The sequence below is a fragment of the Cajanus cajan genome, chromosome 7 (assembly GCF_000230855.2).
Source record: "Cajanus cajan strain Asha chromosome 7, NIPB_CcT2T_4, whole genome shotgun sequence".
Taxonomy (NCBI): domain Eukaryota; kingdom Viridiplantae; phylum Streptophyta; class Magnoliopsida; order Fabales; family Fabaceae; genus Cajanus; species Cajanus cajan.
Window position 1 is genome coordinate 13,743,124 of NC_138523.1, and position 142,015 is coordinate 13,885,138.

The 142,015-nt window shown below is 33.0% G+C and overlaps 6 protein-coding genes across 8 annotated transcripts; 3 read left to right on the top strand and 3 right to left on the bottom strand.

Moving 5' to 3' along the window:
- Positions 1–2,038: 2,038 nt before the first annotated feature.
- On the top strand, positions 2,039–7,936 carry LOC109793265 (cell division protein FtsZ homolog 2-1, chloroplastic). 3 transcript variants are annotated; one of them, XR_002239288.3, is made up of 9 exons: positions 2,039–2,198; positions 2,837–3,598; positions 4,314–4,613; positions 5,511–5,601; positions 6,322–6,446; positions 6,656–6,748; positions 7,235–7,300; positions 7,496–7,693; positions 7,780–7,936. XR_002239288.3 is itself a non-coding variant. In XM_020352724.3 (8 exons), the coding sequence occupies exons 2-8, from the start codon at positions 2,957–2,959 to the stop codon at positions 7,625–7,627; spliced, it is 1,449 nt and encodes a 482-aa protein (XP_020208313.1). In that variant the 5' UTR covers positions 2,039–2,198; positions 2,837–2,956; the 3' UTR covers positions 7,628–7,936. The 3 variants fall into 3 exon arrangements, 2 of the variants coding, with proteins under 2 accessions (XP_020208313.1, XP_029126154.1); XM_020352724.3 differs by having other exon boundaries at positions 7,496–7,936; XM_029270321.2 differs by having other exon boundaries at positions 2,044–2,198; positions 2,843–3,598; positions 7,496–7,936.
- Positions 7,937–12,965: 5,029 nt separating this feature from the next.
- Positions 12,966–14,697, bottom strand: LOC145949841 (serine/threonine-protein phosphatase 7 long form homolog). The gene is made up of 3 exons (XM_083060733.1): positions 13,870–14,697; positions 13,243–13,581; positions 12,966–13,088 (listed from the first exon to the last, which is right to left on the bottom strand). The coding sequence occupies exons 1-3, from the start codon at positions 14,695–14,697 to the stop codon at positions 12,966–12,968; spliced, it is 1,290 nt and encodes a 429-aa protein (XP_082916859.1).
- A 26,936-nt stretch (positions 14,698–41,633) lies between these two features.
- LOC109808842 (Iron-sulfur cluster biosynthesis family protein) lies at positions 41,634–44,960 on the bottom strand. The gene is made up of 4 exons (XM_020371994.2): positions 44,669–44,960; positions 43,219–43,349; positions 43,032–43,140; positions 41,634–41,954 (listed from the first exon to the last, which is right to left on the bottom strand). The coding sequence occupies exons 1-4, from the start codon at positions 44,840–44,842 to the stop codon at positions 41,889–41,891; spliced, it is 480 nt and encodes a 159-aa protein (XP_020227583.1). The 5' UTR covers positions 44,843–44,960; the 3' UTR covers positions 41,634–41,888.
- Positions 44,961–47,146: 2,186 nt separating this feature from the next.
- On the top strand, positions 47,147–53,384 carry APG10 (Aldolase-type TIM barrel family protein). The gene is made up of 8 exons (XM_020369841.3): positions 47,147–47,348; positions 47,430–47,491; positions 47,570–47,771; positions 49,264–49,349; positions 49,793–49,894; positions 50,194–50,327; positions 52,745–52,793; positions 53,057–53,384. Exons 1-8 carry the CDS (start codon positions 47,240–47,242, stop codon positions 53,231–53,233), a joined length of 921 nt encoding a protein of 306 aa, XP_020225430.2. The 5' UTR covers positions 47,147–47,239; the 3' UTR covers positions 53,234–53,384.
- A 120-nt stretch (positions 53,385–53,504) lies between these two features.
- LOC109809806 (putative terpene synthase 2) lies at positions 53,505–66,618 on the bottom strand. The gene is made up of 7 exons (XM_029273271.2): positions 66,305–66,618; positions 63,317–63,599; positions 56,930–57,305; positions 56,606–56,827; positions 56,371–56,509; positions 54,775–55,020; positions 53,505–54,000 (listed from the first exon to the last, which is right to left on the bottom strand). Exons 1-7 carry the CDS (start codon positions 66,437–66,439, stop codon positions 53,698–53,700), a joined length of 1,704 nt encoding a protein of 567 aa, XP_029129104.2. The 5' UTR covers positions 66,440–66,618; the 3' UTR covers positions 53,505–53,697.
- A 61,553-nt stretch (positions 66,619–128,171) lies between these two features.
- On the top strand, positions 128,172–131,165 carry LOC109816335 (uncharacterized). The gene is made up of 2 exons (XM_083060734.1): positions 128,172–129,585; positions 129,697–131,165. The coding sequence occupies exons 1-2, from the start codon at positions 128,172–128,174 to the stop codon at positions 131,163–131,165; spliced, it is 2,883 nt and encodes a 960-aa protein (XP_082916860.1).
- Positions 131,166–142,015: the final 10,850 nt, after the last annotated feature.

Below are 142,015 nucleotides of genomic sequence, written 5' to 3' on the forward strand. Positions count from 1 at the left end.
TAAGTTTTCACTTCATGCCTTATAAACAACATCTTCAATACATGTCTTCTAAGAAACTATGTTTTAATTGAACCCTTTTGATAGTCAACTCAAAGTATTACTTTTTTTAACCAAGTCTTCAACATTTCTCTTAAGAAGAAATTTTTAACTTGAATGTTTCTAATAAAAGACTTAGGATACTCATCTTCTTGCTTGAGAAAAACATATTTTCAATGCTAATAGGCAATCCACCAAAATTGAATCTTCTTTACAAGGATTTCTTGTGAATTTCTTTTACTATTCAAGGAATCATGGACTCATGTAGCCTTCTTATCAGATTTAAATATTGTTAAAACACTTGAACAAACTTATTAGTACACAAATGTGAACTTTTATATTCTAAATTTGAAACTAAAAATTTGTCATTATTAAAACTATAATTAGGCAAGATTCAACAATAAGTCACACTCCATGTTAATAACTTACAAATTGTCCTTAATTTGAAAATGTTAGCATTACGCCATGTACCTTGCCTTAAGAGTAATAAATAAATTCATATTGAGAGATTCAAGTTAACAAATTCATATTGAAAGTAACTGTTATACAAGTATTTAAAAGCAAATATGATTCATAAAACAAGTATATATATAACATTTGCTATTTCAAACTAACCTAACTCCAATACATGAATCCAACATTAATTAAGAGAGCATTTGGTAGGGGATAAGTTATTAGTTTCTTGTAAATCTTAGATCGAGAATATTTATTTCCTATGTTTGGGATCAAGTTTAAAAGAAAAAGATTTCTAGGAAATATTATTTCTTGAGAACCATTTTTATCCTTTCCTACAAAAACATTTTCATGAGGGAGATTGAAGCTTCAACTTTCCCAACTTAGAGGATTATATAAAAAGACCACAATATTTTCTTTTAAAATTGAAAAATTATAATTAAGTTTCATCTTTACAAAATATCTCTCTCCTTCTATTTTTTTTCTCTCTCTCACTTTCTCTCTCCCCCCCTTTCCCCCTCTCACTCTCTCACACCATCTCTGTCTCTCCTTCTCCCCATTTATCTTTCCTCACCCTCCCTCCCGTATCGCTATTTCTTTCTTTTAATGTATTTCATTATTTCTTGACCTTATTAATTTTAATAATAATATTAAAGTTTATTTTATTTTTATAGTTTAATAGTATTTGATAACATTTTTTTTAAATGAAATGAAATAATATAATTTTAACCTTCTTAATTATAAGATAGCATTTTACTTTGTTTATTTCTTTGTTGAATTTTGTATTTAAATAATTTTAACTATAAGTTATCAAGTTTTATAATAGTTTAAGTTTTATCAAATACAAATATTATTATATATAATTTTTTATAATATAATTATTTTTTTGTTATCTTAAAAAAGTAATTAGACTATAAAAAAGTTTAATTTCATATTTGTAATAAGATTTGAGTAAAAAAAAATTAATGATGTTATTTTAATAAAGGATATTTTTGAAAAAATATTTATATATCTAGAAATATACTATTGAAACCAAATGTAATAAAAAAAATTAACTATAGAAAAACTTGTATAAATATTTTTTAGAATCTTTATGAGTAATCAAACATATTTTAACTATTTTTAGGTATAAATTACAAGAAGAATTACTTATGACAAAATTAATAATAAAAAAGTGAAAATTCTAGACATAAAAGATAAATAGATTTTGGTTAGAAATGCCACCTTATTAAGTTTAATCACATCAAATATGTCACATTAACACTCTATTAATATTTTGATAGAGAAATGATCTTAGCATAATTCATGAGAAAAAAATTTAATAAAAAAATTTATAAAGAAGTGAAACTTTGAGATCACAAAGTCCACTTAGTCTTTTATATATTTATTTATTTAATCATATTATTAATTAAATTTATAATGATGAAAACAATAAACGATATTAATTATTACATAAGTAGTCGTACTTACTCTTTTTTAATTTTAATATTAATATTGATAAGGCAATTTTACATATACATTCTAAAAATATAATTTTCAAGTTAAAATGAATTATCAACATAAGGAAAAGGGACAACAGGGAAAGGGTGCTTCTGCTGCTTAGAGGTTACACTATAAACCCCTCTATTGATTCCACCATTTCCATTTGTATCCATCCACCACCCACATGCTTTGCACGGATTCCCTATTTCTCTCTTCAACCTTCTCAGGTCTCTCTCTCTCTCACATCATGTTTCTTCTATTCCCTATATCAATTATGTTTTCTTTTCTTCCTCGCTTTATCGTTTACCACTTTCTTCTTCATTAAAATTTTCTGCGTTTCAGTGAGCTTGCACATTGTTTGTCTTATGATTTCTACCAATTAGCTTGACTATGTGGTAATTCAATAATTCCCCATTTTGAGTATTCCCCCTTTGTTCATGTTGTTATGAATGATGTGTTAGTGTGAGGGTGCGTTTCATTTCTATCTTCAGAACTATTTTTTGTTTTTGAAATGCAATTAAGTGCCATTTTGTTTAGAAGTTAAAATAACGATTATAAAAAAGTAATTTTTTTTCAGAAGCAGTAAGAAAAATGCTTATTTTATTATAAAAAAAAATGTCCTTTTTTGAGACCCTAAATTAGGTTACCTTGATAGTTAGAGTGTGGAACTGAGGGAGAGTTTGAAAAAGATGGAAAAACGTCTCCTAGCTATTTCTGTTTTTTGTTTTTTTTATAACATTCTTTGGAAATAATTTTGTGGTAGATTTTGGATGAGAAATTTATTGCTGAATAGTGTAGAATTATTTTGGAAGGTAAGAGGGGAATCAAACAGGCCCTAACATTTCTGATTTTTTTTTTTTTTTAGGAACAGGTACTTGAAGAATTCTGGGTGAATTTAAAGTTTTAATCTTTTAAGCCTCTAAGTTTCCTCCATATATTTACCTACATATCCCAACTTTGAAGCTTGGATTCCATATAAACCAAAATGACCACTTGTGTGTCAACAATTTTCGCACCTTCTAATACTAGAAACTCAGCAAGGGTGTTGACTGTTGGAGGAAGAAATCTGACTGGGAATTACCCTGGGAGAGCTTGTTTCATGAAAATGTATGACCGCAGGAGTGGATTTTCCAGTGGCAACCGAATGTTGGGTTTACTTCAAATTAAATGTTCATCCCAGAGTGTCAATCCATTCCATAGTCAAGGCCCTTTTCTAGATTTACATCCTGAGGTGTCAATGCTTAGAGGAGAAGGGAGCAGTACAGTAAACAGCCCAAGAAAGGACAGCTTAGGTGGGGATTTATCTGAGAGCCTAGGAACTACATCTATTCAAAGTGATTACAATGAAGCAAAGATCAAAGTTATTGGTGTTGGAGGTGGTGGGTCAAATGCAGTCAATCGCATGATAGAGAGTTCGATGCATGGTGTGGAGTTTTGGATTGTTAATACTGATGTTCAAGCCATGAGAATGTCGCCTGTCTATCCTGAGAATCGTTTGCAAATTGGTCAGGAGCTTACACGAGGTCTTGGCGCTGGTGGTAACCCTGAAACTGGAATGAATGCTGCGAAAGAAAGCAAAGAATCGATAGAAGAGGCAGTCTATGGAGCTGATATGGTCTTTGTTACTGTAGGTTCAACTACTTTTATCCAATTATATCTTCTGCAAATTTAATTATAATTTTGCATTATGGATTGGTTTTAGTACTGGTCTAAATGTTACACCATTAGACATGATTTACGAGGTCCATTATTATATCAAAATATGTGTGTGGAAGTCCAACACTTCAAAATGCTTAACCTTTTATGTGAAGGCTTATGAGTGATTTTTAATTTTTATATCTATCAATTCCTCTCATGCCAGAGTTCTTTCTTCTTTGAGCTTGAAGCTGAGCAGCTAGGATTGAACTCCTAAAAACTTCATCTTTGAGGGACAGACTCTCTTAAAAGTTTAAGATGTTAAGGGAAGTCATAAATGATTGACTATAGGATCAAGATAGCTAAAGGCAGAGGGGCACTCTATAAAAAATTGTTATTATTATAATCTTGAAAGTTAATTTAGCTTGGTACACTATGATATCAAGTACAAATTTTGTTGTTTGTGATATTTCTTTTAGAAGGATGGGAGGGAAATTTTAAAAACTATAAAATTAAATTATTTACTATTCTAGTTTTTGATGATTAGTTCCCATTTGAGATAGATAAGGAATCAGCAGTTCTTGATATTTGAAACCTTCTAGTATGTAAATTTTTCAAAATCTGGAACAGACATGCTTGTAGTTTTTGTAAGTTGTTCTTTATTAGAATATTTTGCTAAACTTGGAAACTGAAATTAACTTTTGCAGGCCGGAATGGGTGGGGGTACTGGCACAGGTGGAGCTCCAATTATTGCTGGTGTAGCAAAGTCAATGGGTATACTGACGGTTGGTATTGTCACCACCCCTTTCTCATTTGAAGGAAGAAAGAGAGCTATTCAAGCCCAAGAAGGAATTACAGCCTTAAGAGATAATGTTGACACGCTTATAGTTATTCCAAATGACAAGCTACTAACAGCAGTTTCTCAATCTACCCCTGTAACTGAAGCATTCAATCTGGCTGATGATATCCTTCGACAGGGTGTGCGAGGCATATCTGATATTATTACGGTATGAAATATCATTAATTTTGATGAGTGTTATCAACACACTCTTCGAAACATACTCTCTTATTAGTTAATATATTTTTTTTTGAAAACTATAAAATCATGAGAGGTTCATTAAATAAGACAGTACCCATAGAATTGTGTGATTTCCAATAATTCCAACAAGGATCTGTTCAAAAGTGTGTGTCAGAGAGTCATGCATTCCTGATTTCCTTCTTTTTTTTTCTTGTCCCTAAGGTATGTTGAACTGACTTTATCTATTATGTAATCTCAGAGGCATGAATATAACATAGGACATGAATATGATACAACAAGGACATGAGAATATAATAAATTTTAAAATTCACAGTTTATGACATGACTATAAATAACATTTAAAATTAACATAAAATACTTGTTAAATCAATAATGTTTTAAAAATAAGCACGAGTCATTTTAGACATGATAAATTATACAATTTATCTAATTATTGTGATATTTTCATCTGTGTTGGTATAAAAGTAAAAGAACAAATTAAAATGCAGCTAGGAGTATATGAAGTATCTGATATGGATATTTGGCATGACATGACTAAAATTTGGAAGTATGTGTTTCCTTGTTTGAGATAGTCCGTAGTTCTTGCCCAATGCATAAGGCTATGGGGCACTAAGTTGTCTTAAAATTGATTTAAAATAGAGCCTAGATAATCTGATGCTACTGTTAGTGTTTTCTTTTGCACGAAATCATGTATTTTTTTTTTGTATCAATATCAATTTTTAATACATGTGGATAAAACATACACGGCTATCCCACTAGTAGGATATTCTGATTATATATTGTTGATTAATTGCCCATGGTTTAAAATTGATAATATCTCTCTGTAAAATCATTAACGCTAATTACTTTTACTAATTTATTGCAGATACCAGGGTTGGTGAATGTGGATTTTGCTGATGTTCGGGCTATAATGGCCAATGCAGGTTCTTCACTAATGGGGATAGGAACTGCAACTGGTAAGTATGAAAGGTGCAATGTAGTCTCCCAAGTTCATATCTTCTATTTGATTCATAATTATGCAATGATTGGAAGAAGCTCTTGATCCTCTGTTTCGCTTACAAAAAGATTGAGGGTAGTGTGAATTTGTGATACTCAAACTATATGTATGTAATATGGTTGTACATATTGGCATATCAGCATGCATGTCCAAAAGAAAAGGTTTATACAAATAAAGTGGTTCTTGAGGCATAGCTATCATTGCCTTATAACTATTATTTTATATATCTAACGATAATTTGAAGGGTATAAGCATATGATACAAAATACTAAGCCAGTGCTCCAATTTTTACTAAGGTCAAGTACTAGTGTTGTATTACAAGCCCAAGCTATCTGTAGTATTACTAACCCTAAATAAATAAGGAAATAAACCAGGAAACAGTTCCTAAGGTTGCTTTCTCATTGGGATGACTAATTGATTTCATGGTATTTTCTATGATATTTTAATGTACTCTGAAGATCTTTCTAACATTTATGCTGTGATGGTTAATAGAATACATTTTTCTTTACCCCTTCTACACCACTTTCTGTTTTTCTTTTTTCTAATATTAAATTGTAAATGCATTGTCTTTTGATAAAGACTCCTTTCTGTCATTTTTTTGGCCCAGAATTTTGAGTGCATTCTTAATTTTGAGCTTCATATATCATTGAAAATTATCATGTGGCTTCTTTTTGTCAAGGAAAATCAAGAGCAAGAGATGCTGCATTGAATGCCATCCAGTCACCTTTACTGGATATTGGTATAGAGAGGGCTACTGGAATTGTTTGGAACATAACTGGTGGGACTGACATGACATTGTTTGAGGTGGCTACCTATCCCTTTGGCTCTAAAATATTTGTTTCCGTTGTACCCATAATGTTTTTTCCCTTCTCTTTTTATTGTTGTTGTTATTGAATTTTTTGAGGAATACTTGACCTTCTTGATATGTTATCTATTGAATTCGTCATGCTCTTGCAGGCTGCTGTGTATGGTATCCATTTTGTATGCTTGTCTTTTAATATAATCATTTACAGGTAAATGCTGCAGCAGAGGTTATATATGACCTTGTGGACCCTACTGCTAATTTAATATTTGGAGCAGTAATAGATCCATCACTCAGTGGTCAAGTAAGTTAAACTATGTAAATCTGTGACATTAGTTATATGAAGTTGTAAATGATATGCTGTGATTCCCCCGGAAATGAATTGCACCATATACCCCGCTTCAGTGTTTAAGGAAATAAGAAAGTGTCCTACTTTCACGTTGTGAACCACAAAATCTCAGTACCATTTGGAGAAACGAACTAAATAATTTAAATCACCATACCTACCATGTTAAATGCATTAAATAAGACCAGTGCTTCCCTTTTTTCTGAAAGAGGTTAGAGAATAATGAAGTTCAAGATATGCTTTATTTTCTTAACGTAGTTATTAATATATTAGATGACAGTGGTAGAAAAGATTAACAATTTGGGTAGTTCTGGACACATTAATATTTATAATAGGCAAGAGAATGGACTTTTGCGCTAGATAACTATTTTCTCAAAGTTAGTTTAATTTGAACATATAATATAATCATTTTGGTGGTGAGCAATGAAATTTGGTTTCATACAGGTGAGCATAACATTGATTGCAACTGGATTCAAGCGTCAAGAGGAGAGTGAAGGGAGGCCCCTGCAGGTATGGATCAACTCTGCCCCCTAACCCCATTCCTGTATGCATACCCATAATTCCTTGTTTTGAGTACCACTAGGGTCAGCTTAGTAGTTGGAGGGTTGGAACAAAATATACAAGGTCCTATGTTCGAGTTTTATTGCTGTCATTATAATTCTTATGAATAAAAAGAATATAATTATTGTTTTGATCTGAGAACAGGCCAGTCAACTCACTCAAGCAGATACAACCTTTGGCGTCAATCGGCGACCTTCCTCTTTCACCGATGGTAGTTTGTTTGAGATACCTGAATTCCTGAGGAAGAAAGGAGGTTCTCGCTATCCAAGGACTTAATACTCTTCCTAATTTCTTCAACCCCTTGCATTTCTTCAGCCTTGGATATACATAACATTGGTCTAGGTACTTGGTCCCTTTCTTGCCTTGGATTTTAGACACAGCTGTGTATACAGTTTGTTCATTGAAGTTAATTACTTTCCACTTTCCAGACTTGTGCGCCTAACTGGAGGTATTGCAGCATGGATCCATTTCTTGGCATGTTTGAATAAGTTTGTTAGCTTGTACAGAGAATATTTCAGTAATGCTGAGAACTTGTTATAGTTCTTTGGCTTGTTATAGGAAATTCATTATTGTGCTTCAGAGTAATTATATTCTGTTATAATTTTTTTTCTAAATAATAATAACTAATGGTATCATTTTTATCATATAACACGGTTACATATATTTATAAATAGAGCAGAGAAATGTTTGCTTTTAGTCAGTAAAAAATCACTTGCTTTTAGTTCCTTAATTATGATAATAGGAGTCACACATGACACCTTTCTATAAATAAGGGAACAAAAAGAGACGATTCTTTTAGGGAATAAAAGGAAACATTGTCTTATATATAATACAGAAGCAAATGAAAGAACGTGTGATTTGAGTGAAAGAAGTTCAAATTATTCATGCATGTTGTGGCCTTGGTTTCAGTTTTGAATTTTATATCAGAAAAATAATATTATATTAGGAGTCTTTTCCCTGCACTCATTCCAGGATACATCTGGAAGCAATTCTATGTGGATTGAAGACTCATCGCATTTTTTTTTTTGGGAGAAATTATATTGTACTTGTTTGATGTTTAAATGGACACTCCTCTTAATTCAAATATTATACTTGGGGTTGGGGGCTGCTATTAGCAATCCTCTTTTTTCTCTTCGTACTGCCTTATTTATTTATTATTTTTTTGACAAAAGTGCTCTCGATATATACTAATTCCCGTTATTTATTTTGCACAGAAATTAATTTCTATATCATATCAGAAACTAGTTTTCATAGTGTAGATGTGTTTACTGATAAAAAAAATGGTGTAGATGTGTTTGAAATATATTTCGAAACTAGTTTACGACAACAAAGGAAAGTGTATCTTTACAAGATATTTAACACGACTGCCTGTTAAAAGTTTAAATTAAAATAACCTCGTACTAGTAATTTATAAAGTCGATAATATTATTATTGTAGATTAAATCAATGAATATAAGTGGGCCATCGATGGTAAAAATTTGTCGTGGCCATGAAGAGGATCCAGCAAATTTGCATTGGTTGATTTTATATTTTTAGCTTCTTTTAGGGGCGTTCATCAACTACTATTCAAAAGAAAACAAAAGAATCAAAGGTGAACAGTATGAATTTTCACAAAAAGAATACGGCTTTTTGGCCCAGTTAAATTTAAAAAAATAAAAATACATAAAATAAATTAAAAAATAACAAATTACCGGAATAGGTAGTTTTTGACATGTAGGATGCCACCTGGATGAGAAAACGCAGAGGGGCTGGGCATTTTTCAGAAGAAGCCTCCCCCCATGCGCCTTGTATGGGCCCACGTGGCACATATCTGACGTGGAAAAGAAAGAGTAGGGGAGAGGCGTTTTTCAGATGGAGCCTCCCCCCAGGCGCCATCTGTGCACGTTCTGACACGTGGCAATGTGCCTCCACCCTAGGCGCTATGTATGTATTGTACATAACGCCTCCCCCCCATGCGCCATCCTAATTTGTACACATGTGGCGCCCCAGCCCCAGGCGCTATCAAATTCACACACACCAATAATACTTAAAGTCTACAACGTGTTATTGGATTTTGCAAAAGTTTACTTCGTCCGGTGGACCAGGAATGCTATCATATTTTATTTGGTTGTCCAGGGTAGTGCAAGTGAGTAACATATTTAAATTGTAATTTTTAATTTTAATTTATATAATATATTATATGCTGATTCAAAGATAAAATAGGGTAGTGTAATAATTTTTTTTTAAATAGAAATGGTCAATACGTATGCTATATACGTGGAACGGGTTATTTTCGGAACGGGCCGTTCCGAATGCTAAAGTCATAAAGTTTAGGTACAATAAGAACGGGCCGCTCCGAAAGTAGAACGGCCCGTTCTTATTGTACTGATGATTTGTTATTTTTGGCTCAGGAACGGCCTGTTCTAAAAGGAGAACGCGCCATTCCGAAACTAAAATTAACAACTTATGAGCGCAATGAGAACGGACCGTTCTGAAATCAGAACGGCCCGTTCTATATCTTAAGATAGTGCATAATATAAAATTGATATTTTTATTGAAAAACTTATATAATTTGATTTTTATAATTAAATATATGTATTTATTGCCATGTTAAAAATTATGATATTATACTGAATATTATAAATTTTAGAATTTGAAACAATATTAATGGAATATTTATTTTGTTTTATATTTTATCAGAAATGTCTCGTAGAGGAGTAGATTATGTGCCTGATAGTGACGAAGAGGAAAACATTGTTCGATCGGAGGAAGAATTGGCAAATGAGCAATTGTTGTCAATAATGAGAAGTGCTATGACAGCTAAACAAGCTGAAGAAGCTAGAGAATAGGATCCATTGTCTCCGTTGTCACCCCCTACACCAAAACTTGGGGATGACAATGACGAGGAGACATCTAGTGCACGTGACATTGGTCGTCTTATTCCTGGACCAGCTGGTTTGGTCCAAGCTACCATGAGGAACAGGGAATCTGAAAATCCCTTACCAACACAACAGTTCTTGTCTGATCTTAACGGACCTGCGATGATGGTGTTCAACTCTAACCCATGGCGTTATGCAGTTCATTATGTGAAATCTAGAGGTTTGTTTAGCATATTAAGTTTCATGTGTGTAAAATTAATCATGCAAATAATGTTATTTTTTTGTTTGTTTTGTTAACAATAGAGCTACCAGAAGTGACAACATTGATTAATATCAACCACAATTTAGAAAGAGTTCCAATAGTTGTTGCTTTTGTGGAGTCTATGACCCCAACTGGAAGGGGGAATTATACTATTAATTTAAAGGTATGGTTAGTGAATTTTTTATACATTAAAAAAATTGTTTTGTAATTAATTATAAATATTTATTTCAGGACCCAACTGCAACGATTGGTGCAATAAGCTTACATTACAAAGTTAAGCAACACGAACAATATGGAAAAGACATTGTTGTGGGGTGTGTGTTAGTTCTGAAACAGGTAATATTTGTTGTATAATATTAAATTATATGTTATTTATGTGTTGAATTGAATTTTTTTTCTCTTCAGGTTGTCGTGTTTGCCCCCAACCGTTTTCGTGGTCCTTACTTCCTGAATATAACTAAAAGTAATGTACAACAGGTGAGTAGTGTTAGTCAAATATAATTTATCGTGTAACTAATATTGTTTAACAAATGTATGTTACATTTTTTGCAGGTTATTCCGAAGGATATTTGATTTAATGAGAAAAAAATATTTGTAATTTAGTTTTAGGTTTATTTCTAATTAGGATGGTTGTAATGTAATGTTTTATGTGGATTGTAAAATTAAAATTTGGAGAATATTATTATTAAATATTCATAAAATTATGCACTTTAGTTAATAATATGTATTTTTTGTTATTGTTTTGTAATTGTGTAATGAAAAAAAAAATGGTTAAATTATGCACTTCAATTTTTTTTTTATTATTTTAGTTAGGCTCCATCTGCCTATAAATATAAGTGTGTGTGTGTGTGTGTGTGTGTTTTATGTTCAGACAGTTGAGAAAGAATAGCCTTTGAAGTTTCTCTTCAACTTAAGATAGAAATATTGTAGTAGTGATTTCGAAGAATGGCTTCAGCAAGAGTGTTTGCTCTTGTGTTTCAAAATGTTCAGATATTTGAAACTCAGTACGGTCTTGATTATGCCATACAAATGCCATCTAGTGGAAGAGTTATCAAACTTAACGAAGACATGAGACTTGTTGATTTGTTGAATGAGGTACATAGGAGGTTGATCAAAGGGGATAGCAAACGCATAAGTCAACTTCATTATCGTTGTCCAGTTAAATACAAAGAAGGAGGAAAGCAATATACTCCATATCCTTTAACCTGTGATGAAGATGTGGCATTCATGTTTCACAGATTTGCAGAAGACCCGAATGAATTACTACTGAATTTGTTTGTTACTTTTGAAGATCTGGAGCCTCAACAATTGCAGATGTGGAACATGGTCAATTCATTTGAAAGACAACTAAACTTCATGTAGGCTATTGTATACTTTAACAGTCAATGTTTACTGTGTTAAGTTATAATGTTTAGTTTTGCAAAGGACTGTGTTGTTTGTATCGTTGTTTATTTTGTTAATAGTCAGTGTTTACTTAGTTAAGTTCATGTTGTTGTTGTCGTTGTTGTCGTTGTTGTTAAACAATATTTAAGTGTTTGTTAAAGTTTAAAAGTTTTTTTCTTAATTTGAATGTAGTACTAAAGTGTTGAAGTATGAATAATATTTATGTGTGTGATTAAGAAATGTGATAATATTTTCGTTACAATGAAAAATAACAATTGAAAATGTAAAGCATAAAGTAGGTTAAACTAACGGCTTAGATCGCATCGACAAAATGAATGGTGTGAAGAACGACCTTGATTACACCGACGAAATGAACGGTGTAGATCATCTTGATTTTGTAATGAACATTGTTCATGGGTCAGAGGTTTTGTGTCCTAGTAACAAGGGAAAAGAACGGCCCTGATCGCACCGACAAAATCAACGGTGTACATGATCTCGAATTTGCAACAAAGACTGTTCATGGGTCAGAAGTTTTGTCTACTAGTAACAGGGGAAAAGAACGGCCTTGATCACACCGACAAAATGAACGATTTAGATCATCTCGAATTTGCAACAAACACTGTTCATGGGTCAGAAGTTTTGTCTCCTAGTAATAGGGGAAACGAACGGCCCTGATCGCACCGACAGAATCAACGGTGTAGATCATCTCGAAATTGCAACAAACACTGTTCATGGGTAAGAAGTTTTGTCTTCTAGTAACAGGGGAAACGAACGGCCCTGATCGCACCGACAGAATCAACGGTGTAGATCATCTTGAATTTGCAACATACACTGTTTATGGGTCAGAAGTTTTGTCTCCTAGTAACAGGGGAAACAAACGACCCTGATCGCACCGACAGAATCAACGGTGTAGATCATCTCGAATTTGCAACAAACTATTCATGGGTCAGAAGTTTTGTCTCCTAGTAACAGGGGAAACGAACGACCCTGATCGCACCGACAGAATCAACGGTGTAGATCATCTTGAATTTGCAAAAAAAACTGTTCATGGGTCAGAAGTTTTGTCTCCTAGTAACAGGGGAAACGAACGGCCCTGATCGCACAGACAGAATCAACGGTGTAGATCATCTCGAATTTGTAAGCAGTGGCCGATCCTCTCATGCATCATGGTAAAATTGAAGGAATCCCTATGTTCTTCACTGGTGCCATGATACATGTGCTGCAAAACATCGGTCTACAAATAACATAACAAATATCATCAGAACACTAAATTTGTAAATATGTCACAAGTAATTATTTAAATACATCCCTAGATTTGTACTCACCACATATCCTTCCTTTACACTAGAAGGAGAAATTCATCGTCTTGTATGTTTCCTATACCACACCATGCATTCTGAGCTATTTCTCAAGTGTGGTGTATCACACGCAGCTTGTGTCCATACACGATGAAGTCGTGATTGCCACTCCTGCACAAATTGAACGTGCATGCATGACCAGTCTGTGTTATCCTTGCCTCTCAAGGGAAGATCATGCAATTTCTCTAGATGAATAGGAGGCGCAAGAATGTGTTGGACCATCCCAAATTCTCGCATGACACGATCAGCGTAATGATACTCGACGATGTGGAAATTAATCAATGGGACAGTTGACCTCCATACTTGTGAGTCCTCAAAACAGTAAGGAGGTAATGTAGGTAGTAACTCCAAGTATGATTGCCATAGAAACTGCAAAACAACATAACAAATAAGTAGTTAGCAATTATCATTTATAATTACAATTTTTTTTATATAAATCTTCAATAAAATATCATAAATTAAGACTTACATCCTCTTTTTTTTAACGGTAAAAATACTCTCTATACTTCATAATTTTATCTTTTGTTTCCTCTCTAGGTTTATGCAAGGCATAATTCCACCTGTTATAAAAATAAAAAAAAAAACCATTAATACTTCAATATACAAATTAATTCTAAATATATTTATTCTTAAATCAATCACATGTAATATAGTTACTAACATTGCCCCTAGAGGAACATGAAATGTAGATAAAGGTGGATGAGGTGGTGCAAGAAATGGAAACCGATACCATGCCCATAATTGCACTAGAATACCTGAACCACCAATTTCCTTGTGATCATAATTCGTGCACACGCACAACTCCCTGTACATATTCGCCAGCACGCATGACCCCCAACTCATTTGACCACAAGCATCCAGGTCTTTTAGGAAACTCAGATATCTGAGGGATACAAAGGACCTAGAGTGATCAGTTAATAGATATCCCCTGATTATGCGTAAAATGAACGCTTTAGTATAGCGTTCCAACTGTTCCTGGCTATGTATATGCTCAGAAACATTAGAAAAGTGTCGGTCAATCCAGCTCATCCTCAATTGACCGCCAACAAGCATTGACTCAGGGGGTGTCATGCCAAGAAGGCGCTCCACAAGAGCTCCCCAATCCATAGTTGCGTATCCAGTAATGGGTGCCCCGGAGATCTTCAACCCAAGTAACATTGCAACATCCTCCAACATGATAGTACACTCGTCGAAGGGCATGTGAAACGTGTGGGTCTCTGGTCTCCATCGCTCAACTAACGCAGAAATCAAATGATTGTCCACAGGAAAGTAACTGATCTGCACCACCCCCATAAACCCAACCCTCTGTAGAAGATCCTGAATAGCAACTGGAATCTCAACACCACGCAACTCTGATTGTGTTGCTCTTCTAACCTTCAAAACCCTATCTTCAGCTCCATTCCATATATGCTCAGATATATGGAATGGTTGAAGCCTTAATAAAGAATCGTCGATAGGTCCTGCATGAATCATCTGTGTAGACATCCTGATATAATTAAACAAACAAACAAACAAAATATTAAACTCAAACAACACATAACTTATCAATTTTCTAAATGCCTAAATGCCTAATTTAATCCCTCATAATTAAAAATTTTCAATTGGGATATGTCGCTGTCCTCGTCCTACTCATCTTCATGAGTACAATCAGAACGGCCCGTTCTGGTTTCAGAACGGGCCGTTCTCATTGCACAAAAGGTGTCTTAAATTGGGTTCTGGAACGGCCCGTTCCGAAAGCAAAACTTGCCGTTCCGATCCCTTTCATTTTTCAGTTACGCAAGCAACCAGAATGGCCCATTCTACTATCAGAACGGCCCGTTCCGGATCCAAAACAACGACCAATATGTTCAATCAGAACGGCCCGTTCTGATTGCAGAATGGGCCGTTCCAGACCTATAAACCATAAACGAATCAGCCCATTACATTTTAAAATTTAATATTTAATTCCAAATTTAAATAAATAAACTACAACTCATACCTAGATAAGAACGTGCAAGAAAATAATTTTGTGGTGTGAAAAAATTTCTCAGATGCGTTTTCTCAAAACGCAGGGAGTACAAGCGTTTTCTCAAAAACAAACTTTACCCTCTTAGCAGTTACCTTTTAACAAAAAATGGGGGGAAGGTGTTTAATATGGTGGCGCCTGGGGTGTAGGCGTAATATGTATAATATACATAGCGCCTATGGTGGAGGCGCCATGTGGCAGAACCTGCACGGATGGCGCCTGGGGGGAGGCTCCATCTGAAAAATGCCTTTCCCCTGCTCTTTCTTCTCCACGTCAGACAAGGGCCACGTGGGCCCATACAAGGCACATGGGAGTTAGGCTTCTTCTGAAAAACGCCCAGGCTCCCTGCGTTTTCTCATCCACGTGACGTCCTACGTGTCAAAAACTACCTATTCCGGTAATTTGTTATTTTTTTATTTATTTTGTGTATTTTTATTTTTTTTTAATTTAACTGGGCCAAAAAGCCAAAGAATACCGTGGTATCCATTGACGTTATCAAGATGCTAAACATTTTCACCCCTAAAGTTTGGTGTGACCCACCATAATGTGCATGAAATTTATATGGTATGTTTGATCTAGAAGAAAGAAAAATAGGAACAATAATACATTTTTTTGTAAAGTAATTTTTTTTCATCAAAATTTCCTTCATTTTATTTTTTATAATTTAAATTAATTTTTTTTCTTAATTTTCTTTTCCCCGTGGCAAATGGAGGTTATTGAGAAGTAGTCATATGTCATATATGGAGAAGCCATTTTTTGGTGTTTGGTGGACAACTCCCTTTAAAGAGATTTTATGGTGCCTAAAGATTAATTGAGTAGTTATAATTGGGTGAAGTTACTTGTATTTGAAATCTATGGTGTAATTTTTTAAGTGGGTTTATGTTAGGCAATATTGGAAGTGTGTTTCCATAGTATTAAATTTATTTATAAAAAAAGTAAAATTTAGAAGTAGTCATATGTGATTTAATTGACGTAGGTAGGGTCTTGGAGGGAACATCCCACGTGCAGTGTATGGTCACTAAACCTAGTGACAAAGGGGCTGCATCGCTTTGTTATTCTTGAATCTTCATAATGTGATTCAATTCAGTCATTTTTGATGTGACACGTTAATCTACCCTCTCTTTCTTGTTCAAAACAAGAGTAATGCAAACGAGTAACAAATTTCTTGTATTTTCAACCATTTATGAATATATTTTTTTCTTTTAAAGGATTTTTCTGTTAAGTTGTTGAAAAAATGTACTGATATGTTGCTTATACTGAAACTTGAAAGTATTTATTTAAGGAGTGGGCATATGTTAATAGTATTTTTAATGTAATTAGCATTTTTATATTCACAAATCGTTTTTCTTTTTTTTGAGGACACAAATCGATCTATTGCACTGCTATTTCTACAGATCAATCTAAAAATAAAAAAGACCCAAAATAAAATAATTGAGGACTCAAAATAAAATCATACTAGAGGCAAGATTTGGATAGATCAGTCAAGTAAACTTCATTAAACTTAAGTAGTGTTTATTTCCGGTAATGTAGTGTTTACGAGCAACGAAAGGTGAGTTCAGAAAAAGTTTGATGAAATTCTCAAACCTCACAAATGCCAAAACGAGAAATTATTAAGATAGTCTATTTTTTTATTCACGAAAATTCATTTTTTTATTCATGAAAATTCAACTTGATATGTTACGATATTTACTCACCCAACACAACTAGACCGATCGGTAAAGATAGTATGAGCTATCACATGTTTAGTTTATAGTCATGACTTTTTTTTTTTTTTTTTTTAAATCTTGATTAATTTTTATATATTTCTTCATTTTCTTATTATAAGATATAATTTAGAAAAAAATTATTAATCCTTTTTATATGATAGTTTATAGTTTCTAAAAAATATCGAATTATTTTTTCTTTATTTACTCCTATTAAAAATTATGAAAATGTTTTTTATTCTCTCACTTCTTAAACTCTCCCCAATTGCCATTTATTATTTTTTATTAATATTGGTACATAAATTTTGATATGAGATAATATTTTTACCTCTTATAAAAATTTATTAATAAATAAAAAGAGTAAAATTGATAAATTATAACTTTATTTTATAAATATAATAAAATTAACTTATATGAGTACTTATATCAGTTCATTTGATTTGGTTAAAAATGTTGTATAAAAGAATCCAATTGATAAAGTTAAGAGTTGCACTGTGTATAATATTGTTTTTGAAGAATCTATGATATTTATTGTACTAGCATATTCCTATATATTTTGTTTGGACCGATCTTGTAGATGTTATATATGAGATTTGACGTTCTAATTGTCTGTTATTCCCAATTTTATACAGAACCATGTATAACATTGTTTGTGCCCATGTTTGAATACCACCAATATTATTGTTGAATTTCATAAATATTCATTCTCGTACATCTGATTTTTTGAGTGTATCGATAAAAGGGAGAGAGGTAAAGAGAAAAAATTTAGAAAAAAAAAATATATTTGACAAATGATATGATAAAATAAAGGCCGAGATTAAAGAAAAATGTAATACAAATAAAAGAAAAGAAAGTCTGAACGTATTTAAACTATTTAATTATGATATTTTCCATATTTTTACGGGTAAACTAATTCTTGCATGCGTTTGACAATCTTATACCACACACGTGTATTTGAATTATATAGCATAGAAACTAATTCTATTCTTACGCCTACCCTTACGATGGATAAATGGTTAAATTAGTCCTTAAAATTATAAATTATTCTTAATTTAGTTGATTTTAATAAAAAATTTTAAAAAAAATTAAAAATGTAATTTTTTATTTATTTATCAAACATCATAAATTATATAAATTAAATGCATTGTCTTATTACAGATAAAGTGGTTTATCTAAGAAATTATACATTATCATAATTAAATGTTTATGTTTTGTCTTATAATATAAATTGAAAAACATTTCTCTAATAAAAACGTCTAAATTTTTTAGGATTAAAATCAATACCTTAAAGGATCTAAGATTATCTTTTGATCTAATAATTATGAACTGTTGAGTAACTTTGCTTTCATACCATTGTGATTTAAGGCTACTTGAGGATAGTCACACCACCATATATCCTACAAACAATCAAGGAAAATATGCAACCATCCTAGTGTAACACATTTAGTAAAAAAGACATGTACTTGGTAATGAAAAATGTAAGAATTTGACACCAATTCTTGTCCAAATAAGGAATGACCTATAATAGGGACCTTATTTTGAGTTGATGCTAATTCATAGCATCATGGTGGATAGATATAGAATGATATAGTAGCATAGTAAAATTCAAGTAGTGTGTATATAGCATGCAAATGGCATATCGAGAAGCCTTTGTGGTTTATTTTGGTGTGATATCCTTTATCTTGCATATTATAAAATATAATTAATATAAAATTGAATTATCTCATATGAAATAATAAACTCCAAATTCATACACATAGAGAAAATTACATTGTTAATGTAAACTAAACTCGATGGAATAACAAAATTACAAAGGAATTAAAATCAAAGTTCTCAAATTCAATAACAAGAAACAAATCATAACTAGTCTCAATTAAGTTATGATGTTACATGTCCTATTAGAACAAATCCAACACTAAAGTTTAAATCTCATCACCAACGTCACCAGTCTCATGTTAATGATTACCTATATAACAACCAAAGGAAAACAAGACAAAAGAAAAAGGAAGTGAGAAGTATCTCACTATGTTTCATAGTGTAGGAATGCAAATTGGATAGACAAAAACAAACAAGACATACAACAAGATATAACATACACATAAATATTATCATCATGATTGTTCAGTCATAATAAACAATAATAGATACATTATAATACATTATGCAATGGACACAAACTATATGTTAAAATCCATGTGATGCCAGTAAAAACATCACACTTGTGCATTATTGCTAGCAATATACATAGAGTAACCTAGGAGTACATGACATGTCACACCCTCTACTTACTCTCACTATAAAGACATATTACTAGGGTTTGGTAAGGATAACTAAGTTGTGCAAGATACATCCTATGTGATGGAGTAGGCAAGTGAAGTGAAAGATCTTTCTTCCTTTTCCTTCTCCAAGCTCACGAATCTTCTTCCTTGATGATGAACTCCGGATAGAACTCTTGAGTTGAAGACAAGAAGAGAAGGATTCATAGGCTAAGATGGAAGCATCCAAGCAAGGAAACCAAAAGAAAGCTTACGGCCAAGCTTAGAAGGAAGGAATTCCTAATGCTAAGGCTTAGAACTTTGCTGACTTTGGGAGGGAATGGCTGAAGAATATTCAGAAAATTCTCATATATGATCAAAGTTCCTACACAAGGAGGGAAAGAAGTATTTATAGGCCTTGGATCAAGAGAAAGTGGTGCCACCACCATGTGCTCAAAGTGGCGCCAATTTTGAATTCAAATTCAAATTTGGACGTCCCACTTGTCCAGCCATGTGCAGCCCCCCTTCTAGAACTCTTAATTACATTTGAGAGTAATTTAGGGTATATTTGATTAGTCACATGTGCAGCCACCCTTGGCACAAAAAATGCGACTCAAATGCAACTCTAATTACTCTTAAATGTAATTACAATTCTATGATTCATGCCTATTACTTATTCCCTTTAAATTCCTATTCTAATGGCCTAAATACAATGACCAATTAAATACAATGGAAAGGAAAAATTACAAGAATCAAAATGAGCCTAATATTGGGTACCAAAAGCTCAAAGGCCCATGAGGCCCAAAAATGCTACTTCATTTGGTCCAAAATACAGACCAAAATATATGAAACCTATACTAATATTATATATACAAAATAGAAGAAAATGGATATCTCAAGGTATGACCCATGTGAGGAGCAACTTGGGCCTTCCAAGCCCATCGGGCCATTGGGCTTTGACTGGCCCAAATCTTCATGTCTAGCCCATTCCTCTTAGATCCTTCAATGTGTCACTTCTTGCCCTCCTAGGCATGATTCCATCACTATGCACACGAAAGTAGGATTGAGACTTTCAAAAAAAAGTTATTCCTAATTATTGATCCCTAAGCTTTTACACAAGGGGGTTTTCCCTAGTAATGTATTCCATATCGTACCTTTAAGAAAACATTTTTATGCATATGATGCATGTCAAATAGGTTCTATGCATGACTTCACATGATCTCATAATTCACATATAACAAATCTCATCATATCATATTCTTCGTATACACACACGTATATAGGTTCATGTACGACTCAACTTCATAACAAGAAAAATATCATGCAATCTAGGGAACATCAAACAACATTTGCAGACAAAAGGGTGTTAGGCAGCATATGTCCTGTGCCTGGTGCAACACCTCTAAAGGACCATAGTGGTCTCTATTTGAATCATGCTCGATGTGTCCGAGCTCATGCCCAACAAAAGCACAACAGAGAGCCACTATAGCATTAACATCTGGTGAGGGTTAACTCACACCCAATGAAATCGTCACAGGGAATCCCATGGAGCTTCCTTGCCCGACATAAGAAACCCTGAAAGCAAAATTTGCTCTCGATCTCGACGACGTTCGGTGTGCCTTAAGTGGCACCCAACACCATATAAAAACAACACACATAACAAAAAAATGAAAAAATTATGTCACACACCAATTCACCAAAATACACAATTCAATTCGTAGAAGCATTCCAAACCATGTAATAAACATTCTAAACAACATAATTTATGCATATAATTACATACTCAAACAATCTCCTCATACAACCCCAATGTATTATTTTAGAGTTTCCACAAGAACTCATAAGAATATCAAAACATAAATTTACAATCCAATTTTGAAAATTTCTAACACATACATATAATTTACATCGATTATAACATACAAAGAGAAGCAAAGAAAATAAAGATACATTTGGGGAAAACCCTTCATACATGGACAAACAACAGAGACAGGATTAGAGGTCAATTCACTACCCATCGTACAATCTCACACTTAAAACGAGGTTTCTCACTCCTCCCTTATCTTATTGAGCAAAAAAAAGATGGATGATTGACTCCAAGGTACTATAGCACAAACAAGTACATCAAAATAAAATAAGCGTGAAAATTGATTAGGAAAAAACATTCTCTTTAAAATTTAACCCCGGCCCCTTTAACTCCATAGATAAAAATGTTTAACCAAATCACTAATTCCTTTCTCCTCAATTAATTAAATAAAATATTAAAATAAAACCTTAATTAAAACATCTTCTATTATAATGTAAAATATATCAAATAATTAAAATAAATATTAATTAGCTCTTATTAGTTAAAATAAAAATACTAATATGATTAACTAATTAATTATATATATATATATATATATATATATAATATTTTATCAAAAACGAGGTATTATATTTGGTGTGCTCTTAATTTAGGACTCATGCTAAATATAAGGTGCTAGTCGTGAGGTTATTGGTTGACAGAAGAAAATATAATGACTATGGTGCTTGGTTTGAGTGATGGTATAAAACTAATGTTGATGTTGGACTCCTATATATCAATTTAAGTGATCCCAATGATAGAATTTAATGAGACTTTGTTTATGATTTTTGGCTTCTACATTATTGAAGATGAGGTTTTATGATGTTGACTTTATGGTTTAAGTGTGATGATGAACTAAAGTTGAAGTCTCACATGTTTACAAAAGATCAATTTTTATATATTTTTTATTTTGATATTTTTAACATTTTTTTTTAAAAATAGACAAATTAAGTGTTCGATGTCACGACTTATGACTATGTTGCTTTGTCAAAGTTTTATTTTTTTCATTTCCATTTTCTTTTTTTTCTCTTCCTTTTTTTTTGCATTTTTATTATTTATTTATGTATATTATTTAAAATTTAAATTTTCCAATTAGATAGTTTTTTTAAAAATTAATAAAAATATACAAATAAAGAAGACAAAATTAAATTTACAATTTTGTTTCCTAATATATTATGATCAAACAATTTTTATACATAAAGTATCATAGTCATATAATTATCTGATTAGTAGGGTTAGTTTAGTGGTTGGATGGGGAGGGATTAGAATAGTTAGAAGCATGAGGACCTAGGTTCAATCCTCATTGCGACCATCTTTATAATATTTCCTATCTTTATAAAAATAAAAATAAAAAGTTGTACAATTATCATCTTTGATGTCTCGTTAACAAATTCGTGTTGCGTCAATATATATTTAGGATTTAGGACCAGTGTCACGGTAGCATATATGTTAGATTATTGTCATGTCAATATATTGGTGTCATGTCATCACTAACATGACATGTAAGTAATTTTTGTTAAAAAAAATAATCACACATATAAATGATGAACTAACATTACTCAATAAAAAATGTGAGAACCGAATGTGTAATAAAAAAATTTTGGAGACCAAAATTACACTATCACAAAACTACATGAACCAAAATTGATTTAAGTGTTTAGGATTTGTCCAATATATTATTACATTAGAATGGTTATTATCTATAAGCAAAATATTTTAATCATGAAAAAAATTATCATTTTTATTTTTTTAAAATTGAACTTAAATATTATTTTAAAAGAAATTATTAGTTTTAAATCTCTCTATATAAATTAAAATAATTATTTTGAGTGATAATATTTTTAGTTGTTTTTCTTTGATAGTATAAATTTTTTTATTAACTTATATCATTCTCATTTTTATTTCTAGACTAAATTTCAATATTTGTAAAATAAATGATCGATTGTTAAAATAATTTTATATTATAATATAAATAATTTATCATAAAATTAAATATAATTTATATGATATCAAAATATTTATTCTTTATAAATTTTAATTATAATATAGCTTTTATATGCAAAATTAAAAATAGTTGAGTAATTTATCCTACACTACCTTAAGTTTATTCATACGAAATTAAATTACAAACTTACTATAATATTATACCTTACTCCATTCGAAGTAGCTCATAAAAAACTTAAGGAAGTTTAATTAAACATTCACAACTTCTAAATTAAAGACCAATTTAATTCATGTAACTTTTATTTGTTGGTTATGCTTGCATATTTTGATTAGGAGTTTTTTTTTTAATCTCTTGCAACTTTTGTAATACCCAAGATGACACTACTTGTACCATTTATGGAGTCATTTAATAAAACTTTCTTTCTTTGACCTTTTAAAAGAAAAGGTTAAAATATGTCCTTCTAGATTATACCAGTATTATATATTTTCATAAATCATAATAAAATAGTATATTATCATAAATCATTATATATATTTTTTGACTTTTATTTATTCGATCTTTTTCATTAGTATTTAGACATTTTAATTTCTGGCCCTACTAAAGTAATTTACTTTGGTGGTTCATGTATGATATGGCATATGATACCTTAAAATCTAAATTAATTTGTCTGGGTGTGTTTGAATACTTATCCACACACATTCTCATACACTCAAACGAAAAATATGAATGTAAATGGATTGAGTTGAACCTACGTTTAACTTTTTTAAATGATAAAACAAACATGCACTCTATTCTCTAAAACATTCAATGATAAAAAATTCATTTCCAATGTTTCATCTTAATTAGGTGCCAAATTTCTATCATCCTCCTTTTGTTGTCATTCACTAACTATTGTGATTCATATTACGTGAAATAAAAAACTGTTTATTCTATTAGTATACTTTACATGAAAAAAGAATGGGTATCAAAATCCATAACGTGCTAATAGTACGAAAAAAAAATTCAACAACAGAAATGCTAAAAAATAGCATGCTACTGAGCTAATAAGTTTTAATTTGACTAGCTTACTAATAATACAAAAAAAAAACCCCAAAAGAAACCCACTTCATACGGTAAAAGAAGAGTAAATAAGGTGAAAGTAAAATATTTGATATTGTTAATGTTAATCTATTATCTTTGGTTAATTAAAATATTATGTTAGTATTTACTTAAAATTTTATAACTTAATTGATACAAATGAGATGGAATAATATATCAGAATAAATTTAAAGTCTAGTGTCATTTAAATGAATCTTAAAGTAGTGAAGTGTAATTTATTCAAAATATTATTTACGTATTATAATTTTGTTATATATACAAAAATTATCTTGTATATTACCGATATTCAAATACTAGTAAATTATATAGTTAGATATATATAAGGAGTCAAATCTAGGCTCTATTTATTCATAAAATAAATTTGAAAATTATTTTTGTTGTTATTTAATTAATTAGTTTTAGTCATTTTCTTAAACTTTATTTTTTTTAATTTTATTAATTATAAGTAAAATCAAGTAGATTCAGATTTTTTTTAATGTATGATCCGATCGAGTTTTTCGACCAAGCCAAGTTTATCCAATTATAAATCAAATTACATATATTAATTGTTAACTATATGGATTTAAGTAGAATATATTTACGGTATAAACTTTTTTATACTATAATTTAGTTATAAATTATATTGTATTTAAAAATATTAACTTTTATAATAATTATTTAAAATAATATAAAAAACTTTAGAATGAGAACATATCAAAATGAATCTCTAATAATATTGATCTCACATATTGTCCAAGCTATTAGCTAGGTAATTCATCAAGTGAAACTGACCCATCTTACTCGAATTTAACAACTACAACTAATACTGAGCAAAAATACTAACAAGGAAAAAAATCTAAAGAAAAAGTCTATTTTCCATATAATTAATACGTGATAATAAAGTATTTATTTACTTTTTTCAAACTTACCTTGAGCACATTAATAATATTGCCCTACCACAAATCAAATCCTGCGTCCTGGTTGATTGAATTGAAAACCAAGAATAGTGAATACTATTCTTTAGATCAACATCAACCTCACAATCCTTAAAAAAATCCATCCAAGGAATGCTGACCTCATCCCTTCCACTCTCTTCTATATCAATCTTTCATCATAAACTCTCTTTAATTTTTTTTTTCTCTCTCTCAATGTTACTATACCTTTTATTTTTATTTATTTTCATATACATATATAATACATTCAGTATTTCAAGAATTAATCTATGTTTGTGAGGTACATTTTTGTTAATCAAACATTATTTTAATATAAATAAAAAATTAAACTTTAAAATATTATGTAATCTCTTATATCTCAAAACAAATCTTATAACAGTTTCGAAGATTTCAAATTTGTTTTAGTTTTGTAAATGAAAAAATGTATATAATTAAGAAGTAAAATCTCACTAAAATACTTAAAAAAAATTTCCTAAAAATTACTCATTTACAAAACATAAAACATGTAAATATTTTACCCTAATAATATAGTGAAAAAGAAGTCCCCTTATATTATTTTTCTCCGTTGGTTAATTTGTGTACTTTGCAAGCAGAAACTCACTACACTAACTAAGCCACACATTATTAGAATCCGACCTCAAAGAAACAAGACACGTACCTTTGTCACTTACCATACAAATGAAGTCTCCAAGTGGGTGACGTGTGAACTAATTTCCCACCCATTGCTTTTCTTTCCACACAAAAAGATTGCAACACACAAGTAGCACTCAGAATCACCAAAGCAACACTCTCCTATATCCTATGCTAATTTTCAAAACCCCTTCCATGGCTCACCAATCTCACCATAACACCCAGATTATTTCTCCTCAACCTTCCAAACTCAACAAACCCCACCACCCCAAAGCCAACAAAATCATGGAGCAAGAACACAAAGACCATAGCATCAAAGATAGTAACACCAAGACCAAGACACTTGGACCAACCCCATCAAAAGTTGAAGCATTGGATGAGGATAGTGGACGTGAGAGGCTGAAGAGGCATAGAATCGAAGTTGCTGGAAGGGTTTGGATTCCTGAAATATGGGGGCAAGAGGAGCTCTTGAAGGATTGGATCGATTGCTCAGCATTCGATGCTCCTTTGGTTCCCAACAGAATCGTTATGGCACGTGCCGCCTTGGTTGAAGAAGGAAGAAGGGCCACATCGGGTGGGTTAAGAATCGAGAACAGGTGTTGAGCTTTATATATATATATATATATGTTGTTATTGGTTATGTATGAAACGTGTTTTTGTTAATCCTGATGATGCTATATTATCCCTTTTGTTTTGGATATTTATACATCTTTGGAAGCAGTTGATACATTACAGAAATAAAATATTAATGCGACTTCCCAAATCTGTTACTGTGTACAAAGCCACATTAATTGGTTCAATTCATCTATACTTGTCTTTGAATTTTTTTTTTTTTTTTTTTTTTTTCTGGAGTACAATCTATGCCCTCTCTTGATGTAAGTACAGCTTTATGTTTGACTATATTAAGGTATTTTTAGTTCGTGTTTAATTTATCATGTGTAAGATTTGCCAACTTTTCTTTCACAATGATTAGATCAAGCACAAAAAGCATAGAACTATGCTTATTATCTATGGATCTCTAATTCTGACAGGAGATAACACCCATAACATATGGCATTGTGTGAAAGATTTGATCTTAGATTATTAATTATTAAGTTTTTCATGTGACTTGCTAATTTTTTTTATCTGAAATTTCTAAATTAATATTATGGCTTCACATGAGATCGATGCTTATAATTAATCAGTTCAGCTTTTTCATTGATCCCTTGCCATGTTTGAACTCATTTTGATGAATTGAGAAAATCTTAAAGCATAAAGTAGAAAATAGCAATTAATTTAACCACAAATCAATTTGTTTAAAATTATAGATTAAAGAGATCTGGAATGCATGAAACTAGCAAGTTATCATTTAGCTAGTAAGTTTCAATGCATTGCACAATTCTCGATTTTATTAATCATAAGTTTAAACAAATTTCAAAATAAACTGTGTACATATATAAATTTTTTTTTAACAATCGTGAATATTTTATTTTATTGGGTGGGAGTTACAAAAAAAATCATGAAAATAAATTATTTGTTAAGATATATAATTTTATGTATATTAATTTGATTTAGTATGTGAGAATTAAATTGAAATTAGGGTTTACTAATATTCTAATCTTAAAGCTTTATTTATTATTTAAAATAGATATTTTTAATTTAATATACTATATGTCAAAAATAAAAATTTTAAATTTTAATTTAAATTTGAATTGAGATTAACCAAATTAAATTAAGTTATAGTATTTTACGGGATCAAATTATATAAGTAAAAAATCATGACACTTAATGTAAGATAAATCATGTGACCTGAAGAATAATAAAGCGAAAAATTACTATAACTTTTATTGATATTTGTCAAAATGACATCGACTTTTTTTTCTAGTTTTTTTTGTTGATACTTATTTCTTTTATTTTTTTAATTTAGCTTTCATATATCACCCTTTTTTATAATGTTAGTTCATTTAAATATTAAAATGCATTCTCTTTTATTATTTGAACTTTTTTTTACGGTTGAAAAAGTGCATGGGGTCATATAGGTGCGTATTTTTGCTCTTAATTTTATTATATTGTGATATAATACAAATATAAAAGAAATGTCATTTTGAACAAAGGAACAAATGTTTAATTATTCACATATAAAATCTTATCAATGATATATTAATTACTCACAGTTAAGTTTAAGTAACTTAAATAATTCTAAATCTATTAATTAAGGATAGAACTTTAAAAGTTTTAGTAGTATATTCCTTTGTCAAATATCAAAGTCACCAAATGAGTAATTATCCAATCTTTATGAAACTACATTTTTGTTTGTATAAATAAAAAAGATGACGACCTAAAAAGAATTGTTTAAATGTATGAAAAAAAAAGAAGATAGTAACGAAGATGCAATCTATTAATAAACATAGGATAAAAGTCATGCATATAAAAGATTTTTTTAATTTTTTACTTGGGTAATTTTTTAGTTTTATTTATAATTTAAGAACTTAAATAGAATTAACATTTGGGAGTTTCTTTTAAAAAGAACTATAGAGAGGTAATTTGTGTCATTTGGGCGAACTCTAAGGAAGGTTAATGCAATTTACCAAAATAGTCATTCTTAAAATACTCTATTTTTAAAAAAATCACCATGCTTAAAATACACTCCCTTAAAAATAAAAATTCAATTTTACAATATAAGAATAAATAATTTTCTATATATAAATGAGAATAATTATGTTGTATGGCTGTGCTTTTAAAAATTATTTCTTTAATGATGACAATTTTAAGAGTTTTTTCAATGAGGTTTTTAAGGATTACTTTTAATCATACAAGCAACAATGTTAATAGTTTCTATCAATGCCACATGAGTTACTATATCACTACCTAAGTATTACATCATCAGTTCATATTAACATTAAAAGTGCCATGTCGAGCTCAATATATCTAGTCAATGTTAACTAATAGTTAATTAATGGATGAACTAAAAGTGCGTATTTTTTTAAAAATTAGGATGATCAAAATTTCATAATTAAAAAAAAGTAATGATAGAAGTACAACAAAATTGTACATCAACTTATATGATAGAGAGATACAGATATAAAAAAAAGTGATATTATATAAGTTATCATACATGTATCACACACATACAATTAATGGATGAACTAAAATTGTGTATTTTTCTTAAAATGATTAAAATTTCATAATTAAAAAAAAAGTAATGATAGAAGTACAACAAAATTGTACATCAACTTATATGATAGAGAGAGACACAAAAAAATGATGTTATACAAGTTATACAGACATTTAAAATTAATTATATACATAAATTAAAATAATTATTTTTATTTAATTATAAATTTTAATATAAAAAAATTTATTTAAAAATTTGTTTTATATACATGCCATAGAATTACATTTATCAAATATAATCAATATAAAAATTAAACACTAGAAAAGAAAATATTAATTTAATTATTTAGATATTGATAAAAAAATATACTATATTAATAATAAAAATTAAATATTAACTACGTTAATACTCATATGTTATATTTAATAAATAAATATAATATTTAATATTATGTAAGAAAAATACTAGTCTTGTACTATCTGTACCGCTATGCCGAGCTCGAGCTCGGTATCATAGTGCAAGACGACCTCGGACATACGCTGGGAGATCTCGGTCTAGGCGAGATCCGTTATCTAATCAGATTATAACTGATCTCAGGCCCAAGGCCCAACGAAACTCTAATCCACACCAAGGTACGTGCATTACTTATACGAGACTCATACTCATACAAATCCTAACTTTAGCATCGGAGTCTCTTTTGCAAGTACCACCCCCATCTTGGAACACCAACGTACCAGCGAAGGAGGCTCACCGATCTTACTTGGCGGATCATCTCTATAGCAGATCTCCGGTAAGAACAAGTCTATTTAAATATTTATAAAAAAAAATATTGATAACATCTATTAAATACTACTTTAATACTTGTGTTTGATTTTATTTATCATATATATATATAATTTTTAATTTAATTATTTTAAAATAAGTTTTGTAAATATAATAATTAAAAAAAATATTTTTAAATTTAAAATAATAATTAAATATATACATTAAAAAATAAATTATTAAAGTGTAATACATTTATCTTTATTAAGAGAGCATAAATTTAACGGAGAGAAAAATGTAATACTTATATATTTGAGAAATGTTATCGTAAAGAATGTTTTAGTAATATTAGCAGAAAAATTTAAAAAAGAATAAAATGGCATCATATAATTGAATATGTTAACATGAGAGAAAAAGATAATTTAATACTTATATCTGTTGAATGATAAAAGTGTAATTTATTTTAATTTTTATTTAATTTTATGTACATGTTAGTAATAGTGTATATATAATATATTACTAACACTCTTTTTAATAGTAAATATTTTTTAAGAATATAATTCTTTTTAAAATCTTAAATTATTTAGGGCATAGGAGGACAACTGCCTCAATCACCTTGCAGTTACCAAGACCTTGTCTACGCTTTCATTATCAAAATATGAAAATTTCTAGATCTTCCGAATTGTATTCAGAAAATTCTTTCGAAATTTTAAAAAATTATTTTAAATTATAAAATATTAAATTAAATAATTATTTTATAATATATTTATTAAAAAGTATAAATATTTTAAGGTTTAAATATGTTTTTAGTCACTCAAATTTAAGATAAATTTATTTTTGATCAAATTTAAAATTGTTGATTTTAGTCCCTGTAATTTCAAAAAAAATTATTTTAGTCTCTATATTCAAATTTTCTTAAGAAATTTATCAAATATTATTGTATAAAATCTACCTATTAGTGTTCCTATTAGTAAAAATATCACATTAAATTCAGTTGATATTGCATAATTGTCTTAATTAGTCACTTTTAAATATGTTATTGGTGACCTAAAAGACTAAAACAAGATTTTTTAAAATTACAGGAATTAAAAATAATAATTTTAAATTTGAAAGATCATAAACAAAATTGTATTAAATTTGAGGGACTAAAAACATATTTAAGTCATATTTTAAACATTCTGAACGTGTTTCGAATTTTTGGGTTGGAGGATGTAGTAATCTTCATTATTTATTCCTTTAATCAACTTGAATCATGTTCCTCGTAATCATCAAATGTTGACTCTTCAACACCTCTACTAATATGCTAATACGCATCTTTGCTGGACATCTTTTATAGAGGCAAAGAAATGTGTGATACCTCTCACATAAATAAATATATAATTATAATATAATAATTTTATAAAACAAAGAAAATAATAAAAAAATTCTTCTCATTAACAATATTTTAATTATAACTTCATTAAATAAAGAAAACATATAAAATATTATTTGAATATATAAAAGCATACAAATACAAGAAGTGCTAATTTAATAATGACAAAAATATACTTTTCATTTCTTATATTATTTATTAGTGTCAATTTAGTCCTATTTTAATTAATTAAATCAATTTAGTCTCATATCTTTAAAATGTATCTCAATGTTTAACCTTCCGTTTCCTCTATTTAAATACTTAACGGATGTGACATGTGTCATGCCACGTGACATGACATCATGACACATGGCATGATAGCATGACACGTGGCATGATAGCATGACACGTGCCATGTCATCATGCCATGTATTATGACACGTGTCAAATCTATTAAATATTTAAACAAAAGAAACGAAAGGTCAAACATTGAAATACATTTTAAAAATATGAGACTAAATTGATTCAATTAATTAAAGTATGACTAAATTGACACTAAAAAATAATATAAGGGACAAAAAATGTATTTTTTCCTTTAATAAAATACCAACAAGGAATTATAATGTAACAGAAACTCAATAATAATTGTAATAATTACTAATAATAACGCTCTTCTTCAATGTCATTCTATCAAAGCAAAAATCTCCCTTTATGTTTCACCCTCATCAAACACATCCTCCCTATACCTGTTCTAATCTTGCAAATAGTATCCAACCCAAACAAAAAACATACAAATATAAGAAGTGAGAATACATTTCATCCACAAACAACATATATAAGTCATAAAGATAGACACACATACATCTATAACATCAATCACGTCTCACTCATATAAACATCATTCCTTACATCGACAATAACTATCTTCATACATTCATTCATCATTCATAACCAACAAGTCATACAACATATATCAATTACCAAAAAGACTCGTGTAATGAGTATTCCTAATTCTATATGCACGTGGTACCAATCTTCTCATCATTATCGAGAATACAAAATAGTCTATGAGTAATGAAACATGATCATCCCATCGAATAATGTAGGGACTACCCATCAATAATGATCCCCACAAACTAGCTTAACCAGGTGATGTCTATCAAGGTCCTGTCAAAATGTTATAGTTGATAATGATATTCTTTCATTCTTGTAAGAGGTTTCCCCACCATAACATTCATGGGCACAAAGTAGATGACCTATGTTATCCATCCACATAGACTCACACTATTCCACAAACAAAACATGTATGCATGGACTCAATACACACATCACAATAATACAATATGCATACTCAACTCCTCAAGTGTTAGTTCATAGCACTGGACTTATTCATTACATTTTATTATCAATATTTTCATAATATACATCATCAAAGAATTCATCATAGCATTCAATGGTATCTCAACAATCAATAGTACTCTTCATACATCATCATAAGTATTAGCATATTAAGTTTCATAATTTTACACACCATTACTCATTAATTCCTTTTCTTAGTATACAATATAAATTTCTCTTTATGGTTCCTAATTTATTAGTTTAATTCTTAAAATAAAGCATCTCGATAAGGAAAAAGGTGTGGAGCTTGGTGAGAATGGATTCACATTCGATGTGGAGAAGTCAGGAGTCTTTTTGCCAAACTCACATTCAGCATGGGATCACCTACACCTGGCATGACAAGGTTTGGGACTTGGCAACACTTCACACTCAACACCAAGAGGTTTAGGACCTCTCTGGTAGCCCCACGCTTAGCGTGACCATTCTCACACTCGACACAATTACAAAACTTGCACATCGCAAATTCACAATTTGTGACACACATACTTATCCATATCCATTATTCTCAATTATCATTCAATTGGTCAATTAATCTATCTTTACTCAATCCACATTACTATACCACTAGAACATGCATAACTCATCCAATCAATCAAGATTCTCGAATTTATACACATAATACCCTAGTCTACAAACTCATCAATCCTTCACAAACAATTCAATCTAACATGAAAGCAACATCTTAACTCATATAATATAAAGGAAATCAACAACTAATTCATAAACAATCACACATATTACATTCATCTACTTACGAGGCTTAGGAATCACCCCTCTACCCTTATCTCTTGTATATGCTCAAGGATTCAACATACTTAATCCTCTCCTACCAAGAATAATGATTCTTGTAGAACGATGCTCCTTTGGTAGCTCTTGCTACTAATTCATGCCTTCCTCAGTGATTTCCTCTAAGTCTCCTCTTCCAACCACTCTATGTTTCAAAAGATGTATAATGACCTAACTCCCTCTCTATTTTTCTCTTTTAAATTAGTCTTTGGATTGAGTTCAAAGCTAGCCCAAGATCTTCGGATTAATTTCCCCCATTTTATTTTTATTAATAAAATATTGCTCTAATATATTTTAATTATTCTCATTTATTTATTTTAAAAAAATAAAATGTTACATAATGGACTAACATGGTGTTAAGGGATGCATGGATGTAAGACTATGTAAATGAACCACCATCAACCACATAATCCCCCTGCCCATCCCCCTTAGACTTTGTCCTACTTATTATTGTTCTTTTCTAATTCTAGTTATAAGTTTATATATTTTGTTTCTGTTTATTTTTACTATCTACTTTTTATTTTTACTATCTTTTAATGTTAAATTTGTAAATTTATATAATTAATTTCTATATATAAAATTTATGTAGTTTTTATTTATCAATAAAAATTTAAGTTAATTTTACATTAAAATTATACTAAAAAAGTTCTTCATAGTATATTATTTTCCAGAGGTAATTACATTGACCTATTACAATATTAATGATAATTATATATAAGTTTTGTTTAATTTTAAAATTTTACCTATATTTATTTTTGCCTATGAACACCCTTTAATTTTGAAAACTTGTATACACCACTTTTTTCTGTTTTTTTTTTAATCTATAAACTATATATGCAGTACTCTTAAAAATAACACACCAAAGGACTTGCAAAGAAGATATGCATAATTTTTTTAAATAAGTGGAGTTTAAATCTAATCTATTCCTATATATTAAAGAGATTGTCTGTTTTTGTGTACATTTTATTTGAAATAATTTTAAATTTTTAAATAAAATTAAAAAACTATTAAATAGAAATTATGAAAAGTTATAAAAGTCTTTTAATGTATAATAACTACGTGAGTAGTTAAAAGGAATCATAGAGTAACTTTTCTATCACTAGTTATCCATAATATTTATTGCCCCCCTCCCTCCTCCAACATCCCACAAGACCACTCATTAAAATAGAAGATTGAAGTTCAAATCTTTTACTTCTGACAAAAAAAATAAAATGGAATAGAAAAGTGTTGCAGTTTTGTTGCAACTCCATTGTGATTGGTTCTAGTATTTCTTGTGATTAAACTTCACACCACAATTGCGAGCTGTAGACACCCAATTTCGTCCGGGGGCACACAAACAAGGACATGGTTCTCTGTTACGAAGGGAAGGAGCTCCCGAAGCATGCCAACGAGAAGACAGGACTTTAGAGAGCCCAAAAGCACAGATTAAATATTTTTATGGGCCCGGAACGGGCCGTTCCAAAATCGGAACGGGCCGTTCCAAGGTCCGGAACGGGCCGTACCGAGGCTCCCAAAAAGCCAAGAACCCTAATTTGGAACGGGTTGTTCCGAGATTGGAACGGGCCGTTCCAAGATTGGAACAGGCCGTTCCAAACTCCTCCAAAAAGGGGTAAAAACTTATTTGGAACGGGTCCGAAACGGGCCGTTCCTAAATCTGGAACGGGCCGTTCTAAGGCCGTTCCAGACCAATCATGTGTGCTGAATTTGGACCCCAGAACGGGCTGTTCTGAAATCAGAACGGGCCGTTCTGGTTCCCCGGAACGGGCCGTTCCGGTTTCAGAACGGGCCGTTCCAAGGTCTAAATTAAGGCACAACGGCCATATCCAGAACGGCCGTTCCAATTTTGGAACGGGCCGTTCTGGACCCCCCTTCTGAAGTCTATAAATAAACAGCTGGGGCTCATTTCTCCGGACCCCAAAAATTTCGTCCAGCACTCTCTAGAGCTCGAAATTTCTCTCTTTTTCTCTCTCTCTCTCCTATTGTATTTCTTGAGTATTGTGAGGCATTTGTGTAGTGTGAAAGGTTGCCATAAAGCACCTACAATTTTCATATTGGAAGATCTAACAAAGCTTGCTACGAGGTATTTTGATCAATTTTCTTCTCTCTCTTTTATTTCTTATATTTGATAAATATTGTTTATATTAAGAGCAATCATGTAGATATTTTAGAGTCAATTGTTTAATTTAAATTTTAAATCATGTAAATAATCATCAATAAAAGGGGATATAATATTTAATTTATTATTTCTTATCGCATTAACTTCCTCATAGGGTACCGATTTAGGGCGTTGTAAGGGTGCTTAATACCTTCCTTACACGTAACCGATCCCCGAACCCAATTCTGGTTATCAAGGCCATTATTGGATCTTTTAAAAATCTTTTCTTTTTCCAATGTTTTGAGTAAAACATTGGTGGCGACTCCATAGAACCTATTTTCAAAACCATTGATTAAGGATTAGTCTGGTGTCCGGGCATTCCTTAATTGATGAGATCTTTAAAAGGATGTTTAAACCATAGGTTGCAAGATCGGAAATTTTCGGGTTGCGACAGATGGCGACTCCACTGGGGACGTTTAAAGAGGGTCAGGCCCATTTAATTAATGAAGTTAATAAAATAAAAATATAAATATAAATATTTTTCCCCTTTACTTTATTTGTTTTATTTGTTTGGCTTTAATATTTGTTTGTTTGTTTATTTAAATTTTGCACCTGTTTGAATAAAACTGTACACAAACCTTTGCACACAACAGTTCCCCCTACACCCGGGGGCATGAGGGTAATAAACATAGGGAGTGGTTGACATACGACCGGCCCAAGTTTGGCCTTGGAGCCTGCGAGCCTTGTCGGAAATCACACTCAAGGTGATAACCGGTTACTCTAGCCCGAAATACTGCGACAAACCTTAGAGTTTGCCAGGTGACGGCGACAGAGATACTGGGTCCCTATAATGGGGGCACCTTGGGGGCCTTAAGACCAGTGAGATTAGAACTGTCCTATACAATGCACTTTTCTTGCAGGGACCACAGACCAAGGATTTAAACGTGACTGTTCGCGGGTGTACATTTGTTTGAGCATATGTGTGTTGCATTTGTTTGTGTTTATTTATTTCAAATAGATAAGAATTACAAACAAGTAGATATTAATGAAAAAAATATGATAAAAATTTTAATTCCCTTCTGTATACCCTAACTCTAAAGCATCATATAGGGTAGTTTATTTCAAAATATATATATATATATATATATATATATATATATATATATATATAGCAAAAAAAATCATGCATCATAACTCTTAGTTAAAAACATGATAAAATTTAGGCAAAAAATAAATATCATGCATCTCCTAAGATAGTACATTAGCATACATTCATTAGAAATGGAAGACTCATGTAATAGTATGCAAAGAATGTTCCCTAAACAAAAATCAATGAGAATGATATCCGTTGAATTTCTCATATGTCTTTGCATCCTATTTTACGTTTCATGTAGATAACACGTCTTCCTTGTAAATAATAAATACGAATAAAAAGGGAAATCTAATTTGTGCGTGTTAGCCGGATAATGGAAATTACTGTAATCAAATGCGAACCTGATACATCAAATCAGGAAACACTTATCAATAATTAGGGGCATCACACGCCCAAATCGACGATTCAAACAGCGAGACTTTCCCATGACGAAATGACAATTGTCGGGATAGGAGGAATGCTCAAGAATGGACGAATCCTTGCTTCTAGGGAATTACAACAAAACCCAATTAAAGAATAAAGGCATTGCATGACAAAAACTCGCTAGGACGAAAACTCGTAAAAGGCGTCCTAGGCAAAAATTAGGGTAAAGGAAAAAGAATCAAAATCCCGATAGGATACATCCTATGCAAAAGTTAGGGATACATAAAAAAAAGCAATGTCTGCTTGAGTTGGAAATTGAAAGGCGATTTTTGGATATTCCCTTCAAAAAGCAAGAATTCACAGAGGTTTCACTCCAAATGAAAACACCGACGTTCAAGCAAGTGGAAAGGTTTTCTATTGAAATCATCAAATCATTCATGACTCTCTAGGGGGCAACCTCTGTCTATCTCTCTGTGTATGAATCACGAACTCGGGGCATGCCCGGGCCTTCGAGCTTTGTTAAAGGGGCACGTGTAAATTGAAAGTATTGTTTTAAATGCCATAACACTCTTTTGCTTCTCTTCTCCCTCTAAATATCCACTCTAGGCCTCATCCATCAACCCTTAACAAAAAAAATGTATTTGCAACAAAGATGTTACTCAATAATAACATGGAAAGGATAACAAAGGAACAACCAGAAATTCAAACATGACTAGGGTTTGATAAAATAAAGACATCCCATACCTCATGAATGCTGCAAAAATGAAGGCCCGGCAGGAAACCCACTAAGGGGGCTGCGCAAAAGTTAGGGTAAGATCTGCTAGGCAACCCACAAGTAAAAATGGGTAACCTAGGCAAAATAAAAGATCAAAAGAAAATGTCCGCTAGGGAAAACATCTCAAGTAACCTAGGCAAAAGTTAGGACGTCAAAGCAGCGACCTGAGTTGAAAACTGAAAGGCAGATCAGGGGATCATCTAAACAAAGCACAACCCTAAGTCATCACTCCACTTTCCAAAAAGGCTAAAAAACAATGATAGCTTCCTTGTAGCAAATACATTTTGTTTGATAACCCTAAACACCAAAGCCTACCTTGGCTAGCCATTCTTCTAAAAAACCCCTTTTGAGAAAACCCTTTCTAACAACCCTTTTGAAAAAATAAATACAAACATCCCTTCTTTCTTTTCTCTCAACCCTTATGGCATTAAAATGGTACAGAAAGGATACACGGAAAATGCACAGTGAATACTCATAGAGGGAAGGTCGAGATGTCCTCAAATAGAGGTTAGAGACGCTTGACCACACGTCGACTAGATAGTCAAGGATCCACTGAAGCTTGGACTCAGAAGAACATATCCCGATAGTAATCAAGATTGACATGGATAGAAAGAAATCGTCAACATTAACCTTAATGCGTATAGGTTAATTTCCCGATATAAAAAAAATAAAAAAAATGAATTGCATCTTTAGGAATAAACACATGAGCATGAACTCCATCGCATGCATATGAGTTAGGAGCATATGGAAGGGCGTTACACAAAAATATAAATAAAAGAATCATTCTTGTCTTGCATTTTCATTGCATCCATGCATCCATGCATTCCACTTGTGATGGGTCAGAAGGAGCCATCAGGACAAAACACTCGTCAAAGTAAAATAGCCGAGCATGAGCCAAGCAGTGGCAAACGACAACATGAAGTGATTCTATGTGCCCACTAAGCAAAGACATATCAATAGTGGAATAGAATCAACCAAATAAGCAGACTCATAAGCATGAAGAGGCCATCGCGTCCTACTCCTCAACTGAATGAAGGATGATCTAAGAGAATGCCAAGACTAGAAATGGTTCCCTAACCAAAGCCAGGAGTGGCTTCCAAAATAATACTCATCAATAAAGATTCAGCCAATAACATCATCATGGGATGGTATCCCTGCACCAATGATGACAACAAAAAATAAAACAGAAAAAAGGCAAGCTTCACACGTGTTGAAAAAGCCGAAGCATTTAGAAAAATAGTAGAAAAAGGCAAGCTTCAAACATGAAAAAGCCGAAGCTAAACAAATATAAAATTCAGAAAAAAAAACTTATCAAGCAGATGCCTGGAGAGGCATTACAATACTCACATTGACAAAAACAATACCAAACTCTTACCAACCTACCACAAAAAGATGCCTGGAGAGCCATCATAATACTCACATGGCAGGGGCAACACTAGAATCTCTGTCATCCAACATCTCCTGCCCATTCATTTAGGGGCAATCTTTCATCCCACAACACCAACAAGAAGACATCAAGTACAAGATCAGTAAGGGTTGCTAGATCCCTAAAACTAGTACAAGATCAGTAAGGGTTGCTAGATCCCCAAAACTAGTACAAGATCAGTAAGGGTTGCTAGATCCCTAAAACTAGTACAAGATCAGTAAGGGTTGCTAGATCCCTAAAACTAGTACAAGATCAGTAAAGGTTGCTAGATCCTCAAAACTAGTACAAGATCAGTAAGGGTTGCTAGATCCCTAAAACTAGTACAAGATCGGTAAGGGTTGCTAGATCCCTAAAACTAGTACAAGATCAGTAAGGGTTGCTAGATCCCCAAAACTAGTACAAGATCAGAAAAGGTTGCTAGATCCTCAAAACTAGTACAAGATCAGTAAGGGTTGCTAGATCCCCAAAACTAATACAAGATCAGAAAAGGTTGCTAGATCCTCAAAACTAGTACAAGATCAGTAAGGGTTGCTAGACCCCAAAACTAGTAGTGGGCCGACTGAAGCCCGAAATATCAGTCCAGCCTGGAGAGGCTGAGCTCATAATATACTCCCTCTTTAACAAGCCACAAATAAAGAAACACACTACCATGAGACAAGCAGAAGCAGTAGGAAGCATCTACATCAAGACTAGAAGCCTAGATATTTCGGTTTACCATCCTTATCACCCGACGGAGCATATAAACCAACACTCAGTTGCTCTTAGGGACAAGGATATGGGCAAACACCATCTACTCGAAAGAAATGGTGTGGGGGCATCTACACTACTGAAGCAAAGGAGAAGATTCAGGACACAAGAAGCGACATGGGGCATTCACATGGGTCTTGAAGCTTAGATGTTTCGGTTCACCATCCTTGACACCTAAAAGAGCATACAATCCAACACTCAGTTGCTCCATGGGACAAGGATATAGGGAACACCGTCTACCCGAAGGAAACAACGTGAAGGTATCTATTGTCAAAACAAGAGTGAAGATCTGAATTTTCACCTCACTATCACAAGGGAAACAATGCAGAAGCACCAAAGAGACGAAGAGAAGACCCGAACGAAATGTCTACGTCTTTCCTTGCCTTTGGAAAAGCAACACATTACTATTCCAAAGGACAAGTAAAGAGGGGCAGCTGTAGACACCCAATTTCGTCCGGGGGCACACAAACAAGGACATGGATCTCTGTTACGAAGGGAAGGAGCTCCCGAAGCATGCCAACGAGAAGACAAGACTTCAGAGGGCCCAAAAGCACAGATTAAATATTTTTATGGGCCCGGAACGAGCCGTTCCAAAATCGGAACAGGTCGTTCCAAGGTCCGGAACGGGCCGTTTCGAGGCTCCCAAAAAGCCAAGAACCCTAATTTGGAACGGGCTGTTCCGAGATTGGAACGGGCCGTTCCAAGATTGGAACAGGCCGTTCCAAACTCCTCCAAAAAGGGGTAAAAGCTTATTTGGAACGGGTCCGAAACGGGCCGTTCCTAAATCTGGAATGAGCCGTTCTAAGGCCGTTCCAGACCAATCATGTGTGCTGAATTTGGACCCCAGAACGGGCTGTTCTGAAATCAGAACGGGCTGTTCTGGTTCCCCGGAACGGGCCGTTCCGGTTTCAGAACGGGCCGTTCCAAGGTCCAAATTAAGGCACAACGGCCATATCCAGAACGGCCGTTCCAATTTTGGAACGGGCCGTTCTGGACCCCCCTTCTAAAGTCTATAAATAGACGGCTGGGGCTCATTTCTCCGGACCCCGAAAATTTCGTCCAGCACTCTCTAGAGCTCGAAATTTCTCTCTTTTTCTCTCTCTCTCTCCTATTGTATTTCTTGAATATTGTGAGGCATTTGTGTAGTGTGAAAGGTTGCCATAAAGCACCTACAATTTTCATATTGGAAGATCTAACAAAGCTTGCTACGAGGTATTTTGATCAATTTTCTTCTCTCTCTTTTATTTCTTATATTTAATAAATATTGTTTATATTAAGAGCAATCATGTAGATATTTTAGAGTCAATTGTTTAATTTAAATTTTAAATCATGTAAATAATCATCAATAAAAGGGGATATAATATTTAATTTATTATTTCTTATCGCATTAACTTCATCATAGGGTACCGATTTAGGGCGTTGTAAGGGTGCTTAATACCTTCCTTACACGTAACCGATCTCCGAACCCAATTCTGGTTATCAAGGCCATTATTGGATCTTTTAAAATTCTTTTCTTTTTCTAATGTTTTAAGTAAAACATTAGTGACGACTCCATAGAACCTATTTTCAAAACCATTGATTAAGGATTAGTCTGGTGTCCGGACATTCTTTAATTGATGAGATCTTTAAAAGGATGTTTAAACCATAGGTCGCAAGATCGGAAATTTTCGGGTTACGACACGAGCTATTTGCGGTTGCAAGTAGTTCAAAACGATAATATTGTGACTACAACTGCAATATTGTGTTCATGCTTCCCCGTGACTTCAACAAGATAGTATACGCTACACAATTTATGATTAACTGACAGTGTCTAAGCTAAGTCATTGTCATTTATACTGCAACATTTATAATGACTTGGAAGCCTAAGTGTGTGTTTGGTATCCCTTCTTGGATGTGTGTTTAGAGGTAAAAATCACGGCAAAACAATCCTAAAGATGCAGAATCTATAGATATTTGCTTTTGTGGATATGGATCAACTTTGACACAATGCAATAGTAAACACGTACTAATTTCACTAGAATTTTGAATTACAACAGAAATAGTAATGCCAAACCGGGTTAGACCAAGAAGGTTGACACACCTTTTCTTTTATGGATCAGCTGTAAAAATCCTGTTGATATCTGAGTTCCATGAATGCATAATGGATAACTTGTTACAAGGACAAAGTCATCTTACATTGAGATCATTGTACAAGCAATAAAATTTATCTTGAGTTCAATGAATCGTCCTTTTAGAGGTATAAAAGAACCAAAAATTGGTTACAATGAATATCTCAGCAGTGGGTGAAGGGTCAAAAGGACTAGCAAAAATCACTACTGTTTCACCATGAAGGAACTTTTACAACTGCAACCACCAACTGCACTGGGGTTTTCAGTTACCTGCATATGAAACCAGAATCTGATTGTAAATTTTGACATCGCCTAGATACCTTTATGATATTAATATGCAACCTTATAACAGAGTAATGATAAACACATGCTCCTTCTCACCGCTACACTCCTCATATGCATATTAGTGTACCAACACTTATCTGAATTGAACATCAATACTTCTCTAAAGACCATACACACCACTTTTAGGGTTCTGCGGCAAAACTCTCTTTAAACACAACCATGAAATGAAACAAAAGAGAAAACATGTGAAATTAATCGAGAGTAGACCCAAATAACTTGATCACAGGTGGTCATCACCGATTTTTCTTACAGAACAAAAGCATCTAAAGGTATTTCTTGGTTGATTACAAATCAAGTCAAATCTATTAAGATTAAGAGAAACTGTATCAGGTTCACTTACGAAAGTTTTCTGAAAAATTTCAGATAAATTCCCAAATTCTTTCGCAGTTTGAAAATTCCAAGATTTCAAAAGATTGAAAAGGGCTTAATGTCCTGGGAAAACTGAACCATAAGATATCAGTGAAATGTTCTCCAATTCAAACTCACTATTAAGTGTGTGCCATCCAACGTAATGCCAATCCAACACTTGCATTCCTTTTACAATTGTGCATTGGAATGTGTAAAACTTCCATTGAACACCAATGAAACGGATCTCATAACACAAGCTAACACATGCAAATCAGCAACAAGCCAATAATCACTTTGATAAACACTTGCAGAAATAAGCTGCCTTCAGGTCTTTTTTAACATATGCATCCATTACTAAAAGAGCTAAAGATATGAGTCGCTAGTGTTTTTTCCAAAAAATTCCCAAGAAAAATATACTCAAGTGCATGTTTGGATTAGATTATTTTGAGGAATTTTCTTTTTTGTAAATTTAAAAGAGCTTTTGAAAAGTAAAAGGAAACAATTATTTCTCAAAAGCAATCAGTTCCAAACGTGAACAAAGAACTATTCTTCTCTAGTTGTTAGCTAAATCATAAAGTTCCACGCCAAAATAAGGGTGGAGTGAAAATATGAAGACAATAATTTATGCACAGCTCACAAGTGTACTAGACTTACCACGAATGCCGAACGGATTAGCTCCTCAACATAATCAACAGTTGCCCCTTTTACAAAATCGTACGATAAGTTGTCAACGACCAATTTAATTCCTTCTTTCTCAAAAACTCTGCCAATGTCATAATAGAAGTTGTAAAAACAAGGGCTTGCATATCATCCTTGAAATTTGACTGGGAAAAGGTAATACCTATCATCTGAGTTGATTCTGTCCTCCAGATTAAAAACATACTGGAATCCAGAACATCCACCAGTTTCCACACTCAAACGAAGCACTTTTCCATCTGTTGATGATTCATTAGCTTCCAGTTCCTTCATTCTCTATAACATATTAAGTTGTAGAAATGAATCAATAACAGTATTGATGACTTGTAGTGATATATAGTTTCTGTGACTTATACATTATGAAATCACAGGCATGGGGGTGAGGGTCCATGAATCAAACTAAATATAAATTTCATGGATTCAAAGTTTAAACAAAACAATAGGTCATCGCTAACTACTGAAGCAAGACAATGGATTATGGAATGCAGAAGGAATCATGCATCTACCCCTCTAGTTGGAGAGACAAGGGTGTCCGAGGGGTTGTTTAGTTTGAGAATTTTTTTTTCTTTTTTAATTACAAAAATGTCACATTTATTTATTTATTTTTCCACTTTGTTTCTTGTTTTCATTTTCTGTCTTCAACAAACTTTTGAAAGCAGGAGATAAAGAGTAAACAATGTGACATTTTTGTATATAAAAGCAAAAACAGAAATGTTTTCTGAAATCAAATGGCTCGTTAGTTTCTTTCATTACGATGAAAACCGACTAAGTTTCCCACTTGAGTCAGCTATGCTTCTCAAGTTCTAACTTCTCACCATAGCTTCTAGTACTCAAGTTAGTATAATCAAATATAATAAGGACTATAAAATGCTACAAGCTGTTGGCACTTGGCACAACCTGCATCATCGAAACAACAGTTACATAACTTATTCCAATGACCTGAGGCATACTTGAAACTTATGACAGTGAAGAATCCACTGAATAAAGCATGTTCATGTCTTTCCCAAATCCCAAACTAGTATTATATATCAAACAACAACAACAACAAAAGTCTTATTCGTCTAATCCCATTAAGTTAGGTCGATTACATAGATTACACGACACAGAATCCATTCGACTCGATTAAGGACCAAATCTTCAAATATATTCTTCAACACATGAGAACTGGATATATCTGACAAACAACAATTTATATATATATATATATATATATATATATATATATATATATATATATATATATATATATATATATATATATATATATATTTATTTCATTGATGAAAAAAAAAAAAGTGCTATTGAACCCCCATTTTTGCAGTTGCCAAATACAAATCGAGTCACTATTCACATGACCAAACCAATAGCTATCAGTATCACCCATGAAGAAAAAAATAAAAATTTCCATTCTATTAAACAGTGACCATCAATTTGTTAAAAAAAATATATCATGAAATTGCAGAAAAAGAATAGGCAAGCTTGAATATCGTTTCTTTCTTTGGTTTCAGACTTTCAGGTGCGCATAGAAAATAGTTGGATCCCATAAATGATAAAAATAAAAATAAAAATAATAATAATAAAATTAGGGAACATACTCGCACGCAGTTTTGGGTGATGTGAACGGGCTCAGCGGAAGAAGAAGAGGGAGTGGCATGGTGAAGAGTCGAAGCAGAAGCAGAAGCAGAAGCAGAAGCAGATGAAGAAAACCGCACAAGGTTGTGGTTGTGTCGGAATCGTGCTGCCAATTGCAAAGCGAGGCTTCGAATCATTGATCGTTCTTATGTTGTCTCGCAAATCAAATGAAAATGAAAATGAAAGTGAAATGAAATGAACGATGTTGTCTGAGATTGCGTTTGTTATTTCACGGTAGCGTATAGCGCAGCCACACAACGTAGGTGTTTTGTTTTCTATTGTGGTGGATTCCATCACCTCGTTGGCGGAAGGATCCAACGGCTCATAATTTACCAACTCATCCCACGCTCAAATAGATTAATTAATATTATATTATGATTATTATGTAAATTAAATTTTAGAATGAAAGTACACAATCAACACATGCATGTCAAAGTGGCTTAATTTACTCGTTTAACTTAAATAGCTTTTTTTTACATCACATCTAAAAAGGTTAAGTTTAAAATTGTTTTTAAAAAATCTTCAATTAAAAATATATTTTATTTTTATAGTCTTAAAAGTCCTCTTATTTATACTCAAACAAACTCTAAATTGAGTTTTATGGTTAAACTTTATGATTAGTATAGTTCAATTTATATATTAAATCTAATACAACGCGTAAAAAGGACAAATTGAGTTAATTGATTTATTGGTTTGGATTTTTTTTCGCGTGTGTAATATTTAATAGAATGTTTAATTAAAATTATATTATCAGATAAAATGTTAAATTAAATAGACTATTTTAAATGTCTATTTTATTACTTTGTTTTACTTTTTTTTTATTTTTATGAATACTCTGTTTTACATTTTTTTTAATATATGATAATAGTTGCTAAAATTCATTGTGACAACTGGGAAGATAATTTAATACTCTTTTCTTTTTTTAATTGTGACTGACTCTCTTATTTTCATTATTCTTTTTTACTATTTATATTTTTCTGTCATTTGAGGACGATTTTTGGAGAAAAAAAATTCTTGCTGTCCTTATTTCCATTTGTCTATTTTATTTTAATTTATAAAATTATAATATACATTATTAATAAATTAATATACACTTACTTTTGTCGAATGTCATCTATGTTTTTTTTATTTATTGAAAACATATTAAATTGTATTAAAAAATTAACATCGAAAAAGTTTTCTTATCTGACTCTATTTACATTTTTTTTATTTTAACATATAATAAATAAACAATTAAAAATCTTGTTATTTTTGAAATATTTTTATTTAATTATTAAAATACACCATTTTAATGTTTAATTTGCTTAATATTTTAAAATATTAATAAAATAAAAATTTAACCATGCATTTTATTATAGATCAAAACTAAAACACAGGTTAAGTATGATTAGTATTATTTTCTAACTAAAATTAGAATTTTATCTGGATAACATACATTTAAATATAAATACTAAATTATTTGTTTGATTCTTAATCTCTTAATTGTTTTTTCTTTTTAAAATACTACATGAACACTTTTTAACTACATAAAAGATGTTTTGTTGTAATTTACTCTTTATTTCTTATAAAATGGTAGCACTTTTTAACAATTTTTTTTATTTACATTTTATGATTCATTAAAATTATTAAAAAATTCCAAATTTTTTTTTTGAAGGGAAAAAATTTCAAATTTTGATAAGTTGTATTATTAAATTAAGAAAGGTACTAATTACATGTATACTCAAATATATGATTTTTAATGAATTTAAAATTGTTAGAAAATGAGTGTTAATATAATAATTATAAATAAATAAATTTTGAAAAACAAATTAGCAAGAATCTTGCCATTGCCCATTCATCCTCTTAATTTAAGGAGTTGCTACAGTACCCTTAAAAAATGAGGAGTTTCCATACATTTTTTTATATAAACTCATAAAAGATTTTAAAAAAATTAATTTAATTATAAAATGAATAATCTAAATTATACTTATAAAATAAAAAGTAAGATAAAATTATAGAGATTAAAATTATAGAATTTCAATAATATTATAAAATATTAAAAATAAATAAATAATAGAAATAAAAAATTATTAAAATTATAATATAAAAATTCAAAAATTTAAGACAAAAAAATAAAAAATATACTTAAAAAATTATTAAAATTAAAATATAGAAATTCAAAAATTTTAAGTGAAAAAGATAAAAATATACTTAAAAAATTATTAAAACTAAACTATTTAAATATATAATAATATTATTACAAATAAATTAAATTATATAAAATAAAAATAAAATAACTAAATAATTTAAAAATTAAAAGAATAAAATATCATAAATATTATTTAAATAAATTATTAAAAATATAAAATATAAAATATAAAAAACTATACCGGTACCCTCTCAAATAAGATGGGTAGCATAGAATTTCTCCTTAATTTATTGTCACCATCCTTCTCTTTTCTCACTTTGACTCTGAGTTTCCAACCCAACTTAACAACTCAACAGTGGTGTGTTCAATTGCAGTCGCCATTACAGCGTAGCTCCGATCATCGAGAATGCGTAACCTCGCTGCACCTCGTTCCTTCCGTCTTTGCATCAACTCACCCATCTCTCGCGGCAATAAGCTTCCTTCTGTTACTCTCAACCCTCTTTCGACACCTTCCAGTAACTTCTCTCTCTCTCTCTCTCATGTATGTATCTGATTTTTCTTTATCATTCCTCTCTAATCTCTTTTCCACTCCACAGGAACATCTCCACCGTCCATTCAATGCGCCGTTCAATTCCGCCCCTGCATCGATATCCACAAGGTAGCTACCACCGTCTTCCTCTTTCTCTGAATCAATCCCTTTTTCTCTGATTGAGTGAAACGCTGCGTTTTATGGCAGGGGAAAGTGAAGCAAATTGTGGGGTCCACCCTTCAGGATTTGAAAGGGTCGGATCCTGTCACCAATTTTGAGTCTGACAAGTCGGCGGCGGAGTATGCTGCGCTTTACAAACGAGACGGACTCACCGGCGGCCACGTCATCATGCTCGGTGCTGACCCTTTCAGCAAAGCTGCTGCGCTTCAAGCATTGCATGCTTATCCCGGTATTGTTCTTGTTACCACTTTCTATTTGCTACCACTCATTTCTCGCATTCGTGTTTAATGTTTATAGCATCACCATCACATGTTTGGTTTAACTTTTTCTAGAATCACTTATAAGAGTGTAAAAGAAAGGGTCTCTTTGGATTAACTTCTCCGGAAGCACTTCTTGGAGAATAGAAATAGGAAGAAAAAAAAATGAAATTAGTGCTTTAATAAGTTAAAATTAGCTTATGCATAAGTTAATCTCTAGACACTCTCTCGTGGTGTTTTTCCAAAAATTGATTTTTAACATATGTGTAAGCTTGTTTTATCTTATAGAGAAGTTTATTACATGCTTTTTTTCCTACTTTTTTCTCCTAGAAGTGTTCTTAGATAAGTTTATCTAAATAGACTCTAAGAAAGGAAAATAAAATAAACTTCTTCATAATTCAAAATTAGAATATGCATAAGCTAATTTGTAGAAGATCTCTCATGTTAGCTTCTCCAAAATCTTATTTTTAATTTATAGATAAACTAATTTTAGCTTATACAGAAACTTATTTCATTTTTTCTTCTTATTTTTTTTTTCTTTTATAAATGCTTATAGAAAAATTAATCCAAACAAGCTCTACAGATAATTAGTTTTAGAATATGATGCTCGTTGACCGTGATGTAGGATGTTTCTTTGATTTCAAACTTATGACAAATGCAATCAAGAGGAGTGCTGGCAATGCACTTCTTTAGTTTCAACGTTTTTTCTTCATTTGGTTGAAATTCATGTGAATTCTACTGGTTTGTGAATGAGCCCCGTCATATGAAAAATGAGAGCAATATGTTTAGCGGGACTCATGAATTTCACCCACAAGGTAAATGCGTGTCAGAGAGTATTAGAAAATTTATTGCTAACATAATGGAACTAATCATCTACATAAATAAATAAATGATTTTCAACCACTTAGTACATGTTTGGGTACATGCCTACACAGTTATCTTAGGGAACTGATTGTTTTGGTTTTTTGAAGTGCTCTCTCAAGAAGTTAAAAAAGTTAAGAGCTCTTCAATTAGTGAATTTCAAACACACTATCTTAAGAAGTTTTGCACTATTGGTTAGTTATAGGGTGTCACCTATCTAAATAACTCTTTAGAAGCTCACTAATTATTAATAAATAAAAAGTAGTTGCTATAAAACTATAACGATATGGTGGCTGTTGTTTCCTCTCACTGTAGTGTAACCGTGGATTGAATTTAAAATCTAAATTAGTTAAGTGAAAAGATACAGGACATAAATTATTTGGCAAATGTTCTGCATATTTTTTGTAATAGTCATCTATTGGGTGGCTTTTTTCTGCTTTGGCCTTTTTGTTGACATAAAACTAATTGTACAGTCTTTAAAACTTAAAAGTGCCTTTTCTATGCCTTGATACTGCATCCCCTGTCTTTTATGGTTGATGGTATCTTTAAAACTTACAGATTTTTCCTCTGCTGAACTTACTGTGGAGGACTGGTAAAATTTAGGCGGTCTTCAAGTTGGAGGAGGAATAAATTCTGACAATTGTTTGAGTTACATTGAGGAAGGAGCAAGCCATGTCATTGTTACATCTGTAAGCTATATCTCTTTTCTCCTTTTTAGCATTGTTCAATGTTTTAGTTCCAGTATCATTTATCCAATACACATAGACAGAAAAAAATGTCTCATTAAATGTTTATGGACAGGGCGTCCTACTTAAATGCACTTTCAAATACCTTTGCACATTATAAATAGGGTTGATCTGCAATCATGAAGAACAGTTTTCCTTTCTTTTCAATATATATATATATTTATATATATTTTTTTATTTCAATTGTAGACTGAAAATTAAAGCACAGAAAAGACCATATATTTGTCAGGTTGCTAGAAAAACTCATTAATTTCCATGGGGGGTCATCTCCAATCTTGATTTCTGTTAAATCAACTCACTGATTATCTCACTGAAGAAAACTTGATTTGGCATTTGTTAATGGAAGATTATTTTAGACATTATATTTATTGATTCTGTATTTGCAGTATGTATTCAATAATGGACAAATGGATCTTGGAAGGCTAAAAGATCTTGTTCAAATTGTTGGAAAAGAGAGGCTTGTTTTGGATCTCAGTTGCAGAAAAAAGGTACTAATATTTGACTGTAAATTTGTTCAAGAAAAAGTCGTACCAGAAGAAAAGTGAATATTTTTAATACTTGGCTAAAAGTGTTCAAATACTCTAGAGCAGTACCATCCATGTAAGCTGGGGGAACTGGGGAAGTCATCAGTAATTAGGAAATAGTTTTGTGTATTAATAATTTGGCACACTTGAAGTGTGAACAGTCAAGACAATTTTATGATGTTTATCTACAGGTCCCTATATTTTTATGCTTTCTGATCATTTAGTTGAAATTTTTTTAAGCACTCATGGTTTTTGATGGTCAGGATGGTAAATATGCAATTGTCACTGATAGATGGCAGAAGTTCAGTGATGTTTTTGTGGAGCCTGATGTAATGCAATTTCTTGCCAACTTTGCTGATGAGTTTCTGGTTCATGGTGTTGATGTTGAAGGGAAGAAGTAAGAAACAATTTTTAATGTCTTAAAATAACTTCATATAAGGACAAAGATTCTAGTTATAGAATTAGGAGTGACAAATCCATATTTGATAAAATACTTGCTAATCTATCCCAAAAGAAATAGAAAAGTGTTCTGTATGTAACATGTTCTGTTTATTTCTTGGTTTTGTCATTGCTGCTAAAAGACATATTAAAGATCTTTACATTCTATTCTTGCTTAGATCTCAATCTGACAATCTCCATATACATCCTTGTTTCATTCCCACTTTTCCTAATATCTGATAGGCTCCACTTTCATATGATAAATATTGACAATTAATTTGAGAATGAGATTCACCTAAATGTTTCTCGTTTTTTCGTCATCTCAAGTTCACTGGATTGAGTGGAATAATCAAATAGTTTTTAATAGCATAATTTGGATTGTTGATAATATCAAATTTAAGCACAAATTTTTATTCTGTATGAATGCCATCGAAATAGTTCAGTTGAAGATTAACTTCTGATTTTGTGCTTAAAGAAATTGTTTTGGAATCAGACCTACACTAATTATATCGGTATTTATATTATTAATTAATAGTTTTGAAATAAACAAGTTAAATTTGATAAGATAAATTGATGGATTTAGAAGGGGGGAATTTAGAGAGAAAGAGAGAACTTAGGGATTGAAAAGGCTTTATTATTCAAGGGATTGCAGTTCATAGGTTCTGCATATCATCCATTTATATAGACTCCTGATGAATTTGGTGGAGACTATTTCCTTGGTTAATATCAACGGAGTGCAACTCCCTAGAGACTAATGCCCATGAACGCTAAGTGCATTAACTATTATTATTTCTAACATTCCGCGTCAAGCTAAAGCTGATTAAGCTTTAAACTTGTCAGAGATAAACCCTCTCCTTTTTAGTAATATTGTATCCAGTAAACATGGTTGAAAAAGCAACATAAGGCAGGGTTAGATAAACCACTGAACAATATAACGGTAGTTGGAAATTAACACAGCTGGAAATGGATGCAGTTGGAAATTGACACAGTTGATGCAGCTGAAAATTGCTAGGGAAAAAAGTTGCGGGAAAAGCCATCCGCAGTTGCATGTCACTAAAAATTTGACAATGGTTGTACTTGTAGATTGTCACAAGATGCTGGAAAGTCACTGAGAGAGCAGCAGGTCATCAGAGAAGTTGCCAATGGTGATAGCTTGTGAGAAAATTTTTCGTGTCTGGTGGACTATGAAACAGTTGCCAAAAGAGTGACTGAATGTGCCGGAAGAGACAATACAGTGGAGGAGAATGCTAAGCAGAGTTGTCAAAACAAAGGAGACATGAAATAGAAAACCACTGACAAAGAAATAACTTGGGAGAGAAAATGGCTGGGATTTGTGTTTTAGGATACTAAAAAGCAGGGTGAGGAAACCGCAGTAGAGAGAAAGTAGAAAAAAGGGAGTCCCAAATTTGAAGGGAACTTGGCAGTGGAATCGTGACAGGACAGGCTATGATGGATGGTAACCCTTTGCTACCATATTGAACTTAGAGGGGGAGAATTTAGAGAGAAAGAGAGAATTTAAAGATGAAAATTCTTTACTATTCAAGTGAATGTAGTACATAGGTCATGGATATCATCCGCATTCTTCACTAAGTGAGGTCTACTGGATTGAAGGATGCCATTGAACTTGGTTAAAGACCAAATTCTTAGGGATATTGGGTGTGTTTAGATACATGCTTAGAAGTGTTTTTGAGAGTTTCTTTACTAGAAAATACTCTTTTTTTTAGTAGAAAAGCTCTCAAAAGTGCTTATAATTTATATCCAATAGGTTCATTATTCAGTATGAGATCTCTCTTACTAAATTCCTCCAATATCTTTCTTGGTCGCCTTTCCCCCATTTTCCAAAGGTTAAATTAAAAAACATACAATCTACTCTTTTCACTCGCACATCTAGTGGCCTTCTTCGCATATGTCCGAATTGCCCTAACTGATTTTTTGTCATCTTTTCTTCTATTGTGGTCACAAATATCTTATATACAACATTTTTTATAGTCTTTTCTTGTATGGCCACACATTATTAGACACGAATACCCATGAGCATTAAATGTATTTTACCATGTGATATATGAATATACTAATACCTAATTGCATTAACTATTATTGTTTCCATCAGTTTTGTCTACCCCATATCATTTGTTTTCTTGTTAAATCAAACGTTAATTAAACAAAAAACTAAATTCTGTACTTCAATCAAAGTATTGTGTGATTGTATTTCAAATTACCTGTTCTGGTAGTTATTTCAAAATATTAATTAAAGAATATATCTAGCAATCTATAGGTGTTTTCTAGATCAACCAAAATTTATTTCCGAAAATGAAAAATCAACTCCATATGCATGCATTGAAAATACATGTGATGATAAACAAAATTTCCTTGTAGGCTGGGAATTGATGAAGAGCTTGTGGCTTTGCTTGGCAAACATTCACCGGTTGGTAGCCCTTAATTTTATTTTCAACTACTGCAATGCAACAAAGTTTTTAAATTGCCTGAATATCATAATAAGTAAAGGAGTTTGTGCATTTCTGTTCTGTTTAGGAGTGGTTAATGTAGGAAAATATCTTTTCACTGTTTGAAAGACTGGCTCTGGAATGTTGACTAACGGTTAAAAACTTGAGTTACATCAGATTTCCATTGTGTTTCTCTTGAAACCATTTGAAAGTGTGGATATTATTGATGAGTTTTGGTTTTCAGATTCCTGTTACTTATGCTGGTGGTGTGACTGGAATGGCTGATCTAGAGAGGATAAAAACTGCCGGAATGGGGCGTGTGGATGTTACTGTGGGCAGTGCCTTGGATATTTTTGGGGGAAACTTAGCTTATGAAGAGGTTGTAGCTTGGCATACCCAGCAAAAGGCCTCTGTAGTTTAATTAGTATGATTTAGACTTGTTGGGGGCAGGAACTGGTGAGCAAGGATCTGTTTTTGGTGTTTCTCTAGGTGTTTAACTGTGTATCAGGAGAGTTTTTGTAACAACTTTTTATTTATTTTTTTATTTTTTATGATTTCAGCATTTACCTTCACTCACTAGTGTGATTTTGACATGATTATTATCTACCACTATACTTATATTTCTTATTTTAAGAAGTTTTTTAAAATGAGTGAATTAAAATAAAGACAAATTAATATCAGGTAATATTACATAAAGTCAAGAAATAGTACAGTAATAAATTTATAATAATATATAAAGACAATATACTTTTTTAGTGTACACAGATATTTTCACTTCCATAACTACTCTAAAACACCTACCTTTTAGTTACAAGTTATCTGTAACTTTTTATTTTTTATATTTTAAATAAATATACCCTAGTAGTTAATAAAGGAACTAAGTTTCTAGGGTATATAGACAGGTATCTTATTGACTAGTAATGCTTCAATATAATCTTTCATTTTCCCTTCTGAATGTGTATAGATATCTTTATCTTTGTAAAACACATCCATCACGCGTGTTAAGTTGACAATAGGCATAAGAATAGTCGATGGTGCTTGAGTAGGACTAAGACATGCCTCATTAATGTCCTTCCAAGCACTGTCAACCTTCTTTAGGAGTTGATCAATGGCATCCTGCTTTGAGGTATTATGTTGCATCATATAGCATTCAATGCTTGAGGCAACATGTCCTCTTTCTTGCTCATACTACATAAACAGAACAGAAGAAGAATAAATCACAATGTAATCAATATTTATTAGTTAAACTAAAATTTGTTTGTCTGAATAAAAGAAAATAAGTAAAATTTGTATAAAGTATTTAGCAAAATTAATATTATTGATTTCTTTCTCCAGGTGGTGCTACCTATGTTTGCATTTTTTTTTTCTGTCTCTATGGGAGTCTGTGTATCAGGCCTTGTATGCGGAATCTTGCTATTCCTTATTCTTATGTTCAGCTTTCTTGTTGTCTTTAATAAATTGAACTTTGCTCATCAGAAAAAAGATAAGAGCAATGCTTGTAGGGTTATATATATATATATATATATATATATATATATATTTTTTTTTTTTTTTTTTCTGGTCATTATTTGAGAGAGATATATTTATGAAGAGGAGAATTATATCTTATATTATTTTTGTCGAAATATTTGCAAACATAATTCTACATTGATATAATATATATTGTCTGTTTTGGAGTTCAACCTTCACGGTTTTATAAACTTTTTTTTTTTGTAAAATATGTATCTGTTTTATAAATCTTTATTTCTCTTATTGTTTTAATAATGTGGAATTTGATTTGTATCCCAATAATGCTATTATTATTTCTTTTCAACACATTTTTATTTATTAATAAATAAGCGTATTTTTGGGAGTCAGTATAAAAAAAATTGAAAATTACTTTTAGTCATATCAAGATATAATAAGCTTAATGCTGAGAATATTTTGAAAAGAAAAAAAAAGTATTTGTTATCTAATATGTACCTCATTTCCAGCAATGTCATCCATGAGCCTACTAATAGTTATAGCAGCTATAACAATGTTTGGGTGACTTGTTGCCCATATAAGGATCTCCTCTGTTGTGTCTTCTATGCCAATGAAAGATATGATTATCAACACAGGATAACCGATTGATACAGTTGCAACTTGCATGTATTCTTTTATGGTTGGTGTATGGTTACAATGAAGCCATCTTGCCTCAGTCATTTGAGCCTGTACCAGCCTTTTCATCTAGAATTAAAACACAAATTTATGATACTGAGAAGTGTGTTCCATACTTTTTGATTGATTTACAAGAAGATTTCTCCATACAAGTGTACATCAAATAATAGTTATAATAATGGATAAAAATTAAAATTTTGATTGGATTATAAAAAAAAAATTCAATAAGGGTATAAAAATTATCTATCAGACTTAGGTTTCATATTTTTCTTTTATATTTTATATTTTTTTATTTAGTTAGAATTTTACACTAGGGAAAATGGTCTATGAATAAGAGCTAATAATGTATTTTATTTTACACATCATATCATAACAAGTTAATATAATCTCAAATTATCTAGCCTTTGTTCTCTCCTTTTCTTTCTTCATACTTCAGTCTCAATATTTCAAGATTATCCTATTTTGTGTATACAATTTTCTATCTATTTCACCTTTAATAATTGTTAAAAAAATTGTCACAAATATAAACAAAGCAAAATATATTATGAAAAAATATATTATTTTTTCTGTTTTACTCAAGCATAAAGTGCGTTTTTCATTCTAGTATATATATGGGGAAATGTACTCACTATAATTCCAAATATTTTTCTTGTTGCATCATTTTCAGTTAAGCACAGTTAAGCAGATCCAAATTAATTGCGAGGTTTGGTTATCTCATATGGGATTGGTGAAATTCTTGTAAGGAAAAGAGGAATGGTTTAGATCACACTATTAATTGCCCATAGGATAGCAAAAGATATCTTAAATATATTTTTAGTCTCTCAAATTTAAGATAAAATTTTTTTTAATCCTTCAAATTTAAAATGAATATTTTTAGTTCCTGTAATTTTTAAAAATCTTGTTTTAGTCCTTTAGATTATCAATAACATATCTGAAAGTGACAAATTAAGATGGTTATGCTATATCAATTGGATTTATTGTAATGTTTTCACTAATAGGAACATCAATAAGTAGATTTTATGCAATAATATTTAATAAATTTCTTAATAAAATTTGAATGTAAAGATTAAAATAAGATTTTTGAAATTACAGGGACTAAAAACAACAATTTTAAATTTGAGGGATCAAAAATAAATTTATCCTAAATTTGAAGGACTAAAAACATATTTAAGTCGCAAAAGATTCATTTTCTCTAAAGTCTTTCCAAAATATTTAAAAATAATTAATAATAAAAATAAAGAAATGTATTTATCTTTATTGAAAATAAAGAAATGCATTTCCAAAATATAGCCACAAAAAATAAAAAAGTTCAAATGGTATGGAAGATGCACTTAATCTATTATGTCAATTGAAAAAAATAATATAAAAAATTGCAGGTAACTATTGCATGCAAATAAATAAAAAAAACTTTAATCATACTTCTTTCTTAGCATACTCGATGTAGTATGCTTTTCCTTGATTTTTCATCTCTTTCTCTATTTCTTCAAAAACATCCAAAATTGTTGTATAACAAAATTTCATGTATTCTGGGAGATCAGCCAAACAACATATATCCCACCTGCTAGTCAATAGAAAGTTGGTTTTAATTAATTTATTTGAAGAAAAATAGTGAATCAAATATATACTAATATATACCATTTTTTGTGCGTCTAACCTCTCAATTGCATTGGTGAAAACCTCAAGTTCATCAATGGTTCCATAGGCATCATACAAGTCATCAATGATGGCAATTATAGAACCTATTTTTATGATTATCTTTCTAGCAAGAGAATATTGTGGCTCAAAGTAGACTCCCAAAGTCCAAATGCAACCTTCTACAATCCTATCTCGTACGAAAGGCAATTTTGTTGGGACATTTAAATCCTTAATCCACCACCTGATCACCAAATTCAATATTAATTTCTAAAATGAAAGGTTTTAGACTTGGGGTTTATTTATTTATTTAATGAAAGATCATAGTTTGAGAGGAAGATATTACTTGGTCACATTACTGAGTTCTTTTCGATGTAGCTTTTGCAGCATATTAAAATCTAATTTTGCAAAGGTTAGCAAATTTTCATCACGGGAAGGATCTTCTTCATAGAAAGAGATATAATGTCTTGCCTCCAACCTAGGTATTCCCTTATGAAGTGCTTGGCCTAAGATGTGGTTCACTTGTGTAGCAAGAAAAGGGCTTAATTGGGTGGTTAAGGACTTGGTTAACTGAACATGAGTGAATTTATATGCTTCTTCAAGTATCTCTTCTCCATGAATTCTTAGTTGGGATGCTTCATACAAGCTCATCATTCCTTGTATATCATTGGCTAGCCTTTCATTGAACTTTCCAGTTTGGTCCTTGAATTTATAAAATATATCTGCTTAATTAATAAACATGTGTTAATTCTAGGTATATATATATATATATATATATATATATATATATATATATATATATATATATATATATATATATATATATATATATATATATATATATATAATCATTATGCATGCATGCTATTATATCACTATTAGAAAAATGTCATTTTCTTGCAAAAAAAATATTTGCAGAAATTTTTTGCGAATTTTCTTACAATAATAATTTCACAAAAAGACTTGCAGCATTTTACTCTACTGGTTTGTGCTTTCCCCCCTAAGCCACTGCTTTTTCAATAATTCAAGTTGTAGTCACACTCATTCCAATTTAGAGTAGATTTTCTCCTTTATTTTATATATAAAGTGTAAACAAGTGTCCTACCTTATTGTCTATTTCAAACCAAATTGAATTTGGTGGAGTTTTCTTTTTTGTTGCTCAAGTTAATAGTACATTTTATTGTATCAGTTTATTGTTGGGCATCATAGGCCTAGGTACATAAGTAAGATCTTCAGAGTGGGGGAAGATTTTATTCACGAAATTAGATTCTCTAATTTAGGAAGCCATGAGAATCGTTCGGTGTCTGCAGGCGTTGTCAATCAATCATTGGGTTTGTTAAGATTTTTTTATTTTTCCTTTTGTTGTACTTGGTTTGCTTCTCCTATATAGAAGTAGTGTATTGCACACATTTTGAAACAGGAAGGAAATTATTCAATAATCTTTTTGTTTCTCTCTTATATTTCTAGAGGTAACATATGTATTGATTGTCTACCCCACATCATTTGGTGCTTTCATTGATTCCTCCCAATGGTCAATAACATCATTCACAAACCATTACCCACCTTGAAGATGGAACCCTCAATGTCATCAATACTCAAAGCTCCCTCGTGCTTTTACTCTAGTCCTCTATTTTATGTCTTTTGTTGGTGTCAACATCTTTTGTGGCATAAACTAGCTTAAATATTTGGTTTAACATTAAGGATTGGTCGATCCCTACGTTTTCCAAATCCTTACAAGATTTCCTTGGTTTGGTGGGTTTCTACCGTTACTTTATCAAAGGCTATGCCAAGATTGCAACTCTATTCACTGCTTTGTGATGCAAATATGGTTTTCAATGGTTTGCTAAAGCTCAATCATCATTTCAATCTTTCGAAATAGCCATGATCCAAGCTCTAGTATTAGCTCTTCTGATTTTTCAATTCCTTTTGTACTCAAGACTGACACTTCTAGTATTGACATGTGAGTTGTCTTGATATAGTACAACCATCCTATAACTTTCTTTAGTAAGCAATTCTACCCCAATTGTTTTGATCCTTCTCTTATACCTGGAAACATCACGCCATCACTAAGCAATGGACGCAAACGCAATACTTACTAGGACACCCTTTTACCATTCTTATAGACCATTAAAACATGGAGGAGTTGATGACTAAAGTTATTCAGACTCCAAATAAACATGTTTAGGTTGCTAAATTGATTGGTTACGATTATACCATCCAATATGAACTTGGGATGCAAAATGTTGTCGTTGATGCTCTTTCTCACATCCACAAGCCTAACCTTGTTTCCATCTCCCTCTAGATTCTCTCTATGTTCCTTTTCAATTTCTAGGATGACATCAACAAAGAATTGGTCCACATTGATTTTTGAATATCACAGGGTCTCATATTTCCCAAAGGTAAAATTTGGTTGAATTGTACAAATTCGTTCAACCCTCTTGCCCGATGAATTTCACTTTTCACCTTTAGGCCACCTATGGTGTTTGCCAAGACTTTCGGCCACATTTGAGATAGTTATTAAGAGAATATGTGTCAGGAAGATGTGAATTTTTATATATCATAATGTTCACATGTATGTAATACTTTAAAATTTTCAAAATTATTAAAAGAAAATTTTAATTAATTAAATATATTTTATAAATATTTTAAAAGTTTTTAATAATTATATATTTTTAATGGTCTATAAGAGATCTATGGTCAAAATATATTTAATTAATTAAAAAAATTTAATTGATTTTTAAAAGTTTTTAATAATTATAAATTTTAAAGTATTTATAATCTATAGATCTCTTGTTTTTTCATGCATGTTGTGAGGAAGAAATCTCAAATATGATTTATAAATTATGAATTTGTGTTTCGTTCTCTTCTTATTATGTGTCTTATTTGTGAAGATTGAATTATATATGTAATGAATTTCGTGTAATTTGAATTGTTTGAGAATTTGCGAGTGTTTGTAGTTTCTGTATGAAATTGTTGATTTATAGAGCAAAACAAAGATTGATATTAATTGCATAAATAGGTTAAATTGATATTAAGTTTGAGTAATTTATGGTATAATAAAGTATTATTAAGTTTTAATCATGATTTTTATTGATTTATTTTTAGAGTGTTGATTTCGTAATGTGTGACTTTCACACATTTTGCAAGTTTCTCATGAATTGTTATCGCCCTAGGCACATATTTATGGCACTAGGCATGCTTATACCTACTCTTCTTTATTCCTATGGCATTGAGGCTCAAATGAGCCTCTCTGGGTACCATTTGATGTTGCTCCTACGAAGTTTTGCATTTGGGCCTGACCTCAGCCACGCCAAGCATAAGTGTTATAGATAGGGTTTTGTCGTCTCCATGTCAGGCTCAAAAAACGTTGCACCAAGCATGATAATGTTAGGATTAGATTTTATGATGTTCATAATAATTGTAGTCCTAGATGTTAACTTTTAAATTCCATTGAAATCATCTAAACAAGAGGTCTAGAACTCAAAGTATGATCAAATTAGTGAGCGGAGGTTAAGGTGTCAGATTTAGGCTAAAATGTTATGGTTTTGTAATTTTGAAAAATGGTAGATGGCAAAATCAACTCTTAAAGTCAACATAAAAGTTTTAGATAGTTGTTTTATATTTCTAACAAAATTAAGATAAGCTTGATAGAATGTATATAGATCAAGATGTCATGTTTGGATGACCTGAGGTCATAGAAGGTTAAGTTATGGAAATATTTCTTGCGAGTAATGATGGTGAATTGCTTTACCTCTTAAGTATTTAATCTTATGAATGATTTGAGGTACCTATATCAATGTTTAGGGAAGAGAACTTATGGGAGAGAACAATTGTGTATAATTTATGATGTGAGTTAATTGTGAATGACCTAAGGTGTTTTGGTGATCGTGACGTCTAAGGAATTAATGTGTAATATCAATAACATGTTAGATAACTTAAGTTATTGATGCTTAATTTGATGTTGATCTCTTAGTGATTATAGTTGATGCATTAACATATGATTTCATACTAGTTCTATTTGAGGTGTTATTAGATGATGTTGTAGATATTGTTATGTTTGAATTGCGAACATGTGAATCTTGTGGGATACAATGTGTTGTGCTTGTGTGTGGACCATGTGATGGTCTTGAGATGTGAATTCTAAATTGAGGCTTAGCAAGGATTAAGTTTGGGCATGTTGGTCTAATAATGATATAAGTAATACATGTGTGTTATGTATTTGTGATAATGTGATGACATGATATTACATTGGGTCTTGTGTCACATGCATCATATGTATAAGTGTTTTGATGGATATGATACGGAATACCTTACTAGGGAAGGTACCACTTATGTAAAAGCTTGGGAATTCTTAATCTTGGGATAGTTAGGTTTGGGAGCACCAATTCTGCCCATTTGTGTGCATCGGATGTTACTTGCACGACACCGTTATCACAATGCACCCTAATGTATCTTTTCCTAGTGTAAAGTGCAATGAAAATGTCTTGACATGTTCTCCTAAGATACTCTTTGTGTGCCTTAGGGAAATGCACCATGATGTGATTATTTTATTAGCACCACATGCATATGCACATTGAAGTTCATGTTCATTGCATTATGTGTGTTAATGTGTAACTATGTGATGAATTATACTATGACTCCATTACTAAATATGTTATCATACCTTATTATTGTAATATCTTCCCATTGTTATTTCTATATTTCGTTGTTTCTATGTCTTGAGGTTGTACGTTTGACTATTTGGATATGTTTTATGTCGTGAATCAGTCTAAGATATTTCTTACTCTCATTTTCTTGGTTGTGTTCTTGTGTTTGTTGTTATAGGTGAGGATCATCATTGTTTTGATGTTGGGTTTTACTCTCTGATAAGATGTGATATTAGGGCGTAGCTAGGATTCAAGTTTCTATTAATTGTTTATGCATAGAACAATTGTTAGATTCCTTTGTTTTTATTTTATTAGACACTTATGTGAATACCTTGTTTTAGTTCTAATTCATGATGTGATATCCTCTTGATGAGGATGTTGTGTTATTTTAGTAAAATTTCTCTTTTATAAATCATTTTCTTAAATTTCAATCTATATTTTTTTTATAGTATGCGAGATAAAGAGTGTCACATTACCAACTCATCAAAAGTATGTTCCACACAAATCTTATAGGTCATTGCTTCCTATCCCTCCCATATTTGTCCCCTTGGAAGATTTGGCACTTGATTTCATCATTAGGTTGCTTCCTTTTCATGAGTGCATCATGATATAGTAGTTATGGATCGCTTTTTCGTAGGAGCGCATTTCAACTTACTACTCACAAGTTTTACTACACACTAGGTTGCTTAAGTTTTTCTTGACTCTATTTGCAAACTACATGCTTTTTCTAAAAGCCTTATTTTTTTTACAGGGATTTGTTTTTTATGAATCTTTTTTGGCAAGAGTTATATAAGTTCAATAGTACCAAGCTTCGCATGAGTAAAACTTATCACCCTCAAAGTGATGACATAACTAAGGTTCTGAATCATAATCTGGGACAATACCTTGTGCTCATGTTCATCATAAACCAACATATATTTTTGGGAAATTTTTTGTTTTTTAGAATGATGTTATAATACTTCTTTCATTTTGCCATTAGACTTAGTCTATTTCACATCACTTATTGCAAATCTCCTACATGTATCCCACACTACCTCTGTGGTACTTCTTCATCGGAAATTATTAAGTCCTTTTTGGTCTCAATGGAAGAACTATTTCAATCCTTGCATTGGAAGTTACTTAAGGCTTAGAAATTAATGAAGGCTTCTATTGATGCTTATTGCTAAGATGTTTGTTATTGATGGGGAATTAAGTCTATGTAAAACTTATGCAATATCACTAACTTTCCCTTCATGAATCTAAGTACTAGAAGTTGGGTAAAAGGTACTATGGTCCATTTCAAAATATTGAAATGATCAATCTCATGGCTTATCATTTGGAGTTACTAGTCTAAGCCAAAATCCTTCTCGTGTTTCATTGTTCTTAACTCAAGCCACATCATAGCCCTAATATTTCTCAATTTCCCTTTTCAAATTTCTTTAACAAAGGGTCAACCTCTATTTCACCCCCTTTTTAGTTTTGGATTCCAAATTGGATGCCTTTGTGGACCTTCCCTACCAATTGGTTCTAGTCTAATGGCATGGCCAGCAAGTGCTAATGCTAATGTTGGGCTTGACAATAATGACGGTGTAATTAAGAACATGTTCAAACACATAAAAAAGAGACCTTGAAATTGAAAGATTTTATTCACTATGATTTAAATTATCTAATTTAGGGAGTCATGTTTGTTAGGTGTCAAGTGTTCTGTTTTTAGCTAATCGTTGAGTCTATTAAGAGTTTGTTATTTTTCCTTTTGTTGCACTTGGTTTGCTTCTCTTATATATGAGTGTATTGCACACATTTTGAAATAGAAAGGGAACTATACATAATTTTTCTCTCTTATTTTTTTGGAGTAACATCCTAGGCCTCTAATAAAGGGATAAATATATATTTTACTTGTCCCACCCCCATCATTAGTTGTGCAAAATTAATTTTCAAATTTATAATAAATTATTTTTTTTTAATTTGTTTCAACTCATTCTTCCTCTAAAATTGACTTAACTACATGACACAATGTAATACAACGTCCCTATACCTAAATAGTGAAAAAGTAACTTGAATGAGGAATTTAAGATCAACATTTAGGTGCAATGTTCATAACAACATACTTGGTAAAATGCGATATCCTTGTTGTCTAAGCAACCGAAAAAGTAAAGCCAATTGATGAAGATCATCTTCAAGAACTATGATATTATTGTCCTTTGTTGAAATCTCATATATTTCAAGCAACACTCCATCAATTTCATGTTGAAAATGGTATGAAACACCTGTGCGTTGGATCGAGTCTAAAAAGTTTAACGTAAAAGAGAAATTTTTACTAGTAGATGAGACAAGAACCTTCCTTAAACCCTCTTTTAATAGTTGAAATTGTTTGTTTTGGTCATTTGTTTCCTGCAAGTAGTGATGATAAAAATTAATATCAAAACTTTAATACCATAAAGTGAAAGAGGAGAATCATTTAATTATAGATGTACTATATACTTGGCTAGTTAGACTATGAGATCTATGTAATCCTTTTAGACCATGTCTATGAAAAATGACACTATCATGTAATGGTCATGTTGAAGGAGATGGGGAAGTAACCAATGGTACACTAACAACAAAATTCCAAAAAAAAGGGAAATTCTTCTCTCAAACTAACATTGTCTTTGGTGTAGTGGCAGTTGGTAGGAAGACGAGAAATGATAGAAGATGGTGGAAGCTTATATTTTGAGTGTGGTATATTAGAATTGAGATGAAGTGAAACAAATAATACTTGAGTCTTAAAAGTTTTTTTTTATCCTTGCTAAAATGAGAAGACTTGAGTGTGATTTATCATTTTATCCTTCTATTCACATGAGCAAAGTAGCATAATCAATTATGTTACCTTTTGGACGAAGCATAATTGGTTATGTTAACATAATCCCCAAAATTTTTAGTTTTAATTTTTGTTTTAACTTTTAAATTTTTTCTTTAATAGTTCTATATTTTCATTTTGCCAATTTTTCACCTTTAATTTTTATTTTGTGTTAAAATTTTTAATTTATTATTTTCAATTGTATATTTAATTGATTTATTATTTTTTATAAAACATTATTGCATATGAAAGCGCTTAATCAATTATGTTTTCCTCCTAGGTAAAATATAATTGAGTATGTACTCAAATATAATCATTATGTTTTGATCGAAGAGAGAATATAATTAATTATATGAACTTAGTTTATAAAAAAATTGAAAGCAAAATTAGATGTTAAAGATAAAAGATATTTGTATAATTTAATTTATAATATCACATTAATTCTTTATTTAATTCAATATAAATTATTTTTTATTTACTTTTCTCTTATCAAATAACTTCAATTTCTATTTTTTTTAATATTTTTTTTCCTTTCTTCCCCTCTCAGTTTCTTTCCTCTTTATTACTAAAGGTTCAAATGAACCAAAACCAGAAAAAAAAAAATATAAAAAATAAATCTAAAAAAATAAGATTAGTTTTTTTAGACTTGCATTTTCAATGTTTGGATTTGGACGGCTTTGCTGAGTACTACAAGTTCTTTTGTTTAGTTATTTTATTTTATTTTTAATAGCATTGAGTATGTAGTTTGACATTTGTGGCGATAAAATGATAATTAATAGTTATTCATAATATATGGTAAATAAATATAAAATATTAAACATATAAATTGGAAGAGTTAAAAAATGTATTTTTAATATTTAAGAATATATAGTCAATTAATTTTAATTTTATTTTCTGTTCTATTAAATTTTTCTTGTCTAGATTACATGTATCATATCTACTATTTAAGATAATATATTTAAGTTGAAAAGAACTATTATAGATAACAAGATCTTTCGTATTTAATATATTTGCATATGCAGGATTTAAATTCAAAATTATTAGTTAAATTTATAAAATTAAATATTTTAAAAATCATTCAGAAGACTTTTTTTTTTAGACAAAGAAATGTGATATTAAAAATAATACAACGGGTATTCCAATTCGTGTATATGATATTTATTAGGCTCAAGACACTCATCCTTACATTCATTTAAAAGGAAAAAAGTTAAAGAGAAAACATGTATATCTCTACTTTAACTATTTAGAATACTTTAACTATTTAGAATTCGAAAAATTATATACGTGTGTATGATTTTACTTATAAGAGATAATATGAGAATAATTAATAAAAATTATTAAATTAAGATTAAAATTAATAAATTATTATGATTAATTTTATTATAAACATCTCTTATATAAAATAAAGTACTCAAAATTTCACCTATCAAATTTTATTGTGAAAGATATGATTTAATGAATTCGTCATAATATATATGATCCATGCATAATATCATGAAAAATAGATATAAATTTTTTGCTATTTAGATATTTGTATATTGTTGAGGTAAGGAATCACGGTATAGATATTTGGGATAGATTGCATTTTAAGTGAGTTGAAAAAACATTATCAACAACTTAATAGAGATAATTGGTTGTGGCGATGGTGACAATTAGCACAATTATCACCATAACCATGATCTTTATTATTGTAGTTGTAACATTATAATAGAGACAGATTGTGGCCGACAATCATCATTATTATCACTATTATTGTTACTAATATTGTTATCGTTGATGTCACAATCATTCTCATTGTCATCACAACCATCGCTAATGTCGCTGCTATCACATAATGACGATTGTAGCTATATATGTTAAGAGCAGAGATGGTAACATGACAATAATAATAATTATTGTATATTATCACTATCATTATCGTCATATGGAGGCAACAATGACATAGTGATGGTTGATAGTAATAACAATTGTGACAATGGTTTGATCATATGAAAAGATATTTGTGTAATTTAATTTATAATATCACTTTAATTACTTCTTTATTTAATCCAATATAAATGAATTAACATGATTTTTTATCTACTTTTCTCTTACCAAATAACTTCAATTTCTATTTTTTTTTTTTACTTATTTTCCTTTTTTCCCCTCTCTGTTTCTTTTCTCTTTACTAAAGCTTCAAATGAACCAAAACCAGAAAAAAAAATAATATAAAGAATAAATCTAAGAAAATACGATTAAATTTAACGAGACATACACGTACCTCGAAACTAGTATCATAGGAAAGGAAGTAATCCCCCCAAACATTAGGGTGATAATTTGCGGTGCGACGAGTGAAGTTTGGGTTGGGTTTTGCATCATTGGTTGAAACGGGAAGTGATGATGATATGTTAGACATGGTTTGGTTCGTGGGACAAATGGAGACTTCTTTGGTTGGTGCAATGTAGCTTAACTTTCAAATGTTGAAGGAACTAAGCCACTTAATTTATAGGAGGAAACCAAATAGAAGAAATGATGGTGACTATTAATTGAGATATTTATTTTTTTCTTATTTAATAGAGTTATATCACTTGATATAATAGTATTTTTAATTGCAACTATATCTTAGTTATATGAGATATATTTAATTTATTATAATTTTAAGATTTTATTTCAAATTTATCATAAGATTATTTTTTTTATAATCTATGCAAATGAATATTAGTGACACTTATACGTGATCTAACTTTTTTTTTTTATTCATGCGGGGGCTAAAAGCCCAAGAAAAAACTAACAAAAGATTAGAAAACTAGCAATCACGAGGAAATGTTACACCAGACTCATTTGTAAATTAAAAGGAAACACTCCACAACGGGGGAGAATCGAATATGTGAACCCCTTCTAGCTTTTCTTTTCATTATTTTTCTTATTTCCTTCTTTTATAATGTATAACTTGGAATTAACGTTAAAATTTAAATTGATAATAAATGAAAAGATATAATACATTATGTGATATATTATAATATATATAAAAGTTCAAGTTATAGAAATGAAAATAAAATTGGTCAAAATAAATGTTAGAAAATCTTTTTTTTTTATTCTTTTATTATAATAGTTCGGACACATCAGAATAAGAGAGATTTAGACATTTGTACAAGTGAGAGATTATATAGTTGAGGATGGTTTAAAAGAATTAATTTGTACTACCTATATTTACAAGATGCGTCTATTTTTCAGTAGCTTATCACATAAAAACTCTACAGTTAAGCGTGGTTGACTTAGAGCAATTTAAATATGAGTGATCTTTTGGAAAACTTTTTTATAAAGTGTGCAAGTGAGGACAAAGTACGCTGAAAAGTCTTGTGTTGGCTTGTGTGAATAGTCGTTGATCCTAAAAACAAATGAACATATCAAAAAGAACTATGCACGTAGGGCTTTGACAAATAAAAGGTTGGCGTGGAGTCACTGAGACATCAAATTTGAAAGGGTGTTACATTTGTAATTTGAACTTACAGGTTGGTCTTAACTATTTTATGAGCATTGTTAATTATGAAAAGTTCAAATGACTATTTTAGGGATGAGTGACCTTGTGAGAATTTTTTTAGAAAATGTATGAGTGATTACAAAATATGTTGAAAAGTTTGTTCTAGTTCGTCGAGATAATTGTTGATCCCAAAGGTGATCACGCATCTTAGAAAGGGCTATCCATGGAGGGTTCTGTCTGGTGAAAAGTTCTGACCAATAAGGAGTTGTATAAAGTATCAACATGTGAAGTGTTATGAAATGAAACTTCTAAGATGTCAACTCTAAGGGGTGATATAAATGGCACTAGACAATGTTTTAAAAATTGGATCGATTAGTAAATCAAATAAGGTATTAAACTAGTGGATTAGAGGTCGAACTAGTGGATTAGTAATTGCACCGCATAACCTAGTCTTTATTAAATTTTTTAAAAAATATTAATGTCATATATTATAAATTTCAATAAAATTCATACAAAACCCTTTGCGAAAATATTTATAAAATGAAATAAACTAAAATTTCTAATTCAAATAAAACATAAATAATTCATATGCTAAGAACCTCGATGTTACATTCTATCAAAGTTGTCCCATTAATTAAATTCCTCCAAATTCAAAATCACTTGCATACATAAATCCATAACAAAACCACAAAGAAAAGGAGAGTGAGATCATATCTCACTTCAACTACTAATGTAGAAAAAAAGTTGGGGTAGTCACACACATACAAATACATTCCAATAATATATAGTTGAATCAACACAATTATCATGATTAATTGTATCATATCATTTGCGACAATCAAGGCATACAAGGTCTCATGCTTTAAATCACATTGCAATATCATTCAACTTCTACATTCACAACAATAGGTATGTTATGCTCATGAAATATATAAGACTTTTCTAACTACATGCATGTAGTGCTAATAAAACAATCTCACTGCTTGACCTAATTTAGGAGTACAAGCCAAATCAAGTCATGACTACATTCTCACTAGAAGAAAATATGGAGAAAAGATAAACACTAGAAGGAGGGTCGAATAGTGTGCATCAAAACTCACACATTTTTCGAAGTAAAGTAGTAACTCTAGTCAAATGAAATGCAAAGAGCGGTCAAATGGAACATTGGGTACTTTTATACTAGTTTGTCTCAACCACCAAGACTACGTCAAGTTCTTAATCCAACCAGATTGAGTTTTACTATCTTTAAACAAAGATACAAGTATTCTTTCAACAAGCCACTCTTAACTTCAAGTATTCTCTAACTTGACTCTTCAAGTAACTATCCAAGTATTCTTTTAACAATAAACCCCTTCAGGCTTACCGATCAAGTATTCTCTTACAATTAAACCTCTCTAGACTCAAAACAAGTATTATTTTTCAAACAAGTCTCTTTAGGCTCAAAAAAAGTAGTCTTTTTTAGACAAGCCTCTCCAGGTGCAACCTTATGGCAATGGTTATAAAGGTTACACAAGTATTGTGTTCATCTCACTTACACATTGTACAACTAGTATAAAGCAATGAGTGTTTACAAAAAAGAATAAATTTAGGGAGATTATTTTTATATACAAGTGTATATATATGTTCTCTTTCTCTCTCTCTCTCTTTCTCTCTCTTTCCTTATCTACAATGTTATTTCTTAAGCTTTAAATCTTCTTATATAGTAGCTCGAAGAAGATAACCATTGCAACACTTTGAGTCTAGCTTAAAAGTTTTCTTCATCTGGCTTCATCATCTTTTCTTGTGATAGAAAGTAACTGTTCGACTCATTTAATGTAAACATTAAATGTATTTCACCAAATGATATCTATTATTTGATCAAGGAGGCTACTTATCAACTTTTCATACCAAACAGAGATTGTAGAAGCAATGTCAGTGCAGTGCAACAAAAATTGTGACTTTATCTACTTTTCTTTGTGATTTTAGTGATCTTTGTCCTTGGTACTAACAAAAAGTATGATCTTGTTCTCTTTAACAGATTTGTGAGTTTCAAGATAATCTTTTAGCTTGATTTGTTAAGAAATGAAGCATTCAAGAAACTTTTGTCATTAGTCTCAATAAATAATAAGAATTTAATATATATGAGACAAATTGTATGTTTCATCTATTTTACAACGTCTTATAGATGATCTGCGTCTTACACTTTGTTTGATAAGTGTTTTCAAAAATATTTGATGAAGAAATTTTTTAAGATATTTTCTCTCATAAAAATATTTTATTTGTTAGCATTAAAACTCTAAACTTAAGGGATTCAAGATTGTCTTTTGACTTAATAAAAAATACACCAGAGTATGTTAGGATAGCTATGTTGGCCAAGTTTCACCCCACACACACTCAACGTGGCTAGACTAGGGCTCCCAAACCTAGATATCTCCAAGGTCATGGAACCCCCAAGCTTTTACATGAGAGACCTTCACTAGCAGCATATTTCACATCGTATCCATCACATAAAAAATACATGTATGCAAATGATGAATGTCATACATAGAATCTAATGCACAATCAATAAATCACATTCACATCACAACATATTTCACATATCACCGCTAAGTCATACTTAGGCCTAATCACTAGTTTCACATGTCTCAAAGGTTTCATAATGTAAGCATTCAAAGCCTCTCATGTATTCTCAATTTTCATTCTAAAGCACATGTTATTCATTCACCTCACAATTAATATGTAACTCAGTCTCACATTTAACTAATCAAGTAATCCATTAATCATTGCTACTTAAGTGAAAAATAAAATTTTATAGGTCAATAATATCATTATATCATAATAGCACATTCAGAAAACTAAAAATGCATTACATATGCATATAATACACATCACAATCATAAACAACAAATGAGTTTAATCTCTCATGCATACAAACATATAAATAATAGAATTGAGGGTCATAATCCCGCTACCCAACAAATAACCCACATTCCAAAGCGAGGTTCTCATTCTCCCTTACCTTGATTAACGCTAAAGTATGGGTTTGGATTTATGAGCTCTTCTCCATTAGCCTCAAGCTCTCTTCTTTCTTCAGATCACGAGATGCCCATTTAGGTTTTTGTAAATTAACACAACCCTATCCTATTGATACATTTAAATAATATGTTAACCTTATCTCTTGCGTAGCTCATCGCTAAATGTCTAACCTAATTACCTCACAATTTGAATTTCAATTTATAAAGATAATTAACTACTAATATCTTATCTAATTATTCATAATATATTATCCCCAATTATTTACTCCTTGCTATTTTAAAAGATAAATGACTAAATTATCCCCATGAAGGGTTATGATTGATGAAAGGTTCTAACTAACAAGGAGTTGTGTAAAGTGTCACCGTATGAAGTGTCATGTAATATAATCATGCTATTGATACAAAGTATTCATTATCGAAAATAGTGACTAATATTTGTTGGATAACAAATGGTATTAGTATGAAGTATTTTTTTGGTAAAGTATGAAACTAAAAACAAACAGACAAGCTCAAGACATAGAGTCTCTCCCTAACGGTAGCAAGATAAAGTCTGGAGGACTCCTCCAAAATACAGTGGAACCTAGGTTCCGTACACCCAATTAGCAAGCGTATGGGCTACTGAATTTATCTCTTGAGGGATATGACTTACGTACACTACCCAATCCCAAGCTAACATTCGCTTAACACGACGAATGACATCATAGTGTTTATGTAGGTAGTCCCTATCCGGTGACCGATCTTGAAACAGCGTAACAGCTCCCAGGCAATCACATTCGCAACTCACCTTCCGAAACCCACCTTCCCAACAAAGCGATAAGCCCTCCTCCAAGGCCAACAGCTCAGCACGTAACGCATCCCCATGTGAAGCCCCACGCAAAAAAAACCCCCGCACATACCGGCCCAATCACGAATTGCGCCACCCATCCCCACAGCAGCAGTCCCACTCAACCAACTCCCGTCCGTGTTTAATTTGACCCACGGGTGCTCTGGAGGCCTCCATAGTGCTTGCTCCACCCCTAAACGCCTCTTAGCATTATACACACTATTCTCCACCGTAGACAGTAGCACTTTCTGACGGATCACCGAAACCTGCCAAAGCTCGCCATTAAACAGCATGTTATTCCTAAACTGCCAAACCCACCACAAGGTGAGGGATAGTTTAATAACATCCTTGTGCAAAATAATCCCCTTCAGCCACTGAAAACAATCCATTACAGAGAAAGACCACCCCACACTGAACCCGCCAGACATCAGCACCTCTCGCGAGTACGGGCAGTCCCGAAGAGCATGTAAAATGGTCTCACGAGGGCAAGAACAGCGCGAGCATGCACCAGACTCGGCCAACCTCCTATCAGCCCGAACCTGATTTCGTTGGGAGGGCTAAATGAAGGCATTGCCACAGGAAGAACTTCACCTTCTCGGGGACCATTACCTTCCAAAGCTTCTTCCAAACTTCATCCCCCTCCGTTGACAGTACCGGGGTTAGAAAATGATACCCAGATGTCGCTGTATAGAAACCCGAGATGTCACCCCTCCATGCAAAGTGGTCCAACCCCAAGGAGGAATTTACGACACTCAACTATTGGACTGAGTGAACCAGTTCTGCAGGGAGGACAGTGTACAAGGCATTGAAGTTCCACTCTCCACTAACCCAGCAGTCTGCGACCGTTTTGTTGGTGTCCGCAATGTGAACAAAAGGGATGAGGCACCCGACCCTAGGTAAGGCTGGAATCCCTCACGAAGTGAAGGTAGGGCCTTAATAATACTTGACCAGATTGGAGAAGCACCCCGCCTGGTTTGAGCACACAAGATAGAGTTACCATGAAGGTATAGATTGCTGAGGAGATGAACCCAAGGCTTCTGTGGAGCCGATAGCATATCCCAAACTAACTTCCCAAGAAGTGATACATTCACCCTGCGCGCCTCCCTAACCCCAAGGCCACCTAACTCTTTGGGTTGAGTAACAACCTCCCAACTCACTAGAGACCAAAACCGTGTGTTGTCAGACTTCGCCCAGAGCATACGTCGACACGCCTGATCAATTTTGTTACACACTGCTTGGGGAAGCCATAAAGATTGCATGCTATATACAGGAATAGAGGAGATGGTAGACTTCACCAGGCACAACTTACCTACCTTATTAAGAAGCTTGGACTTCCAAGCCGCAAGTCTACCCTGGATCTTATCCATCACATCATAAAAATCTGCGCACCTCGGCTGACCATGAGTCATGGGGACACCCAAATAACTCCCGATCCGAGCCGTATGACCAATCCCTAGCAATCCCTCTAACGTATCGATCCTCCTCTGTGAAACCCTTCTAGAGCTCACAAACTTAGACTTAGTCAGATTAACTCTCAAGCCTGATGAGCACGAAAACTCCTCCAATGTTGACGCCACCAAACAAGCTTGGTCCTCTGAAGCTTGACAGAACAATAAAATATCATCCGCAAAGAGAAGGTGTGAAAGCGGTAGCCCCCCAGGAGATAGCTGAATATCGATTTCCAATGACCCTCCTGGAGCGACTCAGATATCCTAAGGATCTAAATGTGTGTGCGTGTGTGTGCTCTCACCTATTTTTTAGTTGGAGTACATTAGTAACATACATAGAAATTTTAAGACCAAAAACCCACAATCTCATATATATATATAGGGGATGTTTCAAATAAAAAAAATCTTAATATAAGAAAAAGAGAATTATTGATAATAATTATAAGTTTAAATAAACACTTAAGATTAAAATGCTATAAACAAAATTAATAATAGAAGAATGTGAATTTTGGGAGAAGAGATAGAATTTTTATTTTGGAGAAGATAACAAAAATAAATAGAAACAAAAACTTTTAGAGAGAGCAACAAAAATTAGAAAAAATAATGAAAAAATACATATACATATGATTTTTAGTTAAAGAATGGGAAAAAATTATTTTTGTTGGTGAGAGAATTTGAATGAGTATTTGTCAATAAGTATTACGTTCTCGCATAAGCTATATTGGGAAATTATTCAAAATAACTCAAAAGATCTTGTAAACTATTCATAAAATATTTTATAAGATTATTAAATACTCATAAACACTTATAAATAAAATAAAATAAATATAAATAAATTGTTCATAAACTCTTCTTAGCGAGGATCAGACCATATATATGTGTGTGATTTATTAATTTATACTCACTTAAAACTTAGTAAAAGTATGTCATCTAGTTATAACTAAAAACCAGATGAGAGTACATTACCATATGCAAGTAGAATTTGCTACAATGCATCCACTTATTTTGTAATTATTGTACATTAACAAATTACAACAAATTTATTAATGCAATAACTATTCATAATAATTATTCTCATATACAATGAGGAATTTATAATAATATTTTAAATCATTATTATTTAAAATAAATTATTATGATTTAATTTCAATTTAAAAATAAAGCTTTTAATTATTTTAAAAATATTTTAAAAGTAAACATATATGTTTGAAACGTAAAATAAACCTATACTTAATTAATACAATACAAATAGTAAATAAATAAACTATTTTATTAAACAATTATTATTAAAAAAAAACTTTATCGTATATTCAATATAAAATATACTTTAATATAACTAAATTTAAAACAAGAAATAAACCTAAAAATTATTAATTATTAATATCAATACAAATAATAAATAAATTAGCTATTTTTACTAAGCAATGATTAAAAAACGACTGTATTTTCAATATCAACAAACACATAAAATTATTCTCTCTCTCATCTTTATTATAAGGTATTTATTACACAATCACATAGATCAACACGAGTGATTATTTTAATTAATTTTATAAAAATAAATTATGATTTATTAATTTTATTCTTTTTATTTATCATTAAGTGATGGGATAGGTGAAAATATTGAAGTTAGCAAAAAATACACAGAATGGGGGTTGAATGTGTGTGTGAATGAATGAACTTTAAAATTGTTTTCGCAAAGAGACTCTACTTTGTCCAGTAAAAATATTATTTTGAACACTTTAAAAAACTGTGCAAGGTTGGCTCAGTAAAGGTATTTTGCCTCTGAAATTTTATCGTCTGCACAAGAAAAATATTTCTTAAATAATAAGTTAAGCGAGAGTATTTTCCGTTTAAAGATAGTTGTGATGAAAATATGTAGTGGACGAAATTTTCAATATGATGTATCAGCTTAAACAAAAATTGCATCTGATAAATAGATAGAAGGTGCAAAGTGTTTTATACTAGTTCCCTCGACCTGAGCTACGTCCAGTCTCCTTCAACTAAAAGGTTCCACTAATCACAACAGATTACAAGTATTATCAACCACTTTTGGTTTGTCAACTTCACTCGTCGACGTTAGTATTCTTAAACCACTTCTGGTTCCCCAAGTATTATCAACCACTCCTGGTTCGTCAACTTCACTCGTCGACGCTAGTATTCTTAAACCACTTCTGGTTCCCAAGTATTCTTCCAACTAGCCTCTTCAGGCTTTATAACAAATAGATGGTTTGAGTGTGTATATAACTCTCAGAGAGGATAAGATGGTTTCTATGTTAAGTCAGACGAAGCAATTCCCAGTAAGGTTTTGAATGAAGACAAATATAATGCATGTTGTTATTACTAATGTGTGTATTAGTGTTTGAGACAAATATGAGAACAGGGATTGGGCTGAACCAAATATCATACAAGACCAAGCCAATGTACATGATTAAAGCCTGTGAAATCATCATATGAAGCATGACAGATAACTAGAAAAAGAACAGATAAAGACGTAGGTCAACTAATGAACCAAATATCATACAAGACCAAGCCAATGTACATGATTAAAGCTTGCGAAATCATCAGATGAAGCATGACAGATAACCAGACAAAGAACAAATAAAGACATAGGTCAACTAAGGTGCCAGGAGAACAAGTAACAAAAGATGAAGAAGCATTCCAAACGAAATCATAATCGTTGATTCTCACACTTGACCAAGATGGAGTAAAAGTTAGAGTCTACCTCTCAAACGAAGATTTAAGTATCTAGATGAATTTAGAGAATAGTGAAGCACGTCTGAAGCTCATAACAAACATCGTCCTCAAATCACAAAGGAACACACGAGGACATCAAGTTTGAAAAAGAGAAAGATGAAAGAATAGGCAAGAGCAAATCCACAAGTCAAAACTGCGTATGTCAGAAGAAGGACACTTACTATTCAAAGAAAGACAGCGCTGTGCAGTCACACTAATGCACAAAGTACAAGGTTGCCCAAGTCATGATTAGAGTTAGATATCAGAAGGAAACAAGTCGTTCAGAGAACTCTCATGCATACAAGCAAATGCATTAAATGAGATGATCTACATAGCCATGAAGAAATCTCCTATCTGCATCAACAAAAGAGTTCCTCGTCAGCAGACACATCCAAATTCAGACGACGAGCAGACTTATGTGGCCAAAAATCATTCAAAAATAATAACGACAAGATCAAAGGATGGAAGGGATGAACATGCGCCAGACGATAATTAATAGCAGACAAAGGTGTACTATGCACAATCGAGAATGCAATATACCAGGTGAAAGATGGTAAAGACAAATAAGAAGAGTTGACTGCATGACAAGAAAAATAGCACAAACCAAAGAAGAACTCAGACGAAAACAAAGTCTATCTATAGAGTTGACTAGACTAAAGGAGAAGTCAATGCATCAATAGTCAGACGAAATTTAAAATTCTAAATTACACATTGACTAATCTAATCAGAGAAAGTCATATGAAGATCCAAAACCTGAGAAGCACATGAAATGATCAGACAGACAAAAGTTATCATGAAGAATAGAATCAGATCTTAGAGGAAAACTCAGACGTCGTCTACAATCACATAAGTACTCTCAAAATAATAACGTGATCAAAGGAAACGAAGAAAAAGAATAAGGAAAGCACGCAAAAGCAAAAACATGCATGTGTCAGAAAAAGTACATCATTTTTTCAGATAAGGACAACACTTTACAGCTACGAGACCAGAAAATGACAAAAAGGTTCTTAGGTCTTAGCTAAGGTCAGAGATAGTAGCTAACAAATAAAGAAAATTACACGCAATATCCATAAACGGGAAGCAACATTTAATGCAAGAACCTGAGCATTAAATGAGAAGACCAAACTGGTCATGAACGACTATATCAACTTCAACGGACATATGCAATGGGTAGATTCCACGAGCCTACAAATATACAATAACCTCAAACCTAAAGATGGGGGCAAGGAGCAACGAAAGAATGACTACAGACATTGCCCTGGGCTTTTAGCATTAAGCTCCAAAAGTAATATCAAGCCCAAAAGAAAAATAGAGAAATCAGAGATCAATTCTTCATAGTCAAATCTACAATGTATCATTATCTTCATCTCTGTAGTCTAAGGTGTTCCAAGTGTATCTTAGGAAGGAAACCTTAGTGAGTGTTGTAAATTTATGTATCCTCTTTGTAAAGAGTAAACCACACACTCAGAATCTCTATAGGAGTAAGGTAGAGAAACCTTAGAGAGTGCAAATCATATATGTATCCTCTCTGTGAGAGTAACCCAAACACTCAAACCCAATTATACGTCTATCATCTGTAAAGCCTGAAGAGGCTAGGGAAATAATACTTGTAAAGCCTGGAGAGGCTAGTTAAAGAATACTCACTAGCTACTAGCTAGAAGTGGCTGATAAGAATATACTAGAGTTAACGAGTGAAGCCGACGGGCCAGGAGGTGGTTGAGAATACTCACTGCTAGCCAGAAGTGGATGATAAGAAAATACTAGCGCTGGTGAGTAAAGCTGGCGGGCCAGGAGTGGTTGAGAATACTTGGGGAACCAGAAGTGGTTTAAGAATACTATAGCTGGTGAGTGAAGCTAGCCAACCAGGAGTGGTTCAGAATACTCGTGACCAAGAGCGGTCGTGACTTGGGTGGTCTAGAATACTCATGACCAGGAGTGGTCGTGACCTGGGTAGTCCATAATACTCATTGCTAGCCTGAAGAGGCTGATTATAAAATACTAGAATTGATGAGTGGTCGATAATACTTATGTACTTAAATTGCATATTTAGTGGAACCCTTCAGTTGAAGGAGACTGGACGTAGCTCAGTCTGAGCGAACCAGTATAAAATGATGTACACTACTTGTCATATTTCTTTTAGACGCATATCTTTCTTACTTATTAAATCTTTGTGAAAAACTTCATCCACCAATAACCTCTAAGTGAAATCATCTTTCAGACGCAGACGCAAACTTTGATTAACATATCTAGTATACTGAAGAGCTTTATCTACTTCTTATCTTTAAATGAAACTATCTTGAAAAGGAAAATGCAAGAACTTTAATCATTATTGTTATATGAAACATTTTCCTTCTGTAGACGATAAATCTTTCAAACGCAATGACCATGTGTTAAGCAAATTTTGCATAATCGTCTGGTATCTAAAAGTGCATTGGACGAAGAACATTATTCTTGTGAAAATGGTTTAAAATTCCTTCTTACACACACACACACATATTCAACCCCCCCTTTCTATGTGTTTCATGTCTAACTTCATTCTATACTTGCTAAGGTATGCAACCTTAGTTTAACAAAGATATGTGTTTTGAGTGTGTGTATTACTCTCACAGAGAGGATAGGATAGTTTTAACACTCACTAAGATAAGCTATCTTAGATTTACACAGATATACAAGACTGTACAGGAAGAGATGTAGGTTGACTTTTGCGTTTACTTTTGCTTATTGCTCGTTACTTCTCTTCTCTACTCTTCTCTTCTTAGGTCTTGATATTTATAGCCTCGTGATAAATCTGCCCGTTGTTTGAATTTGAAAGTGTTCGTTGGAGCGGAGCTTCCCGTTGGCGGAGAAAGTAGTTCGTTCATGGCTATGCAGATCTTTCATTTAATGCATTTGATCTTGCATTAAATGTTTTCTTACTAAATCTGTGTTACGTGAAGTCTTTTGTGTAGTTTGTTCACTTTTATGTTTGACTTCAATCATAACCTAGGTATTTCTGTACTTTTTCTGTCATTGTAGTTGTAGAGGCATTATTTTTTTCTGAAAAGTAGGTGTACTGTCTTTGACACTTGCAGCTTTGACTTGTGGATACGTGCTTGTTTATCTTTCTTCTTTCTTCTCGTAATTTTGATGACTTCGGGTGCTCTTCTATGAGTGTAAATGATATTTGATATCTCTCGTTGTGCATAACGAACTTCATACACTTTTCAGTATTCTTCGTCTACGTCTAGAATTTGAGTCTTCGTTTGAGAAGTAGACTTTGACTTTTCCTTTCATCTAGTTTGACTTTTCTTTTCGTCTGGTTTGAATTTTCCTTTCGTATGGTTTGATCATTAAGCTTCATCTGATGTCTGTACAGACTTTATCCAGTTCTTAACCAACTTTTTCTTGCTCTTGATTTAGCCTTGTTTGATGCTTGTTTTGGGCTTTCGTCTGATACTTCAAGACTTCGACTAGTAGTATACCTTGTCTTGTATTTTTTGTATTTTTTTTTTGCTCTTGATCAGGCTTAGTCTTGATGCTTGATTGACCACCATCTGATAGTTTGGACAGTTTAGCTAGGCTTCGTTTGGTTTGATCATAGTATGTGTAATAACACATACTTCGTTTTTCCATTTTGCCTGTTCTTATATTTATCTGAAACACTAACACATATGTTAGAAATAACAATATGTATTATATTTTTCATGTTCAAAACTTTGTTAGGAATTTCTTCGTCTGACTTAACAATCTCACACTTTTTGATGATGGCAAATATAATCTATCAATTTGTTTCAGATACAATATAACATACATACAAATTTATGCATATCAGACAGTTTATCACGTTCATGCATTTCATATCATACATTAGAACAATCATCAAGCAGGGTTTAAGGGTTTAGGGTTCTAAGGATCTCCCCCTCACTTGATTATCCCTTAAACAATTGATAGATTCTTTACTACTTCTCCCCCTTTGTAATCATCGAAAAGAAATAGGTGTAGACAAAACAACAATTTATTGTTCATTTATCAGTTCCATTCCTAGCCTATCTCTCAGCCAGATGTATTTACCTTCTTTAAGGGGCTTAGTAAAGATATATGCTAGTTGTTCTTCTATTTTGACATATATCAGTTCAAAGGTTCCTTTTTGTACATGATCTCTAATGAAATGATGTTTTATCTTTATGTGTTTAGTCCTAGAATGTAAAATAGGATTTTTAGAGATGCTAATTGCAACAGTGTTATCACAAAGTACAAGAATACTACTCTTATAGATGTCGTAGTCTTCCAACTGATGTTTGTTCTAAAGCAATTGCACGAGGCACTGTTTTGCGGTGACATACTCAGCTTCAAATGTTGATAAGGCAATCGTGCTTTACCTTTTGCTAGTCCATGATACTAAGCATCGTCCGAGAAAATGACATCCTCTACTAGTGCTTTTTCTCTCCCATCTGTCCCATGCATAATCTCCATCACAATATCCTAATAGAGAAAAATTATGGCTTCTATAAAAGCTGATTTCTAGGTTAGCTATTCTTTTAAGATATCCTAAAATATGTTTAAAAACTTGTAAATGTACCACCTTAGGTCTTACTTGAAATCTAGCGCAGGCGCAGACGTTGAACATAATGTCTAGTCTAGATGTTGTTAGATACAAGAGTGAACCTAGCATTCCTTGGTACATGGTGCTATCTACGTCTAGTGAATCTTCATTCAAACTAAGAGTAGATGATGGATGCATTGGAGTCTTTATTGGTTTTGCATCTTCCATCTTATACTTTTTCAGTAGTTCTTTCGTACACTTTGTTTGATGAATTTTGATCCCTTCGTTTGACTGGACGATTTGAAGTCCTAGGAAGAACTCCAGTTCTCCCATCATGCTCATTTGAAATTCATCCTGCATAAGCTTGGAAAATTCTTGGTAGAGATTTTCGTTAGTAGAACAGAATATTATGTCATCTACATAGATTTGAACGATTATGAAATCATCTTTTAGTTCTTTTCTAAACAGGGTGCTATCAATCTTTCCTCGTATGAAATTGTTACTTGTTAGAAAAGAGCTTAGTTTATCGTACCATGCTCGTGGTGCCTGTTTTAGTCCATACAATGCTTTCTTTAATTTGAAAACATATGATGAAAGCAAGTCGTTTTCAAAACCAGGGGATTGGTTTACATAAACTTCTTCTGAAATCGTTCCGTTTAAAAATGCACTTTTAACGTCCATTTGATATAATTTTATGCCAATACATGCAGCAAAAGCAAGCAATATTCTAATTGCCTTTATCCTAACAACTGGTGCAAAAGTTTCGGTAAAGTCAATACCTTATTGTTGTGAGTACCCTTTTGCAACTAACCTGGCTTTGTTCCTTACGAAATTTCCTTAATCGTCCAATTTGTTTCTGTACACCCATTTTGTACCAATGATCGTTCTATCCTTTGGTACTGGAATGTGTTTCCAGATGTCATTTTTTTGGAATTGGGTGAGTTCTTCTTGCATGACTTGAACCCAACTTTCTTCTAACAAAGCTTCATCTGTGATTCTTGGTTTAACCTAGGACAATAGTGCAATCTGTGCCTGTGTTTTGAATGAGCTTCTAGTCGTTACTACATCCTTTGCTTCACCAATGATCTGCTCTTGTGGATGATGGGCTTTCATCTACCAGTTTCAATTGACTAGTTCTCTTTCATCATTTTCATCCTGTTGAACTCTAGTTTCTTCAAACTCAGGCTTCTTCGTCTGGTCTTTATTCACTTGCATATTCTCAAAGAAATTTCCTAGCGCTGATATTTATTTATCAGGCTTGTTTTCATCAAACTTTACGTGAATAGCTTCCTCAATAATTCTGGTTCTATAGTTGAAGACTCTATAGGCTCTTGACCTTTCAGAGTATCCAAGTAGAATACCCTCGTCGATTTTTGAGTCAAATTTACCAAACTTAGCTTTAGTATTTAAGATGAAACATTTGCATCCAAATGGATGAAAGTACGTAATGTTGGGTGCTCGTCCCTTCCACAATTCATAGGGAGTTTTCTTCAAAATGGGCCTAATATATATTCTTTTTTGAATGTAGCAGGAGGTATTAATTGTTTTTGCCCAGAAGTATTTGGGGGTTGAAAAGTCATTTAATAAAGTTCTGACAATTTCTTGTAAAGATCGATTCTCTCTCTACAAATCCATTTTGATGTGGAGTTCTAGGTGTTGAAAAATAATGTTTGATTCCATTTTCTTCACAAAATTCTTGAAAGTGTTCATTTTCAAATTCTCCCCCATGATCACTTCTTATAGATGCAATTGATATTCCTTTTTCGTTTTAAACCCTTTTACAGAACACATAAAATACCTTGAAGGACTCATCCTTGTGGGTTATGAACAATACTCATGTTCATCTAGTGTAGTCATCAACAATGACCAGTCCATACCTTTTACCACTGATAGATTTAGTCCTAGTGGGACCGAATAGATCTATGTGGAGAAGTTCAAAAGGTCTTGAGGTGGAAACATGATTTTTACTTTCGAATGAACTCTTAACTTGTTTCCCCCTTTGACATGCTTCACATAAACTATTCTTCTAGTAGACAAGACTTGGTAGACCTCTTACGATGTTATGCTTTTTTAGCTTTAAGATTAATCTCAAGCTTGAATGACCAAGCTTCTTGTGCTAGAGCCACTGGTTTTTGTATGAGACTAGACAATCAACATTTTGATGTTCTAGCTCATCTAGGAACATAGACCTTTCTCCTGTCATATGTCACGAGCAACCACTGTCCAAGTACCATGACTGGACATTTCTTTTCTTAATTTGTTGAATAGATCTGCGACAAGTATTATTTCAGTCTTTGGTACCCAAATGGATCTGGGTCCATGAGTTTTAGCGTTTGAGGTTTTGCAATACCTCTTTTTGTGCATGTGACTACACTTGTACGTAGAATGTCCATGCTTCCCATAAGTAGAATATGCAGATGTACTTGATTTATTTTCAGGTTTAGGTTTAGCATATCCTAATCCTGATTTATCATTGCTGCTCCTAGAATATTTTAAAATCTGTTAGAGATTCTAACTTCCTAGGGTGAGCTTTGATAAATCTGATTTTAGTAAATCAATCTCTTTGTTAAGCATGTTTACTTCTTCTAAAGTTGTACTACATTTTTCAAAAACTTTTTCTGACTTTTTGAATAATTTTTCATTTTCATTTTTTGAGTAAATGGTTTTCTTTAAGTAATTTAGAAATCCTTTTCTTCTGTTCTTTATAGGCTGTAGGAATTTTTGCTGAATCAGATAGAAGTTGATTATATGCATGCTCAAGAGATTTAAAGTCAGATTTACTAACCTCTTCATCATCAGATTCCGATGATGAGTCTATGTCTGCCATGAGACATATATTTGCTTCTTCATCGTCTGAAGACGATGACGTGTCTAGATCTTCCTAGGTGGCCATCATGGATTTCTTCTTTTTGTGGAAGGTCAACTTCTTCTTTTCCTTATCTTTCTCCAGTTCTGGACATTCTATTTTGTAATGTCATGGTTTCTTGCATTCAAAGCATACTGGTTGCTCCTTATCTCTTGGGGTTCTGTTGAACTTTCTCCATCGTGACCCTCCCTTTTTCTTCATCATAGAGTGGATCCTTCTTGATAAGAAGGATATCTCATCGTCTGAATCACATGTTTCTTCACAACAACTTTCATCAAACGCTTCTTCCGCCTTTAGGGCTCTTGAAGATGATGGTGTAGATTTTGTCTTTTGCACATTCAGTGCAATGGACTTTTGTTTTCTTCCAGCGTCATCTTGTTGTAGCTCCAGCTCATGGACTTTGAGTATCCCTATGAGTTCTTCTAGTGAGGCTTTTCGAGATTCTTGGATGCTTTTAAGGTTGTAACCTGTGGTCTCCACTTCCTGGGTATACGAAGCAACTTGTCAATATGATGAAAATTATCGTAAGTTGTACCTAGCTAGAAAAGAGAGTTCATTTACAATAGTCTGGAATCTTCCAAACATAGTTTGGATAGACTCATTCGCTTCCATCTCGAAGAGTTCATACTTACGAGCCAACAAGCTTAGCTTGTTGCGTTTTACCTCCAAGGATCCCTCGTAGGTTAGAGCTAGGGTATCCCACATCTGCTTGGCACTTTTGAAGTTGTGTACTTTGGTGTACTTTTCTTCAGATAGAGCATACATGAGCGTGTTTCGGGCTTTAGAGTTCAACACAAATCTTTTTTTTTTCTTCATTCCAACATGCTTTAGGTATCTCATTACCAGCCTCGTCAAGCGGAATGTAGTTTCCTTGTTCTACGACATCCCACATGTCTATATGACATGCATCAAAGAATGCGATCATTCTTTGCTTCTAGTAGTCGTACTTTGATCCTCCGAAGGGAGGTGGCCGGTTCACAGCCTGTCCTTTTTTTTCCATCGATCGTTATGTACCCCTGAATGTTAGATGCTAAACCCAAGGAGTCAAGGTCTGATACCAATAGAAGTTAGCAAAAAACACACAGAAGGGGGGTTGAATGTGTGTGTGAACGAAAGAACTTTAAAACCATTTTCGCAAAGAGACTTTTCTTCGTCCAGTAAAAAATTATTTTGAACACTTTAAAAAACTGTGCAAGGTTGGCTTAGTAAAGGTATTTTGCGTCTGAAAGTTTATTGTCTGCACAAGAAAAATGTTTCTTAAAATAATAAGTTAAGCGAGAGTATTTTTCGTTTAAAGATAGTTGCGATGAAAATAAGTAGTGGACAAAATTGTCAATATGATGTATCAACTTAAACAAAAATTGCATCTGATAAATAGATAGAAGGTGCAAAGTGTTTTATACTGGTTCACTCAACCTAAGCTACGTCCAGTTTCCTTCAACTAAAGGGTTCCACTAATCACAACGAATTACAAATATTATCAACCACTTCTGGTTTTTCAACTTCACTCGTCGACGCTAGTATTCTTAAACCACTTCTGGTTCCCCAAGTATTCTTCCAACTAGCCTCTTTAGGCTTTACAACAAATAGATGGTTTGAGTGTGTATATAACGCTCAGAGAGAAGATAGGATGGTTTCTACACTCGCTAAGGTATGCAACCTTAGTTCACTACAAAGAAAATGATAAATTGCGACGGACAAATTGCGACGGTTATCTAGAAACCGTCGTCACTTTGATATTGCGACCCTTCATACGACAGTTTTTCAAAATCTATCACAAAATTGTTCAACATTGCGACGGTTTATCGTAAACCGTCGCAAAATATGTTTAACATTGCGACAGTTAATCATAAACCGTCGCAAATTTTTTTTAACATTGCGATAGTTAGTCATAAACCGTCGCAAACTTTTCAGCATTGCGACAGTTTATTATAAACCGTCGCAGTCTACAAGACAATTTCTTTTTAATAGAATTTAAAAGTTTTTTTTGAAGTATTATGTATATTATCTTAATGAACTTATATTTTATTAACAATTTTATATATACTTCCTTTAACATGAGGTACACAATTTTTTTTTCTTTATATAATTTCAAAATCGTGACTAGAATATAAATTTATCTTTCAACAAACTTATGAATTTATCTTGTGTGTAAGATGTGTTAGAGTATATAAATAAATATAATTATCATTTTATACCTTAATTTTTGAGTTATCAGATCACATATTATTGAATAATTTACAATGTTAATTTTTATAAATTTTATTTTAAATGTCCATCTTTTTAATATAAAAAGACACATTAAATATTATGTATCGATCAATGATAAAATATAAAAATAATATATATAATTATTTATCATTAAATCAATTTCAATTGATGAAAATAATAGTTAGACAAGTATTATAGCAAAATATATATAAAATGATTGTTGTATATATTATTGTAATAATTCCTAAATTTTAATTTAATTAATGTTTAATTGTATTGTAATATATATATATATATATATATATATATATATATAATATTAATAAGTATGCATTAACCTCTACTAAATTGTGATACAAAATATTTATAAAATAAAATAAATAACGACTGATGTACTTTTAAAAAGTGATATAAAATTTATTTAAAAGTATAAATTAATTTTTAGAAAATAATTGCAACACATAAAGACTTATTTTATAATAATTTAACACTGTTAAAAATATAAAAATAAATATGTTAAATTTTATAAAAATCCAGTTTAATTTATTTATGGTATAAATAGATTTTAAATATCTAATATATATTTTTAGATGAAAATTTATTTTAAAATATATCTTATAATAACAATTCTAAATGGAACATAAATTTTCTAATTTTTCTTATTTTGATTTTTTTAATCAATATATACAATTTTACTATTTTGATTTTTTCAATCAACATATACAATAAATAAAAAACACAAAAGATAAACATGCATAGTACAAATTTTATTTTATCAAAAAATTATTTATTTTAATATATTATGTTATATATGTGAATATTAAGACATATATATATATATACATATATATATTATAATTAAACTTTTTTAAAAAATTAATTCATTATTAAGAAATTTTTTTTATCACATGAGAATTAATTTCTTTAAAAAATTTGACAGATATCAAATAAATAAACATTTTTTCTGAATCTATATTTTTATTTTATTAGAATATAATTTTTATTTTTTAAAATATATGTTTTTTAGATAAAAAATTATGTATATGTCAAATAGTAGTGGGGGCAAGTGTCGCACTATTCCAAACGTGCATCCGTTCATGTGTATATATATATATATATATATATATATATATATATAATATAGGGGGTTATAATTATACCAGTGTAACTTTTACTAAGTATTATGCCGCTCAATAACTTTATATTAAATGTCAATTTTGTAAATCCAACCATTAAATTGAAAGTTCATATCACTTTATAAGTGTATATCAAATTTTGCTATGGTTTGTGCAACGGTTCTGATAACCGTCGCAAGATTCCCTTGTGACGGATAATTCTGCAACGGTTCCCAAACCGTCGCAATGTTGTCTTTGCGGCAGTTCTAACCGTCGCAATGTAGGCCATATAACCGTCGCAAAATCGTCATTTTCTTGTAGTGGTTTTACAAAGATATGTGTTTTGAGTGTGTGTATTATACTCACAGAGAGGATAAGATAGTTTCAACTTTGTTCGAAATTTCTTCGTCTGACTTAACAAATATTACTCTATCTAATCTTATATATTAATATCAATAAAATTGTTAATTAACATGACAATGACTCAATGAGAGTTCAACACAAGAGAAAATATTTAATTATCAAATTATTTTTTTTATTATTAAACAACAAGAAGTAGGTATCCTTATAGACTTCAATAGTTGAGTAGATAGATAAGTAGGTTGGTGTATCCTCATAGACTTTAATAGTTGAGTAGATAGATAAGTTGGTAGGTGAGATAGGTAAATAAATGAATAGATAGATAAATGAAAAATAGTTATTATTTTATTGAAATTGTAAAATATATAATATATGTAACGAGGATACCTCTATTTGATTTTCATACTTTTTAGACAATTATAATTTATATTTTTGATGAGAAAATTTTTGTAGGAAAAACTGTATTATTGATGGAATATTTCAGAAAAATTTATATTTGTCAAAAATGTAAGAACTGATTTTAAATTTGATATGAAAATATTATGATATAATTAGATAAGATTTTAAGTTAGTATTTTATTAATGGTTGATAATTAAAAAATAAAACAAGGACAAATATATTTTTTTGAATTTTATATGTTTGATTTAAGATAACTTACAAAATAACTCTTGGTAAAGTTATTCCGCTCAATAACTCATGGTGTGTGTTGTATTTCATCGATCCAATTAATTGTTAATTTAAAAGTTATTAAATTTTACTAATAATTAATATAAAAAAATTAATTATTTTTGGAATAAATCACTTGCTAATTAACAATATAATTGAAACATTAATTATTTTAAATTATTTAACTAAAATCTAATTGACAATTTACTATATGATCTTAATATTTTTGTATAACTAATATCTGGTTTTAAATTTGATATGAGAATATTATATATAATTAGATAAGATTTTAAGTTAGTATTTTATTAATAGTTGATAATTAGAAAATAAAACAAGGATAAATACATTTTTTTTAATTTATATGTTTGATTTAAGGTAAATAAATATATTAAATTAATTAATAATATATTTAAAATATTAAAATTTAATTTATAAGTATGTAACAAATAAATATTTATAATTTTATAAATTATATTATCATTATAAATTATAAAATTAAATAATTTAAATTATAATTTTAAATAGAAATAAGTAGATGTTAATTATAAAAGTAAGTACATATAAATAAAGAATAACAAAATATATTATTATTATTATTATTATTATTCGTAATATAAAATTATTATATATTATTATTATAGTACAAATTTGAGATTGTATATTTGAGGATGACTTAAATGAATTAATTTATACAAGTTATACTGACAACATACATATACATTTTGGTAGCTTACTCATCAGAACTTCACAGTTAAGCGTGCTTGACCTAGAGTAGTACAGAGATGAGTGACCTTCTAGGATGTTTCCCAGAAATTGCACAAGTAAGGATAAAACATGCTAAACAGTGAAATATCGTGAAATATGAGGATTGTTACATTAATAAATTTATTAAAATTTAAAAAAAAATTATAATTTTTGACGGGTAAAAAAGGGTCGTAATATTAATTTAGAGACAGTTGGTGCGACAGTTGATGAAAGGGTCGCAATGTTAATATAGAGGCAGTTAGTGCGTCGGGTGCTTCAGGGGTCGCAATTCCAATTTTGCTATGGTTTGTGCAACAGTTCTGATAACCGTCGCAAAATTCCCTTGTGACGGACAATTCTGCGACGGTTCCCAAATCGTCACAATGTTATCTTTGCGGCAGTTCTAACCGTCGCAATGTAGGCCATATAACCGTCGCAAAATCGTCATTTTCTTGTAGTGGTTTTACAAAGATATGTGTTTTGAGTGTGTGTATTATACTCACAGAGAGGATAAGATAGTTTCAACTTTGTTCGAAATTTCTTCGTCTGACTTAACAAATATTACTCTATCTAATCTTATATATTAATATCAATAAAATTGTTAATTAACATGACAATGACTCAATGAGAGTTCAACACAAGAGAAAATATTTAATTATCAAATTATTTTTTTTATTATTAAACAACAAGAAGTAGGTATCCTTATAGACTTCAATAGTTGAGTAGATAGATAAGTAGGTTGGTGTATCCTCATAGACTTTAATAGTTGAGTAGATAGATAAGTTGGTAGGTGAGATAGGTAAATAAATGAATAGATAGATAAATGAAAAATAGTTATTATTTTATTGAAATTGTAAAATATATAATATATGTAACGAGGATACCTCTATTTGATTTTCATACTTTTTAGACAATTATAATTTATATTTTTGATGAGAAAATTTTTGTAGGAAAAACTGTATTATTGATGGAATATTTCAGAAAAATTTATATTTGTCAAAAATGTAAGAACTGATTTTAAATTTGATATGAAAATATTATGATATAATTAGATAAGATTTTAAGTTAGTATTTTATTAATGGTTGATAATTAAAAAATAAAACAAGGACAAATATATTTTTTTGAATTTTATATGTTTGATTTAAGATAACTTACAAAATAACTCTTGGTAAAGTTATTCCGCTCAATAACTCATGGTGTGTGTTGTATTTCATCGATCCAATTAATTGTTAATTTAAAAGTTATTAAATTTTACTAATAATTAATATAAAAAAATTAATTATTTTTGGAATAAATCACTTGCTAATTAACAATATAATTGAAACATTAATTATTTTAAATTATTTAACTAAAATCTAATTGACAATTTACTATATGATCTTAATATTTTTGTATAACTAATATCTGGTTTTAAATTTGATATGAGAATATTATATATAATTAGATAAGATTTTAAGTTAGTATTTTATTAATAGTTGATAATTAGAAAATAAAACAAGGATAAATACATTTTTTTTAATTTATATGTTTGATTTAAGGTAAATAAATATATTAAATTAATTAATAATATATTTAAAATATTAAAATTTAATTTATAAGTATGTAACAAATAAATATTTATAATTTTATAAATTATATTATCATTATAAATTATAAAATTAAATAATTTAAATTATAATTTTAAATAGAAATAAGTAGATGTTAATTATAAAAGTAAGTACATATAAATAAAGAATAACAAAATATATTATTATTATTATTATTATTATTCGTAATATAAAATTATTATATATTATTATTATAGTACAAATTTGAGATTGTATATTTGAGGATGACTTAAATGAATTAATTTATACAAGTTATACTGACAACATACATATACATTTTGGTAGCTTACTCATCAGAACTTCACAGTTAAGCGTGCTTGACCTAGAGTAGTACAGAGATGAGTGACCTTCTAGGATGTTTCCCAGAAATTGCACAAGTAAGGATAAAACATGCTAAACAGTGAAATATCGTGAAATATGAGGATTGTTACATTAATAAATTTATTAAAATTTAAAAAAAAATTATAATTTTTGACGGGTAAAAAAGGGTCGTAATATTAATTTAGAGACAGTTGGTGCGACAGTTGATGAAAGGGTCGCAATGTTAATATAGAGGCAGTTAGTGCGTCGGGTGCTTCAGGGGTCGCAATTCCAATTTTGCTATGGTTTGTGCAACAGTTCTGATAACCGTCGCAAAATTCCCTTGTGACGGACAATTCTGCGACGGTTCCCAAATCGTCACAATGTTATCTTTGCGACAGTTCTAACCGTCGCAATGTAGGCCATATAACCGTCTCAAAATCGTCATTTTCTTGTAGTGATTTTACAAAGATATGTGTTTTGAGTGTGTGTATTACTCTCACAGAGAGGATAAGATAGTTTCAACTTTGTTCGGAATTTCTTCGTCTGACTTAACAAATATTACTCTATCTAATCTTATATATTAATATCAATAAAATTGTTAATTAACATGACAATGACTCAATGAGAGTTCAACACAAGAGAGAATATTTAATTATCAAATTATTTTTTTTATTATTAAACAACAAGAAGTAGGTATCCTTATAAACTTCAATAGTTGAGTAGATAGATAAGTAGGTTGGTGTATCCTGCTCATAGACTTTAATAGTTGAGTAGATAGATAAGTTGGTAGGTGAGATAGGTAAATAAATGAATAGATAGATAAATGAAAAATAAAGTTATTATTTTATTGAAATTGTAAAATCTATAATATATGTAACGAGGATACCTCTATTTGATTTTCATACTTTTTAGACAATTATAATTTTTTGTTATATATTAATATTTTTTCCACCATCATATATCTTAAGATAAAATAGAAGAAAAAAATTATGTATTTTCAAAAAATTAACTATTCATCATATCAATGATAATTGTCCACTTATTTTGTAATCACCTTTGACCTCCATTTATGTTTAAGATTATTTTACTTTTTTCTAATTATATATTATCTTATTTAATTATATGTCGTAATCTCTATTATTTTTATTTATTATTTTTAAGCAAAATTTCTAAAAGTACAAACTGTCATGATCCTACTTAAAAACTTTTAAAAAGGATCACAATTTCCATTTAATTTATGCCTCATAGTAATAAGAATTAGGTGGAGTAGATAAATAAATATGCAAGTAGGATGGACAAATATGTCAAAAAAAATTTTATATTAGTAATAAATAATTTAAATTATTTTACTTTGGTTAGATAGAATATTGTAAGCTATTAAAAATTTGTTTGTTAATGGGTTTTGATAAAAGATGCTTAATGTATATATATAAATAAATAAATAAATAAATATATATATATATATATATATATATATATAGGGGATTGTTAAGATACTCTTACCTATTTTTTAGTTAGAGTATATTAGCAACCTACACCAAAATTTTAGGAAAAAAATGACTTTTCTTTTGATTTGCTTAAATTATATAAAGGATATTATAATAATTTAATTTAATTTAAAATAAAATAAAATATTTTTTTGCTCTTATTAACTTTATTTTCTAGGTCATTTCTCTCTCCTATTAAATTCCTTCTCTAACTCATTTATCTCTCTCCTATTAAATTCTTCTCTAACTTATTTCTCTCTCATCTCTCATGATGTCTCCTCTTTCTCTAAATAAATAAAAATTAATTAATAGAAAGAAAAAAATAAATGAGTTGGGGAATGAAATTAATAAGAGAGAGAAAATATTTTATTTTCTTTTAAAATTAATTAAATTACTATAATATCGTTTTTAACCAAATCAAAAGAAATAAGTGATTTTCTTGTCCTAAAATTTTGGTGTTGGTTGTTAACCTACTCCAACTACAAAATAGGTGGGAGTATATTAGCAATCCCTATATATATATATATAAGAATGATTTTGAAATGAAAAATAATTAGTAATTATTAGCAATATTATTTGTGATTATTAGTAATTGTTAATAAAATTAAAACACAAATCTAATAATGATTAATAATTATATTATAATATAATAATATTACTTCTATGGCTAAAATCCCATTTTGGTCCCTTATATTAATTGTTTGTTTCAATTTAGTCCCAATTTTATTTTTGGTTTCAATTTGGTCCCAAACTAATTAATTGGTTTCAATTTAGTCCTATATTAATTAATTGGTTTCAATGTGGGACTTCTGTCCAAATTATTTAAACGGAGTTAACTTTTGGCCACGTGGATGCCACGTAGATGCATACGTGGATGCCACGTGGATGAAATTTTTTTTGAAAACACTTGGACCCAAAACGAGCCGTTCTGAAACCGGAACGGGCCGTTCTGGTTACATTTTTGGTGTGTTAATTTTGGATCCGGAATGACCCATTCCAGGTGCAAAATTAACACACCAAAAGTGCAACCAGAACGGCCCGTTCCGGTTTCAGAACGGCCCGTTCTGATGCACTTTTGGTGTGTTAATTTTTGCATCTGGAATGATCCGTTTCCGTTGCAAAATTAACACACCAAAAACGCAACCAAAACGGCCCGTTCTGGTTTCAGAACGAGCCGTTCTGGGTCCTGCTATTTTCAAAAAAATTGTCATTCACGTGGCATCCACGTATGCATCTACGTGGCATCCACGTGGCAAAAGTTAATTTCGTTTAAATAATTTGGACGGAATTCCCACATTGAAACCAATTAATTAATTTGGGACTAAATTGAAACCAATTAATTAGTTTGGGACCAAATTGAAACCAAAAATAAAAGTGGGACTGTCGCAACCCAAAAATTTCCGATCTCGCGACGTATGGTTTAGACATCCTTTTAAAAGTCTCATTAATTAAGGAATGCCCGGACACCAGACTAATCTTTAATTAATGGTTTTTGAAAATAGGTTCATGGAGTCGCCACCAATATTTTACTCAAAACATTGGAAAAAGAAAAAGTTTTTTAAAGATCCAACTATGGCCTTGATAACCAGAATTGGGTTCGGGGGTCGGTTACGTGTAGGGAAAGTATTAAGCACCCGTACAACGCCCTCAATTGGTACCCTATGATGAAGTTAACATTATAAGAATTAATAAATTAAATATTGAATCCCTTTATTAATATTTATTTACATGCTTAAAATATAAATCATGCTTAAAATATAAATTAAGCGATTAACACTAAAATATCTACATTATGACGTTTATTATAACAAAAAAAAGAGATAAAGATAAGAAATAAAAGGAAGAAAAGAAGATTAGCTGAAATACCTCTTGAACAAGCTTTATTGAATCTTCAAATATGGAAAAGGTGCTTTGTGGCGACCTTTCACACTACAGTATGCCTCACAAATCTCAAGAAATACAATAGGAGGAAGAGAGAATATAGAGATGCGACACAAATCTCAAAAAATATAATAGAAGGGAGAGAGATAGAGAATTTTCGTGCTCAAAAGAGTCTTATTCGAAATTTCTCTGGCCGCCCGGAGAACTGTGCCCAAGGCTTCAATTTATAGGGATCAGTAGTGGGCCAGAACGGCCTGTTCCGGTTTTGGAACGGCCCGTTCTGGCCCAATTATTATGTGTAAATTTCGTACCTTGGAACGACCCATTCTGAAAACGGAACAACCCGTTCTAGAGTAGAAAATAACACGAATTTCACCTTTCCAAAACGGCCCGTTCCAAATTTGCCTTGTTTGGAACGGCCTGTTCTGGTATTGGAACGGCCCGTTCCACACAAGCCTCTTTAGGTGTTTTTAGTTATATTGGAACGATCCGTTCTGATATTGGAACGGCCCGTTCCGGGGTTCAGAACGACCCGTTCTGATATTGGAACGGCCCGTTCCGGGGTTCAGAATGGCCCGTTCCGATTTTGGAACGACTCGTTCTGACTTTGGAACAGGCCGTTCCGATTTTGGAACAGCCCGTTCTGGGCTACTAAAAACACCCTATTTGGCCTTTACGCCTTCTGATGCCCTGTTTTGTTATTTGCCTACTTCGAAAGCTCCTTTCCTTCATAACGGAGGTCCATTTCTTTGTTTGTGTGCCCCCCGGACGAAATTGGGTGTCTACAGCTGCCCCTCTTTACTTGTCCTTTGGAGTAGCTATGTGTTGATTTTCCAAAGGCAAGTAAAGACATAGACATTTCGTCCGGATCTCCTCCTCGTCTCTTTGGTATTGGCGCTTCTACGTTCCTTCTCTTGGATAGGTGTATTGGTCGTGTCCTCGCCCTTTAGAGTAGTTGAGTGTTGGTTGCATACTCTATTGGGTAACAAGGCTGACAAACTGTACACCTGATCTTTGATCTTCAAGTAGATGCTTCATTGTTTCTCTTATGATAGTGCGTTCTTTTATTTGTAGCTTGTTGAAGAGGGAGTATTTTCGTAGCTCAACTTCCCTTACGGCTTTTTCGTATACCGGATTGGGATGCAAGTACAGTCTCTCCAGACCTTTCCCTCACGACTTTGTCGTATACCGGATTGGGATGCGAGTACAGTCTCTCCAGACCTTTCCCTCACAGCTTTGTCGTATACCGGATTGGGATGCGAGTACAGTCTCTCCAGACCTTTCCCTCACGGCTTTGTCGTATACCGGATTGGGATGCGAGTACAGTCTCTCCAGACGTTTCCCTCACGGCTTTGTCGTATACCGGATTGGGATGCGAGTACAGTCTCTCCAGACCTTTCCCTCACAGCTTTGTCGTATACCGGATTGGGATGCGAGTACAGTCTCTCCAGACCTTTGTTGTATTTTGAGGAAACTGTCGGTGCCTCATTGGTTTGCTTGAATTTTGGTAGATATTTCCCCAAGGATATTGGGCAGGAGGTGTGTCGTGATGCCTCTAATTTGGGCTGCTTTTGTCTTTTGTTCAAATGCTGTCAATTTGAATTTGAGTTCCCTTTTTGGCCTTTCTTGTTGGTGTTGTGGGATGAAAGACTTCCCCTAGGTGGATGGGCAGGAGATGTTTGATGTGTCCCTGTGTTGGTGGGCACAGTGGATGGGTGACGGAAATTCTGGTGCTACCCCTGTCGTGTAAGTATTATGATGCCTCTCTAGGCACTTGTTGCGGAGTCCTTTTGATTCATTGATGATTGATTGTTTGATTGTTGACGGATGCCCCATGGTGAGTATGGATGCATGGATGCACATGCAAATGCAAGACATGAATGGATTGGATTTTTTTATTATATATATATATATATATATTTTTTGTAAAGTGAAGTTATACCCTTTTGTGCACACTTGTGCCCTATGCATGCTATGCAATGATGCCTCTATGCTAATGCTTAAATGCAGATTGATTTTACTTTCAAGAAATTAATCTATGCGCATTGATCAATGACATGGATTGTTAGCCTTTTAGCCGTGTCAAAATTAGTGTTGCTTTTTTGAACCTGAGGTTTGTGTAGTTCGGCCCTCTCGCTTGTATCGAATATGATATGTTAGCCCTTAGATCAGGTGTACCTAGACTCTGTTCTAGGACACCTCCATCTTTTCCTTGTGAGTGTTCACTGTGCATATTCCGTGTATCTTTAAAATTTATCTTAATGCCATGTAGGTCAAGAGGAATGAGAGGAATGGGATATATACATATATTTTTTTGTAAAAGTTTTGTTAGAAAGGATTTTTTCAAAAATGGTTTATAGAAGAATGGCTGGCCGAGGTAGGCTAGTGGTTTAGGCTGATGAACAAGCACATTTTCTGCGTTAGCTTATTATTTCCTTCAAAGTTAAGCGATGACTTGGGATTGCATATTGATTAAATGATCTTCTAGAGCCGCCTTTCGATTTTCAGCTCGGGGTGCTGCTTTGTCCTAACTTTTGCCTAGGTTACTTGAGATGTGTTCCCTAGCAGACATTTTTTTTTCTTTGATCTTCACCTTTGCCTAGGCTACCCTTTTTGTTTGTGGGTCTCCTAGCGGACCTTGTCCTAATTTTTGCGCAGCCCCCTTAGTGGGCTTCTTGCCAGGCTTTTGTCTTTGCAGCATTTGTGATCATCTTTCATTCCTTCATGAAAGGGGGATGCCCCTTGCATTGATTTCATTCGGACTTTTATCCACAAGTCATGCCCAATTTGATTGATCTTTATGTGTTTTTTTTATTGTGTTTTAAGCCATTGTTTCTAATGATGTCCTTATTTCAAATGTACTTGTTCATTTAAGGTTTGTTGACGAGGCTTAGAGTAGATAAAAGGGAGAAGAGAAATGAAGTAGAAAAGTGTATGGCATTAAAATAGAATTTTCAATTTACACGTGCCCATTTAATGTAGCTTGAGGGCCCGGGCATGCCCCAAGTTCGTGATTCGTACACAAAGAAAAAGAAAGAGGTTGCTCCTTAGAGAGGCCTAAGTCATCTAACCGTAGAGCTAGTCCTCCACTTGCATGGATGTGGCGCTTCAGAAGATCTCGTGTAGGGGGAGGTCCTTTGGCTTCTTCTCTCGTAAAGGTATTTTTAACCCATATCCTGAGCCTTTTCTAAGAAGTAGGAATGGGTAGAAGCGATGATAGAGCTTTCCATGGAGTCTTGCTTCTCAAGAGGAACATTCAAGTGATCTCTTGATTTTTAGCTTGAACAAACATTGCTTCTCGATTTTTTTTTATAGAATGCCCTTTGCGAGTTTTCATTCTAGCAGCTTCTTAACAAGCAGTCATCTTTCAAGAAAGCTTTATTCATTTTGACTCAGTGTTTGAGGGATTCGTCCTCCTCAAGTTCTATTCCGCTTGGATTTCACGGTTGTACGACACAACTTTATCCTTTTAGGGAAAGAGTTAGCATCTTGATGATTGTGGATTTCTTTACCCTAAACTCTTTATGAATGGCTTATTTTCCATTATTTTCGACTAATGCACATAGGTCAATTTCCTTTTTTATTCTCATTTATTCTTTTACAAGGAGGGATATGTTCTAAATGAATGTAATGCAAACATATAGAGAAAGTTAAGAATAATAAATATCAGTCTCATTGATTTGTTTATTTGTGAATGCTCAAATAGATTTTGACAGTATTGAGTGAAAGACTTACTTCAATAGGCACATCAAAGCAATAGCCCAACCATAGTATATTTTTTTAAAAATTAATTTGGGCTTTTCTTTAAAGCGCAGATACTGTCGCATATTAGAGCATTCACTTTTCTTAACTTTCTATACGTGTTGCAACCTAATCCTCCCCAGCTAATAAAATAAAATGAATGAAATTAATGAGCTAATCTAGAATGCATGTCATTTTTTTTGCCTAATCTTTATCATGTTTTTATTATCTAAAGAGAAATGATGCATGGAAAAGATGAGATTTCTTTTATTCATTTTTTTTAAAAAAAAAACTATGTATATGATGTTAATGGAATGATAACCTAAGAGTGTACAAAGAGGTATAAAATTTTAATTATTATTATTTTTTATTATCTGTTTGCTTATTTTAAAAGTCCAATCCACAAATGCACACACATGCTCAATCAATATATACCCACGAACGATCGTATTCAAATCCTTGGTCTATGGTCCCTGTAAGAAAAATGCATTGTATAGGACGGTTCTAATCTCACTAGTTTTCAAGGCTCCCAAGGTGCCCCCATTATAGGGACCCAGTATCTCTGTCGCCGTCACCTATCAAACTCTAAGGTCTGTCGCAGTATTTCGGGCTAGAGTAACTGGTTATCACCTTGAGTGTGATTTCCGACAAGGCTCGTAGGCTCCAAGGCCAAACTTGGGCCGGTCGTATGTCAACCACTCCCTATGTTTAATACCCTCATGCCCACGGGTGTAGGGGAAACTGTTGTGTGCAAAGGATTGTGTACAATTTAATTCAAACAGGTGCAGAATTTAAACAAGCAAACAGATATGCAAGCAAAACAAATAAAAAAACAAAGTAAAGGGGAAAAAATATTTAAATTATTATTCCTATTTTACTAACTTCATCATTTATTGGGCCTGACCCTCTTAAAACGTCCCTAGTGGAGTCGCCATCTGTCGCAACCCGAAAATTTCCGATCTCGCGACGTATGGTTTAGACATCCTTTTAAAAGTCTCATTAAATAAGGAATTCCCGGACACCAGACTAATCCTTAATTAATGATTTTTGAAAATAGGTTCATGGAGTCGCCACCAATATTTTACTCAAAACATTGGGAAAAAAAAAGTTTTTTAAATATCCAACTATGGCCTTGATAACCAGAATTGGGTTCGGGGGTCGGTTACGTGTAGGGAAGGTATTAAGCACCCCTACAACGCCCTCAATTGGTACCCTATGATGAAGTTAACATTATAAGAATTAATAAATTAAATATTGAATCCCCTTTATTAATATTTATTTACATGCTTAAAATATAAATCATGCTTAAAATATAAATTAAGCGATTAACCCTAAAATATCTACATTATGATGTTTATTATAACAAAAAAAGAGATAAAGATAAGAAATAAAAGGAAGAGAAGAAGATTAGTTGAAATACCTCTTGAACAAGCTTTATTGAATCTTCAAATATGGAAAAGGTGCTTTGTGGCGACCTTTCACACTACAGTATGCCTCACAAATCTCAAGAAATACAATAGGAGGGAGAGAGAATATAGAGATGCGACACAAATCTCAAAAAATATAATAGAAGGGAGAGAGATAGAGAATTTTCGTGCTCAAAGGAGTCTTATTCGAAATTTCTCTGGCCGCCCGGAGAACTGTGCCCAAGGCTTCAATTTATAGGGATCAGCAGTGGGCCAGAACGGTCTGTTCTGGTTTTGGAACGGCCCGTTCTGGCCCAATTATTATGTGTAAATTTCATACCCTGGAACGCCCTGTTCTGAAAACGGAACGGCGCGTTCCAGAGTAGAAAATAAAAAATTAATATAAGGGACCTAAATAGGGTTTTAGCCTACTTCTATCGTAATATTTTTAACAGTAGGTTAATATGATTAAAATTAATTATATTTTAGAAATATCATATTATTAATAATTGTAAAAAAATTAATGATTTAAGTTATTTAAAAATTTATGCTATTTAATATTGTAATATTTTTAATTAGGAATAATTAGAAAACATAATATTATTAGGAATCATTTCCTAATTGTGGAGAAAAGATAAATGTTAGAAAAAGGGTTGAACAATATAAAAAATAGATGGAACAATGAGTAATTTTATACTGGTTCGTCTCAACCACTAAGACTACATCAAGTTCTCAATCTAATTAAATTAAGTTCCACTATCTTTAAACAAAGATACAAGTATTCTTTTAACAAACCACTTCTAGCTGAACTCTAAGTATTATTGATTTACCTCTTCAAGCAATTACCCAAGTATTCTTTTAACAGCAAGCCTATCTAGGCTTAACAACCAAGTATTTTTTTACATTCAAGTATCTCTAAGCTCAAGAATAGATATTCTTTTATAGACAAGCCTCTCTAGGATCAACCTTATAACAATGGTTATGAAGGTTATAGAGAAGTTGCATTCGTCCCACTAAGACATTATACAACCAATTATAGAGCAATGAATGTTTACAAGAAAGAATAAACTTACAAAGAGTAAGTTTCTATACAAATATATCTATGAAAAATTAGCATCTCTATTTTTCTTGTGCTTTGAAACTTCTTTGATAGTAACCTAGAGAAGATAATTGTTGCAATACTTTGAGTCCAACTCACAAGTTTGTTTCGTTTATCTTCATCGGCTTCCCTTGTGGTGGTAGGTAATTGTTTAACACATTTAGTGTGAGCATTAAATGTATTTCACCAAATAGTATTTTTTTTTCTAATCAAGGAGGCGGCTACTTATCAACTTCCCATACCAAATGGAGCATACAAAAGCAATGAAACTGCATAACAACTATAATAGTGATTTTAGGGATTTGGTTATAATAGAAAGTGCATCTACCCCTAGAATGATACCATATAAGGATATCAATAACTCATAAATCTCAATTCATTCTCATTAAAGTCATAAATAAAGCAACTCAATTCAACTGAAAAATAAATAATGGAGTAATAGTAATCGATTTACAACTTGAATGTATTGAACTAAAACAAAAGATGTGACACCCTCTACCCCAACATAATATACAATAATTGTAAGATAAATTAAAATGAATAAAAACTTTCTCAATTAGATAATTCTCAATTAATGAAGACGTAAAGGATTCACATTTGCATACATAATCATAATTCACTTGCGGAAATTACAAAAGAAATAAAGTTAAAGGTTTTCCAAAACAAAAGAAAGAAACTAAAGTCCTAAACTAGTCCTGTAACGACCCGCCGTGGTTCCTACACTTAGTGGAATCGCACTAAAAATAGTGAACTAAGATAAATAATAAAATTGGATAACTCAAATACAAAAACATGAAAAATATATAAGAATAATTAAGTTTTAAGTATTAGGTATCTATACAGTTATCCAAAACTACTATCTCCTAGTGCCGATCAAGCACAAAATTGTTACCCAAGGTGGTAACTCTGATACTAGGAACCAAAAATTCCACTTCTAGTAGCGGACTCAGCCAATAGCTCCAACCTAGCCCTAATCTGCTCCCATACACAGTATGATCATAGCAGTCCATCCACATGTAAACAGAAGGGTAAGCTATAGTTCAATAAACAACCATACAAGTATAGGCAAAATACTATACTACTCATTTATTCAATCATCATCACAAAAAACCATACAGTTCAACATAAAAACTCAACTCATTCATACAACTTAGAAGGAACTCTAATACAACAATAACAACAATATACAACTTAATATTTAATGCGTCGTCACGCATATACAACTGGGAGATCTCCAATAATTGAGGTTGAGCAGTCTAGATGGCATAAACCCTACCGAATCCAACGTTTGACCTATCTCAACCAGGTCAGGTATAGAACAACGTTAGGAACTCCGAACAAAACCAGGTATAGACAACAATAGGCAATTGCTCAGGTGTGCCACTTAGACTCGGAGGTCCAGTACTACTGTCAGCACAGAAGGGTTTGGGTATGAGCCTACCAAGTACCATGCACCCTCCAGTACCTAGTCAAAGACTACATCTCTAACTAGATACCTTGCTCAAATTGGTCATTCACCCATGACATGGATCGACTACTTCCATGTCGCCCACACAGTACTAAGGGATTCAACTTTAAAACAACTTTCAACTTATCACCTTAGTACTATGTATCTCAACATAGCACATATATCTTCACCATATGTCCCCAACTTTCTAACTTTACAATAATAGGCAGCTTTACAACTTTACGACAATAGGCATCTTAACAACTTTACAGCAATAAACATCTTACAACAATAGACATTATATACCAACTTGACAACTTCTTATTTAATTATACAACTATGCAACTTTAATAATTTTAACAACATGCAAACAACTTAATTAAACAACTATAGTCATTACAACATCAACTTAATGCAACTTAACAACTTTATAAAAACTTCAGCAATATACAAAATATTTAAAATTCAACTATCATGTCAACTTACACAATATAAACAGCATAAATCAACTTAAGCACCCAACAACTCAACTATTTCAACAAAAGAGCACCATGCATAAAGCTTCCTAAACTCTCCTGAAATTAAACAATCTACATTCTAGCTTCTCTTACCTGAAGATTGGCTCTAAAAAGCCAAGAATCTGAGTAGAAGAAAAAGAAGAATAAATATCCTCCAAGCTTGACTCTTGAACTTCAATCCTCCAAAAACAAGCTTTCTAGTCTGAAATTCAAGAGAAGACAGAAGACATTAGCGGTCTAGAGGAGAAAAAGAATCATACAGAGAAATTAGAGAGAGAAAGGAGCCCACAGACCCAGAGTCCTTCTCTCTAGAACTTCTCTCTAAAACCTCTCATTCTCCTCAACTGCCCATAACCCCTATTTATAGAAGTTTAAGAGTGGCCAGAACGGCTCGTTTTGAATCCGAAACGACCCGTTCTGCACCCCCTCGTCATGTGCAAAAATCACATGCAGAACGGCCCGTTCTGAAACTAGAACGGCCCATTCTGGGATTCATCCAGAACAACCCGTTCTCCATCCAAAACGACCCATACTCCTTCCAGAACGTCCCATACTCCATCCAGAACGGCCCGTACTCCATCCAGAACGGCCCGTTCTCAACTACGATTTACAAGTCAATTTAGTAGTTTGGAACGGCATGTTCCAGTCTGGAAACGACCCGTTCTAGGCTACTAAATCACCCATACTGGGCTTTTGGGCCTTATGAAATAACTTACTACGTTACAAGTCCTAACTATGTCCCAATGTCACATATCCTATCAGAGCACGCCCAATTGAAGCATAAGCCTCATCACCAACATCCTCATGTCGATGATCACCTGTAACACAATTTAAACACATATAAAGAACAAGGGAGTGAGAAACATCTCACTTAGGTTCAGGTGCAGAATAAAGGTTAGATAGCACACACATAACAAACATAATACAAGTCACAAGCCCAAATCACATATAAACAATACACATACACAATTAGTATCACATGCACACTCATTTATCATGCAATGATGTTAAGGACTCGACTCATAAATGAATGCATGTGACGCCAATCACATATCACATATCACTGGTGTGCTGCCTAAACAACACACCTAAGGTAGTCTAAGAGTACATGTAGGGAGCTACTCATATACTCTCAACTAGAAGGATGTACTACTAGGGTCTGGTCGAGATAGTGAAGTTGCGCAAGTTACATCTCATGCTCACAAACGGGCGAAATTGAGACATCCAAACTACACTATCCCCTAGGACTCTCCTAAGCTGTTATAAGAGGAGGGCCTTCCCTAACGGTGTACTCCATATCGTACTCGTCACATAGATGCACATGATGCATGTCACGCACATTCAAACTTCATGGACTCATCACTTTACTTGTCATGGAATTTCATGTCTTATCTCATTTCATCATGTTTCACATTCTCATAGTCATAGTATTCACAATAGCATGTAATTCACATCATGTTTCATGCCACTTGTTCACATTTCAAATTCTTCATAGTCATACTTATAAGATCATCATTTGGAGATTCTTGTCCTTATCATGCTCATAAAACATATAAAACATCATAAGAATCATGCCCAGCGCGCCCTAACTCGCGCCCGACGCATTAAATATTGCTCCAAAAGTGGAGCATCACGCCCGGTGTACCATGAGTGCGCCCGACAAATTTAATGTCATGCCTAAAGCAGAGAATTTTGCCCAGCGCAGCTTCACACGCGCTCGACATTGCTTTCCTGCGCTTGGCTCAATTTTCCTGGGAAACTACTAATTTGCACCCGACGCAAAGAACTGCGCTAGATGCCCTTAGTGTGAACCTACACTTTGCAATTAGATGATTTTTCACAACAAACATGTAATCATATAAATCAATTGGTAAAAATCCTCCAAATAAGACCTAAAACATAAATTCATACTCAAATTTACATAAAATGCCTCAATTCTCATCAACGGATATATCCCTAATTGTTCCTCATAGGGTTTTCCATAGGAACCATAGTGCACTTTAATTCATATCAAAACTTATCTAAATTTGAAATCAAACACATATTCATGCATCACATCCAACCAGAAACCCAACAGAAAACTCAGATATTAAAATAGAAAACTTTCATAATTTGCCTATTCCTAAAGCATGCATCAAGCAAGGGATTGAGGGTCAATCCTGCTACCCAATGATTATTCCCACACTCCTGAAAGAGAATTCTCACTCTCGCTTACCTTATTGAGAAAAAGATGAAGCTTGAGTAGAATCTGGTTGGTCTCTTTCTCTTGGTTCTCCTTGATCTTCAGAGAGCGTAGAAGGTAATGAGCAGAAAGTGAATACGTGAAAAATGACTATAACTTCTAATAACCCCCTTCTGAAAATAATAAAAATATAATAATAATAATTTTTGAGATTCATGGGGTAATGAATCAACTCAACCCTGGATTCTGAGAGTTTTGATGATAATAAAGGAGTTGAAGCTGACCAAGGACAAAAACCAGTCAAGAAAGGAAGATATGAATATCATGATGTGTAATAGGAGTAGCTCATGAGTTCTTATGTGTTGTATTGCTTTGATTAGTTTATTTTGCATGTGTATGTTTTGTGCATGAGTTAATCTTAATCTAAATTGACTAAGAGTGAGTGTGATGATGATTTAAAACACTTGGAAAGATTTTTGAAGTATAAAATCGAGTTTTTGAAAGCTAAGTCAAAATAATCGATTATCATTAAATGTAATTGATTATTCCAGCAACAGGTGAAAAGAGCCTTGCTAAAATAATCGATTATCCTACAAAATAATCGATTATTCTGTTCTTGAGTGGTTTCAAGAAATCATGAAGAACAAAATAATCGATTATTCTAATAAATAATCAATTATCTGGGTTTGGAAAACTTTATAAATAGTTTTCACACTTTGAAACTTTACAAGTGAGATGAATTGAAAACAAAATAGAGAAAAACTGATATTGTGAAGTCTTTGTGACCTTCTTGGAGTGTTTTCTTTGTGAAAACAATAAGACAAACATTTTGTGAAATGCTTTGGAAGAGATCATCATCATCACTACATTCTTAGGAGAGAAAGATTAAGATTTGTTAAGAATTCACATTCTGATTTGTTCAGCTTCCAGGTGAATTCGTTCCTTTAATATTTTGTTTAGTGTGTAAGAAAATCTTGAGTAGGTTTCTCAAGTGGTAAGGAATTCTTTTAGTGAGTTTCTACAATAAGTGCTTTCTTGGGGGCAAGAAAATGTCTATCTTGAATGTAGGAGTGTATGCATGTGTGGTATGCTTGTAAAGCTTCTTCATTGAGATAGTGGAACAAATCTTGATCAGGTTATGATTGAGGATTGGATGTAGGTCACATGTGGAGTGGTTGAACCAGGATAAAATACTTGTACATTCTTCTCTCACCCTTATCTCTTACATTGAGAAAAATCTTAACTGAGTGATAAAATGGCTAATCTTGATTAATATGTTTGTATGCTTAACATTGCTTTAAATTGAATCAATACATTGCATATTAGTTATTCTTAAAACTGAACTTAATCAAGATTAATCAAGAAAGTATATAGGACTCATTCCCATTGGCAAGTTTTTCAAGAAACTTCTTTGAGAATTCATATTAGAAAAGTTTAAATTGAAATAAAGATCCTTAAAACTGATAAATTTTTAAGTGTCATAGAATCCAATTCACCCCCATCTTGGATTTAGCCATTCTTTTCTATCAATTGGTATCTCGAGCAAGGTTCTTGAGTGTTATTCAAGATTTCAAAAATGGCCAACAACAACCTACCTTATGGTGAGGGTGTTTTTTTTCATAGACCTCCTGTTTTCAATGGTGAAAACTATGTCTATTAGAAAATTAGGATGAGGATTTTCATTGAAGCAATTGATATTGTTGTATGGGATGCAATTGAAAATGGACCCTATATCCCTATGACCAAAGATGGTGATGGAAAGAGAGAAAAACATTGGAGTGAAATGAGTGATTAGAAAAAAGAGAGCTCAATATGACTATAGAGAAAAGAACATAATAACATCTGCATTTTCTATTGATGATTTTTTTAGAATTTCTCAATGCAAGTCATCTAAAGAAATGTGGGATACACTACAAGTTACTCATGAAGGAACAAGTGATGTAAAAAGATCTAGAAAGCATACTCTTATAAGAGAATATAAATTGTTGAGAATGAATCATGGTGAATCAATTTCTGATTTTCAAAAATGTTTTACACACTTGATAAATCACCTTGTTGATCTTGGCAGGAAATTTGAAGAAGAAGAACTAAATTTGAAGGTTCTACAATGCTTGGATAGATCTTGGCAAGAAAAGGTTATTGCAATAGAAGAATCAAAGGACTTAACTTCATTAACCCTTGCAACTCTCTTTGAAAGCTAAGAGAGCATGAGCAAAAGCTGCACATTTTTTATGAAAATGAACAACAAGATAAAAAGGGAAAAGGAGTGACTCTAAAAGCCTTAAAATCAATCAAAGGCAAATAAAAATGTGAGGACTCAAGCTCTGAAGATTTTGATTCAGAGAACTTCAATTTGTTGGTGAAGAAGTTCAGAAAATTCCTAAGAAAGAAAAAGAGATCCCCCTACAAGTTTAACAAGAAGGCTAATAAGAAAGATGAGGAGAGCACATCTTCTTACAATTGTTTTGAATGTGAAAAATCAGGCCATATAAAATTTGAATGCCCCAACCTTCTAAAGAAGAAACAAGAGCAAAAGAAAGGGATGAGAAACAATAAAGGAAAAAGAGCCTACATAGCTTGGTAAGACAATGATCTAAGCTCAACTAGTAGTGAATCTAAATCTGAAGAAAACAACTTATGTTTGATGGTTGGAGATGATCAAGATACAATAGTAAGTGATTCTGATCTTGAATCTAGTCCCGATTATGATCAACTTCAAGAAGCATTCATTTAAATTCACAAAGAAGCTGTGAAATTAGATGCTTTAAATTCTAAGCTTAAAAGAAAATTTTCATGGTATGAAAATGCTTTAATTAGAGCTGAACAAGAGCTTGAAATTTTGAAAAATGAACATGAAAAATTGCAAACAATTTTTAATTTCAATGATGCTTATTGTGAAACCTCTCATTCTTCAAAAGTTGATTGTAAAAGTTGAAAGGTTTTGGAAAAAGAAAATGCTGATTTGAAAAACTCTCTTGCGAAATTCACAAATGGAAATGCAAATTTGAATATCATTTTGGGAAAGCAAAGACATGCTTTTGATAGAAGTTGGTTTTAATCAAAGCATGAACATGCCATCAAAATCAAAGGAAAGAATTTTCAAAAGGAACCAATCTTTTAGAAAATTTAAAGGAAATTTCATAAAACAAACTACTTACTTTTATTGTTGTAAGAAAGGGCATACAATGAGAAATTGCTATTCCAAGAAATATGGTGTTCCAAATGCTGAAATGATTTGGGTTATAAAAGGCCAAAGGCTGGGAACTAACCATCAAGGACCCTTCACATGGGTACCTAAATCAATTTTTTGACTTTTTTGTAAGAATGCTTGAGAGCCAAAAGTTTGCTATGGTATCTTGATAGTGGCTGCTCCAGACACATGACTGGAGATCCTTCAAAGTTTTCAAGTCTGAAATTAAAGAATGAAGGGTTTGTTACATATGGTGACAACAACAAAGGGAAGATTCTTGGTTGTGGAAATATTGGTAACTCTTCTTCCTCAACATTGATTGAAAATGTATTGCTTCTTGAAGGGCTGAAAGATAACTTGCTTAGTATAAGCCAACTTAGTGATAACGGATTTAAAATTGAATTTGATAATACTTGTTGCTTGATCTGTGATAAATTGACAAAAAAAATTAGATTCATTGGAAAAAGAATTGATAACATTTACATGCTAGACTTAGAAAATTCAATTACAATTTTTAACACCATGTGTTTGATCACTAAAGAAGATAATATTTGGCTTTGGCATAGAAAATGGCACATATACACATGGATCATTTAGACAAATTAAGTAGAAAAGAGTTAGTAATTGGATTACCTAAACTCAAGTTCAGCAAGGACAAACTATGTGATGGTTGTCAAAAAGGAAAGCAAGTGAAGGCTAACTTTAAAAGAAAAAATCTTATTTCAACTTCTAGGCCTTTGCAACTGATTCACATGGACTTGTTTGGTCCTTCAAGAACCATGAGTCTAGGAGGGAATTACTATGGGCTGGTTATGGTAGATGATTATTCAAGGTTTACTTGGGTTATGTTTCTTGCAAATAAGAGTGAAGCTTTCAATGTTTTTAAGAAATTTTCTAAGCTTGTTCAAAATGAGAGAAACACAAATATTACCTCAATTAGAAGTGATCATGGAGGAGAATTCCAAAATGTTTTGTTCTGAAAATTCTGTAAGGAACATGGAATTAATCACAATTTTTCAGCACCTAGGACACCTCAACAAAATGGGGTTGTGGAAAGGAAAAATAGATCTCTTGAGGAATTAGCTAGAACTATGTTGAATGAGACTAAACTACCTAAATACTTTTGGACTGATGCACAGAGCATGTCATGTGTTAAATAAGGTTCTAATTAGGCCTATTTTAAAAAGAACACCTTATGAGATTTATAAAGGAATGAAGCCTAATATCTCATACTTTAGAGTATTTAGTTGTAAATGTTTTGTGCTGAATAATGGTAAGGAAAAACTTGGTAAATTTGATGCTAAAGTTGATGAAGCAATTTTCTTGGGTTACTCTACAAATAGCAAACCTTATAGAGTATATAATAAGAGAACTTCAGTAGTTGAAGAATCAATACATGTTATGTTTGATGAAACCAACAAGCAAGAAACAAAGCAAACTGAAATAGAGGACTTAACTGATTTGTTTGATCAACCTTTCTTAGAAAATGAACAAAGTGAAATGCCTAAAGAGAGTGAATCAAATGAAACCATTGAAAAGACAAGTGAACAATTGCCTAAGGAATGGAAAACTTCTAAGGATTTATCAATTGAAAATATAATTGGAAACATTGGTAAAGGAGTGACAACTAGAAGATCCATCAAGAATATTTATCACACTATGGCTTTTGTTTCACAAGTTGAACCCAAAACAATAGATGAAGCACTGCATGATGAACATTGGTTAATGGCTATGCAAGAGGAACTAAACCAATTTGAAAGGAATGAAGTTTGGGATTTAGTGCCATTACCAAGGGATTGTCCAATAATTGGAACTAAATGGGTATTTAGGAATAAGCTTGATGAATCTGGAATCATTATAAGAAATAAGGCAAGGTTAGTGGCTAAGGGGTATAATCAAGAAGAGGGAATTTATTATGATGAGACTTTTTCCCCTGTAGCAAGGATAGAAGCTATTAGATTACTACTTGCTTATGCTTCAATAATGAACTTCAAGCTATACCAAATGGATGTAAAGAGTGCTTTTCTAAATGGTTTCATACAAGAAGTTTATGTGAAGCAACCACCTAGTTTTTTTGATTTTAAATATCCAAATCATGTGTATAAATTTAAAAAGACACTCTATTGTTTGAAACAAGCTACAAGATCATGGTATGATAGGCTAAGCAAATTTTTGATTGAGAATGATTATGTTAGAGGTAAAGTAGATAATATATTGTTTGTGAAGAAATTTAAGAATGATACAATGTATGTTCAAATCTATGTGGATGACATTGTCTTTGGATATACTAATCTCTCTCTATGTAAAGAATTTGCTAAGACCATGCAAGGTGAATTTGAGATGTCCATGATGGGAGAGCTTACATTTTTCTTGGAATTACAAATTAAGCAAATGAGTGATGGAATCTTTATAATTCAAAGCAAATATTGCAATGAACTATTGAAGAAGTTTGGTATGGAAGGGTGTAAGGAGGCTGCAACACCAATATAAAACTTATGCAATCTTGACTTGAATGAGAAAGGGATAGATGTTGACAACTCAAAATACAGAGGTATTATTGGATCACTTTTATATTTGACAGCTAGTAGACTTTTATATTTGACAGCTAGTAGACTTGAAATATGTTAAAAGAATACTTAAATATCTAAGAGGAACAACAAATGTAAGACTATGGTATCCAAAAGGAGACTCACTAAGTCTGATAGGATATTCAGATTTTGACTATGCTGTGTGAAGACTTGATAGGAAGAGTACAAGTGGTACTTGTCACCTACTTAGAAGTGCACTTGTCTCATGGCATAGCAAAAAGCATGCATGTGTTATTTTAAGTACAGCTGAGGCTGAATACATAGCCGCTAGCAACTGTTGTGCACAAATCCTCTGGATACAACAACACTAAAAGATTATGGAACTGAATTGAACAAAATTCCTTTAAGATGTGATAACACAAGTGCAATCAATCTCACAAAAAATCCAATCTTACATTATAGGACAAAGCATATAGAAATAAGACATCATTTTTTAAGAGATCATGTCCAAAAGAATGATTGTATAGTAGAGTTTGTTGAAACAAATAAACAATTAGCTGATATATTTACAAAACCTCTACCAAAAGAAAGATTTAATCAATTGAGAATTAAACTTGGAATTATCAATGAGTCTTGTTTGAATTGATTGTGAATGTGCACTTGAGTGTGATTGTTTGAATAAAACTTGATATAAAACATTGAAATGTGGTTTATAGAAGAGTGTTTTTAAGAGTTGAAATGGATGAGGAAAGTTTTATAAGGTTTAAAGTAGTGAAACAAAACTTTTCTGAAATAATTGATTATTGTAAAATTTAATCGATTATTTTAAGTAAAACTAGGCAAATAATCGATTATTCTACAAATAATCGATTATCTGGGAAGAATTTGAATTCTAGAAGTCTCTGGAATAATCGATTATTTGGCAAATAATCGATTATCTGGGAAGGTTAGAAAGAGTCAATCTCTGGAATAATCGATTATTCTAGAAATAATCGATTATTTAGTGCAGACCGGGTTTTCAAACTGATTTTACTGATACAAATAATCGATTATTTGTATAGATAATCGATTATTTTCGCTACCCTTGGTTTTCCAGACAGTTTTTTAACAATTTTATTCGCGCCAACTCCCAACCTCCCACCTTCCTTCATAAGTGGCACCTCTCTTCTACCCAATCCGGTGTCTAGGGCTTTAAAATCACTTAACCCTCTTATTTTCTACAAAACCCATTCATTCTCTCAAGATAAACACACAAACCCTAACCCTAAGCATTCATCTTCATTTTCTTCTCTTCTCCAACCCAAGAACCCGTCTTTAATCACAAAATGGCCTCATCTTCCAAGAGAATCAATAAGCTTGAAGCCAGGGGGAGCAAGCGACCTTTGCCCATAAGAGCTGATCAATTGATTACCAAATGGTTTGTTGACAAAGAAACCCAAGACTACTACTTTGAGTGGTATGTGGGTAGGAGAATCATTCCTCCAAAGACTTTGAAGTTAGAGTGGTTCAAGAGTGAGGGTTTCAGTTTTCCTCCTCTCTTGGAGCATCAAGAGCTTGGGAAGTTCTTGGAGCTGGAAGGTCCATATTACCCTGACCTTCTTAGGCTATTTTTGTGCTTCTCCTCGAGCAACGGAGGAATAATGCAATCAGTGGGGAAAGGAAAGCTCAAAAGCTTGATGGACCAACTTTGAAAGAAGTTGTTGGGCTGAATGGAACAGTAAGTATGAAGCCCCAACCTTTCAATTTTGGTGACTTTGAAGAGCTGACAACCTTTAGGGATTGTCAAAGAAATCCAAAGACCACAAATTTCTGGTTGGAGGTATGAAGAAAAACTCTAGGTTAATTTCTTTTATAATTTCATGGATGCTTAAACCTAGCCTTCATAATCATGCTCATATGTCTAGAGATCATATTTTTTAATGCATGTAATTAAGAAAAAGGAAAAGATAGACTGGGTATCTGTTGTAAATGACTGTATCTGGAAGGCTAGGAGAAAGGAGGATGGTCCTATACCCTATGCTTTATTGCTGTCAAGAATGTTTGAGAAGGCAGGAGTAGATCTTTAAGGGGAGAAAAAGATAATTCTCCATGCCTCAAACAAGATTGAGAAATCTTCTTTGCATCATATGGGGATGCTGAAACAAGAAGATAAATGGGTATTCAAGGGTGATGTTCCTCCAACATCTGAACCAACAACGGATGAAGATGGAGTTCCATCTCATGATGAGGGGCTGCCACCTCAAGTGGAACTTGAACCAGAACAAGAGCAAGAATCGGAGCCTAAACCATTTTCTTTGTTTGAACAAATTATGATAAACAAGCTTGATAGTGTCATGGAAATGACAAGGAAACATGAGTCACAATATTCGCGCATTCTTGATCGGTTTGATAACCTTGATCATGAGATTGCAAGGATTAAGGCTCAACTTGGGATTCAAGATGATTCGGAGTGAAGTGTTTAGTGTTGTTTTTAGGAGTTCTAGTTCAAATTTTAGTTTTAAATTCCTAGTTCAAAATTTCAATTTGGTTGTAATGATTTTAATTTCCTAACATTTGAATTTGGTTTAAATTTGGTTGTTATTGAACAATTTTAATTCTGGTACAAAATTGAATTTAGTTGTGTTTTGATATTGGTTTATTTTGGTTTGAGCATTGTATACATTTGTGATAAAATTGATGCATATTTGTTAATGTTTGTTGGTTCATTAGAGATAATACTTATGAGAATGTGGCTGGTGTATTATGTGGAATCAATTGTGTATGAAATACATATGTGTTAATGTTATATCAAATTCTCTTATATGAAATCTGGTATTAATTCGGATATATTGGAACAATTCCTATGGAAAAGATGCTCGACTGATTTCTTGTATTAAAATTTAGTCTTGTGGCTTTGTTGTTGAGCAAGTAACTCTTGTGACTATATCTATACATGTGAAATCTGCAAAAATTAATTCCCTGTCTCTGTACATATATATATGTATATATATATATATACCTGTATGTTTTTTATGTTGTCCAAAGGGGGGAAAGGTTTGAGTTGTTTTGCAGGTTTGAATATTAACCAGGCATAATAAGCTACTCATATCTAACAATGTGGAATGTTGGTTTGCAAAACATATTGGTTTGTCATCATCAAAAACGGGGAGATTGTTGAGATTCATGGGGTAATGAATCAACTCAGCCCTGGATTATGAGAGTTTTGATGATAACAAAGGAGTTGAAGCTGACCAAGGACACAAACCAGTCAAGAAAGGAAGATATGAATATCATGATGTGTAATAGGAGTAGCTCATGAGTTCTTATGTGTTTTATAACTTTGATTAGTTTATTTTGCATGTGTATGCTTTGTGCATGAGTTAATCTTAATCTAAATTGACTAAGAGTGAGTGTGATGACTTGGAAAGATTTTTGAAGTATAAAATCAAGTTTTTGAAAGCTAACTCAAAATAATCGATTATCATTAAATGTAATCGATTATTCCAGCAATAGGTGAAAAGATCCTTGTTGAAATAATCAATTATTTGTGAAATAATCAATTATTCCAAGAAGTACTCTCTGGAATAATCGATTATCCTACAAAATAATCGATTATTCTATTCTTGAGTGATTTCTAGAAATCATGAAGAACAAATAATCGATTATCCTAATAAATAATCGATTATCTGGCTCTGGAAAACTTTATAAATAGTTTTCACACTTTAAAACTTTACAAGTGAGATGAACTGAAAACAAAAGAAGAAAAACTGATATTGTGAAGTCTTTGTGACCTTCTTGGAGTGTTTTCTTTGTGAAACCAAGAAGAGAAACATTTTGTGAAATGCTTTGACAGAGACTACTAGAAAATTGCAAAATAGCGACCGAAATTTATCGCGACTGATTTAGCGATCGATTATGAATAATCAAAATAGCGACCGATTTAGTGACCAAAATAAGTCGTCACTAGAAAATCAGTCACTATTTCGGTCGCTAAATAAGAAATTTTGATTTTTTTAGCGACAGAAATAAATTCGGTTGCTATTTCGGTTGCTAAATCAGAAATTTTGATTCTTTTAGCGATGAAATTTAATTTGATCGCTAAATATTAGTTAAAAATAGCGATGGAATTGAATTTGGTCCCTGAATATTGGTTAAAATTAATTAGCGACAGAATTGAATTCGGTCGCTAAATTAGAAATGTTGATTTTTTCAGCGATGGAATTGAATTTGGTCGCTAAATATTAGTTAAAATTAGCGACGAAATTGAATTCGGTCGCTAAATAGTAGTTCACTTTAGTGACGAAATTGAATTCGATTGCTAAATCAGAAAATTTGATTTTTTTAGCGACAAAATTAAATTCAGTCACTATTTTGGTCGTTAAATCAGAAAATTTTGATTCGTTTAGCGACAGAATTTAATTCGGCACTAAATTTAAATAATATTTAGTGATCGAATTCAATTTGGTCGCTAAATCAGAAATTTTGATATTTTTAGCGACGAAATTAAATTCGGTCGCTAAATATTAGTTAAAATTAGCGACAGAATTGAATTTGGTCGCTAAATCAGAAATTTTGATTTTTTTAACAACATAATTAAATTCTATCGCTAAATATAAGTTACAATTAGCAACAGAATTCTATTCGGTCGCTAAATATTAGTTAAAATTAGCAATGGAATTTTATTCATTCACTAAATAATAGTTAAAATTAACGGCAAAATTCTATTCGGCCACTAAATAAAACTTAAAAAAATTTATAAATTGCTTAAAAGTGATGATAATATTGTTGTTGAGTATCAATCCCATTTTTTTTGTAAGAGCAAGACATTAATTTATAATAAAAAATATTTATATGCACTCCTACATAAATAATACCAATAGTTATTTATGTGAAAAAATATTTAGAGGTTTTTTTTACGATTGGATTTTTAGGCATTTTTTTAATTAGAGTATATGAATTTTTTAAAATTTCTTATTTATTTTGATCCATATTTATAATATATATTTCTAACTTATGATAACTTTATTTTTAAATAAATTTTTATATTTAAAATTTATTGATAGAAGAGATGTGATATCTTAAGGAAAAAAAAAGAATTATAACATCCTCTCTTTTTCTAATAGGAAGGGTACAAATGTATTTTCTTAACTATTAGTATTTCTTTATTGTTGTGTGATAAAATTGATTATTTTAAATTATTTAACTAGAATCTTATTAATAATTTACTATATAATTTTGATATTTTTGTATAACTAATATCTGATTTTAAACTTGATATGAAAATATTATGATTTAACTAAATAAGATTTTAAATTAATATTTTATTAATGGTTGATAATTAGAAAACAAAACAAAGATAAATATATTTTTTGAATTTTATATCTTAGATTTAAGATGAATAAATATATTAAGCTAATTAATAATTTATTTAAAATGTTAAAATTTAATTTATAAAAATAATATTTTAAAAGAGTAGTTATAATAACATCGATGTAACTTTTACTAAGTATTACATCACTCAATAACTTTATATTAAATGTGAATTTTATAAATTCAACCGTTAGATTGAAAGTTTTTTACTCTTAGATCATATATGCAAAATTTTATATAAATTCAAGATGATTTGATACTTCATTCTTGTAAAAGAAAATTGACGTAATATATACATTTCAAATAAAATATGAGAACTTTCATTACTTTTAAGTTGTTCAATTTTAACAAAAATTGTTATAAACATATAAAGTGATATGAACTTTCAATCTAACGGTTCGATTTACAAAATTTACATTTAATATAAAGTTATTGAGCGGTGTAATACTTAGTAAAAGTTATACCAGTGTTTTATAACCCTTCTCATTTTAAAATATTTAAATTATTACTTAAACTTTTAAATTTATAATAAATAATTTAAATTGTATCATAAAATTAATTTTAAATAGAAATAAGTAGATTGTTAATTATAAAATTAAGTATATATATATATAAATAAAGATTAATTAAATATAATATAATTATTATTATTAGTAATATAATTATTATATATACTATTATATATTTATAACGGTCCGAATATACCAAAATGATAAGGATCCAAAGATAATATAAGTATGAGATTGGATAGTTTAGGATGACTTAAATGAATTAATTTCACTACAAAAAATGTTACATATAGTGACATACAAAAAGTGTCACTATAGGTATAATATATGTAGGTATATACCTTTTTGACATATAGCTACATACAATTTTAGTGTTGATTTTGAATGAGATTTAACAACATATTTTGTGTGTCACTGTAGTCTATACCTACACTTTTTAACAACATACCAACATATATTATATTTATTGTGTGAGTAAAAGTAATTTTTAGTGACACATAATTATAGGCTATGTGTCACTATGTAGCAATTTTCTTATAATGTTTGTACTACTTATACTAACAACATGCATCTGCTTTTCGGTAGCTTATCTCATAAGAACTTCACAGTTAAGCATGCTTGACTTGGAGTAATATAGGGATGTGTGATCTTCTGGGAAGTTTCCAAAAATTGTGTAATTAAGGACAAAACATACTAAAAAGTTGAGTATTATGAAATAAAATCCTTAAGAGGCCAAATATAAGTGGTTCATAGCAACCAAATTTGCAATTCTATAAAATTTAATAAAATAAAATAAAAATATTTAGCGACCGATTTATTCGGTCACTAATTTGGTCTCATACACTTCAACCACCAAATTCATTGCAACCAAAAAAAATTTCGTCGCTAAATAGCTTAGCAACCAGGGTTTTAGTGACTAATTAAGGTCGGTAAATTGCATATTTTTTGTAGTGAGATCATCATCATCACTACATTCTTGGGAGAGAAAGATTAAGATTTGTCAAGAATTCATATTCTGATTTGTTCAGCTTCTAGGTGAATTCGTTCCTTTAATATTTTGTTAGTGTGTAAGAAAATCTTGAGTAGGTTTCTCAAGTGGTAAGGAATTCTTGTAGTGGGTTTCTACAAGAAGTGCTTAAGGAATTCTTGTAGTGGGTTTCTACAAGAAGTGATTTCTTGGGGGCAAGAACGTGTCTATCTTGAATGTAGGAGTGTATGCATGTGTGGTATGCTTGTAAAACTTCTTCATTGAGATAGTGGAACAAATCTTGATCAGGTTATGATTGAGGACTAGATGTAGGTCACATGTGAAGTGACTGAACCAGGATAAAATACTTGTGCATTCTTCTCTCACCCTCACTCTTACATTGAGCAAAATCTTAATTTATTGATAAAATGATTGATCTTGATTAATATGTTTGTATGCTTAACATTGCTTTAAACTCTAACACCCCAGTTTTCAAAAAGATTATTATTATTATTATTATTATTATATGGTATTTGGTCATAATTATTTTAATAATTATAGAGGAATATTATTTTGTACGTTTTAAATAATTATTATTTTGGACAATTATTTTGTACGTATTAAATAAGTATTTTTATTAGCATTTTTAAATAAATATTTATATTTTTTAAGAGAAGGTTGATTTTATATGATATTTTTTTATTGAAATTATATTATTATATTTTGGATCAGAAATATATTATTTTTATAAAGGAAAAATATTTTATAATATACATGTATTTATTTTATTTAATTATTTTGAGGAAAAACAGAAGTGGGTTAGAAGAGAAGGAAAATGGGTTGGGTTGACCCAACCCAATGGATTAATTTTAAGAAAGGAGTCAAGTAGCGTTAACCCTATCTGCCTCATTTGCCTTCTGAAGGGTTAGGAAAAAAGAGAGAAAAACAAAAAGCTCTAAGGAAGAGTACTCAGGAACGATCTTAGATCACACCAAGACCATTCATCTTCTGCTCATACAGGTAAAAAGGGAGTGAGAAACCTTGCTTTGGGTGTGGGAATATATGTTGGGTAGTGGGATTGGCCCCCAATCCTATGTTTGTTGTATGCTCATGTATGAGGGGTTTTTCCCAATTATATATGTTTCTTCTATTGCTCTTCTTATATATAAATAATTGTATGATTTGAGATCTCTCTAGGTTCTTGAAAGAACCCTATGAGAAACAGGAAAAATATGAATGTTTTCTATTTTGTTATCTGATTGCTCTATTGTATTCCTTGTTGAATGTAATGTGTAGATATGTGATTAATTTTGAGAATAAATATGTTTTGATATGATTTAGAGTGCTCTGGTAGTATATCCTTCTAGTGAGAGTGCGCAGAGGGTGTGACCCGGCATGTACTCCTAGACTACTCTTCGTGTATTGCTAGCGGCAATATGCCATGTGATGTTTTACTGGCGCCACATGCATGATAAAATGAAGTCTGTGTCGATGCATGTGCATTCTTATTATTAAATGATGATAAATTACTATTTGTATGACTTGAATGATTGGATAAGCTTTTGTTGTTGATTGATCTATGAGGTAACTGTATTGTTTGTGTTTGGCTATCCGGTGTGCGTTCCTACACCGTGAGCCAAAGTGAGATGTTTCTCACTCCCTTCTTTTGTGTTGTTTCCCTTGTTTGATATACAGGAGACCATCAGCAGCATGAGGCTGAGGATGTGGACGATGGAGCTTAGGCTTCTATGTTGGACTTTGCTACGATAGGACATGTGACATCGGGACATAGATAGAATTAGAATATGATGTTGTTTATGTTTTATTAAAGTATATATTTTGGAAAATTCAATTTTTATTCTTTGTAATTTTATTTGCTATTTGGATTAAGAACAAGAATGTGAATTCTCTACTCACATGATTATTGGAATTGTCGTTTCAATTTTAAATATTTTGTTTATCCAATAAGATATTTCTTTTTATTATATATATATATGTTGGGGTAGAGGGTGTCACATAAACTGGATCAAAACATTGCATATTAGTTGTTCTTAAAACTGAACTTAATCAAGATTAATCAAGAAAGTATATAGGACTCATTCCCATTGGCAAGTTTTTCAAGAAACTTCTTTGAGATTTCATATTAGAAATGTTTAAGTTGAAATAAAGATCCTTAAAACTTTGATAAATTTTTTTAAGTGTCACAGAATCCAATTCACCCTCTCTTGGATTGAGCCATTCTTTTCTATCAATAATAATAACAATAATAATAATAATACTTATTAATCAAGTGACCTCGACATTCTTCCTTCCCCTTCCATAAAATAATTAGTATAATTAAAACATACCTCTTCCTTTTAATAAAATAACATAAACATAATTATTAGTAAAATACATTTCATAAAAATTACCTATAAATCACTAATCAAAATAATAATTATAAATCACGTCTCATAAAATAAAATAGTGCTCATACAATTATTTAAATAATATCAAAACTCTAAAATAATTACATTAAATAGGAAAATAATAATTACAAATCATGTTTTATAACAAAATAATGTTCATATGAATACTTAAATAGTACAAAAAAAATCCCAAAAATAAATACATTAACATACTGAAATAATTTCTAAAATATTATTAAGATAAGGTATGAAAATCGAGGTGTTACAAAAAAGATAACATAATTCTTAAACTACTCCCAAGCCCTAGTGTCACATTGGTATCAGAGCTACCACACATATCTAGATCTTTCCCTACTTCTCCAAAAACTTAGGATCTTCTTCTGCAAAACATACAAAAATATACTAACTATACCAGATATAGATAAGACCAAAGTACCATAAGAGGAAATAGGAGAATCCTCAACATAGATATTTTAAGGAGTGCGCAGTTTACAAGATTCTAAATCACTCTACACATACCAAGATTATTGGATCCTAATGGGCTTGGTTGTGGGCCTAAATCCATTAAGGTTAGTATAAATAAGTGTAATCAGCGACTGATAAATGTATTTTTTCATAATTACCAAATTGATTAGCATTGATATATCTGAGATCGAGGACTGACTTAAGCATTGGAGTGCCTTTTGCAGGTACCCCACTATCTCCTTAGGATACATCATGGAAGATGAAGACCCAGCAGGAGTAGCAAAATTACCGAAGTACCCTTGTGCAGGTACATTTTGGCGCCCACCGTGGGGCCCGTTTTAAAGGCCCGCATTGTTTATTTCTTTTGCAGGAAGAAGATTTTGTAGAAGATGGTCATTACTAGGAACAACAACCACTCGGTTCAACATGAACAGGACTCGGGGCCTGTTGTTGTGGAAGATCAAACTGATCTCTCAATTGTTGTGAATATGCTTCGTGAAGAAATAGCAGCTGTCAAGCAAGCCCGAGAAAGAGACGCTCAGGAGCTTGAAGCACTCAAGAGAGAAAATGTCGAGTTGAGAAGGTTGAACAAAACTTGGAACCCTACTGAGTAGCCCAACAATGAGCCCCCCTCATATCACGTACCAACAACTCCAAAAACACACGTTCCTCCCATGCAGTTATCAACCATTCCTAGGAAACCTCCCTCTCGGATAGTGGCAACACCCGGCTCATACAAGCACCCTTTCATTCAAAACATTATGGAGACAACCATATCTGATAGTTGTAGAAATCTTCCTCTAGAGAAGTACGATGGATCCTCAGTTCCCGATGACCACTTGAATGCATATCTCAAACGGGTTACCTTGCTGACAACAGAAGACACTACTTTGTGTCGCCTCTTCCCCGCTTCACTAAAAGGACGAGCATTGAGTTGGTTCATTAAGCTTTCCCCCAGCTCCATAAATTCATTTGAAGAACTAACATCTTTATTTACAATACAATTTGCTACAAGAAGACCTTACCAACTGACATCATTAGCGTTGGCCAACATCAGACAGGAAAAGAAGGAATCCTTAAAGTCATTTATGGATCGTTTTAACAAAATTGCAATGGAGATAAAAAACCTAAACCCAGGTGTCGCAATGGATAGGTTAAACACAGCGTTGAAACCCAGACCTTTTGTAAATAGTTTATGCAAAAAACCTCCGTTGGATATGAATAACTTGAGGAGAAAGGCTGAAAAATACATGCAAATGAAAGAATTAACTGAATCAAGAAATCAAGCTAGAGCCGAGGCTATGCCAATTGGGAAGCAAGGAAGAATCTAAGGGAAGGAAAGATCTCGGCCAATTGAGATGGACCATACAAAATTAATCAAAACATGCGAAATGGAGCATACAAGCTAGAAGAATTAAATGGAAAGTTAATGCCAAGAACATGGACTACAACACATTTGAAAATGTATTACAGTTGAAAAACATTGTAATTCGGTGTACTCTTTTCCTTGCTTAGCTTTTTATCCCTAAAAGAACGTGAAAGGGTTTTTGCTAAGCAATGTTTTTAACGAGACACCCTAGTGAATAATAATACAAGAAATATTTTCAGGTTTAACGAGCGCCCAAGACCTCGGCCGAGGACACACTCGGTCGAGTGTGAAAAATAACTCAAGACCTCGACCGAGGACACACTCCGTCGAGCGTGAAAAAGTAACTCAAGACCTCGACTGAGGACACACTCGGTCGAGCGTGAAAAATAACTCAAGACCTCGATCGAGGACACACTCGGTCGAGCGCAAAAAATGAATCAAGACCTCGGCCGAGGACACACTCGGTCGAGCTTGACAAAATGAATTAAAACCTCAGCTGAGGACACACTCGGTCGAGCTTGAAAAATGAATCAAGACCTCGGCCGAGGACACACTCGGTCGAGCATGAAAAACAACTCAAGACCTCGGCCAAGGACACACTCGGTCGAGCGTGAAAAACAACTCAAGACCTCGACCGAGGACACACTCGTTCGAGCGCGAAAAATGAATCAAGACCTCGACCGATGACACACTCGGTCGAGCTTGAAAAATGAATCAAGACCTTGGCCGAGGACACCCTCGGTCGAGCATAAAAAAAACAACTCAAGACCTCGGTCGAGGACACACTCAGTCGAGCGTGAAAAATGAATCAAGACCTCGACTGAGAACCTACTCGGTCGAGCAGGAAAAATAACTCAACACCTCGGCCAAGAACCTACTCGAACGAGCTTGAAGAAAAACCCAAAACCTCGGCTGAGGACACACTCGGTCGAAAGCATAAAAACCTCGGCCGAGGACACACTCGGTCGAGTGCGTATAACAAATCAAGGCCTCAACCAAGGACACACTTGGTCGAGTGGGTAAAGCAAATCAAGGCCTCGGTCGAGGACACACTCGGTCGAATGCGTGAAACAAATCAAGACCTTGGCCGAGGACACACTCGATCAAGTGCGTAAAATAATTCAAGACCTCGGTCGAGGATGTACTCGGTCCAAAACATAAAAACCTCGACCGAGCACACACTTGGTCGAGTGCGTAAAACCTCAACTGGGGACACACTTAGTCGAATAAGAAAATATAAAACCCTTCGACCTAAGTAAGGTCTTTATCTTAAAAGGACATCTCGACCAATTAGCTTGAAGAACCCCTCGACCAATTACCACTAGTATAAACACATTACTTTCAAATCCTCAATCCATAACTTTCAAAGATTAGTATACTACAACATTTTAGTTAATAACCTTTGAATAAAAGATTTTGAACATGTTAAAGACCCTTCGGCCAGGAGGACTTCTAAAAACTGTTAGTCCTCGGCCAGAAAGTTTGAAAGCTAAAAGTTTCATATACAATAATCCTCGTCCAATTGAAAGTTGAAAATGGTTTTGTCCTCGGTCGAAGGAATCAAAAATTAAATTTTACATATCAAATGGTCCTCGGCCAATTAAGAAAACCGTTTTCAGTCCTCGGCCAAATGTTCGCAAACTAAGTTTTATATATATATATATATATACATACATACATACATATATATATATATATTGTACCAACCTGACTCGAGCCGAGTATCCGAGTTCGCGAGTTGACTTGACCTAGGTGATCTCTTAAGCAAGCTGACATAAAACCATGCAACGCTAACATGGCACATCGGATGGGAGATATCACCAAGACACCTCGGCATGTTAACAAGACCATATATAAAGCCATGAAACGCTGATGTGTCACAGGAGATGTCATTGAGACACCTCGGCAGGTTGACAAGGTAAAAGATAATTCAACCACCTTCAGACGATAACCACCATAGCAGTTACACGGTTACTCGGACAACCACCACAGGTAATAATATAACCAATACGTGAAACGGAGAACCCAAACTAACTTGATCGTCAGAGTCCTTTTTGCAGGTACATCCGAGACGCCCGAGCAAGGAGACCGGAGAGAAGGAACTTGACCTATTGATTGACCTCACACAACCTCGGTTGGGCCCGGCAGAGAAGACAACTTATCCGAGTTAGGGAGACAACCTGATTCGTGTAAGTACATTTGGCGCTAGACGGAGGGCCTGGTAAAAAATTTCCTCCTTCACCCTTATGGTTTCGACCCGAAGTCAGACCAACAGAGCAACGAGTATACCACAACCACATTCAAGCACGCCGAATATAGAAGACAACCCGGCCTTGCGAAGGTTACTTGAACAGATCGAATTGATGCAACGACAACATGCAGCGGAGATAGAAAATCTTCGTAAACAGCACGAAGCCGACTTGCAACAGTTACGTGCCGAACAGGCTGCATTCCGAGCCCAGTGGCAACAACATCAACAACCACCTCATACGCATCATGCTAGCCATGTTCCTCCCACCGAGGGTGTAACACCCCGAATTTTTCTACTAATACTACGAATAATTATTATTTATTTTGTATTTATGAAGATTATTTCCTTATAATTATTTTGATTAATTAAATGGGTTTGATTGAATTTTTAAAGGTTTTTAATAATAATCATTTATGAAAATTATTTTTTATAATATAATTAATTATGATATTTTGTTATAATTATTATTTGAAGAAAATCATGTTTTAAATTGTATTGATATTTTATTTTAATTTGATATATATATATATATATGTTATTTATTTATTTATTAATTAGTAATTATGAATTTTCATAGCCCCGAACGGGCCGTTCCACTTTGGGAACGAGCCGTTCCAACTCGAGCATGCATAGGTAAAATTTTAACCCAGAACGGGCCGTTCCAATTTGGGAACGGGCCGTTCTGGAGGTGGTTTTAAAGAACAAATTGTTCACTCAGAATGGGTCGTTCTGGTTTTGGAACGGGCCGTTCTGGGAGAGGCTTTTGTACATGTTCAATGTGCCCAGAACGGGCCGTTCCGGATTCGGAACGAGCCGTTCTGGCCCAATCTTGATGCCTATAAATGCGTTCCAACACTCCAGAAAAATGCAATTTTTCACTTTTAACCTTTTTCTTCTACACTTTCTGGAGACCAAGGGGAACCGGAGGAGGAGATCCTGCTTCAGTTTCAACCCCTGTTTATCGAGGTAAGGGGGGAGTGAGAAACCTCGCTCTGGGTGTGGGATTGTATGCTGGGTAGTGGGATTGGCCCTCAATCCTGTATTTGTTGTATGCTTCTTTATGAGGAGTTTCTCCCAATTATATTTGTTTCTTCTATTTGCTCTTTTTATATGTAAATAAATATATGATTTGAGATCTATGTGGGTTCCTATGGGAAATCCTAAGGGAATGAATTAGTGATTGTAAGAGGAGATTGTTTAAAGAGTAATTATATGAGTAAATTATATTATTTTAAATGTTTATTGTATGAATTAGAGTGCTTTGTGGGTTCTTGTGGAAACCCTATGAAAAATAGGCAAATTTTAAATGTATTTTTTCTTACCTTTTGAGTTTTCTGTTGTGTTCTTTATTGTTTATAGAGTGTAAATAAGTGTCTAATTTTGAAAATAAATAAGTTTTGATATGAATTAGTTTGTTCTGTGGGTTCCTGTGGGAACCCTATGAGAAATAGGCATATTTATAATATTTTTTGTTTTACCTTCTGATTGTTCTGTTGTATTCCTTGTTATACGAGATGTATGAATATATGTTTACTTTTGCAAATAGATGAGTTCTGATATGAATAAAAGTGCTCAGTGAAAATTGTAAATATGATGTGATAATGCCAATGTGATGATGAAATGTAATGAGGAGATGTGATGATGAGATGTGTTGAGACATGATAATGTGATATGAGAATGAGACATGAAAATGTGATATGAGAAAAACATGGAGTCTTGATTGACATGCATCATATGCATAAATGTTTTTAAGGGTACGATATGGAATACACCGCCAGAGAAGGCCCCCTAGTGTAAAAGCTTTGGGGATTAGCCCTTGGGGATAGCTCGGTTTGGAAGTCCCAGTCTCGCCCATTGTGTGCATGGGATGTATCTTGCGCGGCTTAGCTATCCCGACGAGACTCTGGTAGTATATCCTTCTAGTGAGAGTGCGCAGAGGGTGTGACCCGGCATGTACTCCTAGACTACTCTTCGTGTATTGCTAGCGGCAATATGCCATGTGATGTTTTACTGGCGCCACATGCATGACAATGTGAAGTCCGTGTCCATGGATGTGCATTCTTATTATTGAATGATGATAAATTACTAATTGTATGACTTGGATGATTGGATAAGTTATTGCTGTTGATTGATCTATGAGGTAACTGTATTGTTTGTGTTTGGCTATTCGGTGTGCGTTCCTACACCGTGAGCCAGAGTGAGATATTTCTCACTCCCTTCTTTTGTGTTGTTTCTCTTGTTTGATATACAGGAGACCATTAGCAACATGAGGCTGAGGATGTGGACGATGGAGCTTAGGCTTCTATGTGGGATTTTGCTCTGATAGGACATGTGACATCGGGACATAGATAGAATTAGAATATGACATTGCTTATGATTTATTAAAGTATATATTTTGGAAAATTCAATTTTTATTCTTTGTAATTTTATTTGCTATTTGGATTAAGGACATGAATGTGAATTCTCTACTCACATGATTATTGTAATTGTCGTTTCATTTTTAAATATTTTTTTTATCCAATAAGATATTTCTTTTTATTATTATATATATATATGTTGGGGTAGAGGGTGTCACAGCGGGCGAGCATGAGTCTTCTCCTGATCCAACGTACTCGCCAGAACCCACACGAACTCACCGATCTGTAGATACTCATATCAGCCGTCCTGAGCACGATTCCACTCGACAACATCTTTTCGTCGATGGAATTATGTACCAACCTGACTCGAGCCGAGTATCCGAGTTCGCGAGTTGACTTGACCGAGGTGATCTCTTAAGCAAGCTGACATAAAACCATGCAACGCTGACATGGCACATCGGATGGGAGATATCACCAAGACACCTCGGCATGTTAACAAGACCATATATAAAGCCATGAAACGCTGACGTGTCACAGGAGATGTCATTGAGACACCTCGGCAGGTTGACAAGGTAAAAGATAATTCAACCACCTTCAGACGATAACCACCATAGCAGTTACATGGTTACTCGGACAACCACCACAGGTAATAATATAACCAATACGTGAAACGGAGAACCCGAACTAACTTGATCGTCGGAGTCCTTTTTGCAGGTACATCCGAGACGCCCGAGCAAGGAGACCGGAGGGAAGGAACTTGACCTATTGATCGACCTCACACAACCTCGGTTGGGCCCGGCAGAGAAGACAACTTATCCGAGTTAGGGAGACGACCTGATTCGTGTAAGTACATTTGGCGCTAGAAGGAGGGCCTGGTAAAACTTTTCCTCCTTCACCCTTATGGTTTCGACCCGAAGTCAGACCAACAGAGCAACGAGTATACCACAACCACATTCAAGCACGCCGAATATGGAAGACAACCCGGCCTTGCGATGGTTACTTGAACAGATCGAATTGATGCAACGACAACATGCATCGGAGATAGAAAATCTTCGTAAACAGCACGAAGCTGACTTGCAACAGTTACGTGCCGAACAGGCTGCATTCCGAGCCCAGTGGCAACAACATCAAGAACCACCTCACACGCATCATGCTAGCCATGTTCCTCCCACCGCGGGTGAGCATGAGTCTTCTCCTGATCCCACGTACTCGCCAAAACCCACACGAATTCACCGATCTGTACATACTCATATCAGCCGTCCTGAGCACGATTCCACTCGACGACATCCTTTCGTCGATGGAATTATGGAAGTTCCTCTTCCCCCTACTTGGAAGCCGTTAAACATCGACAGATACGACGGAGCCACTGACCCTGATGAGCACATTGACGCATATGTTACTCAGATTAACCTTTACACAAATGATGACGCCATCATGTGTCGCGTATTTCCAACATCACTCAAGGGAGCCGCTCTTAGTTGGTACACGCAATTACCACCCAGATCGGTAGACAGTTTTGATACTTTGGTCTGCCTATTCTTTGCCCAATACGCCACTAGCAGGCCTCATCACATCACCTCTGCAGCGTTATCCAACTTGCGGCAACAAGACGATGAATCTCTCAGGCATTTTATGGAACGTTTTGCCAACGTCTCCATCAAAATCCGAAATCTAAACCCAGAAGTCGCTCTCCATTCCATGCTGATGGCGCTCAAACCTGGACCCTTTGTTGACAGCCTGTGCCGACACCAGCCAACAAGTATGGACAAACTGAGAGCACGTGCCGCCGGATACATACCAATGGAAGAACATGCTGAATTCCGTAACACTATCCGAGATGGTCTCACTCTCAAGGGAGAATCCAGTAACAGGGAGAAGCAAAAGCATCACTTCGATCAAAGATCAAAATGACCTCGTCAAACACGAGGCCCCAGGTATGATTTTTATACACCCCTTAATGCTCCTCGAGTCAATATTTTGGAGGAAGCTAACCATGCAGATCTGATCTCCCTGCCCCCTTCGGCCTACAACTCGGCCAATGCCGACAATAGCAAACACTGCCGATATCACAGAAACCATGGGCACACAACGGAGGAATGTTGGAGCCTCAAACATAAAATCGAAGAATTGATTCAAGCTGGTCACCTTGGGCAATACATCCAACGAGGTCAAGCTTCTCGCGGAGGCTTCCGAGGACGCGGTAGAGGACGAGGTCGGTATTCAAACCGATATCAAGGACGACACCAAGGTCACCAAGGTCACCAAGAGCACCGCAACTACCAACAAGCACCTACGCGTGAAGAAAATAAACCCAGTGCAAACAGCGCCGATCCACAACACGGAGATAAACCCTCTACCGAGAACAATTTGCGTGGGATCATCAATACCATTTCGGGGGGCTTCGCCGGAGGAGGAAGTTCTAACTTCGCCAAAAAGTGGCATTTACGCAATGTTCATAACATCAACAATTCCCATAACTCGAATCCCAAAATGAACCCATCAACTCCTCTCATCGTTTTCACCGATGACGATTATGAAGGCATAAGCCTCAACCAAGATGACCCCATGGTCATCTCGGTCGAGGTGGCTAACTGGGAAGTTCAGAAAACACTGATTGACCAAGGAAGCTCTGCCGATGTGCTCTATTGGCCCACCTTCTTGAAGCTTGACATCCCCCATACCATGATCCAACCATATTCCGAACCTCTCATAGGGTTCGCAGGTGAGCGAGTTCATACTCGTGGTTTCATTGAACTATTAACCTCTTTTGGTACAACCCAAACTTCCAGAAGAGTATTGGTGAAGTATTTGTTGGTTGACACTGCCACCTCTTACAACATCCTTATCGGGAGACCAACATTGAATCAGTTGGGAGCAGTCGTATCAACACCTCATCTAACTATGAAGTTCCCAGGCACAGATGGATGCATTATAGCCGTAAAAGCTAACCAGCAGATAGCAAGGCAATGTTACGCTCAAAGCTTGAAGATTGCACCCTTGAAGATTACACCAACCAATCAACCCAAGGTCTCAACTTCCTCTGTCGTGGCACACCTCGGTATAGAAGAAGTAGCCGATCTTGATCCCTGAGCTGATATGCATGATCGCCGTCCTGACCCTTTGGATGAATTAATCGAATTCCAGATTGGTAAAAAGCCAAACCAGTGCACCAAGATTGGGAAGCACATTGACACTGAAGTTCAAGGTCAAATCATGTCAATACTTATTGAAAATGCTGATCTTTTTGCATGGAGTAGTGCAGACATGCCAGGAATCGATCCCAACTTCATTTGCCACAAATTAGCCATCCATAGGGAGGCAAAGCCTATATCTCAGAAACAAAGAAAAATTAGAGGAGAAAGAAGAGAAGCCGTCAGGGTCGAGACACAGAAACTTTTGAGTGTAGGATTTATCCGAGAAATTAACTACACCACTTGGTTAGCCAATGTGGTGATGGTTAAAAAATCCAATGGCAAATGGCGCATGTGTGTTGACTACACGGACTTAAATAAAGCTTGCCCAAAGGATGCTTATCCACTTCCCAGCATTGATAGATTGGTTGATGGAGCTTCAGGATATGCCATGCTCAGTTTCCTAGACGCCTACTCAGGCTATAACCAAATATTGATGTACCCTCCTGATGAAGAACACACTGCTTTCATCATAGAACAAGCCAATTATTGTTACCATGTCATGCCCTTTGGACTCAAGAATGCAGGAGCCACTTATCAAAGACTCATGGACAATGTCTTCACCAGTCAAATCGGTCGTAACCTTGAAGTGTATGTTGACGATATGGTTATCAAGACGAAATCCGTTGCGCATCATATCGAATACCTTGTAGAAATGTTTGGGCAAATACGAAAATATAACATGAGGTTAAACCCAGACAAATGTGTCTTTGGCGTTCAAGGAGGCAAATTCTTAGGTTTCATGATCACTTGCCGAGGAATTGAAGCAAACCCCGACAAGTGCCAAGCCCTAATAAACATGAGAAGCCCCAAGAACCACAAAGAGGTACAGAGGTTGGCAGGCCGACTGGCTTCGTTATCTCGTTTCATTCCCAAGCTGGCAGAGAAGGCCAAGCCAATCTTCAATTTACTCAAGAAGCCAAAAGAATTCTGTTGGAGTGACCAATGTGAACAAGCTTTCACCAACTTCAAGCAATTCTTGTCGAGTCCACCCATCTTGTCAAAACCAAACGGCCAAGTTGATCTCCTATTATATCTTGCAGCAGCTGATAACGCTCTTAGTGCCGCACTTGTACAAGAAAATGACAAAAAGCAAATTCCTATTTATTTTATCAGTCGAGTACTACAAGACACCGAGAAACGGTATCAGACAATAGAGAAGCTGGTTTTGGCATTGGTAGTTGCATCTCGCCGAATTCGCCCATATTTCCAAGGTCATCAGGTTATTGTAAAGTCGGATTACCCGATCAAGCAAATACTCAGAAAACCCAACCTGGTCGGACGGATGATAGCTTGGTCAGTCGAGCTATCCGAGTACGGTATCAAGTATGAAAGCTGAGGACCACTAAAAGCCCAATGTCTGGCTGATTTCGTTGCTGAGCTCACCCCTGTTCCACCTATAAATGAACAAATCTGGACATTGTATGTAGATGGATCCTCTAATGTGAAAGGCAGTGGTGCTGGCATTATTCTTGAAGGGCCAAACGACGTGATGCTTGAACTTGCTATCAAATTCAACTTCAAAGCCACCAATAACCAAGCTGAATATGAAGCTTTGTTAGCAGGTTTAACACTTGCAAAAGACCTTGGCGTTAGGAGACTCAAGTGTTGCAGTGATTCCAAGCTGATTACAGAACAAGTTGGAGGAACTTATCAAACCAAAGAACCCCAACTGCAAAGGTATAATCTTATGATATCTCATCTAACATCTTTTTTCGATGCTTTCCAAATAGAGCACATCCCAAGAGCGCAGAATGCAAGGGACGACCTGTTATCAAAACTTGCCAGTACTAAACGTCCAGGCCAACATCGGACGATCATCCAAGAAAAAATAGCGGCCCCTAGTTGCCAAGTTACAGCAGTCTTTGCCAATAGTTCTTATCAGCAAGGTTGGATGGCCGATATTTGGAAATACCTCAAGCATGGCATCTTACCAGATAACAAGGTGGAAGCTTCTAAAGTTAAAAACAAGTCGTGCAACTTTACAATCGAAGCCGACGAGTTGTTCAAACGAGGTTTCTCCATGCCTCTCCTCAAATGCTTAGACACAGATCAAGCCAAATATGTGATGGACGAGATCCATCGAGGTATTTGTGGTATGCACTCCGGAGCTCGGTCCATGGCTGTAAGGGTGATCCGAGATGGCTACTATTGGCCAACTATGAGATCAGATTGTAAAGCATATGTACAAAAATGTGAAGCTTGTCAGAAATTTGGTAACCTACATCAGTTACCCGCAACAGCACTACACTCAATGCAATCAGCGTGGCCTTTTGCGTGGTGGGGTATGGACATACTCGATCCTTTGCCAATTGCCAAGGGTCAATTGAAATTTTTGATTGTAGGGATTGATTACTTCACAAAGTGGATTGAAGCTGAACCTTTAGCACGAATTACAGCAACTAATGTGCAACGGTTCACGTGGAAGAAAATCATCTGCAGGTATGGCCTACCTCAAGCAATCACCATAGATAATGGCAAGCAATTTGTAGACAAAAATTATGAACAATTTTTGACGCAACTTGGGATCAATCACAAAGTCACCTCAGTAGAACACCCACAAACAAACGGCCAAGCTGAAGCAGCGAATAAGGTGATTCTTCGAGAACTTAAGAAAAGGCTAGGATCGTCAAAAGGAGAATGGGTTCCAGAATTACCTAGTGTTTTGTGGGCGTACCATTACACACCGCAGACCACCACTCAAGAGACTCCTTATAGGTTAACCTACGGCTCAGATGCAATGATACCTGTTGAAGTTGGTGAACCAAGTCACAGAAGATTGACGTTTGATGAATCTCATAATGAAGTGCAATTGAACATAAACCTCAACTTAATTGAGGAGACAAGGGAGTGTGCTAGGGTGCAAGAAGAAGCATGTAAGCTCCAAGCTGCGAGATGATATAATTCCAAGTTCAAACCCAGATGTTTCCACGAGGGAGACCTCGTCTGGCGAGCTAAGGTGATGCTAGGAAAGATACATCAGCAGGCAAATTTGCAGCTAATTGGGAAGGTCCCTTTCGTATATTGGAATGCTTACAAAACGGAGCATATAGGCTAACAGAGCTCAATGGCAAAGTTCTTCCCAGAACTTGGAATGCCACTCATTTGAAGTTTTATTTTAATTAAACACATGTACACCCAGGTATTGTACTCTTTTTCCTACTTCAGTCTTTTTTCCCAAATAAAAAAAAGGGTTTTCGCTGAAGAGGTTTTAACGAGGCATGCTTGAGGTAAACTGAAGAGATGTAATTGGTTTATAAGTCTATATCATACATACTCTCTTCTCGTATTCTATTCCCTTACTTTTAATCTACTCTCCTATGATTCAATCTATTATCTTAAAATTTACACCACTATACATCAACTACGATAACCCGATATCATCATTTACGTAAGGTACAAAGCCAAGTCTGAGTTGCTAGCACCATTTGTGAATAATACATTAGCCAAGTTAGAGCAAAAAATTTAGCCAAGTTTGAGCAAAAAATTTAGCCAAGTTTGAGCGAAACATTTAGCCAAGTTAGAGCATAAAGATTAGCCAAGTCTGAGCAAAAAATTAGCCAAGTCTGAGCAAAAATCTTGCCAAGTTTGAGCAAAAATCTAGTCAATTTCAAGTAATAATTTTGCCAAGTTTGAGCAATAATCTTAGCCATTTAATTATTTACGACGCAACACGGCCAAGTTTGAGCCGATTTCATCCTATTATTCATCCTGTTAAAATAAACACTAGTTTCATTCAAACCTATGTATGCTAATTCTCGGTACAATACCATAATTAAGTAAAACCTTCAGGAAGATATTCAAAATATTATAATGATTATCAAAAGTTTAGCCAATGAAGGCCACAGTAAATTAGACCCTAAGTACAAACCATACTATTATGCTGTAAGATAAAATATATCTATATATAATTATTCATTGTTTTCTTCACTGCTCATGTCATCCGGGATGTCATCCTCATTCACCAATTTCCCCTTGAAGACATCTTTGCTGATATGAATTTCTGTTAAATCGGTGTTTGGGGCAACACACTTCACCTGCCGTAAGGCTTTAGCAAACCCTTTCTTATGTTCCACGACCACTTCATACTCGGTAGCCTCCATCTCTTTCTTCAATTTTTTGTTCTCATTCTCCATTTCTTGGATTTTCCTGACATTAGCGGCAATCACTTCTTGACAAGCTTTATTTTTCTTATAAGCTCCACCATCTCACCTTTCAAGCTTTGCATATTCCCCTCATGATCCTGTGTTTTCTTTTCCAATGCCTTCACGGTCCCTGCTTGAACTTCCTTCTCTTTTTCTAACAAACTCACCTTCTTCAAAAGGTCATCCACCTTAGAAGCATACGTCTTGTTTGATCTCACAGAAATCTCAAACGCCTTTGAGCTTTCCTCCAATTTCTTCTTTAAGCTATCCACCTCAGCATTCATGAGCCAATCTGGGCATTCTCAGTTCTCAACTTAGACATCAGTGCAGTGTTTTTATCCCACTTTTTCTTCCAATGATCTACCACAGCGATAGACCTTTGCAGAAACACTTGCACAGAATCCAAACCTTGAACAGGTCCAACCTTCTCAATCAAAGCTTTATCAGCGATATAGGCTGGATCTTCCTTGTAAAACGCTTCCGCAGTCAACTCGGCATTCCAAAAGGAAATCACGTCGAGAGACATGCTTACATGATCCAACCAAGCCAAAGGATGCTCCGTGTCATATCTTTGATGCAATGACCTCGGACGATTGTTTGACCCAGATTGGGACGACCTCCCTTATGGAATTGGCGAGTTGAAGCCAAGTTGAGCAATTGATGCCTCCAAGTTTGACACTAAATGTTTTGCAGATTCAGGAACCTGTACACTCACCGACTTCACAGGATAAATCTGAGATCAGAAACAATTAACATAATTACATCATATTGCTTAGGAATGATAAGAAATATACCTTTTCTTTTTTCCCATCATTAGCGGGATTTTTATCACTTTGCCTTTGGAGAGTATCTTCTTTCTCCAGATTGATCACACCCTCTGGGTTTGTCATTCCTTTCACAACTTCTTTCCTCAGCATACTAGAATTACCAACATGGTTGGCAACCTTTTCAACCTCTATCTTTTGCTTCTTTACTTTCTGCTTAGGAACAGCTGCATCTGGGATTTCTTCTATGTTAAATTTCCCCTTTAACTCACACCATTTGCTCCTCCCCATGATTTCTGCACATCATAGCAATCAATAACATATTCAATTACATTATTTTAATTACATGTAGCTATTATTATTACTTACTCTCTAAATCATCTTACGGATTTTGGGACCTCGCAAGCAATATGATCGCTTTGCTCTCTAATGACCGAGCTAGCTTTTCCAACTTTTTTATGTCTTCTTTCTCGCGGGGTGACAACACCAACCCCTCTAATCCCGAGAACCTCACAGGTTGTTGTTGCCAACATAAAGGAAATTTTGGTTTGCCATTCCAATGGAAAATCGGATCCAAACTCGGACTCTCATGAGCCGATTGTACTTTAAAGAACTCTTCTTTAAAGTTCTTGTATGATTGTGAAAAAATTTGAAATAAACCCCCATTCGAACTTCCACTCAACGACACCCACCCAAACAGTGGTTCCCCCAATTTTATTTGATAAAAATGCATAAAAACTCCTAAGCTCGGCTCTATCCCCATTACTGCACATAAAATTTGAAACGCCCGTACGAAACCCCAGCTATTCGGATGCAGTTGACTAGGTGCTACATTTATCTATTTTAACAACTCACACTCGAATGGGGTAAACGGAATCATCACACCTAAATCCCTACACAGGCATTGATACATATATATGAACGGTGGAGTAGCAGACACTTTAAAAAACACTCATTCCTCCGCGGAACAAGGTTCAATCGAAAGATGTTCTAAATATGGAGGAAGACAAAACTTCAATTTATGCTGTAATAAACTAGCCTCCATTTCGCTCTTGATCCTACTTTCATATTTTCCTACATCTCCCCTCACCCACTCATAACCAGTGGCTAGGATTTTTGGGTGGGAGTCCTTCCTGTTATTTCCCCCTCTCTTTTGCACACTTGCTTCTTTCCCTTTACCCCCAGCGATATTATCCTTCGCTTTCCCCATGACAGTCCCAAATACAACACAAAGATCAAGAGTTAACACTCGATACCTGAAAATTCGTACGCTCCCTGTACTCCTTTCTTCTTCACGAAAGCTCTTTCCCCCTCTGACTATGGCGGATATTACACGGACCTCTCGTTTGCTACACTTATAAGTGTAGCCACCTTCACGCCTTCTACACTTGTATATATACGCACTCCAAATCTCTTCATTGCCTTTTCGAACATTGCGCCTCCATGATCGTCGGAGTCCTTTTTGCAGGTACATCCGAGACGCCCGAGCTAGGAGACCGGAGAGAAGGAACTTGACCTATTGATCGACCTCACACAACCTCGGTTGGGCCCGGTAGAGAAGACAACTTATCCGAGTTAGGGAGACGACCTGATTCGTGTAAGTACATATATATATATATATATATATATATATTAGTTGTCAGCCAACTTTCCAAAAGTTAAAGCTTTACGTATAAAAAGATTCTCGGCTAAAAAGTTTTGAAAGCCAAAGTTTTATATATATACACACATTAGTTCTCGGCCAAATGATTGAAAGCTTAAGTTTTACGTATAAAAAGATTCTCGGCCAAGTAATAGTTGAAAATCGTTTTATGTCCTCGGTCAAACGAAGCAAAAACTAAGTTTTATATATTAAATGGTCCGCAGTCAAGAATTGCCAAGGTTAAATTTTTATATAATCCCTCGGCCAAAGATTCTTCAAGTTTCAATTCTTATAACTCCTCGTCCAAAAAGCTTGTTAGTCAAATTTTATTTTATCAAATAATAAATGAAATTCCACCTGAAAGCACACTTATTTATATGCAAAATATTAAAGACTTAACTGAGGAGTATTGTTGATAGATTAATTACGTTGCCTCGATACCATGAATTCTTTTCAATAATACTTGATCATGATCATGACTTTGGCTTGAAGTTAAGAATAAACGAAAAATATCAAGAGGTAAAATTCATAACATGGGTGGAGTACAAACTATAAAAAGTACATAATAACAATCATGAAACAAAGAGTAAAAGCCTAAACATGAGGATTTGCATCAGTTGGAGCGGCACTGTCTATGGCACCTTGAGACAAAAATGGAGGGGTGTTAGCATCTTCGGGGGTGGCCTCATCAGGAATATCGTTCAAATCCATGAAGTTTCCCTTGTAAAAATCCTTCCCAAGGTCAAATTGAAAGTCCGAGGGAACATCAAGGAAACGAATGGCCTGCCGAACGGCATGATTAAAGCCCTATTCATGTTCATTGTAAATCCTCTCCTCAGCAACATTTTTGTAGGACGCTGTGGAAGAAAATATGCACAAAGTTTTGATGATGCCAAAGCATTGAAGAAAATAAAGGTCAAGTTAAAGCAAGCTGATCAAGAAGTAAAGATCTCAAGTAATAACTAGATAAGTCTTGACTGCTTAGCTTAGTATGTAAAATGAACTTTTAGAATTTGCAAATTTGACTTGGCCATTAAAATAAGAATTTCAAGAAAACCTAAACTTAATACTTTTGAATATAAGAATAAGTTGTTTGAAAAGAAAGAAAAAAGAGTATTCAAAAGATTAAACAAAAATATTTTTAACTAGAAAATAGAAGCTCTTTATATCTTAAGTTTTCATAAGCCAAAACAAGTGACATGTTTCTGGTAATCGATTACCACTTGCTGTAATCGATTACCAGAGAAAGAAAACCTTTCAGAATGTTAAAATACTCTCTGGTAATCGATTATCAGTGATTGTAATCGATTACCAGAAGAGAAATTTTCAAAATTCGAATTTGAACTATACAACGTTTCAAACATTTTGAACTTAAACCGTTGTAATCGATTACCAAGTCTTGTAATCGATTACCAGAGCCTATTTTCTGGAAAATTATAGAGAGTTACAACTCTTCATGAAAAGACATAACTCAAGATACAATTGTCTATAAATACCTATAATTTTTCAGAGAAAGGCGACGAACTCTATTGTGAAAATCATTTAAAAAATCTACTTGGCCAAAGTCATTTGCAAAATCTCTAAAGAGTTCTTTAAGATCATAAAAGTGTAATATCCAGTCTTCAAGAGAGTCATTCTGTAAAACTCAAAAGATCATTGGATCTGTAAAGGAGAAAGGGTTTTTCTCCTTGTTGGTGTTTGAATCTCAACACAAGGCAAGGGAGTTCCGAGGTGTTGGAGGATTCATTTCTTGTAAGGTTTACAAGAGTAGTGGAAATCTCAAGTGAGAGACTTGAGGACTGGATGTAGGCAGGATTGGCCGAACCAGTATAAAATCAAGTTTGCAATTCTTCTTTCCCTACACTTTTAATTTCTTGTTATTAATTGTAATTGTGTAGTTTGCATCATCATTCATTCTATACATCTAAATTTATCTAAGGAATTAAATTTGATAAGAAAGTAATTGGAAAATTTTTTATAAGAGGAAATTTAGAAAACTTAATTCACCCCCCTCTTAAATTAATTAAGGCTAAGGGACTAACAGACGCATAATCGGAAATAGCTTTGTCTCTTTGAGCAGTCACCTCTTCAAGTTGTCCCTCGAACTCCCCCACCACTTTGGCCTTCGATGCTTCAGCCTCACCTAACTTCTCTTGAAAATGGCTTACCAAGCCATGCATTTTCGTGCGCTCAGCCTTAAGCTTGTCAAGTTCGGCAGAAAGCTCTTCATTTTTGCTGAGACCCAAAGCAAGGGCAACTTCCAAATTCTTCAAACTGGTACGAAGCTTATCCATCTCAGTGATCGGTTCCATGAAGAGGGTTTGAGATATTGTCATAGAACGACCCATCAACTCACACAAGAGAGACCACTTTTTCAATGAGTTCTCTTAAGATAAAAAGTTACGACCTTCCGGGGAAATAAACCCTTGGCTGAAGACTTCACGTGTGTTGATTGTCGGATTCAGAAAACTACTCGAAGTCAATGCAGGGGGCAAGGTACATGGACCAATGAAGGAAGGGGTCAAATGCTTTTGTTTCTTAGCTCTCATTCCAGCCTCGGCCTCGGTTTCCATGCGTTCGGTGGTTCTACGCTTAGGGCCCTTGCCCTTGTCTTTTGAAAGATTCTTCTTCTCAACCCGAGGAGGGACTACATCCACCAAAGGCTCAGCAGGGTGAACTCCAAGTGAAGGAGTAGCAGTATCAGCAGTGGCCTCATCCTTAGCACGTTCCTTTCAAACTTGGCAGAAGGAAGGGACGTTAGCACCAGAAGAAGCCATAATACCTATGAAAAAGATAAGTTAAAATCAAATTCACGATCACAAAACATGAGCAAGAGAATAATATATACCTTCAAGGTCTCGAATGGGATTGGGACACTTAAGCAAATCTATAAGTCGTCGACATGGGAGGTCACGAGGAAGACTTTCCAAAAAGGAGAAGTCAGAAAGTTTCCCGGGTGTAAGGAAGGAATGAGGAAGAATATCATATCAGAGTGGAGTCCGAGTCCAATAAAAAGGAAACAAGGGAGTATTATGATTATAAAAAAAGTAAGATTGACCACTCGGATGTATACACACCTTAAAAAACCCCACTTTGAAATTTTTATAAGAAGAGGTGAAAGGTTTCAAGAGTCTCCGAGAAGGGACTCAAGCTAAAGAGACCCACTTAACCCGTTCGGTCGAACGACAATAATAATAAAAAAGAAATAAACTAGATGTCGCTTTTACATGGGTAAACATGCACAAACTCCAAAAGGCTTGCATGGATGCCCAACTATTTGGATGCAATTGAGTAGGTTCTACATTTAGCATTCGGAGAATACTGGTGAAGAAAGGATGAAAAGGAAGAACAATGCCGAGGTCACGAAAAAGACAATCATACATGTAAAAAAAATGCCTCGGTTTGCTATACGGTTGACAAGAAAATATATAATCTGGAGTAGAAGAGGCATCGATTTTACAAATCCTAGCATAAATAGGGTATGGTTCGTCCTTGGAAGGGAAGGAGGATATTTTTACAATGCTTATGAAGTTCTCTAAAAGTCTAGGGTCACAAAACCTAGAATTGTATGTAACTACCTCAGGATGAACCCATTTAAACCCCGGTACCACTTTAGACTTACTATCATAAAGAGGATCTATATCTCCACCCTCCTTCTCGGTAGAGAGGATACCTTCAACATGATTTAAGCTTTCGGAGGAAGATGAAGAGCTCATACACGAGTGGTGAAGAGAATCATTATTCTCAAATGAAGACAAATTAGAAAAAGGAGAAGAAAAACTGGAAGTAGAAAAAGAACTCATTACCTAGAAAAGCAAAGAAGACTTCGGGTAAGACAAAGCATAAGAAACCAAGAGAAACTAGGAGGAGAGTCTTCGGCCTCGGATAGTAAAATTTTCAACAGCAAAGCAAATGGCATGGTAAGAATAAACGAGCATTTATAGCCGCAGGGTGAAAAAACCTTTCCGTAAATAATAATAATAAACAAATAAAAAATGCCTCAGTTAAGAGGCCTCGTTTTCTAGGAAATCATCACACTTTCAAAGCCGAAGAGACATTTCATCCCTGGCACAAACGTTACTAACACGCAATAATTAATTGGAAGAGACTTCTCGGTTGTTTTCGTACATGCTCTTATAGATAAATGAAGGGAAAACATCACGTTTTTGTTGGTTACGTGCAGGGTGAAAAACCATTAGAAATGATTGTGGAAAAATTTACCAGTACTGTCAACCACCTTTTTGGATAAAGCAAAGGGAATATGAAAAAATTGGGGCATGTAACAAATAGTAATGAACCTTATATATCCATTGTACTAACATCACATATCCAGGTGCTTAGCAAAATGGGTCCTTGTCTAACGTGAATGAGTAAATATATATATATATATATATATATATATATATATATATATATATATATATATATATACCTTATTCATATTTTAAGCTTTCTTCGATTATTAATAATAATAAATAATTTTAATAATCTTGAAAGCCTGGGGGCATGTATACCGGATATAGATAAGACCAAAGTACCATAAGAGGAAATAGGAGAATCCTCAACATAGATATTTTAAGGAGTGCGCAGTTTACAAGAGTCTAAATCACTCTACACATACCAAGATTATTGGATCCTAATGGGCTTGGTTGTGGGCCTAAATCCATTAAGGTTAGTATAAATAAGTGTAATCAGCGACTGATAAAGGTACGTTTTCATAATTACCAGATTGATTAGCATTGATATCTCTGAGACCGAGGACTGACTTAAGCATTGGAGTGTCTTTTGCAGGTACCCCACTATCTCCTTAGGATACATCATGGAAGATGAAGACCCAGCAGGAGTAGCAAAATTACCGAAGTACCCTCGTGCAGGTACACTAACAAACAAGCAAGGAATGAAAACAATCTCATTCTATAAGGAATAGGTTGCAACCTTCAGTATTCCCAGCCCCCCTTCATGATAATAAATATAATAGCAATAATTAATACATCAATTTCAATTGTAAACACCATTGATTACACTCACAAGCACATACACAATAATGCAAAGCAGTGTGCACCTACATCTAAATGCATAAGGTACCCGACCATCATCGTCAAGAATATACAGTTGGTACTTAAGCCCTGAGTTAAACTTAGGCTACCAACAAAAAAGTGTTTCCACTAGAACACCAATAGGTTCCCACCAGAACCACAGAATCATGCAAGTATGATGCATGTCACAATCATGTAATGCCTTTATATAAATACATTATGATCATCATATAGTTTATCATTCACCAACATCTATAATCATATACATTTATTGCCATCCATCAAGATAATAATCATCATTTACCAAGAATATATATATACACATTCATGATCATATAATCAATCATCAACACCACTGTCCAAACAATTCATTAAATAAGTCATTCTCCCACCACTTGCATGAGGCCCATCATTTCAATCAACAACATAATAATAAAACTATTTAAAACATCATAAAAAAGTCTTCTGACAGTCTACATCGTAACGTCGGGCTTGGAAACCCACACCTGACTCTAAGCTAAGACAGAGAGCACCTGGGTCATCTCACACCCGACCTTATTGAGCCACGCCCGACTTTAAGTCCAGATAGAGAGCACTCGGATCTTCTCGCACCTGGCCTGAACATCTCCTCACTCGACGCTAGCATGTTTGGACAGTGCCTTCATATGCATGAAGGCACGCCCGGCATCGAGCACCTGAGCCTGACGTCATGTGCGATCCAACACCCAAATACACTAATAATGGAGCGATATATCTCGAAACAAACATCACAATAATCGATCATGCAAATTCTAAAATGGTCAAAACTCGTTTTACATCTAGAAAATCCACCATTCAATATGAATTTATCAAATTAAACGTCTACGACTCTTGCCCCTAAAAATTATCAATTCTTCTCCCTTAGGGTTCTAATCCCTTTCTACAAAGCACTTAATTAATTACTTTAAAAGCATCAGATTTCCAAATAAAATTCATATATATTTAGAATCTATTCAGTAAACAACATCAAACGCAAACAATATTTCATCAAACAGAGCACTTATGGGATTGGGGGCCAATCCCTCCACCCTTCATGCATAAACCCAATTCCCAAAGATGAGTGTTCTCACTCCCTATTATTGGGAGTGATGCAACGTATGAAATCTAAGCCTCTACCTCCTTTCCAATGATCCCTTCTCCTTGCTCTCTAGATGTGTTCTTTTTAAAGCACAAGAGTGTTAGAGAACGTGAAAATGTAAAAAATAAAAATAATAAGAAATAAAAATGAGCCCTTTTCCACCTCTCTTTTAATAATTACTACCCATTTCTCTAAATCTAATTCTTCTCTTAATGATAAAATCAATTAAAACAAATAAAATAACAACTATTGTGGAAGAACGTATGTAAAGAATTTTGATGATGCCAAAGAAGTTAAAGAAAACAAGAGGTCAAGTTAAAGCAAGGTGATCAAGAAATAAAAGTCTCAAAAAATTTTAGATAAGTCTTGTCAACCTAGCTTGATATGTAAAAAGAAATCTTTAGAAATATTGCATAAAGTTCTTGGCCATTTAAAAGAATTTCAAAGAAAACCTAAATATAATTTTTTAAATAAGTTTTTGAAAATAGAAGTTTTTCAAATCCTCAGTTTTAACAATCTGGTAATCGATTACCAGTACATGTAATCGATTACCAGAGAATGGATACTCATATGTTCAAATTTGAAACGTACTCTGGTAATCAATTACCCATTACCTGTAATCGATTACCAGAAGATATAAACTTCAAATTTTGAATTTAAATTTTGCAACGTTCCAATCTTTTGAAACTAAACCGTTGTAATCAATTACCAAGTCTTGTAATTGATTACCAAAGGCAATTTTCTGAAATATTTTAGAAAGTCATAACTCTTCATGAAAAGTCATGACCTATGAAACAATCATCTATAAATACCAATAATTTTTCAGAAAAAGGTTACGAACTCTATTGTGAAAAATTATCTTTACATTCACTTGGCCAAAATCATTTTCAGATATTATCTAAAGAGTTCTACTAGATCAACAAAGTGTAAAATCCACTCTTCAAAGAGAGTTGTTCTACTTCATTCATTTCAACTATTGATCTGTAAAAGGAGAAAGTGTTGTTCTCCTTGGTGGTCTGTGATTCTCAACACAAGGAAAGGGAAT

Excerpts from the sequence above, each read along its gene's own strand:
- LOC109809806 (XM_029273271.2), bottom strand. The coding sequence starts at position 66,439 with ATGTCTAACATATCATCATCACTTCCCGTTTCAACCAATGATGCAAAA. Across the intron at positions 63,600-66,304 it reads CCTATGATACTAGTTTCGAG|GAAACAAATGACCAAAACAA; the intron begins GTACGTGTATGT and ends CACTACTTGCAG. Across the intron at positions 57,306-63,316 it reads AGGATATCGCATTTTACCAA|ATATATTTTATAAATTCAAG; the intron begins GTATGTTGTTAT and ends TTAATTAAGCAG.
- LOC109808842 (XM_020371994.2), bottom strand. The coding sequence starts at position 44,842 with ATGATTCGAAGCCTCGCTTTGCAATTGGCAGCACGATTCCGACACAAC. Across the intron at positions 43,350-44,668 it reads TCACCCAAAACTGCGTGCGA|AGAATGAAGGAACTGGAAGC; the intron begins GTATGTTCCCTA and ends AATATGTTATAG. Across the intron at positions 43,141-43,218 it reads AGAATCAACTCAGATGATAG|AGTTTTTGAGAAAGAAGGAA; the intron begins GTATTACCTTTT and ends TGACATTGGCAG.
- APG10 (XM_020369841.3), top strand. The coding sequence starts at position 47,240 with ATGCGTAACCTCGCTGCACCTCGTTCCTTCCGTCTTTGCATCAACTCA. Across the intron at positions 47,349-47,429 it reads CCCTCTTTCGACACCTTCCA|GAACATCTCCACCGTCCATT; the intron begins GTAACTTCTCTC and ends TCCACTCCACAG. Across the intron at positions 47,492-47,569 it reads CCTGCATCGATATCCACAAG|GGGAAAGTGAAGCAAATTGT; the intron begins GTAGCTACCACC and ends GTTTTATGGCAG.
- LOC109816335 (XM_083060734.1), top strand. The coding sequence starts at position 128,172 with ATGCATGATCGCCGTCCTGACCCTTTGGATGAATTAATCGAATTCCAG. Across the intron at positions 129,586-129,696 it reads AGTCGAGCTATCCGAGTACG|ATGGATCCTCTAATGTGAAA; the intron begins GTATCAAGTATG and ends CATTGTATGTAG.
- LOC109793265 (XM_020352724.3), top strand. The coding sequence starts at position 2,957 with ATGACCACTTGTGTGTCAACAATTTTCGCACCTTCTAATACTAGAAAC. Across the intron at positions 5,602-6,321 it reads GGGGATAGGAACTGCAACTG|GAAAATCAAGAGCAAGAGAT; the intron begins GTAAGTATGAAA and ends CTTTTTGTCAAG. Across the intron at positions 6,447-6,655 it reads CTGACATGACATTGTTTGAG|GTAAATGCTGCAGCAGAGGT; the intron begins GTGGCTACCTAT and ends AATCATTTACAG.
- LOC145949841 (XM_083060733.1), bottom strand. The coding sequence starts at position 14,697 with ATGTCTACACAGATGATTCATGCAGGACCTATCGACGATTCTTTATTA. Across the intron at positions 13,582-13,869 it reads TTCCTCTAGGGGCAATGTTA|TTTCTATGGCAATCATACTT; the intron begins GTAACTATATTA and ends GTTGTTTTGCAG. Across the intron at positions 13,089-13,242 it reads GAAATAGCTCAGAATGCATG|ACCGATGTTTTGCAGCACAT; the intron begins GTGTGGTATAGG and ends TGTTATTTGTAG.